This window comes from Bos indicus x Bos taurus, chromosome 8, assembly GCF_003369695.1.
Source record: "Bos indicus x Bos taurus breed Angus x Brahman F1 hybrid chromosome 8, Bos_hybrid_MaternalHap_v2.0, whole genome shotgun sequence".
Classification (NCBI taxonomy): Eukaryota; Metazoa; Chordata; class Mammalia; order Artiodactyla; family Bovidae; genus Bos; species Bos indicus x Bos taurus.
In genome coordinates, this window is record NC_040083.1 from 29,233,002 (window position 1) to 29,377,180 (window position 144,179).

General features: G+C 38.0%; 1 protein-coding gene across 6 annotated transcripts; it reads left to right on the plus strand.

Moving 5' to 3' along the window:
* Positions 1–5,296: 5,296 nt before the first annotated feature.
* Positions 5,297–80,557, plus strand: ZDHHC21 (zinc finger DHHC-type containing 21). 6 transcript variants are annotated; one of them, XM_027549215.1, is made up of 9 exons: positions 5,297–5,528; positions 13,762–13,895; positions 20,213–20,411; positions 21,255–21,353; positions 27,746–27,857; positions 30,015–30,153; positions 58,519–58,635; positions 71,971–72,014; positions 72,561–80,557. In XM_027549215.1, exons 3-9 carry the CDS (start codon positions 20,258–20,260, stop codon positions 72,691–72,693), a joined length of 798 nt encoding a protein of 265 aa, XP_027405016.1. In that variant the 5' UTR covers positions 5,297–5,528; positions 13,762–13,895; positions 20,213–20,257; the 3' UTR covers positions 72,694–80,557. The 6 variants fall into 6 exon arrangements, with proteins under 6 accessions (XP_027405016.1, XP_027405019.1, XP_027405021.1 ...); XM_027549219.1 differs by having other exon boundaries at positions 5,321–5,528; positions 20,213–20,294; XM_027549216.1 differs by lacking the exon at positions 5,297–5,528 and adding an exon at positions 9,415–10,074.
* The last annotated feature ends 63,622 nt before the right edge of the window (positions 80,558–144,179 follow it).

Consider the following 144,179-nt stretch of genomic DNA (forward strand, 5'->3'; position numbering starts at 1 on the left):
GTTGTTGTTCCGTTGCTCAATTGTGTCCAACTCTTTGTAACCCCATGGACTGCAGCATGTCAGGCTTCCCTGCCCTTCGCCATCTCCTGGAGCTTGCCCAAACTCATGTCCATTGAGTTGGTGATGCCATCCAACCATCTTGCCCTCTGTCGTTCCCTTCACTTCCTGCCTTCTATCTTCCCCGGCATCAGGGTCTTTTCCAATGAGTCGGCTCTTTGCATCAGGTGGCTAAAGGATTAGAGCTTCAGCTTCAGCATCAGTCCTTCCAATGAATATTCAGGGTTGATTTCCTTTAGGATTGACTAGTTTGATCTCTTGGAAGTCCAAGGGACTCTCAAGAGTGTTCTCCAACACCACAGTTCAAAAATATCAATTCTTTGGTGCCCAGCCTTCTTTATGGTTCAACTCTCACATCCATACATGATTTTCCAGTAGAAAATCATGGAAAAATCATAGCTTTGATTATACGGACCCTTGTTGGCAGGTCTATTACTCTACTCTGAAAGCTTAATGACTCCTCACTGGAAATCTCATTGTCTTTGAAGCTCACCATAATTGGGCTTTTTTCTACCTTTCCATTCTCTTCTCTGTTTTTCTCTGTGTTTTACCTTTGAGCCACACCAGAGGGACCCTTACAATTCCACACCTCCATGCCTTTGCTTACACTTTCCCACGTCCTGGAGGGATCCTCTGTCTAATCAAAATCTTACTCTACTTATCTGATGCAAGAACTTTCTCTGTGAACCCACCCTGAATCATCTTGTTGACACTGTTATCTGCTTCTTTAGCACTTCCCATAGTAACTTGTCCATACCTCTGGTTGGCATTGCATTTCTCCTAAGAATGCAGTGTTTTTTAGAGTTATCATTAATATTTTTTTGGGGAAAAGAGTTATTTTACCTACTCTCTATTTCCTAGGGAAAGTTCTTAATGTGAAACTTATTAATTCATTGTGGTTCTCTGGGAACATGGGAAGGTAGAGCATTTTGTGAAACTCTAGGTATAAATCTAAAGGTATAAAACATGTATGTACATGTTTATATACTTGTGTATTTTGTTAGGAGGAGAGTCTAATACTTTCTGCAGATGCTCAAAGAGATGCATAACCCCAAAGAGGTTAAGAACAACTATTCAAATATTAGACTGTTGTGGAATGGGCACTCTGCCACTCAAACAGATGGGGGAGATGACTATAAGCAACCAAGAAATCATGAATGTGCATCAAATGTGGGTGCTTAGGGCATGGTACCCAGCTGGGCAGGTGGAGAACGCTATCCATCCCAAGCTGCCAAGGGCTATTAGCCAGTACTGATTAAACTCTGGACTGCACTTGTTCTGACTTTGGGAAATTGCAGTAAAATTCTGTCCTCCCCAGTCAAGGCACAGAAACACAGTCGTTGGCTGAGTTTATCCACATAAATGCCCCGACTGTGCCTTTGTTGAGAAGCCAAATTGGCAGTGGCAGCAGTGCTACTTGTCCTTTCTACTTTTTTCTATTCCCAGATAAATATTAGTTTGATTAATAATCACGGTTCAGTCAGTCACAGGCACCATGAAAACTAGAATTCCGGAGGGGGGAAAAATAGTGCATGGCATATGTCTTCTCTAACAGTAAGTAGAAAAGCTCCTCAAAAAGATTACAGGATGTCATATCTTCCTATTCTGTCTCTATACATGGTTTCTAAGTGTATATGTTGCAGCACAATATAGTCAATGTTTAGCATGAATGATAAAATTATGACGTGACCTTCAGTGTAAGGGATAGGTCCTTGATGATACTTCTTAACTGCCCATGCCAAAAAAAAAAAAAAGCTCATGATTTTGAGAATGTTTTTCCTGCCACTTATCTCCTTCCTTGCCTTCCTTAGAAAATTCTCTGTGGAACTGATTTGCCTAATAATATTTTAAAGATGCATGAAGAGCATGTACACTTCCATAGTCATGGGCATTCACACGCTCATCAACCAAGTCTCAACATTTTGGCACCTGTTGAGATCATTTGCCACAAATTATTCTCTTTTGCAAGGGTATACTAAGAGACAGCCAAATAATATGCACTTCAGTACCAGGGTTTAAGGGGGGTAAAACTTCACATGTTTCCTCTTCCTCAAAGTGACTATCACTATGACTTCTTTCTTTTCAAACAAATCCAGTTATAAAAATCTTACTACATCAAAAGCATTATGATAAACAATGATAATTCTTTCAGAAGCAGGTGTTCAGTTCAGTTCAGTTGCTCAGTCGTGTCCGACTCTTTGCGACCCCATGAATCGCAGCACTCCAGGCCTCCCTGTCCATCACCAGCTCCCGGAGTTCACTCAGACTCACGTCCATCAAGTCAGTGATGCCATCCAGCCATCTCATCTTCTGTCGTCCCCTTCTCTTCCTGCCCCCAATCCCTACCAGCATCAGAGTCTTTTCCAATGAGTCAACTCTTCGCATGAGGTAGCCAAAGTACTAGAGTTTCAGCTTTAGCATCATTCCTTCCAAAGAAATCCCAGGGCTGATCTCCTTCAGAATGGACTGGTTGGATCTCCTTGCAGTCCAAGGGACTCTCAAGAGTCTTCTCCAACACCACAGTTCAAAAGCATCAATTCTTCAGCACTCAGCCTTCTTCACAGTCCAACTCTCACATCCATACATGACCACTGGAAAAACCATAGCCTTGACTAGACGGATCTTTGTGGGCAAAGTAATGTCTCTGCTTTTGAATATGCTTTCTAGGTTGGTCATAACTTTCCTTCCAAGGAATAAGAGTCTTTTAATTTCATGGCTGCAGTCACCATCTGCAGTGATTTTGGAGCCCCCAAAAATAAAGTCTGACACTGTTTCCACTGTTTCCCCATCTATTTCCCATGAAGTGATGGGACCAGATGCCATGATCTTCGTTTTCTGAGTGTTGAACTTTAAGCCAACTTTTTCACTCTCCACTTTCACTTTCATCAAGAGGCTTTTGAGTTCCTCTTCACTTTCTGCCATAAGGGTGGTGTCATCTGCATATCTGAGGTTATTGGTATTTCTCCCGGCAATCTTGATTCCAGCTTGTGCTTCTTCCAGCCCAGCATTTCTCATGATGTACTCTGCATAGAAGTTAAATAAGCAGGGTGACAATATACAGCCTTGGCATACTCCTTTTCCCATTTGGAACCAGTCTGTTGTTCCATGTCCAGTTCTAACTGGTGCTTCCTGACCTGCATATAGGTTTCTCAAGAGGCAGATCAGGTAGTCTGGTATTCCCATCTCTTTCAGAATTTTCCACAGTTAATTGTGATCCACACAGTCAAAGGCTTTGGCATAGTCAATAAAGCAAAAATAGATGTTTTTCTGGAACTCTCTTGCTTTTTCTATGATCCAGCGGATGTTGGCAATTTGATCTCGGTCCTTCTGACTTTTCTAAAACCAGCTTAAACATCTGGAAGTTCATGGTTCACCTATTGCTGAAGCCTGGCTTGGAGAATTTTGAGCATTACTTTACTAGTGTGTGAGGTGAGTGCAATGGTGTGGTAGTTTGAGCATTCTTTGGCATTGCCTTTCTCTGGGATTGGAATAAAAACTGACTTTTCCCAATCCTGTGGCCACTGCTGAATTTTCCAAATTTGCTGGCATATTGAGTGCAGCACTTTTGCAGCATCATCTTTCAGGATTTGAAATAGCTGAACTGGAATTCCATCACCTCCACTACCTTTGTTCATAGTGATGCTTTCTAAGGCCCACTTAACTTCACATTCCAGGATGTCTGGCTCTAGGTGAGTGATCACAGCATCGTGATTATCTTGGTCCTGAAGATCTTTTTTGTACTGTTCTTCTGTGTATTCTTGCCACCTGTTCTTAATATCTTCTGTTTCTGTTAGGTCCATACCCTTTCTGTCCTTTATCGAGCCCATCTTTGCATGAAATATTCCCTTGGTATCTCTAATTTTTTGAAGAGATCTCTAGTCTTTTCCAGGTCTGTTAAAACATCGATTGTTGGGCTTCTCCCCCAAAGTTTCTATGTCAGTACAGGTCTAGGTCTGGGTACAGCTGGAGAACATGAATTTCTCATAAGTTCCTAGGTGATTCTGATGCTGCTGGTGTGGGAGCCACACTTTAATAACCACCAATGTAAGACGTTAAGATTGCAAGGTCTTATATTTGTAACTAATTCAGAAACCAGGACATAACACATTTGAAAATACCTAGCAATACAAGGTAACATAAGGGTCCAAATAAACTACAGTGTGTGATACTGAGAGAGAGGAACTCTGGGCTGGCAGGATTTGAGCTGAGTTTCAGGTCTGGATAGAATTAAGATCATGAGAGGAAGATGGAGGGCCTTTTAAGAAGGGTAGATTCAGAAGCAAGATAGGTAGAGATAAGACTAGAGGGATAGGTAGGGACCAGTTTGTGAAGAGCGTTCAATGCCATTCTGTAGAGTTCAGATTTTAGAGTTCGGCGAGTAGAATCCAGCCCCCGCCCCGCCCCGCCCCCTCCACACACACAATCCACACATTATTCCTCCTGTGGCAGACAGGCACGAGGATCTAGCATACTGCAAACTTTTTAACCTTCCCAAAGACCTGTTCAGCAGAGGTGAGGGGGAGAGTAAAGGTTTTAATTTGTCTTTGGTGTTGGGCGAAGATACGAATTGAGATTGAGAGGTGGATTATTTGCTGTGTTGAGTCAATGTGTTTTTCATAGGTTGCAGGAATGGGAAAGCCAGTAATTTTTGGATGACAAACACAAAGTTAAGCTTGTTTCACTACGAACTTTGGTTGCCGACAGGAAAAGGACAAACCTTGGTTGTCTGGGGCAACTTTGGCTTTCGTTACCAGAGGGTCTGCAGTGGGCAACACTGGAGTTCAGTGCTTTTCAGTCTTCAAGGTGCACGTGTAGGCACCCCTCGTAACCCTTCTTAAAACGCAGATACTGATTCAGCACGCCTGAAATGGCGCGTTTCTAACAGGTTTCCAGAGGACACTGATGCTGGGGACTGTAATTTGAGGCAAGGTACCAGGGACCATCCAGTGTGAGTTACGGGTAGAGAGGCCCGCGGGACAGCCCTTTCGAAGGAAAGAGGATAAAGGCGATCCTTAAAGAAAGGCCCCTCTCCAGTCACTCAGGAGAGTGGGACAATGGTGTGGAAGGAGGAGGGCCTGGGCAAAGCTGGGAAGGTGGCAGTCAGGGAAGGCGGCGGCGCCGAGGTGCAGCAAGTGCTAGCGTTCGGGTAGCGGCGGTCCGGGAGGCACGTGGCCGCGGCGAGTCTGCGCCCGCCCCAAGCGCGATTTCTGGTCTTTGGGCCCTCGGCGGCTCCCATCGCGGCTCCCGGGCGCGCTGTGGGGACAGCGGCGGCAACCGCAACCGGTCACTCCACCGCGCGGGCGGGTGCACCTACCCCGCCGGCCCGGCGCTCTGGCTCCGGAAGCGGAAGGGGAGCGCAGGCCCGGCTGGGCGGCGGCGGCGGGACTAGAGAAGGAGGAGGCGGAGGTGAAGGGGGAAGAGCCGCCTGCAGCCGCGAGAGCAGTAGCGGGGAGAGCGAGCCCCCGGCGCCGGTGAGTGTGTGCAGGGGCGGGAACGCCACGGCAGCCCGGCGCCCGCCCCAGCCCCGCGCCCTGCCCCGCACGCTGTCCCCTGCCCGCACCTGCCTTCACCCCCGGGTCTTCTCCGTGCCCTGCCCCCCTGGGGTCTGGCCTTTCTCCCAGCATCTTCAGCCAGGGAGCTGCAGCCACCCGCCAGCTGCCCCTCCCATTACTGGTAGTTTGGTGGTTTCCTGTTCCAGTGTAGATGGTTTGGGGTAGTTTTTTTGTTTGTGTGGTGTAAAAAATCTGTGCCCTGAGCTTCTCACGTATGAACTCTAGTTTCCCGTCTCTGTACCCACGCCCGGAGACCTGCTAGAGATCTGGGATTTGTTCTTGCCATCACAGCTTTTCATTCATTCCCAGATCGCTGGGTTGAGGCTTCAGAGGATTTGCGGGAGGAGAAACAACTTGCTCCTTTGCTGACCTTCTGCCTCCCTCCCTTAGATCCAAGAGTGGTTTTGAGAAAATGGCTTGTGGATGGCAGCAGTTTGCACTTGTTACCATTCAACTATAATAGGCCACTGAATTTTAACCATTTAATGCTGTGGTCTTTTTCAAGCTGTATTTGGGTCATGTATTAAGATCCTTTGTGAGTCAGTGGAGGATGTCTGTACCTCTAGGGCGAAGGGAACCTGACCGGTTATTATTTGAAAATATTTCAGTATAGCCATCTATAAAAGTACAAGAGGAAAAAAAGTCAAGGTCGTTGTGGGCGGGTCATAAATCATAGTGTAAAGTTACAGTATAAAATAAAGACCAGTAAGTATAATTAAGCACGCAGGTTAAAAATATTTGTCAAATGGATCCAAGATCTGTTATGCTAATATGTATACTTTAAATATTCACTACCTTCCTTGAAGTAAAAAGTAATAATGATAATTTTCATTTGATGACTGTTCAGTACATGCCATTCCTTGACTAAAGGCGTTTTGGTGGAATGTCTTGTTAAATCCTTCCAACTCCTCATTTTTTTTTTTAAGAATAAAATCCAGAGAGTTGCTTTATTTTGGTTTAGGTGTGCTGTGTTGTCATGGCAAAAACTACTTTTGAAAAGATGAGAAATCAGTTGGAAAGAAAGAACCAAATAATTTGGTGTTGTGGAAAGAAAAACTCGGTCACTATCTAGCTGTGGTTTCATGGGTAGGTCAGTGACCAATGACATTTTTCATCTACACAACCAGGTGAAGTGAAGTGAAGTCACTCACTCGTGTCCGACTCTTTGCGACCCCATGGACTGTAGCCTGCCAGGCTCCTCCATCCATTGGATTTTCCAGGCAAGAATACTGGGGTGGGTTGCCATTTCCTTCTCCAGAGGATCTTCCCGACCCAGGGACTGAACCCTGGTCTCCTGCGTTACAGGCAGACTCCTTAACTTCTGAGCAACCAGGAAGTCGGGCCAAAGTCTTTAAGCCTTATTTTAGCTGTCCCATGGTTATTTGAAATATGCTAAGTTTGTAAATAATTTAAGACCGTTTAACATGTTAAAGATACCCAAAGGAGTACTAGTAAAAGTATATCAAAATAGAACCAAAAATGTATAATTCCATACTTTTAGCATAATATTTGGTGTAGTACTATTCCAGAATTCCTCATTTGGAGATCAAACAATAGGGTTATATTAAGTCCTTTCAAACTGTTGTGATTTCTGTTTAATTTAACATACTTTTGAAGCCATAGTTGGAATAAATGAACTAGCGCGTATTTTAAATGAAATGATGACTGTGTCACATTGCCTACCTCTGGGGTGTTTTGCTTAATGAAAGAAATTTAAGCATTTTAAAATGCAAACATGGAACCATCAGCTTAACAGGTAGGTTCTTAAGAAGTAATCAGTGAGTCATAAAATTTTTTACTTCTTATGTACTCACTGCCTGATTTCTCTAATTCATAGAGATGGATTCAGAGCCTGTGGAAAAGCACATGGGTAAAATAATGTCATGTATTAGTGAAGAAATGAATTGAGAAGTCTAGTAATGTCTCCATGGAGCTTTTTTTTCAGGAATTGTAATTGAATGTGAGTCAATAAAATCTTTCTCAGTGTAGAAGACTACATAGTGATGTTATCAGTTCTACCAGACATAACAGGGAAGGCAAAGGAAAAGCTATTTGTATTACCAGGCGGTTGTCCCCTAAGCTCAGTTTTACTTTTGTATTAAGGAATGAAGGCATTTTATCTTACTGTAGTGAAACATTAGGACTCAGTTTCAGTTTCTCAAACACATTAAAAATAAATGGCACTTTAGCATTGAGAAAAATCAGTGCATTAATACATCTTATTAAAGTTGAAAATGTTAAAAAATATAGGTGAATGACAAGAAGAAATGGAAAAACACATCTTTTTTATTATTAGAATATTGATTTTTTTTTTTGTTAAGAACCTGGTAAGTTGAGTTTTCTGAGTGTTGAGCTTTAAGCCATCTTTTTCACTTTCCTCTTTCCCTTCATCAAGAGGCTCTTTAGTTCTTCTTCATTTTCTGCCATAAGGGTGGTGTCATCTGCATATCTGAGGTTATTGATATTTCTCCTGTTAATCTTGATTCCAGCTTGTGCTTCTTCCAGCCCAGCGTTTCTCATGATGTACTCTGCATATAAGTTAAATAAGCAGGGTGACAATATACAGCCTTGATGTACTCCTTTTCCTATTTGGAACCAGAAAATGAAGAAGAACTAAAAAGCCTCATCATGAAAGTGAAAGAGGGGAGTGAAAAAGTTGGCTTAAAGCTCAACATTCAGAAAACTAAGATCATGGCATCTGGTCCCATCACTTCATGGCAAATAGATGGAGAGATGGTGGAAACAGTCGCAGACTTTGTTTTTTGTGGCTCCAAAAATCACTGCAGATGGTGACTGCAGCCATGAAATTAAAAGACGCTTACTCCTTGGGAGAAAAGTTATGACCAACCTAGACATCATATTAAAAAGCAGAGACGTTACTTTGCCAACTAAGATCCGTCTAGTCAAGGCTATGGTTTTTCCGGTAGTCATGCATGAATGTGAGAGTTGGCCTATAAAGAAAGCTGAGTGCTGAAGAATTGATGCTTTTGAACTTTGGTGTTGGAGAAGACTCTTGAGAGTCCTTTGGACTGCAAGGAGATCCAACCAGTCATTCGTAAAGGAGATCAGTCCTGAGTGTTCACTGGAAGGACTGATGTTGAAGCTGAAACTCCAGTACTTTGGCCACCTGATACGAAGAGCTGACTCATTTGAAAAGACCCTGATGCTGGGAAGGACTGAGGGCAGGAGGAAAAGGGGATGACAGAAGATGAGATGGTTGGATGGCATCACGGACTCAATGGACATGAGTTTGAGTAAACTCTGGCAGTCGGTGATGGACAGGGAGGCCTGGTGTGCTGCAGTCCATGGGGTCGCAAAGAGTTGGATGTGACTGAGCAACTGAACTGAATTGAAATTGAGTTAGCCTAGTTTGAAAACCATATCTTAATAGATACAAAATAGTATTACTTGCATTGGTAGCTACCTGTCCCAAAGTAATGTGATGGTAGTTTATTAACTTATTTCCTTCTTTTGATGTACTCTGGCAAAAAAATGTGATATTTGCAAAGTTTGTCTTCTGCCTTTTAGACCCCTGTTTCCTGGTGATTTTTCTCTCAAGTGGGTTAACTTTGTCCATTTAAGAACTGAATAAGTTTCTGCTCTCTGTCTGTTGCTACCACTTCCACAAAAGGGCAGGTTAGGTAAAAATTAGTATTTTTCTACTCACTGATTCATTTAATTTTAATTTTAACTTAACATGCTCCACTGTGGTCTCAACCTGACTTCTGATTTTAAGCCTTTTATCAGTAATTATGGAATAAATACCTTTTTTTTTTTTTTTTTTTTTTAACTGTTGTAGGATTTTCAGCTTCAGCAAACAAGGAGAGATATTTTTTCTTTCAGTATTATTGGTGTTAAATCATGTCTGCTTTGGTAAAGCCTGGTGTGAAGGAAATGTAATTTAGCCTTTTGGTATTTTTTTTTCCCCAATCTGCTCTTGGTGCAGCAGGTACTAGATAGGGGTAAGTAGCTGACTTGCCTTTCCTCATGGAAGAACATGCCTAATTCACATCCAGGAAATGCCAGAGCCTTATTTCTGGCTTTTCTTGTAGCTGAAGGTTTTTTCCTTGTGCTGTTTTTTTGAGTGGAAGTTACCTGTGTTCAAAGGTAGGGAGCTTCTGTCCCTACCCTGCATTTAATACCATTTTTTTCCTGGCCACCCTGTCCCTCTTCCTAAATGAAGAGTCCCACATAGGCTGTTTGTACTGACTGAAACAATATTAGCTAGTCTTTAATTCATATCATCACACACCTTTTAAGTTATTTTTGTTTTTTTTGTTAGGTTTGTTTTTTGTTAGAAGTCACTGTATTGCAATACTTTTAATAATGTTATTAATTTACTTTTTTTTTTCACCTATGAAGCAGATATACAGAAGAGCCTCAGCTTATGTTAAGTTCTGCCCAGAAAATAGTGACTTAAAGACTTGTTCTAGGAAGTGGATTCTTGAAACCATCAGTGGTACAGGTTTGACACTTTGTTCACCCATATTTTCACAGGGTCTTGCTGGAGACCTTAGCAGATGGGCCAGAATTTCCAACTATAATTCTGTATTTTTCCTTAGCTTTTGAAATCAGGTCCTGATTTTCTCTCATGCTTCATTCCTTAACTCACCAGGCCTTGTACTTTTACCTGAAAAAGAGTTAGCTCAGTCACTCTATTTTTAGATCAAATCTCTGGTTTTGGTTTTTTGCTTGAAGAGACCTCATGCATGCCTGCCTGGTGGAAATACAAGCTCCCTACGTGTTTATAGTATGATGCGAGGGAAAAGGCTGAATACTGTCTGAGGTTTTACATCCCTTGAGAAGTAGTTCTCAGACTCTGGTGTTAGAAAAAGTAGATGGCTGGGTATAGTTAAATTGTGTGTGCCTCTAAGTCACTGCAGTCGTGTCCGACTCTTTGCAACCCGATGGACTGTAGTCCGCCAGACTCCTCTGTCCATGGGATTCTCTAGGCAAGAGTACTGGAGTGGGTTGCCATGCCCTCCTCCAGGGGATCTTCCCTACCCAGGGATTGAACTTGCGTCTCTTACCTGCCTCTAGCACCACCTCAAATCACTGCTTTAATGATGGCAACCCAGAAACATTGTTTCATCTTGGAGTTTTTAAGACTAGATGTAAAATTCATCTTTAAGTCCTTCCTTCCCTTTACAAACTCCCATTTAAAATTACCATTGTTGGAGGTGTTTCTTATTTGCCAGGCAATTTCTCCTTTAGGTATGACAGTCACCTTGTGTGTTGATATTTTAATCACCATATTAGAGATGGTTAAACTGAAGCTTGAAAAGAAACTGAAGCTTGAAGAGCTAATAAAAGGCTCTGTCATAATTTGAATGTGACTCTCTTAAACATTTAAGATTAATTTCCTACTCTGTTAAAATAAACTGAATACCTCTGTGATATTTAAAAAATTGCATGACCTATTTGGCTAATTATTAATGACATCTATATCCTGATATTTTAGGTAGAATTACTTGACTAGTTTCTCAGAGTTGATAAAATTGGAATTTAAATAGCTATATAAATATATATAGTTATATATGTTTTTAAGATTCATTTAAAGCTGCAATTATAAGGTTTAAATTTTATATATTTGTATAATATGTTAACCATTTTATTTTGACACTTTGGGGGATGATATTTTTTTTTTTTTGGTTTGCCATGTAAATCATCAATTGCAGTCTTTCACACATAGCGATGTTAAAAATAATTAACATTTTGTAGTTATAGAACTTTGAGATATTCTTTGCTGTCACAAAATTTCTTGGATTTTTAAGACTAGGATTGCTTTTATGTCACATGGGTGAGATTTGATTCTACAATAATGGCCATGCTGAATAGATAAAATGCTTATCTCATTTTCAGTGCTATGGCTGTGATGTAGTTCTAATACCTGTAAATACAAAGTAGGATTTTTTCCCCTTGATTTTAAGCTGGTGAATGCCTAGGGTTTGACTCATGGATGGTTGACTTGTGCTGTTACCTAATGTTACTGACAGAAACTACTGTTTTGCTATAACGTTAAGAAGCCACCCTGGAGTCGTAGCCCTAGCAGAATTACTGACTTTGGCCATGTTTCAGAGCACTTCCTTGTACCACACGTAATTCTGTTTGAGGTCTTTTCTAGAAGATGAGTTCATTCATTGCTGTTAGAGTAACAGCTCCTTTGCTAAGTCATTCTGTATTTTGTCTCTGAGAAGCAAATACGCAGCCATGGAGACCACTCTAGCAAGCTAGAGTAGAAACAAGTTACATTTCACAATCAAACAATCATGATCCATAGAAAAAGTGACCCTGGGAGAAAAATGCCGTTAAAGTCTATAAAGGGAATGAAAATGCAGTGATAATAATTTTGATATTTTCTTCCACATCCTCTATATGTAATAGGTTCCTATTGCTATGGTAAGCAGCATGCATAGCAAACTCACAACTTGTCTTTTATTCCCTTTCTTGGGGAATGGTACCACCATTCACCCAGACCCTAAGCCAAAACCTTGGGAGTCGTCCTAGAATCTGCCCTATGTGTGATTGACCACCGAGTCCTGTTAGTTTTCCTCTTAAGTTCTTATTCTGCCCTTTTCCAGCATACCTCCTGTCTTAAGTTTTCCATTCTCACCCCTACTCCTTCCTACTTCCTTTAGAAAGTACTGCTTTTGGGGTACTTACCATATGCCCTCATCTCTCAACTGAATAACCAGTAAACCTAGCTTATTTCATATAGTCAGTCTTGGAGCTTTATCCAGCCACCCAAGTTTGTTCTTCAGAGTGTTGCTCTTCTTTCTAAAATGCACATTTCATCATGTCATTCTTTTGCCTATAATCCTTTAGTGTTTTCTAAACTACTGTCTTCAGGGTGAAGTACAAACTCATTGGAATGGTTTAACAGTGTTTTTTACTCTGTCTACTTGTAGGTCATGAAATCAGTCTAGTAGGCTGTGACCAACATTATATATTTTCATTAAAGTGAAATACAATAAAATAGTGCAGTATGTATCACATATAGTCTGGATAAATATCACTTTATTAAACTTTTTCAGTTATATATTTTATACATATAAAATATATAATCACATATCTTATGTATTTCTGTATATTTACTACTAGATGTTCTGAACTGTATTTCTTAAAGATGATTGTTCTCAAAAGGTTTAACATGTTTTATCCGATTCTTGCATATGAAATGACTCTAGTCATTTCAGTGTATTTAGATTTTCTTTGCCTGCCTTTATACCTTTGCTTACTTTGCTCTTTTATTCAAAAGAGCCTCCGTTTTTCATTTCACAGGTTTCACTTGCTCCAGAAATCTTTTCTTGGTGGCAACACCAAAAGAAATAAAATTTTCACTGTAGCCTGGTGGACACATACATGTTCACATGCCTGAAACAAGTCCCATGAACCAGTACCCTTCCTCTATGAGACACATTCTTGCCCCATTGCCCGCTATCTTACTTTGTCTTGGTTGGTGTTGATCACGCCTGTTTACTAGTTTGTCTCTGTTGAGAATAGGGCTGGTCTCTTTTCTTTTTTAAATCTATATGCAGTGCCAAGGCTTGGTATATAAACAACAAGAAGTGATTGAATTAGTGAACTTCTGAATCACTATGTTTTCTAGAACTCTTTACAGTAACTCTTAAACTCTTACTGTTTAAGCCTGAACTGCAGAAATTAACTTTAATGATTCTCTTAATGATTTCATTATAGGAGGATAACTTTGTTCCTTAAAACATTTAAGTGAATATGTGCTTCTATTTTTAAGCTCTTTATTTTACATTTATCAATTGTGGTTAGATAGTCCTAGCCTAACATCTTGATGGATATTACATTGCATTTTGTCAGATCAGTGACCTCAGAATCTACTGTTATTTTGTGATTTGTGGTCTGGAAGTTTGATGAAGCTAAATACTGGACACACAACACTTACTTTGATTTTATGGGAACTGGGTAGTTTCAAAAGAGAAAACTTTAATGTATAATGGCAGTCAGATAAAGATTTTTGGGGGCTGGCGGGATTAGATATGAAGACAGAATTAAGTGGAGTTGGATCATTTTATTTCTAAATTTAAACTTTTGTAATTGGTGATTTTTCAGTTAGAATATTTAGTTGTTTACAGTTTGTATCATTGTTGTGAGATCATTTTTATTAAACCATTAATAGAGTCTCATGGAGAACTGCTATTGAGGAGAGATCCATTTGTTGGGATGCAATTAAAAAAAAAAGAATAATCAAGATAAAACTGTTAAAGCCAAGTACCAGAAAAATTACAACACATCTCGGTGAATTTGCAAGTGGTAAGTGCATTTAATTTTAATGGGAATATGTTTCTTAGTTCTGTGGCATAGTATCCTTAAAGTGTTATGAGTTAGATGAGTTTTAACAGTTTTTCATTTGCAAAAAATTAAAGTTACTTTATGTAAAGTTTTTCATATTAAAATTTTACTACACATTTTCTTAAACAAGGCTTTTTCCACAGAGGGAAAAAAAAAATCTGTAAATAATACTGAAACATCTTTCTGAATTGTATGTCTTATATGGCTTTATTGCTAATGCTTCTGTGCTACATTTTTAAAGATAGTAATTTGAAAAACATTCCATATAAAGATAATGCGTAGTGATAAAGAGAGGCTAAAATGAAAATTTTTGGTGGGCATGGCAACGCACTCCAGTATTCTTGCCTGAAGTGTCCCATGGACAGAGGAGCCTGGCAAGCTATAGTCCATAGGGTTGTAAAGAGTTGAATACAACTGAAGCGACTGAGCAAAAGCACACTTATTTCTTAATAAGCTTCAGTTCAGTTCAGTTCAGTCGCTCAGTCGTATCTGACTCATTGCGACCCCATGAATTGCAGCACGCCAGGCCCCCCTGTCCATCACCAACTCCCGGAGTTTGACTTACACATAAATATATGCACAAAATGTGATGGCATTCCTTCTCTCTATCCTTTCCTTCCTCAGCCCAGTGATAACCACTGTTAACAGTTTCATAGGTATATTTTCTTCCACACATACAGAAATAACTTACACATTATTTTTTTTTCTAACAAAGAATCACATTACATAAACTTTTCTGTAACTTTCCCCTCCAGCATTTAATTATGAAAGATTCTAAGCAGAAGAACTGAAAGAATTTCATACTATAATACCTTCATACCCATCACCATAATTCTACAACTAATGTTTTACTGAACTACATCAGAGATGCTCATCCATCTCTGAGTCCATCCATTAATCCGTGTTTTTTGGGATCCATTTGAAAGTAAATTGCAGTCATCTGTGCACTTCCTTCCCCCTCTCCCCAATACTTCAGTGCACATATCATTAACTAGAGTTCAGCATTGGTTTAAAGAATTTTTTTTTTTAAAGGTCAATTGACATACCATGAAACGCACCCATATTAGGTGCACATTTGCTGGGTTTCAACAAATTTATAACCTATATATCTCAAATTTGTGTCAAGATAGAGATCTTTATCAGCACCCCAGAAAGTTCCCTTATACCTTTTCCTAGTTCACCTCTATCCTGCCCTCCTTTTAGGAAGATATCCACCCCCCATAGATTTTACCATATAACTCTCTTCTTTTCACTCAGCACTTGTGTGGGTAGCCATATGCAAATCTTGATCAACTTGCTTTTCTTCTTTAAAAATTGCAATAGCTTGGAAATAGTCTATGCTGTGGATGTACTGTGATTTACAGTATATGACCATTTCCCTCTCTCTGTATGGGCATTTGTTGTTGTTTAGTTGCTAAATTGTGTCCAGTGTTCTGCAACCCCATGGACTATAGTCCACCAGATGCCCAGGCAAGAATACTGGAGAAGGTTGCCATTTTCTCCTCCAGGGAACCTTCCCAACTCAGGGATCGAACCCCTCCCTCACTTATGCTTGGCAAGCGGATTCTTTATCACTGAGATCACTTGGGAAGCCCCTATCTGTGTATATAGGTTGTGTCATATTTTTGTGATTATAAAAAGTGCTACATAGAACATCCTTATGTGTATACTTATATGTACATGTATACCTGTACACTCTAGTGAATGATTTTATAGATGTGACTAGAAATAAAACTGCTGGGTCAGAGAGTTTGACATTTTCATAGATAACTGCCAAATTGCCCTCCAAAGATGATTATATCAGTTTACATGCTTATCAGCAATGAATTGCAAGTGTCGTTTTCTCTGTGCCCTTTCAACATTGGGTGTCATCTGTCTTTCTAAAATTTTGTCAATACAAAGGATGAAAAACACAACTAGAGACTTCACATTTTTCTAGTCAGCAGTGATTAACCATTGGATTTTTTTTGTCCTTTGTGAATTGCCTGTCCATGTATTTAATGACTCTTACTAATAATATGGTATATTCTTTTTTCCAAAGATGCTTTGTCTTTTAATTTTGTTTCTGCTGTGTTTTGAGCTTCAGAAATTTTAATCTTCATGTGATCAAACATGGCTGATGGGGTCTTACTAAAAATCTTTCTCATTCTAAGATTATAAAATCACTTACTATATATATTTTTCTGTTAGTTTTTCTTTTTATTTGAAATTTCGAAGAGAAAGAGAAATTCACTGTGAACTTAGGTGCCAGTAAAAAAATTTCATATGGAGAGTGAGATTCAAATTAACCTTGAAGTATGAGTTGAATTTGAATAGAGCAGACAAAATGGCAGGGACATTTTGGACAGAAGGAATGAGAGAGGTATATATATTCTTATTCATGGAACAATAATAAGACCACTGGCTGACATGGTGAGTCGTATAAAACTGTGAATTTAGAGATATTCATTTGGGTCGATTTCTTGTAAATTATTTTGGCTCACTTTTATCATTTTCCAAAATCTGCATTCTGGTGTTACAATTTTCCGTCATAGTTTTCTGTCACTTTTCGTAGTGACTTCAATATTCTTCCTGGAGAAAATACATGGTAAAATTTAGTTGCCTGAAGAAGGCAGAAAAGGAAAGGTGGTTTCCTACCAGAGTAGGTTGAACATTGTAAATATTTACATGGTCTAGTTTATTAGAGTTGAATTATAGTTTATTTGAAAAAAAAAGTTGTGCTGTAGTAATTTATATTAATGAAGTATTAATAATTATTACTTATTAATAAATTATATTATTAATGAAGCTCCCAAGTATAGTTACCAGATAGCAATCTTCAAAAATGTTGAAGTACTGGTGTGTCTACTAGTTACATCAAAGAGTTATGAGCTCATCACCTAATACACAAATTAATGTATTGAATTCTCTAGCTGATGAAAGTATTTACAGATGCCACCCTTAAAACCATGTAGCAACATAGTGTTCAATTTGGTTGTTGCTCAGGATGTGTAATAGTTTCTGTTCAGCCGTGAGCCACGCCTGGTAGGTATTAACTGAGAGGCGCCATCCTGCAGCCCTACCGGTTACATGTTTCTGGCTGTAATCTGATTTGGAGCTCTTGGAAGGCTACTGTTTTTGTCTCTACAGTCCAGTTGTAAGGATTAAGTGGCACTAATTTTCACTGATCAGGTATTTTTTAAAAAAATATTCAACATCTTACTTGTTCATTCTTATATATTTCTACCCTTAGCTCACTTTTCCTTGGGGATTCTTGTTCTTTTAGAGCTTGTTGTCTGTGTATGATTATATCCAGGAAAAACAGACACGTTTTAAACTGTGCTGTGGGCTACAATCCATGGGGTCGCAAAGAGTCGGACACGACTGAGCGACTTCTGTGTGTGTTCTGTGTGTGTTGTGAGGAATGTGTTGCAGTGATAAGAAAAATTTGTTATTCTCTGGTAGAGGAGAGTGAAAATAGAGTTTAAAAGTGTTTGATAATTTTGCTACTTGTTTTGCTGGGTTTTATGCATCTCTGTTTCTGATACTAATGTATTTAGAAATAAGTAATGAAATGACTCTGTTCTATATAATTATTGAAATTCACTGTCTGTTTTTTAGTTCTGAATGGAACTAAAACATTAAAAGAAAGAAGATGCGTGAAGTTAATGATACTGATAATGTTGAGAGACAGACTTCTGTCATTTCCTTTAGCACTTGATAGTTGGCAAGATTGTAAAAATACACATTCTTTTTAATGTTTCTCTTTTTTAGGTATGTTGATAGCTTATCATTTGCATTTGAGTTCATTGACTTTTTAAAATAATGATGCCTAGAAAATTAAATAGCATGCTTTATCCTCTGTGGCTTTCCTTACATTGATGATACTGATAGATCTTTTAATTTTTTAGTTAAAAGGTAATGAAGTTCAACCTTTACTTTTTTAAAGGTCTAGGCATTATTTCAATTTTAAAATTCATGCGTAAATACTAAGAGACCAAATCTGATTTAAAGAGTTGGGTGGTGTTGCATTTGAGTTCTTGTCTTTTTTTTCCCCTGCATTTCCAGTGTTTCAAGGTTCTAGGGATAATAGGATAAGAGTGTTCTTTAAGAATTAAGTAATCCTTAATCTTTTTTTTTCTTTGTCCTGGTAGCTTTGTAACTTTAAAGAACATTGGCAAGGCCTCTAAAGGGTAGTTCTGTGAGGCTCTTCAACTGATGATAAATTATTCCTAGAATGAAGTAGTCTGATATATGTTAGAAATCTGGGAGATACCCTCCAAAAGCGTACTGGTTTGATCCTACAACTAATTTCTCCAAAACTAACTTTGACTTTTGTGTTCTCTTAACCCAAATGAATCGTCGTCTTTAATTTCATCCTCCACACCAGAGCTTTAATAATTTATTTAAAGTATAAACCTCACTGTGTTACCCTGCCCCCATGCTTTAGTAGTTTTCCAGGAATTTGTCTTTGAGTGGCATCTTTGTCTTAGTCTAAGAATGGCATCTTTACACCCACATGATACAGCCCCTTACTTCTTCCCGCTTGCTCTCCCCTAACAGGTTTTAGTCTTAAATGCCTCCTGCACTTCCTTCTGTTTCGAGTGCTGTTGTCACTTTTCTTTGGTCGGATAACTTTTACTCTTCTTTTAAGATTGAACTCTGCTTCGGGGAGTCTTGTCCTGATTTAATTAGTCCCCATTTGTGCCTACAGGAATATATTGTCCACATCCCTGGGTGTATATCATATTAAACCCATTTTATGACTTTTTCTTCCATTAGACTGTTAGTTCCTACAAGCAAAGATCATGTCTTATTCATCATTGTATTTACAGTGTCCAACAAGTGACTGGTGTATGGTGGAGGCTCATTGAATATTTGTTGAACTGAGTTCAACTCATTGCTCTACATTTGAAGTCATAGTGAAGCTCCTGGATTAGTGGTTCCTGGATACCAGTCAACTGTATCAGAGACACCTGGAGACCATTTTATCAACAGAACATTTTATTGGTTTTTGGGCATTACTCTGTAAAGGATTATGATTCAGTAGATCTAGAATGAGGCCTGGGAATAAGTGTTTTTAAAAAGCTCCTCAACTGATTCCCGCTTGCTTACAGGTTTGAGAAATATTGAACTAGTTTATTACTGTATTATTCCATTGTATTTTATGTAAAAAAGTTGCCACCTAGACCTTACATGTATACTCAGTCGCTCAGTTGTGTCTGACTCTTTGCAACCCTATGGACTGTAGCATGCCAGGCTCCTCTGTCCATGAAAATTTCCAGGTAAAACTACTGGAGTTGGTTGCCATTTCTTACTCTAGGGAATCTTCCTGATTCAGGGATCAAACCCATGTCTCCTGCATTGCAGGCAGATTCTTTACCACTGTGTCACATGGGAAACCCAGACCTTACATAGTAATTTATTATTGAGGGTTTATAAGTTGTATCCACTAAAGGACGTATTTTAAGTCACTTTTTCATACCTGTGTGGAAATATCTTAACTTCAACCATCTCATTGTGAGACGTATTAGCATTTTGTTAACACCGAACTGAAAAAAACCCACATTTTAAGCAGGAGTCTTCTTGAATTGGTAGTATTAATAATATTAGTTGGGCTTCATTCCATGAACTTAAGTATTTCTGGCAATTTGTATTTACTTTTCATTTTTTATTATAATTTTTCAAAATGATTTTTAAGCATTTTATTATGATTTAAGAATTAAATTGAACAAATCTTAAGTGTATTGCTCAGTGAATTTTTACATATATGCATACCATAAAGCAACAGGTCAACATATAGAACATTTCTAGCTCCTCAAACTTTCCCCTGTGTCCCTTTCCAGTCAGTAAACATGCTTCCCACCATGAGATGGGTACTCTTGACTTGGATGACCATCAGCTAGTCTTATGTACAAGATTTTTTTTGTAGTTTTAATAATATCTTTTGGTGAATATATGTACTTATGTCCCTTGAACTTATACATGGAATTGCTGAGCTAAGGACAGACTTGTGTTTAACTTCAGAAGGTAATACCAGTTTACTCTGTGATCTCAATCCATAATGAAAATTGAAATTAAATTATTGGAAGCTTATGGTGAAATTTGAATAGCCTAAAACTTCCCTTTGTTTTCCAAAGGGTTTTATATTGTCAAAAATATATGTACAAAGAAAATTGGTGTTATTTTATAGTTGCCAATAAGGTAGTTTTGTTTTAGTCCGATAATTTTTCCTATGTAAGTAATTTTTTTCTTCTTCCCTTTCCTTAGGTAATTTTTCTCTTCTTCCCTTTCCTTAGGTTCATCTTCGCTTGTGGATTGGTAGGCAGTCGTGGGGCTGCAGAATGGGTCTCCGGATTCACTTTGTTGTTGACCCACATGGTTGGTGCTGCATGGGTTTGATTGTCTTTGTCTGGTTATACAACTTTTTTTTAATTCCTAAGATTGTCCTCTTTCCTCACTATGAAGAAGGACATATTCCAGGCATATTAATAATAAGTAAGTTTCTAAATCTTTATTTTCTTGTATAATTAAAGATTTTTTCTCATTGTGAAAAATTTTGGAGTGTAATACCACTATAATAACCTTCCTTTTAATATTATTCAGTGCTATTAATATGAAATTATTTACTCATTTTAAAAGAATGATCTTTATATTTTTTGCAGGGTAAGGTAATTGGCATATCTTCATATCTAACTCTACAAAATCTACAAATACCATTTTGTTTAAAGCTACACTGGCACAATAGTTCTATTTATGTAGGTGTGTGTATATTTTTAATGTTTCTGTTATACAATTTAAATTTAGATAATTAAAGTACATGTATAAATGTATATAATTTGAAGTTTTATTCATTGTAAAATACAAAAGTTACTAAATTCTGTATTTTCATGTTAAGAATCTCAAGATCTATTGAAAAGAGCAATTGAACATCGCTAATCCAATGTAATTTTGAAGCTAGCCAGTTAGAGTTAATGAAAAAGTTTAATTGTAGAATAGTTTAAAAATGCTGCTTTGATTCTATCAAATATAGTATATGTAGTAATTAAAACAAATTAATTTCTGTTAATTAATATACCATTAATTTCTGTTAATAAATAATCTGATTTACAACACGTTTATCAATTGTTATGCAAAATAACTATTTAAAATTAGTATATTTTAGAAAGTCCTCTTGGCAGTATTATTTGATGAATGAAATGAGTTAATTGTTTTTCCATCTTATCTCTGAGAATTTAGGCTGATGCTGTTAATTAAAATATACTTTTAGCCTTTAAACATACTTGTCAAAAAACATTTTGAAGGGTAAATACTAATTTTATTCATTTGTTTATTTTCAAGTATTCTATGGCATTGCCATGTTTTGTCTGGTTGCTTTAGTGAGGGCCTCAATAACTGATCCAGGAAGACTCCCTGAGAACCCAAAGATCCCACATGGAGGTATGGTGCGCTTCAGATTCATCAGTTTTACTATGTCAGAATTATCCTCTTTATTAATGTATATTATTGCCTTTAGTACTTTAATTACATATGTCATCTAAGCACTTTCGTGTCTCTTCTCAAGTGTTTTCTTTCCAGATTTCTCAATTTAAAGCCACAAGTCCCAGCTTACTCCTCGTATCTGCCGTCTCTGGCCCTCCTTTTCAGTTTAGTTCTTTATTTGTCTCTCACTACTCCTACTCTAGATCTGTATCACCTCTGTGAGGGTGTAGATTTTTTGTTTTGTTTTCTTATTTTGTTCAGTACTATATCTTTAGGGCCTAAACAGTCTCTGTCACTTAGTAATAATTGCTGGGTAAATATTTGTTGAATGATATTCTCTGAAAAATTACATCTTTATTTAGTAGAGGAGTTTTGATGGTGCCACTTACCTCATGATATTATAATATTGCTTACAATGTATTTACAAATATTTACAAAATAAATATCTGTTGTATTATAATGCTATTGCTTGTATTTCTCCAAGTTGGAACAATTCAGTGAAAAATTTGAAAGCCTTTTGTTCTAGTGTCAATAGAAGTAATTTTTGGTCACCTTATTGCATAGTAACCATTTAGATCACAGAAATAAATTAAAAATGTATTGCTTGCCAGATATAGTAAACCTCCCTTAGCCTCTTTCCTGAGTTTTGCTTTTGAACATTTGCTATGTAATTTTTGAGAACCCTGTACTTTCTTCTAGGAACAAATTTATATGTCTTTTTTATGCATTGTAGAACCAGAGAATTTTTATAGTAATTCAGTAGTTCCTGAACTTGCTGTACATTAGAATCACCTAGGGAGCTTTAAAAAACCTCAATGTCCAAATCACATCCCATATTAATTAAATCAGAATGTCTGGGGGTAAGAGCCAGGTATCCATGCTTTTCAAAGATCCCAGGTGAATCTAATGCATAGAAGGTTGGAAAGCAATGTAGTCATTCTTTGCAAAATTAGTTTAAGTGGCAAGTCATTTAGCCTCCTTAGAGTTCGTGATTGTTTTTTGAGATCCATGATTTTGGGGCTTAATAGACCTTGCACATTTAATGATTAAGGGGGAATGACACTAATATTTATGTAGCTGTAGACATTTCTGAAAATAATCTTGAGTATTTAGCTTTTATTAATTTGTAGAACAGTTTCACTGTCACTTAACGGTTATTGTGTGTGTGTGTACGCCTGTGTTTGGGCAGGGAGGATGGCAGTCTGTAATTTGTATAGAAACTCTCTTCTCAACTAACCTAAAACTCTACTTCAACTCTAAAACCTGATGTTCCCAGAAAATCAAGGAAGCAGGGTTTTCCTAACTCAGGACTCATTTCTGATGAAAACTTCAGTTTGCTGTGGTCAAATATTCAAATGCCTACATCTGTCAGATAGTACAAATCAGTGAAAGGGGCCAGGGAGGAACTATTTCACCTTGAAAATCTCCTATCTTATCTAAAGGAAGTGGCACTCATCAGCTACACTGAAATTGTCAGGCAGGACGGGTGTTTTTAGATCTTGGAATTTTTGAAGAGAAAACACAGAATCTCAATTTTTATGAGACATTTTATGATTTCAAAAAATATTAGCAACAAATTCAAAATTTTAAAAGCATTGTTTTTAATGAATACCAAACAGATTATACCTGAGGGCCAGATTGAATCCACCTGAAGCTGCTGTGTTACCTTTAATTTATAGGCTCCAGTGAGGAGGACACCATGGCATCTTGCCAACCTTTTGATTATCTGCATTATATCTGCTCTCATTGACATTTGGGCTGTTTTTCTTCAGTGGAGAATTCCCCTTTGCCCAACCCCCCCCCCCCCCCAAAAAAAAAAAGAAATCCACACATTTATTTATCACATTTTGATGTTTCTGAAGTCTTTTGGTATCTCCTGTCATATGATCCTCACGGTGGTTGTATGAGGTGGGTAGACTGGATAAATCAGGAGCATGGATTGTCCTTCCCAGGTCATACAGTAGGTTGTTAGAGTTGCTGTGAAGCCCAGATCCTTGTCTCCATCATCTTTTTTACCATGAATCCTCTTACAGATGAATTATCTTACCTCTTTATTCATCTTTACTTTGGTTTGAAGGAAATTAATTAAAACTATCCTGTGCTTTTTGCTCAGTTACTTGATGATTGTTAGATACAGTTTTAACTTAGTTAAAAAAATAAAAATTTAATAGTGAAAAATAATGACTAAGGTGTTGGGGTCTACAAAATAGTGACCTTTATTCGGCGTTGTTTTAAGGGTGAGCAGTTTTCCTTAGAAAAGGAAACTTAAACCCTAATGCTTTTATTATTTTAGCTACTTTTAAAAATTTTTACATGCCTTTCTGAAATATTTTACATGCCTTTCTGTATGACCCACCAAGTATGAGGCAATTTGAATATAGGAGAATGCTTCCGTGTGAAGATCCCCAAAATTCGATTTTATAAACTTTGGGATATGTAGATGGAATAGTCAAATGAAACTATTAAATGTCTATTTAAATTACATGTGTGTTTGAAATACAGAAATATTACTTTCTGTAATTTTTGAATTTTATGAAATGATTTTATTTAGTCTCTTAACTTTTAAAAAACAATTTTGAGTGTAATTCACACATCGTATAATTCACCTGTTTAAAGTGTACAATTTAGTGTCTTTTATATATACACAGATTTGTACAACCATTACCACAGTCAGTCTCAGAACATTGTCATCATTAAGCTCTTAACGTGCACGTTGGACTTCCGTGTCTGTCACCACTAGTGCCGCTTTGTTTTTATTTTTTATTGTTGTGTACACCCCCTGTTGTACCCCTGCATCCCTGTGGCTTATTTATTTTATAGCTGAAAATTTGTACTTCTTAGTCCCTTTCACTTATTTTGCCCCACTCCCACCCCTCTCCCTCTGGCAACCACTCGTTTGTTTTTTGTTTCTTGAGTTGGTTTCTGTTTTGTTTGTTCATTTATTTCTTGCATTGCCAACCAGTTCTGCCAGAAAACCTCTAAATAAATAAAGACCCAATCCTTGTATTGATTTTTGTTAGTTTCAGGTTATATTTTTCTCCCCAAAACATTACTTTGTGATCTGAAATATAGTCATTGAAAAAAGTCCCCCTAATATGTGAGTCTTTCGAAAGACTCAAATGGAAGGTGATTTGTTCCTTTTTGAGGGATAAACCAAACCAAACTGTATCTGTCTTTATAGTCTTTCATGCAATTACAGCATTAATAAGTTTCCCTGTTAAACCATATGATACTGTTTGCTGCTGCTGCTGCTAAGTCACTTCAGTCGTGTCCGACTCTGTGCGACCCCATAGACGGCAGCCCACCAGGCTCCCCCATCCCTGGGATTCTCCAGGCAAGAACATTGGAGTGGGTTGCCATTTCCTTCTCCAATGCATGAAAGTGAAGTCGCTCAGTCGTGTCCTACTCTTAGCAACCCCATGGACTGCAGCCTTCCAGGCTCTTCCGTCCATGGGATTTTTTTCCAGCCAAGAGTACTGGAGTGGGGTGCCATTGCCTCCTCCGATGATACTATTTACCTTATATTAAAGAGGATCATTTATAGATTTTACCTTTTTTCTTTTGTTTTATGTTTTGATTTTTCTTTCCTTTAAAAAATGTATCTTAATTTTTAACTTTCTATATAGCTGCCATAAATTAGCAGGTGGATACTGTCTCCCATAGGCTTTTATTTTATTTTGTTAGATGGGTAGTGCAAAAGTCTTATAGGTAATCATCAGACACCAGAATGTATCAGTCACCAAGATCCTATTAGGACTTGAATAAATCCTGAAGAAGAAAAAAGGGAGAAGACTTAGAAATGGTTTCTGGATACATAGGGTAGGTTAAGATGGATGGCTTTTTTCTTGTTCTGCAAAGCAAAAAACATAGATGATACTTTAAATTTCCAAATTTTAAAAATAGTGATTTTTTTTCCTTTCTAAAAACATAAATGTGTGTGCTGTGTGTATAAAATGTGCATCTTCATTTTAGATTTTTGTATCTTAAATTGAGCATTAAGTGACTCAAACTCTTTGTTTGAACAAATTTATGGTCCAGACCATAGGTCAGCAAATTCTACTGTAGCGTTAGTGCAAGATAGATATTTTTAGCTTTATGAACCATATAATCTCTGTCACAACTCCTCCGCTCTGTCATGGTAGCCCCAAAGCCAACATACATAGTATGTAAAAGAATGGGCATGGCTGTGTTTAAATAAAGCTTTCTTTATGGACATGGAATTTAAATTCCAAGATTTTTACAAGCCACAAATTGTTATTGTTATTGTTATTGTCAATCATTTAAAATTGTTAAAAATACTCTTAGCTCACGCGTGCATGTTAAGTCGCTTCAGTTGTGTCCGACTCTTTGTAGACTGTAGCCCTCCAGGCTCCTCTGTCCATGGGATTCTCTAGGCTAGAATGCTGGAGTGGGTTGTCATGCCCTTCTCCAGGGAATCTTTCTGACCCAGTCATCTCTTACATCTCTTACATTAGGCAGGTGGGTTCTTTACTACTAATGCCACCTGGGAAGCTCATGGATCACCCCAGAACAGGTGATGGCCTGGGTTTACCTGTGGACTGTAGTTTGCCAACCATAGTTTACACCACAGAATGAATTACAGTCTTTCTCTGACTATAGCCAAATTCTCTCTTTTTTCCTGAGAGTACAGCATTTTAAGTATGAAATAAATGATTTATTCTTTGGAATATTATGCTGAAATTGCCAATAGTGAATACCTCATATTTATTTTTTTAAGGAGCTGGTTTGAGAACATAGTTTTCATGTTGTCTTTCAATGAAAATGGGCTTACCTTCACATATTTCTTGAAATATGTGAATTCAGAGTTTTAACTTTGGGATATTGGGGAACATCTAGTTACGTGGGGAAAAAAAGTGATATGTATGTGACATTGTATTATGCTACATATGAAATGAGTTTCTATTTCACCAACAGTTAAATAACAGTAGTTTAATTGTACCTAAATTAAGCTTCAATATTGTTGCTCTCTCATGTAGTATGTTTTCATTAAAATAAGAATTGTAAGTAAGAAATGGAAGAGAATTTTATTTTAAAATGAAATATTTTAAATGTAAAAAATATCTCAACTTTCATTGAGAGCAATTAATTTGTTATAGCTGTTATTCATGCTTTATTGATTTCTCCAGAGATGTTTGTAGCAGAATGTTTTTCCAACACTTTACTATAAAATTCCAGTATATTGATCTTACTTCTGGTCATTAAACTAGAAATAATGGAATTAAAGTAGGGTATCTTTTTAAAAAATTGAAAACTATATACTCTTCTCTTTTGTTACTTATGTTTAGAATCTTTCATTAAAAAAAAATTAAACTTGTCATGTTTTAGCAAGGATTTAGTGACTATCTAAGGTGTGCTCGGTCACACTTTGCATATACTAATATTCATTTGGAGTATTGAAATTAGGTTGATTTTACTATACCCATAATTTTAGTGAGGTTAGGGTATAGTTGTCCATAAGTGATACAAAGTTTAAGAATTGTTATAAAGGTAAAATTCCATGTCAAGAGATATTAAGATTATATATTCTGTATAACAGTTGTCTTGGTAGATGACAGTCCCGTAGAGTTTTTAATGGCTCTAGCTAGAGCAGTTCTTAATGGAAATAAATTACTTTTTCCTTTATTCCTGTAAACTTCATGTTTTTAGCACCAAGCCTAGTTGTGTGCTCATTCACAGCAGGCTAGAGGAAACTTACTTGGTGGTAGGATAGAGTTTTGTAAAGGACTCCTTTATTTCCATTAAAGAGTAATTTTCTTGTAATCTTCTTCACTTCTGAAACTATTTTAGTACCTCTTAAATGCATCTGAACTGTTTTTCAATCCCTTTGTCATAAATATTCCCAAATAAATCCATTCAAAAAATGGTTTTGTGTGGGAAGTTTGGGGGGATGCTGTCTCTGTTTATGCAGTTGATTTTGACTTACTAATCTATGAAACCAGTACTCAGCATTATCTCTTCTTTAGAACCATTAGATAATAAATTTCTAGAAATTAACTTGTTTCAATAAAATTCTGTTTTAACGTAATAATTTGATTCTAAATAAGAGTTTTGTCATTAGGTTTTACTTACAGCAATATACTTAAACCCAAATATGCTGTATTTTTATCCCTTAGTTTGACTGTTAACAGTCTTATTTTATAATGTTTAAAATTAGAAATGTACAAAATAAAACATGCAGAGAATAGAGAAGCAATGTTTACGGCAAACATTTACAATAGAGACTTAGGCACATGTCTTGAAGACTTCCTATAACTCTTCTAAACACTTGTTGCTAAATTTCAACATTACTCATGTTCCTTTACTAAATGAATTTTAATTTCCTTGTCTAGAAAGGGAGTTCTGGGAATTGTGTAACAAGTGTAATTTGATGAGACCGAAGCGTTCCCATCACTGCAGCCGCTGCGGCCACTGTGTTAGGAGAATGGATCATCACTGCCCATGGTAAGAAATGAATAATTCACTTTTGAAAAAAAAAATGTAGTAAAAAATAGATCTTGGTACTTAGCAGATTTAAACAAAGGTTATATCAGAGTTATACAGTTTAAGAAAGCCTTTTTATAAGGAGACCTTTAATTGATCATATGGTTCTATCAACTCCCAGGGTCATTTTTTCAGAGATTTTTCTAACAAGGAGATATTTGAGCAGAAAACTGAAAATTAACATGCACCCAAATATACAAAAGAACTAAAGTGGTCTTATTAAATGAGGCAGTATAGGTAAAGCATTTAGTATAGTATAAGACATATAGATAGTACTTAAATTTAAATATAGTAGCTGTTATTGTTTCTAATTGTAATGTAAACCATATACATCTCATTGTTTGTATTTCCCTTCCAATTTAATTAAAGAGTAACATTTCATATACCTTATACCTCATTTCACTTCCTTTCAGCCTTTTTTTCAGTGTTCTGTGTTAGATATAGGGATTAATATTACATGCTAGCTAGAAGCAAAAATGGCAACCCATTCCAGTACTTCTTGCCTGGAAAATCCCATGGATGGAGGAGCCTGATGGGCCACAGTCCATGGGGTCGCTAGGAGTCGGACACGACTGAGTGACTTCACTTTCACTTTTCATTTTCATGCATTGGAGAAGGAAATGGCAACCCACTCCAGTGCTCTTGCCTGGAGAATCCCAGGGACAGAGGAGCCTGGTAGGCTGCCATCTGTGGGGTCACACAAGAGTCGGACACGACTGAAGCGACTTAGCAGCAGCAGCAGCAGAAGCAAAAAAAAAAGTGGGAGTTGATTCTGCTGACTGCCAACATTTTTGGTCAGTAGGGGGCTCTCTTGTAATATTTAAAGAAAATGTTCAGTTGAGAAACAATATTTGAAAACATGCTGTGAGAGTTCTGCATTGTATCTCATTTCAAAGCTGTCACAAAAATCTGTGAAAAGATATTGTATTTAATTCTGTTTTTCTAGCATGGGATCTCTGCATAAATATTTAAACTGGTATGGTGTAGCACTTTATAAATATATCTATATACATGTATATTTATGTTTATACACACATGTATACAAAGTTAGCTGCATAATAATCTTCTTAAATTTATAACTGCATTTATCTGAGGTTGTCTCAAGGGTAAATTTTAGTTTTGTCTAGTAATGCTAATCATTTAGAGCTTCCTTTATTTTTGATAGCACAAGTTATCAGCAAGCTTTTAGTGGGAAGATGGTTTTCACTATAAAATGATTATTTGACTAGAAGATAATTTCTTGAAATTCAGAAAAAATAAGAGCACTGTGTTACTATGTAAAAAGGTTTAAAATTCCATCACAAGATAGTTTAGTATATAACATACAGTTGGTGTTTTAAAAATGTGCCTGGAATTTATTCAGATTAATTCTCAAATGATTTTATAAACTTCAATGATCTGTTTACAGTTACAATAGCAATAGGGTTTGCTTTTAAAAGCTGTGTGAAGTATTCAGGTAAGTGATAATCACTCACACTGAAAAACTCAGTATTATATAATTTTTTGGGTTTTATATATATAATATATATATATAATTTGTAGCTCTAAGAATTTATACATACTTTTGAATATATGTTTATTTTCAGCCACCAAGGATTAGACTGTAAAAGTGAGAAAAGTTGTGAATGCTTAGCAGTGTGTCAGAATGGCAGGCTTAAGTTACTTTGCTTCGTATCATTCAACTTGATCTCCATAGCTTGAATGCTGCAGTGAAAGAGCAGTGTACAGAAGAGGGTTCTTGTTCTCTTGACCACGGTCTCTCCTAACTGTACATCCTCTGGCAATTGTCCTAACTCCTCTGTTCCTCTTTTGTATCAGTGAAGCAAGGAGATTGCCATCTGTTCTTCCTGCCTCGCTGGCTTGTTGTTGAGTTGAATGGGGAAGCATATACAGGACTTCTTTGACAAGTAGAATGTGCTTTACAAATGTGAGATGGTGTGTTTATGTCATGTCTTTTCTTATATACTCTTTGCTTTTAGGTTTGAGTGGATTTGGCTTATCTCTATGAACTTAAGCACTTAAGAAGTTGTTTGTGCTTATATCTAGTTTTACCATCCTAAACTTAACATCTTATTAAAGTTTGAAATATTTTTTCTTTTTTCTTTTTTTTTTCTTCAGGATTAACAATTGTGTTGGTGAAGATAACCATTGGCTTTTTCTGCAATTGTGTTTCTACACTGAACTTCTTACTTGCTACGCACTGATGTTTTCTTTCTGCCACTATTATTACTTTCTTCCGCTAAAAAAGCGTAATTTGGTAAGAAATGTTTATATCCATTAATGTTAGAACAGCTGTAGTATATAGTTATTAACATGCGGTGCTTTTAAAAGTGTAGAAAATCGAAAACAAGAGTAATGAACATAAACCCTCAAATTGGTGCGTTTTAAAATGTATTGGAATTGAGAAAATGGACCTATTCTGATATTGCCTTTTAACCAAATCTATTTATGATTACTTGCTGGTGTCAAGTTCTTTAAAAAGTGACATATTAGATCTCTCAATGTATACATATTTTCATTTTAAATCTACAGTAATGAAAAGCAAAGTGAAAGAGGCTAGCTTCTTATTTCTTTTCAGGAGTGAAAATAGACTTGTTTAATTCTTAAAAGTTCTCAAAGGAACATTTTAAGAAAAGGATTCGTTCCCCCGCACCCCAACTCCAACGTTTAACATTGGTGATAAGGTGAATTTGCAGATGCTTTAAAAAGTTGTTGTTATATATCCATTTGAGGCAATGCTTTTCCCACTTTGTAGAGGAACTACAATATATGTTAGTAAGATTTGCCCAGAACGGTGGTGTTAAAGGTAGTAGTAGTAATAGCATCAACCAGGAGTTTTAAGTCTTGACTGTATTGTCAGCACTGTGCTATGGACATGTGATTATAATTCTCCCTTAAATGCTCACCACAATCACATGAGGTGGGTATGATTTTTCCTCCACTTTTTATAGATGAGGAAATAGACTAACAGTGGTTAAATAAGGTAGTTACCGAAGGCACAAAGCTAGGAAGTGATTATTCACCTGGTTTGAGTTGTAGACTGGGATTTGAATCTGGGTTTGTGTTTTCTGAATTGTGTCTTTTGTGCTTTGTTTGTAGACCTTGTATTTCGGCCTGATCCTGTGTGCCATTTTGACTTAGATTGTGTTTTTAGAATGCACTGTGTATGGGTGTGTGTGTGTGTGTGTGAGAGAGAGAGAGTATGTGTGCTTACAGGAAGCAAGATAGGGAAGGAGACAGGGAAGAGGAATAGAATTTCTGATGAAGAAGGGTGTTTTTTTATTTCCTATTTAAGTCATTTTATACTCTTTAAGTCTTTTCCATTAAAAATAACAAGCTTAGTGATGGCACATACAACTAAATTTTGTAATAATGAAACAGTTGAGAGAAGGTCTTTGAGTTCTGTGTATTTAGAGATCTTTTTTGTACGCATGATCATTTTGTGTAATTAAAAGGATATTTACTGTTGTTGCTTGGTTGCATATATTAGTGGGCCTTGTCAAGGTAATTCTACGTATTAAATGCAGAATGGGCAATTAAAATTAGATGCAAATAACTCAAAAAAGTTTAAGGGGGAGAACTGTAAATATAGGTGTTTGGCATTTATCACACTGAGAATTTAGTGCATACTAATACTATAGTCTTAGAAATGTTTTATCTTACAGATGAATTTCTTTTTTATGCTCTCTTATATTTTAATTTTACTTTCTGATAAAACCAGGTACAAAAAAATGGTCACTCAAAGCATCCAGATCAGAAGCCCTAAAACAACAGCAGTTAATATTTAAAGAGTCATTTAGGGTCAGCAAAGTGCTTTCTGCACGTGTCATTTCTTATAATTCCTACACCATGTGAGGTGGCCTAGATGTGAGTGTGACTTTAAAGCCAGACTCCTTGGGTTTGAATCTCAATAATAGATTAATTTCTGATGTATTTGGTATTGTAGTTAGAACATGTAAAAGGTTATATGTATTTTCCAAGTAACCTGTTTCAAATATTCAATAGATTGAGCCTAATAAGCGCTTTAAAATAAAAATGTAGCTGTAAGATTAAGATCAGAATGTTTTAAGAATGGAGAGAGAGGTAGAATCTAGTGGTATTAATGAAAGGCTAGTAGAGTTTCTCGAGGAGGGAATGCACCGTGGCACTGTGGGGGGATTGGCACAGTATGGGTGCTGGGATAAATTTGACCCGCTACCTGTTTTTATTAATAAAGTTTTGTTTGAAACATAGCTACTCTCATTTGTTTATGTTTTGTTTTCAATTGCCTTTGTAATCAACAGCAGAGCTAAGTAGCTGTGACAGAGGCATATGTCCTGATAAGCCTAAAAGATTAGGTATCGGGCTTTTTATCTTGCATTTACCAGCTTCTGGTAGTGGAAAGATCTTGATTTTATAAATAGACACACCTAGAATTAAGCCTGGCTTTTCTTACTGTGAGTATAAGCTTTGACACATCCTTTAACCTTTCTGAATTATAATATCCACTTGAAAAATGTGAATAGCAATGAGATTTAATGAGATAACACATGTAAAAGTTCTTGGGAGATAAGAGATTTTCAATTTATGTTACATTTGATTTTGGTGAAAGCTCTCAGAAGAAGGGAACAGATTTTCTTTGCCCTTTTAATTTTTATGAACATTTAACAGACTGTTTAACAATATTACTAGGAGATCAATGACAGAATGAAAAAGTTCCAACACTCAAATAAGAATATAATGGTAATATTTAAGTGAAGGATTAAGACATTACAAATTACAAACTGATTTGTCTCTCCAAACGAAAGATAGAAACTCTGGAAAAATTACTATCACTTAGAGGAAAGAGCCCTTTTTGTTAAAATGGAAAAACTGATTACAGATGATACAGATGTTTCTAAGATATACTTAGAAACATATACATAGACATGTATTTACATGCATACTGACGAAAGACTAGCAGCGTAGTAAAGGTTTATTAAGAAATGTGAAGTCCAGGATGAAAATATAAAAAGGCAGTACAAGTTGGGTTTTAAAAATTCAAACCTGAGTTTCTTTAGAGCAATCACTTGTAGAAACAATACAGATAATTTAAAAATTCTTAAAAATCAAAATTTTTGTTAGTAGGATTACCAGATGAAAATCAAATAATTAGCTCTATCATATTGGTTGTAATAAAGCTACTTTGGTAATAGCTGTAAATTACAGATAGTTTTAGGGACCTGACAGAGTTTTAGCTAGTAGTGCTGAGCAGGAATTGTTCAAGGTTTATAGTATCCTTGTTGTATTAAGTAGGATGTTTTTATAATTACCTTCATGTTAGATATAATGAAATTGAAACCCAAAGGGTTTATGTTATGATATTTCTGAGAGCATTTGGCATCCTATTGAAGAATCCTTTGTGTTTTAACCCTGTTTATGGTGTATTTTCTGAATGAAGTGATTCATAATATTTTTAAGTTAGGTAATGGAGAGGAGAATTTTACCATAATGTTATCCAGTATAAGAAAAGACTATTTTGTTTGACTACTACTGTTTTTATATAGTATGTTTATTATTGGTGTCTTTAACCTACTTAAACTTACTAGTGTGTTAGTTGCTCAGTCGTCTCCGACTCTTTGCGACCCCATGGACTGTAGCCCACCATGCTCCTCTGTCCATGGGATTTCCTAGGCAAGGATACTGGAGTGAGTTGCCATTTCTTTCTCCAGGGTATCTTCCTGACCCAGGGATTGAACTTTCCCTTCAGATCCTTGGAATATATAGCCCTAAATATTCCAAGGATCTGAAGGCAAATGAATATTCAATAGTACTTAGCATTCACTGAAATGAATTCTAATCATTTCATTGATTAAGATGTTGATAATTTAAAGCTATGTTTCCAGGTACATAGGGCTTCCCAGGTGGCGCTAGTGGTAAAGAACCCACCTGCCAATGCAGGAGACCTAAAAGACTCAGGTTCAATCCCTGGGTCGGGAAGATCCCCTGGAGAAGGGTGTGGCGACCCACTCCAGTATTCTTGCCTGGAGAATCCCATGGACGGAGGAGCCTGGTGGGCTACAGTCCTTTGGGTTGCAAAGAGACACGACTGAAGTGACACACCAGGTATATACAATCTTAGAATTCTAATACTGTTCTAATGAGTTTACTCTGGTATCATTATAAATTATACCTTTTTATCTGCAGTAATTATTCTTGCCTTGTCGTGTTTTCTGTTATTAGTTTGGCTGTATTATTCTTTTCGTTAGTATTTTCAACTTTTTACTTACAACCTTTATCAGTTGTCTTTGTGTCTTGTAGACACCAAATATTTCTCTTGTTTTTGAAGTCTAGTTTGATAATCTTTGTCTTCTAATTGAAATGGTCTATTTCATTTATTTAGACTGATATTAATCCTGTCATTCTACTGTTTATTTTTTACTTTACCCCTCTGTTCTTTGTTTCCATTTTTCTCCTTTTCTTATCTGCTTTGAAATTTTCAAGTAAAAGAAATTTCCAACATATCCCTTCTGAGGCTTTTACTCTTTTAAAAATGGTTTTCCCAGAGATCAAAACATTCTTCCTTGGTTTTCTGAAGTTTAATATAAATTGGTACTTTAAACATTACCAAGATAATAAATGGAGTAGCTTTAGAACCCCTCCTATCATCATCATTTTTGGTATTGTGGGGCATAAAATAGATGTAGAAATAAAACTCATAACGATAAGATTTAATTTTCATTTATAAATTATGTGTTATAATACATATATTATATAAAGTCAGTATTTGTTTAGAATTACTGACATATTGATGCTTTGTTGATCCTTCATGACTTCATAAGTTTCTAAGCTTCTTTCTGAGAATATTTTTTCCTGCCTTTTGGTGGAAATGTACTGAAACAAATTTTGCCAGTTTCTGGTTCACCTGAAAATGTCTTTATTTCTCTTTCATTTTTGAATGATTTATTTGCTTGGCATAGAACTATAGGTTTAGAGTTGTTTTCAGGTTTTAAAAGATACTATTTCCTTGTCTCCTGGTTTCCATCATTTCTGCTGTAAAGTCAGTTGTTTTATAGTTCATTCATTGAAGTAATGTGTCTTTCTCTCTAACTGCTTTTATGATTTAGTTATTTATATTATTTTGGCTTTGTTGAGGCATAATTAATGTATAAATTTATAAGATACTTAAATTGTGCATTATGATAATTTGATGTATGTATACACTTTGAAGGGCTTCCCTGGTGGCTCAGCCGGTAAAGAATCTGCCTGCAATGCGGGAGACCTGGGTTTGATCCCTGGGTCAGGAAGATCCCCTGGAGGAGGGCATGGCAACCCACTCCAGTTCTCTTGCCTGGAGAATCCCATGGACAGAGGAGCCTGGCAGGCTACAGTCTATGGGGTCGCCAAGAGTTGGACATGACTGAAGCAGCTTAGCACAGCACATATACTTTAAAAGGATTCCCACATCTAGTTAATACATCTGTCACCTTACATATTAATCTTTTTTATGAGAACATATAAGTCTTCTCTCTCAGTGAATTTCAGTTGTGCAGTATGGTGATAAAACAGTAGTTACCGTGTTTTATATTAGGTCCTTAGACCTTATTCATCTTACACCTAAAATTTGGACCCTTTTACCTATCTCTCCCTTTTACCCCAACTCCAGCCCCTGGGAACTTTTCTACTTTCAGTTTCTAGAGTTAACTTAAAAAAAAAATCCACAGGTAAGTGATACCGTTTGGCTTATTTCACTTAGTGTAATGCCACCAAGGTATATCCATGTTATCAGAAATAGCAGGATCTCCTCCTTTCTCATGGCTGAATAGTATTCCATCGTGTGTGTGTGTGTGTGTGTGTGTGTGTGTGTGTGTGTGTCTGTGTGAAACATCTTTTTTATTCATTTGTCCATTAATGGATGCCTCAGTTGCTTCCATATCTTGGCTATTATGAATAATGCTGCAGTGAACATGGAGGTGCAGATATCTCTTTGATATTCTGTTTTTATTTCCTTTGCATATATACCCAGAAGTAAAGTTGCTGGGTCATATGATAGTTCCCTTTTTAATTTTTTGAGAGGTCTGCTTACTGCTTTCCATAGTGGCTAGAGCAGTTTACTTTCCCACCAACAGTGCAAAAGGGTTTCCCTTTCTCCACATCCTTGTTAACACTTACCTTTTACTTTTTGATGATAGCCATTCTAATCTAACAGGTGTGAGGTGATATCTCAGGGTTTTAATTTGGATTTCCCAGATGATTAGTGATATTGAGTACCTCTTCATTTCCCTGTTGGCTATCAGTATATCTTTGGAAAAGTGTCTATTCAAGTACTCTGCCATTTTTTTTAATCTTTTTTTTTTTCTGTTGAGTTATATGAGTTCTTTATGTATTTTGAATATTAACCCCATATTAGAGAGATGATTTGCAAATATTTTTACACATCACATAGGTTGCCTTTTCATTTTGTTGGTAGCTTCCTATGCTGTGCAAAAGGTTTTTAGTTTGATGTAGGCACACTAGTTCATTTTGCTTTGGTAACTTTGTTTTTGGTGTCGAATCCAAAAAATCATTGCCAAGACCAGTGTAATGGAGCTTACCCAAAACCCTTTCTTCCATGAATTTTATGGTTTCAGATTTTACATTCAAGTCTTTGATTCATTTTGAATTGATTTTTGTGTGTAGTATAAAGTCTGGGTCCAGTTTCATTCTTTTACATGTTACTGTCCAGTTTCCCGAGGACCGTTTATTGAAGGGACTGTCCTTTCCCTGTTGACTCTTCCTGGCTTCTTCATCATAAGTTAATTGACCATGTAAGAATGTTTTTTGTCTTCTTTTTCTGAGCTGCCTGTTCAGTTCTATTGATCTCAGTGTCTTTTATGTCAGTATCATACCATTTTGATTGTCATAGCTTTGTAATGTATTTTCAAATCAGGAAATGAGATGCCTCCAGCTTGGATTTTCTTAAGATGACTTTGGTCATTTGAGACATTTTGTGGTTCTATACACAGAATTATTTGTTCTATTTCTGTGAAAAAAATGAAGTCAAAATTGTGATAGGGATTGCATTGACTCTGTAGACTGCTTGAGTATTACGGCCATTTTAAGAGTATTTAATTTTTCCAATCTGTGAGCCTTGAAGAGCTTTCCATGTATTAGTTGTCTTCAATTTCTTTCATAAGTTTCATCAACAAACAGATCTTTCACCTTGTTGTTTAAATTTATTCCTAAGTATTTTATTCTTTTTGATATGGTTATCATAGGATTATTTTCTTAACTTTCTGATAGTTTATTATTAGTTGATGGAAATGTGAATGATATTTGTATATTAATTTTGTATTCTGCAACTTTATGGATTTATTTATTAGTTCTAACACTTTTTTGGTGGTCTCTAGGTTTTCTATATGTAATACTATGTTCAGTTCAGTCCAGTTGCTCAGTCATGTCCGACTGTCTGCGACCCCATGAATTGCAGCACGCCAGGCCTCCCTGTCCATCACCAACTCCTGGAGTTCACTCAGACTCATGTCCATTGAGTCAGTGATGCCATCCAGCCATCTCATCCTCTGTCGTCCCCTTCTCCTCCTGCCCCCAATCCCTCCCAGCATCAGAGTCTTTTCCAATGAGTCAACTCTTTGCATGAGGTGGCCAAAGTACTGGAGTTTCAGCTTTAGCATCAGTCCTAAAGAACACCCAGGACTGATCTGCTTTAGAATGGACTGGTTGGATTTCCTTGCAGTCCAAGGGACTCTCAAGAGTCTTCTCCAACACCACAGTTCAAAAGCATCAATTCTAAGGCGCTCAGCCTTCTTCACAGTCCAACTCTCACATCCATACATGACCACAGGAAAAACCATAGCCTTGACTAGACGGACCTTTGTTGGCAAAGTAATGTCTCTGCTTTTGAATATGCCATCTAGGTTGGTCATAACTTTCCTTCCAAGAAGTAAGCGTCTTTTAATTTCATGGCTGCAGTCACCGTCTGTAGTGATTTTGGAGCCCCAAAAAATAAAGTCTGACACTGTTTCCCCATCTATTTCCCATGAAGTGGTGGGACTGGATGCCATGGTCTTCGTTTTCTGAATGTTGAGCTTTAAGCCAACTTTTTCACTCTCCTCTTTCACTTTCATCAAGAGGCTTCTGAGTTCCTCTTCACTTTCTGCCATAAGGGTGGTGTCATCTGCATATCTGAGGTTATTGATATTTCTCCCGGCAATCTTGATTCCAGCTTGTGCTTCTTCCAGTCCAGCGTTTCTCATGATGTACTCTGCATATAAGTTAAATGAACAGGGTGACAATATACAGCCTTGACGAACTCCTTTTCCTATTTGGAACCAGTCTGTTGTTCCATGTCCAGTTCTAACTGTTGCTTCCTGACCTGCATACAGATTTCTCAAGAGGCAGATCAGGTGGTCTGGTATTCCCATCTATTGAAGAATTTTCCACAGTTTATTGTGATCCACACAGTCAAAGGCTTTGGCATAGTCAATAAAGCAGAAATAGATGTTCTTCTGGAACTCTCTTGCTTTTTCCATGATCCAGCGGGTGTCGGCCATTTGATCTCTGGTTCCTATGCTTTTTCTAAAACCAGCTTGAACACCAGGAAGTTCACGGTTCACATATTGCTGAAGCCTGGCTTGGAGAATTTTGAGTATTACTTTACTAGCGTGTGAGATGAGTGCAATTGTGCGGGAGTTTGAGCATTCTTTGGCATTGCCTTTCTTTGGGATTGGAATGAAAACTGACCTTTTCCAGTCCTGTGGCCACTGCTGAGTTTTCCAAATTTGCTGGCATATTGAGTGCAGCACTTTCACAGCATCATCTTTCAGGATTTGGAATAGCTCAACTGGAATTCCATCACCTCCACCTGCTTTGTTCGTAGTGATAGTTTCTAAGGCCCACTTGACTTCACATTCCAGGATGTCTGGCTCTAGGTCAGTGACCACACCATCGTGATTATCTGGGTCGTGAAGCTCTTTTTTGTACAGTTCTTCTGTGTATTCTTGCCACCTGTTCTTAATATCTTCTGCTTCTGTTAGGTCCATACCATTTCTGTCCTTTATCGAGCCCATCTTTGCATGAAATGTTCCCTTGGTATCTCTAATTTTCTTGAAGAGATCTCTAGTGTTTCCCATTCTGTTGTTTTCCTCTATTTCTTTGCATTGATCACTGAAGAAAGCTTTCTTATCTCTTCTTGCTATTCTTTGGAACTCTGCATTCAGATACTTATATCTTTCCTTTTCTCCTTTGCTTTTCACTTCTCTTCTTTTCACAGCTATTTGGAAGGCCTCCCCAGACAGCCATTTTGCTTTTTTGCATTTTTTTTCCATGGGGATGGTCTTGATCCCTGTCTCCTGTACAATGTCACAAACCTCATTCCATAGTTCATCAGGCACTCTATCTATCAGATCTAGGCCCTTAAATCTATTTCTCACTTCCACTGTATAATCATAAGGGATTTGATTTAGGACATACCTGAGGGTCTAGTGGTTTTCCCTACTTTCTTCAATTTAAGTCTGAATTTGGTAATAAGGAGTTTATGATCTGAGCCACAGTCAGCTCCCGGTCTTACTACTATGTAATCTGCCAATAATTTTACTTATAATTACAAAAATTTATAATAATTTACAGTTTTACTTCTTCCTTTCTAATTGAATATCTTATTTATTTTGCTTGCCTAATTATTTTGATATCCAGTGTTGAATATTCATGATGAGAATGGTTGTTCTTATCTCATTCTTGCTCTTAGAGGAAAATCTTTCAGCTTTTTATTGAGTGTGATGTTTCTGTGGGCTTGTCATATATGGCCTTTATTATATTGAAATACGTTCCCCCCTATACCTGGCTTGTTGAGTTTTTATTGTGAATGGATATTGAATTTTGTCAAGTGCTTTTCTGTGTCCTTGGAGAAGATCAACCATTCCCATAGAAAAGAAATGCAAAAAAGCAAAATGGCTGTCTGGGGAGGCCTTACAAATAGCTGTGAAAAGAAGAGAAGCGAAAAGCAAAGGAGAAAAGGAAAGATATAAGCATCTGAATGCAGAGTTCCAAAGAATAGCAAGAAGAGATAAGAAAGCTTTCTTCAGTGATCAATGCAAAGACATAGAGGAAAACAACAGAATGGGAAAGACTAGGGATCTCTTCAAGAAAATCAGAGATACCAAAGGAACATTTCATGCAAAGATGAGCTCGATAAAGGACAGAAATGGTATGGACCTAACAGAAGCAGAAGATATTAAGAACAGGTGGCAAGAATACACAGAAGAACTGTACAAAAAAGAGCTTCACGACCCAGATAATCACGATGGTGTGGTCACTGACCTAGAGCCAGACATCCTGGAATGTGAAGTCAAGTGGGCCTTAGAAAGTATCACTACGAACAAAGCAAGTGGAGGTGATGGAATTCCAGTTGAGCTATTCGAAATCCTGAAAGATGATGCTGTGAAAGTGCTGCACTCAATATGCCAGCAAATTTGGAAAACTCAGCAGTGGCCACAGAACTGGAAAAGGTCAGTTTTCATTCCAATCCCAAAGAAAGGCAATGCCAAAGAATGTTCAAACTCCCGCACAATTGCACTCATCTCACACGCTAGTAAAGTAATACTCAAAATTCTCCAAGCCAGGCTTCAGCAATATGTGAACCGTGAACTTCCTGGTGTTCAAGCTGGTTTTAGAAAAAGCATAGGAACCAGAGATCAAATGGCCGACACCCGCTGGATCATGGAAAAAGCAAGAGAGTTCCAGAAGAACATCTATTTCTGCTTTATTGACTATGCCAAAGCCTTTGACTGTGTGGATCACAATAAACTGTGGAAAATTCTTCAATAGATGGGAATACCAGACCACTTGATCTGCCTCTTGAGAAATTTGTATGCAGGTCAGGGAGCAACAGTTAGAACTGGACATGGACCAACAGACTGGTTCCAAATAGGAAAAGGAGTTCGTCAAGGCTGTATATTGTCACCCTGTTCATTTAACTTATATGCAGAGTACAACATGAGAAATGCTGGACTGGAAGAAGCACAAGCTGGAATCAAGATTGCCGGGAGAAATATCAATAACCTCAGATATGCAGATGACACCACCCTTATGGCAGAAAGTGAAGAGGAACTCAAAAGCCTCTTGATGAAAGTGAAAGAAGAGAGTGAAAAAGTTGGCTTAAAGCTCAACATTCAGAAAACGAAGATCATGGCATCCAGTCCCACCACTTCATGGGAAATAGATGGGGAAACAGTGGAAACAGTGTCAGACTTTATTTTTGGGGGCTCCAAAATCACTACAGATGGTGACTGCAGCCATGAAATTAAAAGACGCTTACTCCTTGGAAGGAAAGTTATGACCAACTTAAATAGCATATTCAAAAGCAGAGACATTACTCCGCCAACAAAGGTCCGTCTAGTCAAGGCTATGGTTTTTCCTGTGGTCATGTATGGATGTGAGAGTTGGACTGTGAAGAAGGCTGAGCGCCGAAGAATTGATGCTTTTGAACTGTGGTGTTGGAGAAGATTCTTGAGAGTCCCTTGGACTGCAAGGAGATCCAACCAGTCCATTCTGAAGGAGATCAGCCCTGGGATTTCTTTGGAAGGAATGATGCTAAAGCTGAAACTCCAGTACTTTGGCCACCTCATGCAAAGAGTTGACTCATTGGAAAAGACTCTGATGCTGGGAGGGATTGGGGGCAGGAGGAGAAGGGGACAACAGAGGATGAGATGGCTTGATGGCATCACTGACTCGATGGATGTGAGTCTGAGTGAACTCCGGGAGTTGGTGATGGACAGGGAGGCCTGGCGTGCTGCCATTCATGGGGTCGCAAAGAGTCGGACACGACTGAGGGACTGATCTGGTCTGATCTGATTAATGTAGTGTATTGATACAATCAGTCATTGATTGATTTGCAGATGTTGAAGCATCTTTCATCCCTGGAATTAAATCCCACTTGATCATGGTGTGTGATCCTATTAACATATTGTTGAATTTGGCTTGCTAATATTTTGTTGAGGAACTTTACATCTTTGTTCATCAGATATATGGGTCTATACTTTTTGTGTTACTGGTTTTTACATCTGGTTAATACTGGCTTTGTACAATATTTCTCACTGTTAGAATTTCTGGTTTTTCATAGATCACTTCTCTGGTGAAATTCTTCTTTTGGCATTAAATTTTGAACATTTTAATGCAAGTTCTTTTAATGTTTGTGTCTGATATCTTCAGTGTTGAAATCCAATTATGAGTCTGTTACTGTTGACTTTGTTCTTCTCTCTTTTAGTTTCAGATATTTGTCCTTTTTTCTGATACATCTGATAAGTTTTGTTAGATACTAGGCATTTGGTTGATGAAAGCACCTGGTTGATGCTTTCTTTTTCAAGATATGATTTACTTGTCTTTGTGGGCAGTCAGTAAGAGAGGACTCATCTTGATCCAGCCAAAAATTTGTGTAATAAATATTTCTAAGGCTAAGTAACAGAACAGTGGTCTTAATACAGCAGTTATTTTGAAGATGAAATTTACAACATTTGTTGAGACTTTGTAAGGGCTTACGATTTGGGTTTTGTCTTCATGAAGAACTAGTTTCCGTTTCTCCGTTCTCTTATGTTGTAGCCCTTCAGGGCTTCTTCAGCTGGAAACTTCACTGTGTACAGTGGCTTCCGCCGTGCTGTTTCCCAGCGCTGGGGGAGTGTAGACGGCTCTGAGCCTCCACTTCTGCTTGACCTTTTGTACAGTCCTGTTTATGAGTTGACAGTTACCTTTAGGTAAAAAACTGTGGGATGTAGGACTCACCTTAGTGCATTTCTACCTTTTCTGGGATGTTGGTCGTTTATGTCCTGGCTAATTTGGCTGCTTCTCAGTGTCTTCAGTCAGCTGCTTATTTACCAATTAATTGGGTCTTATCTGATTTTTAGTAGTGTTCTTATTGGTAGGGTTATTCTCATACAATCTCCTCTTTCATAAGTATCATTGGCATACAGTTTTGTTTAAAAATTTCTTCCCTAGTGATTTTATCATTGCTTCCTAACTGCACAACTCCAGGAGACAGCCCTCATATCGTAATCTGTGTAAACAGTATCCTTTGGAGTTGTACAAAAGAATGCTCCTGTAACTGTAAGGTTTGAGAGCTGTTATTGTACTGTAGAGAATTAAGCTGGTGATGGACTTTATAGTATCAGTAGAGTTAAACCAGATGGAGAAACGAAGGAAATCGTTGCTGGACAAGAGAATAACAAAAGGCTAAAAGGCTTGAGGCAGTTAATTGGAAATTGGTTTTAAGGTCACATTTGTTCTAAGATACTGATAAACTCTATAGAAAATATTCTTAAGTCTAAATAATAGAAAACTCTCCTTACTATAGCAGGTTATTATTATTATTATTTTGGTAATGACATCGTATTTTCTATAAAGGTAGAAAACTACCAGTAATTTCAGTACAAAAATCACTACTGGTGTTTTTTATAAAGTAGTGTTTTGTAGTGGAATATTCTTCAAACAATCCTGCCCCGTCCATTTTTTCCTAAGCCCTTGCCTGACTCATTTTTCTCTAAAACAAACAAAAAAGGTATATCCAGCTCTTTGTTTTGTATGTAAAGTTGTTTTGATAGTATCAGGAACCTTCTTCATAAAACTTGCTGTTCTTTCTGTTATTTGGGCTGTGGTATAAAGATCCCCAGATATCCCTAATTATCTTTGGAGATCGTGTTACTGGTTACTGTGCTTCTTTCTTGTGGAGAAAAAGTACAAAGTATGCCGTGGTCTTTGACCCTGTATTCTGTCAGCCAGAGGAAGTGAAAGCTTTAGTCTGTATTTTCTTTATGCCCCTTCAGGTAGATAGATGGCAGCATATGTCTTTTCTAGACCATCTTCAGTTCTAAAGCTGAGTGCTTATTCTCTAGGTGGGAAAAGAAAGTGTTAACAACTCTTGCTTAGGTTTTTGTTTCTTTTTTTCTTTTTCTTAAATGTGAAAGTATTCATTAAACAAGAGAAAAAGACTCACTTTTAAACTTGTGGTGATGTTACTTAACCTGTATTTAGGAGAAAACTGGTAGATTATCGGTTAAATGCACAGGAAAGAAAGAATTGAGAGAAAGCAGGCCGGTTCACAAACTCTGGGAAGTAAAGGGTTTGGAACCTGATTTTCTTCCATTTCTCTCTTTTCTTGGCTTTGCCTTTTGAGGAAAGTACATTCTCTGCTGGATTGTTTTAATAGCTTTGCAATAACCCCTTTGTTTTTGAGAGTAACTTAATGCTTTTTAGATTTCTTCTTAATCTTTACTTTTAAAATATCCACCTATCATGGGCTTCAAGGATTTATGTGTTTTTACTATGTGAAGTTTTAAGGAAATGCTTTAATATATCCCTTAGTTAGAGAAAGGGGTAATAAGAAAAAAGGAAGACAAGAAATTTATTCACCGTGAATTAGTGCCCCAAATCAGGATTTATTTTTGTGTTGTAAATATTGATTTATAGCCTAAGTCTTATACTAAAGAAGGCCTACAAACCCAAGAAGAATTAGTATTACCATCTTCTTTGTGAATAGTAACTAAAAAAATCTCTAAATTCTCAGGTAATATTAAGACAAAAATTCATATTTAGAAAATTGCAGAAACATAAGTAATAGGTGTCTTTCTAAATAAATGGGGATAAATAAAATATTTTCAGTTAGAATCATAGAATCCAAAATTAATAAAAATTATAAACTTGGAGATATTTGTAGGAGTTTTTCAAATGTTAGATGTCAGATTAATTCAACCATCATTTGTATTTATCATGTGACTATAATGTTATTTTTTATTTAAAATCCTTTTGAAAATAATGTCTTCCTTTAAGTATGATTGGAATGAAAATCATCTTAAAGATTTTAAAACTTCTACATTGGGGAGCAATTTGGCATTTTAAATTAATAAAATGGACAGATATTAAAGAAAATAAATTTTCTTTGGTCAGAGTCTGTATTTGACTATTTTTTACATTTTAAATAAATTTTAAATGTTTATAAGCAAATGTCTGGTCATTTGGCATCTTGTTAAATTATAAAAATGTAGTTTAACTATTTACAAAATAAATTACAAAAATGTAGTTGATCTTATTGTATGCTAATTGTTTACCAAAACCGTTATTAGAAAATTATAACATTTTAATTAAATATGAGGGAAAATATCACTATAATTAGGGAGTATGCTTTCTATAGTTCATTATTTATTGATCCATGAATATTTCATTCATTTATTTCAGAAATTTTACTTTATATTTTTCTTGGTTTGTAACAATTGAAGTAGTGGAAAATGTCAACTCTCTTAAAATACCATGAGAGGATAAGTAGTGTGGTTCCCATTGTACAGAAAAGGTACTGAGATTCAGAGAGGTCCAGTAACTTGTCTAAGCAGAGAATTATCCCACCTGGCAGAGGTGTGTTTGGGTCCATTTCTGTCTGTCCCTGAGTGAGTATTCTTTCTGTACTTATCAAGTTACTATTTCACTGTTTGCACTTTACCCTGAGGAAGATTTTTCAGCAGTTTAAAAAATAGTCAAACATCCACAAAATCTCCAGAGAAATCTTATTGAATCTCCTGATTGGTAAATTCATACTTGGCTGTTTTCATTTTTAATTGAATCAGCACATTTTTAGTAGTTAATCTAATGTAAAGATTGTCAAAATACATGTTATAAAAGCATTATAGAAAGTTAAAAATATTTTAAAAAATATGTACATGCTGACAATCACACATTGTAGGCAGTACTATCTCTATACTTTCTATGTGAGAAAATAAGAGATTATTTTCTTTCTTCAATAATTTGTAACTATTAGCATAGAGTTTATGCAACTAATCATTTCTGAAGTAACATCTTTTAAATTGTTTTTAGATGAAGTAGATTCAGATAATTTCTAGTTGATTCTTTTGTATCTATTTTTATATGAAGGGCAAAAACTAATATATTAACTGCATTTAAGGCTATGGGGTAAGTGGCAGAAGTGGGAAAGGATGGGAGAGAATTTCAATAAAGGACATGTTGCCAGTATTCAGGAGAGGAAAATAAATAATGTTTAGCAGTCCAGCCAACTCTTCTGCTAGGAAGATGCTTTATTATTATTCCAATTAGCTCCTATCTAATAGTGTTGCTAGGGATTGATGTCAGATAGAACCTTGCCATGGAGTTATTTGCATAGATTTTTGGCTAACAAAGAATAGAAGTAGCTAGAGGACTTGGTTGCAGGTAGCTTTGAGTATTAATAAATCTCTTTATAATTTAGTTTAATCTTCTTATATAATCAATCTTAAAGTATACTGAGTACTTCAATTATGTATTGCTATTTTAAAAAATGATTTAGGCTTTACTCTATATTTATATAGAGTCATTTAGTGTGGAAATTTTAGAATGAATACAATTTCTGGAAATATGTATTTAGTTTATTTTTGGCAAGAATAGCCAAGAATAGTGTGAAATTGAGATAAATATGAAATGAAAATTATTTCATTAACAAGTATAGAGATAATTTGGGGTTTTTTTTGTCTCTTTCTTGAAATGCTAGTCGAAGTAGCATCTCTTGGTAAATTTTTCTTTCCTTGTTTTTTTTTTTTTGCTTGGAAGGTATGGTGTCAGATGTGTAATTAGTTAATATATGTAAAAAACAACTATATAAGAATACCCTACTGTTCTAACAGTTGTCAGTTCTGTGTGTCGTATATCCTTGTGCTTTTACCGACAGGTGGAACAAAGAAACCTTATACTAAATCTTGACCTTGCCTTGCAGTGCCAGGTGTCCTGAATGTATGTCCTCATTAAATTCTATATAGCTAATTACTTATGAATATTATTACACTTAGTGTAAAAACTTAGCAGTTTTATTTCTCTGTGAGAATATTTCAGTCACTGTGAGTTTAAGTGGTTAAATGCTGACGGCAATTTTATAATCTCACTCATCTCTCATTTTTTATCAAACACATATAGCAAGAAAGTATGGTATCCTGCTTTCTTACCAATTTGCTCTAACTTTTCTAGAGTTTTTCCTGCTAAAAGATAGGAAGGCAGACAAAATTATTTTTCTGAGATATTTTACCCTCAGTCATGAACCTGGCAGTCAGGTGCCAGTGAAATTTGCTCCCTGAGAAAGCGGCATTTATATCTGTATCCAAATATATAATGTATGATTCTGATCACTCAGCAAGAGCCTTGAGAGTGATTTTTTTTTTCCATTCAGATATTAATTTCCACTAGGATTTAACAAAACTGAAAAGTACATTTTACCTGGGGACTGGAGGTGAGAGTACTGTACAGTATAATCCTGTAACTTCTTTGTGTGTGATTTTGAATGTAATGATAAAATTGAAGCTGAAGCCCATTGCAGAAAGTGCTGCTAACTGTACATATATGGTAGGATTTTACTTTATGCAAAAGCAAGTGCCACATGAACCTAACCTCAGCATGTGAAGTTGCTTATTTAGCCATTTTCAAAATTAAATCTGTATATTTTAGATATCTTAGTTGTGATCTTAGCTATTTTCATTTTTGAAAAACAGAGAAAACAAACCCCTGCCAGGAGTACAGTGGGGAAAGAAGGGAGAGTTTGATAAGGATATCTGGAGACACTTGTGATTGTCACAACTGGGAGAGTGCTACGGGCATTTAGCCGGGATGCTGCTAAATGTCCTGCATAGTGCCATCCCTTATAAAAGAGGATGATTTGGCACAAAGTGTAGTAATGTGGAGGCTGACAAACCCCTTCACAGTAGCAGAAAGATCACAGATACCTCTCATGTTAATTTTCAGGCTAGTCTCATAAAAACACAGAAAATGGGGACTTCTGTGGTGGTCCAGTGGTTAAGACTATGTGCTTCCACTGCACGGGGCACAGGTTTGATCCTTGGTTGGGGAACTAAGATCCCACATGCTAGGCCAGCAAAAAAAAAAAAACCCCAAAAACAGAAAATAACTTACAAATAATCAAATCAGATCAGTTGCTCAGTCGTGTCCGACTCTTTGCGACCCCATGAATCGCAGCACGCCAGGCCTCCCTGTCCATCACCAACTCCCGGAGTCCACTCAGACTCACGTCCATCGAGTCAGTGATGCCATCCAGCCATCTCATCCTCTGTCGTCCCCTTCTCCTCCTGCCCCCAATCCCTCCCAGCATCAGAGTCTTTTCCAATGAGTCAACTCTTTGCATGAGGTGGCCAGAGTACTGGAGTTTCAGCTTTAGCATCATTCCTTCCAAAGAAATCCCAGAGCTGATCTCCTTCAGAATGGACTGGTTGGATCTCCTTGCAGTCCAAGGGACTCTCAAGAGTCTTCTCCAACACCACAGTTCAAAAGCATCAATTCTTCAGCACTCAGCCTTCTTCACAGTCCAACTCTCACATCCATACATGACCATAGGAAAAACCATAGCCTTGACTAGACGGACCTTTGTTGGCAAAGTAATGTCTCTGCTTTTGAATATGCTATCTAGGTTGGTCATAACTTTCCTTCCAAGGAGTAAGCGTCTTTTAATTTCATGACTGCAGTCACCATCTGCAGTGATTTGGAGCCCCAAAAAATAAAGTCTGACACTGTTTCCACTGTTTCCCCATCTATTTCCCATGAAGTGATGGAACCGGATGCCATGATCTTCGTTTTCTGAATGTTGAGCTTTAAGCCAACTTTTTCACTCTCCACTTTCACTTTCATCAAGAGGCTTTTTAGTTCCTCTTCATTTTCTGCCATAAGGGTGGTGTCATCTGCATATCTGAGGTTATTGATATTTCTCCCAGCAATCTTGATTCCAGCTTGTGCTTCTTCCAGCCCAGCATTTCTCACGATGTACTCTGCATATAAGTTAAATAAACAGGGTGACAATATACAGCCTTGACGTACTCCTTTTCCTATTTGGAACCAGTCTGTTGTTCCATGTCCAGTTCTAACTGTTGCTCCCTGACCTGCATACAAATTTCTCAAGAGGCAGATCAGGTGGTCTGGTATTCCCATCTCTTTCAGAATTGTCCACAGTTTATTGTGATCCACACAGTCAAAGGCTTTGGCATAGTCAATAAAGCAGAAATAGATGTTTTTCTGGAACTCTCTTGCTTTTTCCACAATAGTTATAAATAAAATTGCTTTCTACTGATTAAGACTATTACCACTTTGGATGTAAAGTTTTCTTTGTAAAACAGTTTTTTATTTTCAAAAATTTTGAAGAACGCTCATGAATCATTTAAAAAATATTTGTCGAGTGTCTTCTCTGTGCACAGTGCCTCTTCTAGGCTCTGAAGATGCAGCAGAGACCACAATAAAGTTCCTGAATTAAGGAGCCTACATCCTAATTGGAGGAGCCAGGTGATAAGCAAATATATGGTATACAAGGTTAGTATTATGAAGTACATAATAAAGGTGGGTAAGGGATAGAAAGTAATGCTGATACAGTCATAGGCGGCCTTTCCCATATTGACACTAGAGCAGAGATCTGAAACTCAAGCATGTAACTGATACTGGGAGGAAGAGCATTCCAGAGAGAGGAAAGCACCCATGCCAAGAATGTGAGGTGGGAGCATGCTTGATATTTTCAAGGTACGGTAAGGAGGCCAGTGTATCTTGAGTGGAGAGAGATAGGACAGCAGTAGTAGGAGATAACTGAGAGCAGTGAGAGCTGGGGTTGGAGGCTTTGTTTTTTCAGGAGGTTTAATTTAAAGATTGGGACTTTGGAATCTATTGAAGGATTTTTAGCAAAATTACACAAACTCATATACATTTTAGAAGGAAAACTGATTGCTAGGAAGAATAAATTTAGGGACAATGATGGCAGCAAAAAGATCAGTTACTAGACTATTAAAATACAGTCCCAACAAGGTGACAGTGGATAGGGTAATCGTGAAAGTGTTGAAAAGTGGTGCCTTATAGTTTAAGAGCTAACAGGATTTGGAGATGATTGGGATGTGGGATATGAGATAGAAAGTGACAAGCTAAGTATGATTGCAAGGTTTTATGTCCTGAACTGGAAGAATAGAGATACCATTTACTGAGAGGGAGGAGCCTGGAGGAAGACTAAATTTTAGGAAAAAGTTAAATTTTGTATCTGTTGAAGTACCAATTCAGTATCCAAGAACAGATGTTAAGTAGATAGATATAGAAGTCTGGATTTCAGTAGAGTGGTGTGAGCTAGATATATAAGTTTGGGGCCTTTAGGTATAAAGATGGCATTTAAAGCCATGGAAACTGATAGGAGATTTTCTAGGGAGTGAGTATAGATAGACAAGAAAAGAGATCTTAAGACTAAGCTCTGTGTGTGTTAGTTGCTCAGTCATGTCTGACTCTGCAGCCCCATGGACTGCAGCATGCCAGGTTTCCCCATCCTATGCTATCTCCCGGAGTTTGCTCAAACTCATGTCCATTAGGTCTGTGATGCCATCCAGCCATCTCATCCTCTGTCATCCTTTTCTCTTCCTACCTTCAATCTTTACCAGCATCAGGATCTTTTTCAATGAGGCGGCTCTTCACAATAGGTGGCCATCGTATTGGAACTTCAGCATCAGTTCTTCCAGTGGATATTCAGGGTTGATTTCCTTTAGCATTGACTGGTTTGATCTCCTTGCTGTCCAAGGGACTCTCGGAGAGTGTTTTGCCTGTGTTCTACTCTAGGAGTTTTATAGTTTCTGGTCTTAAATGTTTAGATCTTTAATCCATTTTGAGTTTATTTTTGTGTATGGTGTTAGAAAGTGTTCTAGTTTCAGTCTTCTCCAGCATCACAGTTCGAAAGCTTCAGTTCTTTAGCACTCGGCCTTCTTTATGGTCCAACTGTCACAGCCATATGTGACTACTGGAAAAACCATAGCTTTGACTACACAGACCTTTGTAGGCCAAGTGATATCTCTGCTTTTCAATACACTGCCTAGTTTTGTCATAACTTTCCTTTCAAGGAGTGAGCGTCTTTTAACTTTGTGGTTGTAGTCATCATCCACAGTGATTTTGGAGCCCAGGAAAATAAAATTTGTCACTGTTTCCACTTTTTCCTCTTCTGTTTGCCATGAAGTGATGGAACTGGATGCCATGATCTTAGTCTTTTGAATGTTGAGTTTTAAGCCAGTTTTTTCACTCTCCTCTTTCACCATCATCAAGAGACTCTTTAGTTCTTCTTTGCTTTCTGCCTTTGGAGTGGTGTCATCTGCATATCTGAGATTGTTGATAGTTCTCCCTGCAATCTTGATTCTAGTTTGTGAGTCATCCAGCCCGGGATTCCAAGTGATGTACTCTGCATGTAAGTTAAATAAGCAGGGTGACAATATACTGCCTTGATGTACTCCTTTCCCAGTTTTGATCCAGTCCATTCATTGTTCCACGTCTGGTTCTAACTGTTGCTTCTTGACCTGCATACAGGTTTCTCGGGAGACAGGTAAGATGGTCTGGTATTTCCATCTCTTTTAAGAATTTTGCAGTTTGTTGTGATCCACACAGTTAAAGGCTTTCACATAGTTAGTGAAGCCAAACTAGATGTTTTCTTGGAAGTACCTTGCTTTTGTCTATGACCTTGAAGATCATAGATGTTGGCAATTTGATCTCTGGTTCCTCTGCCTTTTCAAAATCCAGCTTGTACATCTGGAATTTCTCAGTTCATGTAATGTTAAAGCCTAGCTTGAAGGGTTTTGAGCATTACCTTGCTAGCATGTGAAATGAGTACAATTGTATGATAGTTTTAACATTCTTTGGCATTGCCCTTCTTTGGGATTGGAATGAAAACTGACGTTTTCCAGCCCTGTGGACACTGCTGAGTTTTCCAAATTTGGTGGCATATTGAGTGTAGCACTTAACAGCATCATCTTTTAGGATTTGCAGTAGCTCAGCTGGAATTCCATCACCTCCACTAGCTTTGTTTGTACTGATGCTTCCTAAGGCCCACTTAACTTCGCAGTCCGGGATGTTTGGCTCTAGGTGAGTGATCACACCATTGTGGTTGTCTGGGTCATTAAGATCTTTTTTGTATACTTCTTCTGTGTATTCTTGCCCCCTCTTGTTAATATCTTCTGCTTCTGTTAGGTCCATACTGTTTGTGTCCTTTATTGCCCATCCTTGAATGAAATGTTCTCTTGGTAGCTACAATTTTCTGAAAGAGATCTCTAGTCTTTCCTATTCTGTAGTTTTCCTCTATTTCTTTGCATTATTCACTTAAGAAGGCTTTCTTTTTTTTCCTTGCTTTTCTCTAGAACTCTGCATTCAGGTGGGTATATCTTTCCCTTTCTCCTTTGCCTTTGACTTCTCTTCTTTTCTCAGCTATTTGTAAGGCCTCCTCAGAGAACCCCTTTGCCTTCTTGCATTTCTTTTTCTTGGGGATGGTTTTGGTCACCACCTCATGTACAATGTTATGTGTTACAACTTTTTTTTTTTTTTAGGGCTTTTTAAAATATAAAATATGTATTTTTGGCTACACTGGGTCTTTGTTGGTGTGCACAGGCTTTCTCTAGTTGTGGTGAGTAGGGGCCACTCTGGAGCTGCTGTGTGTGGGCTTTTCATTGCGGTGGCCTATCTTGTTGCAGAGCACAGGCTCTAAGAGCATGGGCTGCGGTAGTAGTGGCTTGTGGACCCCGAGCAAGGGCTTGTGGTTGTGACACATCGGGTAGTTGCTCCATGGCACATGGAATCTTCCTGTATCAGGGATGGAATCAGGTGGATTCTTATCCACTGCGCTCCCGGGAAAATCGACAACTGTTGTTTTATAATAAATCTTGTTATATAGTATAGGAGTGTTTCTCAGCCTTTTTATTTCCATTATTTCTGTTCCCCTCAGGAGCCTTTTTAGACGCTTTCTCCTTTTCTCTCTGTGAAGTTAAATACTAAAGGAATAAGATTTTATCAGGTAGGACTGATTTTGCTGCTGCTGCTGCTAAGTCACTTCAGTCGTATCTGACTCTGTGCGACCCCATAGACTGCAGCCCACTAGGCTCCCCCGTCCCTGGGATTCTCCAGGCAAGAACACTGGAGTGGGTTGCCATTTCCTTCTCCAATGCATGAAGGTGAAAAGTGAAAGTGAAGTCTCTCAGTCGTGCCCGACTCTTAGCGACCCCATGGACTGCAGCCTACCAGGCTCCTCCGTCCATAGGATTTTCCAGGCAAGAGTACTGGAGTGGGGTGCCATTGCCTTCTAGGACTGATTTTGGCCACAAATCACTGTAATAGCTAAGATTTTTTATCCTCCAGGAACCAATTTTCTCTCTCCTGGGGGCAGTACTGCCCCTACTGAGAATGCACGCAGTAGAACAAATCCTCCCCTTGTTCTTTTTATATAGGAGTGCTGTGCTGTCCTTTGCCTTTATTTTTCCAATGAAATTTGGAAACTGCTTACTTGGCAGTTTACAAATCAAAAGAAAGTGAAAAACTCCTACCAGTAGGACTCTACTGGTGGAGGACGTTTATTGGGATTGTATTAATTCTCTACGTCAGTTTGGATAACTGACATCTGTGCATTACTGAGTTTCCTGATCGTTAACATAGTATAGCAGCAGGAACAATCTGGAAACATGGGTAATCCCATGATGATGAGTGAGTAGTTAAAACTTTTTCTGAAAAGAATATCCACACATTTACTAGTGAGTTCTAACTCTGTCATGTATGAAAGGGAATGATAATTCCAGTCTTATGCCGACTTATTAAAATAATAGGTAAAGGGAACTCTCCCCAACTCATTTTATGTGTATAACATATGTTGGATATATAACCTATCAAAGATAATAAGAAAAAGAAAGAAAATTAGACTAGTCTGATTATGAACATAGATAAACAACCCCTAAACAAAATTTTAGCCAACTGTATCTGGTTATATATAACCAGCCTAGACAAGTTAAGTTTATCTTAGGAATGAAAGGTTATTTTTACACTAAAAAATCAATCAGTATACTTTATCACACTAGCAGATTAGGGAAAATCCCCAGGTGTATGAAGACTACATGTATCAGTGTATGAAGACAAAGATACAATTCAGCCTCTATTCATGTATAAACTCTTAGCAAACTAGAACTAGAGAGCTTTTTGAGTGAGATAAATGGTTCCAAAACAAACCAACAACCAAAAACCACACACAGAACACAACACAGCAGCTGTAGCTTGTTTAATGATAAAATGTTGACCTCCAAGTTGTGGGACAAAGTATTGATGCCTCTGTGCCCCCGTAACCATTGTTATGAAACACGGTGCTAGGAATTCTAGTCTATACAGTGAAGCAAGAAGAAGAAACAGTAAAACTGCTGAAATAAATAAGCCCATCGTTACTCTTGTGTAAATATAATGTAAAAGTCATGATGGCATGATTGTGTAAATAATTTATTCATAGATTCTTTGGGATTTTTAAAGAAAGTTTAAGAAGTGTGACTCTAGTAAAATATTTTAAAAAATCAGTTTTACTTCTGAATGCCAGCAAGCAGTGCTTTAGACAGTGAAATTAATAGCAGAACTGTTTATAATTGAATCAAGAAATAGGAAGTTCCTGAATTAAATCTGACCAGAAGACGCACAAGACCTCTAGTGGAAAATTGTGACTCTTAGTGGAGAGAATATGTCAGGTGTGTGTGTATCTGAGTGTGTATGTCATAACTTGAAATCTGATTCAAAAGTTATTATGGAAATATAAATTATAGTTGACCGTTGAACAACACAGATTGGAACTATGCAGCACTGCTTACCTGTGTGTATTTCCAGTAGTAACTACTCCAGCGGTTGGTTGAATCTCCTGATGCTGAGGAACTGTGGGTATTGATTGCCTACTATGAATTACGTACAGATTAACCCCCGTGTTGTTCAATGGTCAGCTGTGTTTAGAATAGCCAATATTCCTTTTTTAATTGAAGTATACTTAATTTACCATTATATCTTATTTTCAGATGTAGCACACTTAGTGATTCAATATTTTATAATATTTAAATATTTAAATTTATTACAATACAAAGGCTGAATTTCCCTATCCTGAACAATATATCCTTGTTGCTTATCTATTTAACACTTCGTAGTTTGTGTCTCTTAACCCCATAACAAGATATTCTTGAAAAAGAACAAGTTGGGATAATTTGGCCACCTAGATATGGAGAGTTAGTACAAAGCCAGGGTAACAAAGATGTGCTCACAAGTATGGGGGTAAATAAACCAAGAAAACTGAATGGAAGAGCCCACATCAGACTCATGCATGTATGGAGACTTGACCTCTGATCGCTGAGGAAAGGCCAGGTTTTTAAATAAACCATCTTGGAACTATTGAATATCCATACAATAAAAGTAAATTCAGAACCATGTATTTCTCTGTGTACAAAAATGAGTTCCAAGTGGATTAGTGACCCAAATATGAAAGGCAAAATTATAAAGCTTTTAAAAGCTTTAGAAGATGATATAGAATGTCATTATTACCTCAGGATTGGGAAAGATTTACTAAATATGGAATAAAAAGCACTAAAAGAAAAGATTGATAAATTGGACTACATTAAGAATGTGGGGTTATCAAAAGTTGCCATAAAGAGAATGAAAAAGTAGACTCAGAGTATGAAAAGATATTGTAATAAGCAATAGAAACATAGCATCGAAAATGTCTGAAGAACCAATCAGTGACCTTTCCCTTAAGTTAGGGATGAGGGATTGGATATGACGGGGAAGAAATGCAGTGAGGAGAGCCTGTGTATGTTCTCAGATGTCCAGGTTCTTTTCTCTAAACTGAACTTGTGTTTTCCGTGTTCATCTATGTATAAACTCATTTCTTAACAAAAATGGGAAGAAATGAAAACTATAAACACAGTTACTGTATTATTAGTTTTCTAGGGCTGATACAGTTTACCACAGACTGGGGACACCAACAACAGAAAGACATTTTCTCATAATTCCAGAGCCTGGGAGCCCACGATTGGGACGTCAGCAGTTCTGGCTCCGCTGGAGGCCTTTCTGCAGGTGGCCCCTCGTCGCAGTGCCCTCGTGTGGTCTCGCCTATGGGCTTCAACATGCATGTGTCTCTCTGTGTTTCTCAGTTTCCTCCTAATAAGGGTACTCGTCGGATTGGATTAGTGCCCACCCTAAGCGTCGCATTTAACTTCATCTGCTCTCTAAAGGCCTTTTCTCCAAATATGGTAACATTCTGAAGTACTGAAGATGGGGTGGGATGAGGACTTCAACATACAAGTTTTTGGAGAGCCATAATTCAGGCTTAACACTGATTATGTAGTAAAGCTTCGAATAGCAAATGGGTACTTGTGATTTAGATAAAATTTCCCAAGCCAATTTTTGGATTCAAAAGTACTGTATCTAAAAAAAAAAATAAAGAAAAATCGAAGGTAGAAGTAAAGATGTTGTGCTCTGGAGATGTGTGTTAAATGCCTCAAAATATGGATTTAGTACTAATGTTAATTATGTGTGTATAAAATTGAAATACATTTTTTGAAAAAGTGATAAAAAGCAACTTTTGAATTATTTTACTATTTTACACAAATACTCTTAATAATAAATGTATATCTAAGTAGATAAATGTAATTTTACATAGATCTTTTCATCCCTAAGAGGTATAAATTCTAGTTGGCAAAGAGTTTTTTAATCTTTTCACTGGGGAAAAAGAGGATGCATTTTATTTGGTCACATGTGTCACAGATTTTCCTTGGCTTACAGTGGGATGCATCATGATAAACCCATCCTAAATTGAAAATATCTGAAGTTGCACTATCTTAAAGTCAAAAAATCATAAGGTGAACCATTGTAAATTGGGGACCATATGTTTTTTTATTAGTGTGAGCTCTACATAGCACAGTGTGTGAATTCCTAAAATTTGCCCCACTGTGCAAAATCATTCAAAGAAAACCATAGGGGTTATGCAGAGAAATGAAAATATTCAAAAACTTTGTCAGTGACACTTAAAAAGGACACCTAATAAAAACAGCAGCATGGTTTTACATGTTAACTAGTTAAGATATGCTATAAGGAACATAGCGTTTTACCTTAGAAGAGACCTAAAATTTTCTCGTGGAAGTGAGTATCCAGAAGGGTTGCCTTATGTGAGTTATTACAAGTGATGGGAGGAGAGTCATGTGAAATTGGAGGGGCAATTTAATACCAGATGTGGATGAATGTGACTTATAACACTTATGACAAGTTGAGGTAGCGGGTAGATGTTTGACAGTGTGTATTTTGAGTATTCCAGGATGGCTTGGGTGAAGATTTTATTGTTCATCTTGGGTTTCTTGCAGATAAAATCACGTATAAACAAACACAAGAGCCTCGCTATGGTCAAATTGTTACTTAATATATCAGTCATATTGGAACATATTTGTGCTTTGAAAAAGCATCGTAGAAGAGCTTACTGTACTGAATTCGTGGTGGCATTTATAGTCCCATCTTTTCCTCCTTACATGTTTTGTAGGGATTCTCTATTCTGTTTTTACTCAAGTTTTGAAATGACTGCCTAATATGTGACTATTATGTAACATCGTAAGTGTCTTGGTGAATTTTAATTTCTTCCCGGCTAATAAACTGGGTGGTTTGAGTGTGGACTCAGAGTTGTGCTTGAGCCTGGTGGATGATCCCTGTGGTACACAGAAGAGCATCAGTTCTTTTGTTTCTAACAAGATCATTATGTTCAGTGACCTCCCTGTTGCTGGTATTGCTACCAGAGTACTGTTAAGCCTTAACCTGAATCAGTATTAAAAAAAAGCATGTGGATGGTTATGTTTTGGGGTCCTTCCCATTCCTTTGTTGCTTTTTATCCACCATGACTTTTTTACTCCAAAGCTTCGCAGCAACAGGCTTCCAGAAGTCTTTGTTCTTCCGCTTTGTCTCCCTTGACTGGACTAGTCTATCCAGAGGAGGGAGAGAGAATGAAAGAACTGTGAGGGTAATTGAAATGGCTTCTCCTTGTTTTCCTGACCTCCTGCCACAGTTTCTTTGGATCACTTTCAAGATTCTCTTCTTCATGCCCTGGGCTGGAAAATCAGCTTCCCCTCACATCTTTTCTCTTTCTAACCTTCCAGTCCAGGCATTCCTCTGTGTTTCTCCTGCCCTCTGTGCACACATTCCTGTTAAATTCCATATATAGATTCCATATAGCTCATTGTTCTGGGGTTTTGCGAAGTTGGCTTCTCTCTGTGAATAAATTGCACACTTTTTGAGGGCACAAACATAACTTTATCATTTTTACATTTCTCCTACATAGCTCAGTGCTTGGCAGTGGTAGCTGGATGAGTGAATGAATCAATGAATGAGGGGGAATTGAGGAGAGCTGTTCATGTGATCCTATTGTTTGTGTGTCCCTCTCATTTTGACCAAAATACATAATCTCCAGGTATCTTGGCCATTTGAACTTTAATATTATGAATCAGACTTGTACATTCAAGCTTTTTAGCAGTGCCATAATAAAACTTTTGTTTGATGAACCAGAAATTGTGCACCATCTTTTTTTTTTTTTTTTGGAAGAATGTTTTGTTTTTGCTCCAAATGAGCATGGGTAATTTGCAACTTTAGGATTGAGTTTTTATTTGATAATACAGTAGTAAAATCCTGTTTTTCAGCTTGCTACTGTGAACTACAAACAATTAGTTTTGATAATTTCAGATATTTATATATTTTCTAAAAGTGGAATAAACTCATAAAAGGGAAGTATAGTTCTTTTAAGATAATAAGGGAAATTGTTATGGCTCAGTTCTTGATTATTATTGCAATTGTAAGTAATTTTTGAATTGTTTTTAAGACTTTCTTTTTCTTATAGGACCTCTTTGTTGTCAGACATGAATTGGCCATAATGAGACTAGCTGCCTTTATGGGCATTACAATGTTAGTTGGAATAACTGGACTGTTTTATACTCAACTAATTGGCATCATCACAGTAAGTATGTTTTTAATGTAATGTATTTATGAACATATGTCCTAATTATGAACTTAATTCTAAAAAGTTACAGAAAGTTTAGAAATATAAAGAGAAACTTACCCATAGTCATTTATATAGTACCATTTTTGTATGCCTGTGTAATTATAAAGTAGTTATAATCAATGTACAGAATGTACATGTAATTTGGTATCCTGCTTTTAAAATTAGCTTAAAGTAGTTTTATATGGCTTCAAACTTCATGTTTATAGTTTTTGATAGTTTGATGTACTTTTTAGTGACTACATCATATTTTAATTAATCGTTTTTCTCTTGATCAGTATCTACTATGCAGTTTTTTTTCTATATTACAAATAGCTCTTTGAACATCTCTACTTTTCTCTTTTAACTACTGATTTAAGGTAAATTCCAAAAAATAGAGTTGCAGGTATAAACATTTTATTAGTAAGTAAAGGGCTTTTTTTTTTTTTTGCATGTGTTTATTAGCCAAAGTGGACTTGTCACAACAGAAAAGATTTTAAAAATGTGAAAAATAACACTGAGAAAAACAAAACAAGAAAAAAAAACTTCCAAAAAAAGTTTGGAAATACACTGCATTTCAGATGTAAATAGGCTTTCTCATTTGTTATTGGTGGGGGTGCTGCTACTGCTGCTAAGTCGCTTCAGTCGTGTCTGACTCTTTGTGACCCCATAGACGGCAGCTCACCAGTCATGTCCGGGGGAGGGGAGAGAACACTTCTTCTCCAGGCAAGAACACTGGAGTGGGTTGCCATTTCCTTCTCCAATGCATGAAAGTGAAAAAATAAAGTGAAGTCGCTTAGTCGTGTCCAACTCCTAGTGACCCCATGGACCGCAGCCCACCAGGCCCCTCCGTCCATGGGATTTTCCAGGCAAGAGTACTGGAGTGGGGTGCCATTGCCTTCTCCAGGGGATCTTCCTGACCCAGGGATTAAACCTGCATCTGCTATATTGGCAGGTGGATTCTTTACCACTGAGCCACCAGGGAAGTTCTCTCATACCCACTGCTGCTGCTAAGTCACTTCAGTCGTGTCCAACTCTGTGCGACCCCATAGACGGAAGCCTACCAGGCTCCCCCGTCCCTGGGATTCTCCAGGCAAGAACACTGGAGTGGGTTGCCATTTCCTTCTCCAATGCATGAAAGTGAAAAGTGAAAGGGAAGTCGCTTAGTCGTGTCCAACTCCTAGTGACCCCATGGACCGCAGCCCACCAGGCCCCTCCGTCCATGGGATTTTCCAGGCAAGAGTACTGGAGTGGGGTGCCATTGCCTTCTCCAGGAGGGTATAATAAAGATAATATCAGAGGTGAGAATGCAGAGGCATCAGAACCCTCATACACTGCTAGTGGGAATGTAAAATGGTGCGTATACGTTAGAAACTATTCTGACAGTTCTTTAAAAAGTTAAACATAAATTATCTTTTATTCAGCAATTCCACTCTTAGGTATATTCCCAAGAAAATTGAAACATATGTTCACACAAAAATTTGTATATGAATATTTATAGCAGCATTAGTCATAATAGGCCAAAAGTGAAAGCAGTCCACATATCTATCAGCTAAATGGATACATGAAATGTGGTGTGTCCATAAAACGGAATATTATTTGGCTTTGAAAAGAAGTGAAGTATGATGCATGCAACAACATGGATGAACCCAGAGAGCCTTATGCTGAGTGAAAGAAACCAGTCACAAAAGGTTACAGATTTGTATGACTCCATTTATATGAGTACCGATACGGGATTTGTATCTAGAACAGATATTCAATGGGGGAAGGAAAAGTCAACAAATGCTGCTGAGACAACTAGGTATCCACATGCAAAAGAATGAAGTTGAGCCCTTAACTCATACATTTATGTAAATTTACTCCAAATGTATCATAGACAAGATTTACATACAATGGCATAAATGCATACATGCACATCCCAACCCTCTTTCACAGTAGAGCTGCTACCGTTACCCTAGAACGTTCTCTCATGCCTCTTGTCAGATCTATGTGCTATGAAGAAGCAGCATTGATCTGGTTTTTTTTTTTTATCATAGATCAGAATTGGTTACAGAACTTGATTCGTATCCATTTATCTAGGTCTTCTTTCTTTCAGCATAATGTTTTTTGATTTATCCATGTTTTACATGTACTGATAATTTCTTTTTATTACCGAATATATTCCATTATATGACTATACCACAATTTGTTTATATATTCTATTAATAGACAACTGGTCTGGTTCCAGAATTTGGTAATTATCAATAAAAATGCTATGAACGTTCTTGTTCAAGTATTTTTGTGGAAACATGTTTTCATATCCTTGGGTAAATATCTAGGAAAAGAATTGCTAGTCAAGTGAAGAGGAACTAAAAAGCCTCTTGATGAAAGTGAAAGTGGAGAGTGAAAAAGTTGGCTTAAAGATCAGCATTCAGAAAACAAAGATCATGGCATCTGGTCCCATCACTTCATGGCAAATAGATGGGGAAACAGTGGAAACAGTGTCAGACTTTATTTTTCTGGGCTCCAAGATCACTGCAGATGGTGACTGCAGCCATGAAATTAAAAGACGCTTACTCCTTGGAAGGAAAGTTTTGACCAACCTAGATAGCATATTCAAAAGCAGAGACATTACTTTGCCAACAAAGGTCCGTCTAGTCAAGGCTATGGTTTTTCCAGTGGTCATGTATGGATGTGAGAGTTGGACTGTGAAGAAAGCTGAGCACTAAAGAATTGATGCTTTTGAACTGTGATGTTGGAGAAGACTCTTGAGAGTCCCTTGGACTGCAAGGAGATCCAACCAGTCCATTCTGAAGGAGATCAGCCCTGGGATTTCTTTGGAAGGAATGATGCTAAAGCTGAAACTCCAGTACTTTGGCCGACTCATGCGAAGAGTTGACTCATTGGGAAAGACTCTGATGCTGGGAGGGATTGGGGGCAGGAGGAGAAGGGGACGACAGAGGATGAGATGGCTGGATGGCATCACTGACTCGATGGACACGATTCTGGGTGAACTCCGGGAGTTGGTGATGGACAGGGAGGCCTGGCATGCTGCGATTCATGGGGTCGCAAGGATTCGACACGACTGAGTGACTGAACTGTACTGAACTAAGATAGGTTTATCTTTTATTTCATAAGAAACTGCCCGGCCTCTTCCCCAAGTGATTGTACCATTTTGCAATCTCACCAACAGTGTATGAGAATTCTGGTTACTTTACATACTCATCAATATTTATTGTTGCCAGTCTTTTTAATTGCAGCTGTTCAGTTCAGTTCAGTCGTTCAGTTTTGTCTGACTCTCTGCGACCCCAATAACCGCAGCATGCCAAGCCTCCCTGTCCATCACCAACTCCCGGACTCCACCCAAACCCATGTCCATCGAGTCGGTGATACCATACAACCATCTCATCCTCTGTCGTCCCCTTCTCCTCCTGCCCTCAATCTTTCCCAGAATCAGGGTCTTTTCAAATGAGTCAGCACTTCTCATGAGGTGGCCAAAGTATTGGAGTTTCAGCTTCAACATCAGTCCCTCCAATGAACACCCAGGACTGATCTCCTTTAGGATGGACTGGTTGGATTTCCTTGCAGTCCAAGGGACTCTCAGGAGTCTTCTCCAATACCACAGTTCAAAAGTATCAATTCTTTGGTGCTCAGCTTTCTTTATAGTCCAACTCTCACATCCATACATGACCACTGGAAAAACCATAGCCTTGACTAGACAGACCTTTGTTGGCAAAGTAATGTCTCTGCTTTTGAATATGCTGTCTATGTTGGTCATAACTTTCCTTCATAGGAGCAAATGTCTTTTAATTTCATGGCTGCAATCACCATCTGCAGTGATTTTGGAGCCCAGAAAAATAAAGTCAGCCACTGTGTCCACTGTTTCCCCATCTATTTGCCATGAAGTGATGGGACCGGATGCCATATCTTTGTTTTCTGAATGTTGAGCTTTAAGCCAACTTTTTCACTCTCCTCTTTCACTTTCACTGTTCTATAGGTTTTAATAATAAACAGTTGTTTTAATTTACATTTCCTTGATGACTAATGATATTTAACACTTCTTCATGTGTTTATTGGTCATTCATGGATTGGATGATATCTGTTTAGATATACCTTTGTTATTCAGTGGCTTGATTTATTTTCTAATATCTCTTGTGATATCTAATGGTGTTGATAAATAATATGATATTGATCATATTCCTGTGGACGAGGATAGATCTTCCCCTAAAATCTTTTTTCTCTGCTTTTATACCCATTCATAATTATCACTTTATAGTCCATTCATTAGTTGAGTCTAAATTGCCAGATTATGCTTGCATTTAAAAATTTCTACTTTTGAGTTTTTCCAAATCATATTTATATTTCCTGAAATGAAGTTTCTCTGATTTCCCTAATTTCCTATGGTTAATGACTGGAAATGGACATTTGATAGCATTGCTGTTAAGACTACAAGTTACTTCTGAGAGTCGTCAGGCTTATAGCTGACAGTAACAATTTCCTTCTCACCTAAGCAGTCCTAGTAGCTTCAGAAAATGGGGTTTGGCAGCGTAGGCTTCAAGATCATTTAAGAATGTCTGCTCTCAAATTTTTGTATCACTTCTGAGTTGGATATAAAACTACTTATCATATCTGATTCACTTCTGAGTTGGACCTAAAGTTATTTATAGTATAGTTATATAATTTATATATATATAGTTATTTATGCTTTTTCAAGGATATACAGTATCAGGTTCCCTTCTGTGTTTCAGACTACCAGTACATTAATATTAATTTTCAAATTGTATGTTCTCTTTTGCTATAATATTGAACCACATTTCATTGTCTTTCTTAAGATAGGGATATTGGTTTTAAGGTTGTGACATTTCTAAACCTGAGTGTGTGTTTGTTGCTCAGTCGTGCCAGACTCTTTGCAACCCTGTACTCTGCAGCCTGCCTGGCTCTTCTGTCCATGGTATTTTCCAGGCAAGGATACTGGAGTGGTTTGCCATTTCCTTCTCCAGGGGATCTTCCCGACCCAGGGATCAAACCCAGGTCTCCTGCTCTGCAGGCAGATTCTTTATCGGCTGAGCTACCCGGGAAGCCCCTGAGTAGAAATTCCAGTTGTTAATAAAGCTCTCTCCCAAAGTTTCATCTCTTTCTGTATACATACAGTATAGTAGACAGGTCTCATGTCTATAGAAATTAAACATTTGTGAAACATTTGAAAAAGAATGCAAGTATTAAGAGACAGAATACATTCTGTTAGTTCAGCCTTTAGTCACTGCACTTCCTCTCGAATCTAAATCCCTAAAAAAAAAAAAAGTAAATTTCAATTGCATTTACCTGGGCATTCATGGTGTACTTCAAGTACCACTCTTTGAAGAAAAAAAATTTTTTTCATTTCCAGAATGCACTACTAGCCACACTGATATAAGATTCTTTAGGGCTTAATTATATAAAGTTGTTATATATTCATTGTTTAATTTTAAATATAATGAATTGATTAGTATTTTAAATAGTATTTAGTGTTAAAATTAAAGTTTAAAATGAAGATTTTTTGCTTCCTTTCTTTATAAAATTTACCTGCTGTTTATATATTCCATTTGCCAGTCCAACCTTTAGTTACTGTACTTCCTCTTGAATCTAAATCCCTAAAAATTATAGTAAATTTCAATTGCATTTACCAGGGTTCTCATAAGGTACTTCAAGTACCACTCTTTTTAATGAAAAAAAGTTGTTTTTTTTTTTTAAAGTTTCCAGAATGCACTACTTCCCACATTGATTTAAGGTTCTTTAGGGCTTAATTATATAAAGTCGTTAATGTATTCAATATTTAATTTTAAATCTAGTGAATTATTCATATTTAAAATAGATTTAATGTTAAAGTTTAAAATATAGATTTTGCTTCCTTTCTTTATAACATATGCCTCCTGTTTAATTTAATGAAAAAAATTGATACTACCTATAGGATATTTCACATCTGGACATCTTTTTGTCACTGTCAAAATCCATGGATCTCTCTTTACAATGTGAAAGTAGTGACAAATTTGTCAGGTAGCCTAAAAAAGAAAAGGAGGAGAAGGAATCATGGTAAATTTAATCCTTCCATTGATGTGTTTCTCCTTCCCCTACTCCTGCACCTCAAAGACCAAGATACATTTTTGGAAAACATTGGTAGGAATATCATTTCATTATAGAAATTATGTAATTATATAGTTTGAAATAGACAACAAACAAGCAGAGCAAATGCTGTCTCTATTTAGGTTTAGATTGAAGTTTTGAGGAAGCTACATGTTCATTTTTGGTAATTTTTCCCCATCATCTGCCCTTACTTGGAAAAATAAACCATTTCCTTCCTGTAGAAGAGGGAAAATCCCATCTTTTTACTGATAGTAGAAGGTAACAGGATAATCATAGTTAATGATAATCCAGTGTCATTTTAGACCTGGTAAGACAAATTACTGTGACCCAGATAAAATAATTAGAAATTACTTAAATTTAAAAATATTCGATTTGTGATCCCATTTCCAAGGTTAAAAGATTTCAACCCAGCCAGATGTTCCTATGAAATAGACTAATCTTAAACCCAGTTTTTCAGGATTACCTTTGATTATTTTAGACTTAATTTTAAAAAACAAGGTTTAAATATATATTCTTTCTCCTTTTGACTAAAATTAATATTGAGGTTAAAAGTGTTTTCAAAGTCTGCTTTGAAACATTCTTTATTTAGGGAACAGATTATTCTAATTATTCCTCACTTAGACTATTTAGCCTTTTTGTTTGTTCCTGAATGAAATGGATAGTGATGTTATTAGTGTAATTGCTGTTGTCAGTATTTCTTATCATGCAGTAGTTCACACACAGCCAAGAATAATGTCCATTCTGATGAGCGCCAATACTAATAGTGCTGGGTGATTGTATCAGTCATGTTTTCAGTCACTGGGCTTGGAGAGAGTTAATCAAGAAGCCTGTAACAGCTGGTACAGCGCCTTCTGGTGAGGGTCTGACAGTGAGCTATTGTATACCATGACACTGTTCTGACAGTTTATCTCAGTTTTGTATACATGCATTTTTATTTTCAGGGCACCGTGGAGTTTGTGTAAAAGCTGAAGCTTTTGATGGCGTCTCTGGAGCTCAGTGCTTTTCTCAGTTGTGGTGAGGTTGAGGGTAGGCTGAGGAAGATATATTTAGTTGCAATTTTGTAAAAGGCTTTAAGTTCCCAAAGAAAAAAATTTTGAGCTTTTTATATTTGGTCTCACAGGTACTATTTTTGGACCACTACTTAAATTACTGAGGATAGCTTAGAGCAAAGCTTTTCAAAATAAAAGGAGAAAATGTTTTCCTCCCTAAATTCTCACTCATGATCACCTAAATAAACATAGACAGACTCACAGATGCAGGAGTGACTTTAATTTTAACTTGATTATGTTTTACAGTGAAGAGTATCTTATGTTCAAAATGTTAAATTAGCTTAAATGAGATTATCTATTAAATAGCATTCTTACTAATCAGAGTTAGTGAACTTACCTGCCTTTTAGACATGTACCCAAAAATGTAGCCCTAAGAGTTATCATGAAATTTTGCTAAGTATCCCCTGAATCAATGTGATGAATTAAGTGTTCAGTACAATCTCTGTACAAATTGTTTGGTTTACTCAGCTCCAAATCAGCATTGCAAATATGGATATCATTGCCAATTATGCCGAACCTAGCTCACTTACATTTCTATAAAGGGAGTTCTGTGCAACATTTTGTTTTCCTTTCTAAATTATATTTTCATTTAATAAAAACAAAATATGTTTCTAATACAGCATTTCTAATTATAATATTACAGGAAGTATTTGTGTAGCTTTTTAAAACCTAGAAAAATCATTAAAATTTAAAATGTTACTTTTTATATGTTTTCAGTGTCATATTCTAATATTGGCTATAATATTTCTTTGAATTTTGGATACAATAGAGACCTGTATGGAAACTAGGTTCACTCTAGCAAAAGAATTAGTTTAAATACATGCTAAGTTACATTGCCTAGTAATAGAAAAGCTTTCTTTCTAAAAATGCCTCCTAGCATCATGATTATTATGTGTGGAATTGGATTGCTCTTTAGCATAAAACTGTTCCTGTGTGTAAATGTATTTATACTACATCCTCTCTCTTTATTCAGTGTAATTAATTAACTATTTCTGATAAGATTAAAAGTCATTTAAAACAACTTAGGTCTATTTCTGTACTTTTTAAAATAGGAATAGTGCATTTTAATTTTCTTTAGGCATGACTAATTGCTTCAGTGATTAAGTAGATGCTTTTTTTTTTTTTTTTTTGGTAAGGAAGCTAAACATTTATGAGTTTCCCTTTTAATTGTGATTTTCCCTACTTTATTGTTTCATGTTCTGAATCCACATGAATTTTTACTCTGACTTTACAACTTACAGGATTGGAGAAAACAGTGAACTTGATATTTACAGTTAACTTTGTAGATCTTTTTCCACAGTGATTCTTACGTTTTTCTCTGTCACATTCTGTCCCTATATTACTTACTCCTCAAATCCAAGCCAAAGGGGCACATTAGCCCATCTTCTACTGATAACAAAAAATCTTCTTAAAAGTATAGTTTTGTATTAAAAATGTAAGGATAATTGACCTTGAGTTGATTGTTGATTGCAAACATAAGTTTTCAGCTGTTTTAGAATAGTGTATGACTTACTTATATGTTGTTATACATGATCGTCCTCTCTGATATCTTCTGTATATTTCTCTATAATTATTTCTTATATATTTAACTGTCACTAGCCTGTAAGCTATTTGTTACTGTATAGTATGTACTTATTAAATTTTTGATAGAGGAATAAATGAGTAAATGAATCATGGTTTATGTATAATACTTACTACTTATTTTTTCAACCAGATTATAAGTCCCTTGTGGACATTATATTTTATCTGTGTAGTCTTCCACAGTCCATGTCATTTTAATTATGAAAACCTCTTTTGTTTAAACATAATTTTGTCTAGTTACAATCTAATATAACTGAGATATCTCTAAGTCCTACAGTAAAAACTTAGGTTTGCCATTTATTGAGTTATTAAGGGCTCTAACATATTAATTCATTTGATTCCTACAAAAACCCAGTAGTAGTATTTGAACAGCCAGAAAAAGGCTGATTAAAAACCTGAGTAGCTCAGCTGGTAAAGAATCCACCTGCAATGAAGGAGACCCTGGTTCGATTCCTGGGTTGGGAAGTTCCCCTGAAGAAGGAATAGGCTACCCACTCCAGTATTCTTGGACTTCCCTGGTGGCTCAGATGGTAAAGAATCCACCTACAATGCAGGAGACCTGGGTTTGATCCCTGGGTTGGGGAGATGCCCTGGAGACGGACATGGCTACCCACTCCAGTGTTCTTGCCTGGAGAATCCATATGGACAGAAGAGGCTGGCAGGCTACAGCCCACGGGGTCACAAAGAGTCGGACACGACTGAGCGACTAAGCACACACACAAAAGGAGTATAGAAATTCTTTTGGAAAGAAATTTTCAGTGGCTATAAATGTAAGATCTACTGCCTTATCAGTTTGGTTTCATGATTGATTAAATGTTTATATGAACTTAAGATCTCTAATAAAAGATATAGCTGATCCTTTGTGAAAGATGGATTTTTAAAGAACTTTTTCTTCCAAGTGAGTAATATAGTGAGTTTGACTTTAAAGGATAAGAGAGGTCTAAGGTTAGGAGGAAGTTTTCTCTCTCTGGATTGAAAAAAAAAAAAAGATAAATAATGTTATTTCTGTCCATGTTCGATTAGTTTAGTGCTGCAAACATTTATTGAGTATCCACTTTCTGTGTGGTTTGGTGCTATGAAAGATACAAAGTGAAATGAGTTGCTCTCTGTATGTTGATCAGAAATTATAGGAAGTCAACTAATGTCTGTTTTAGAATTACAGAAATTATTAGTAGACACAACAGGTATGTCATCTTTAGTTGAAATAAACTTTCCTTAAAAGTGTTTTTTACTCCAGGTTAAATCAGCAGTTATTGAGTCAGGTTTGTGCAGCAGAGTAAAAACTATCAAGAAGACCTATACTAAGATGAATGAGAGCAGGCAGTTAGGTTGAACTGTCTTCTTTCTGATAGAACGTTCTTATTTCCCTCTGACCTTTGTTTTGATAGATTTGAAAACTCCATTTTGAAAATGTTTCCAGGGTTAATCAGGCCTAGAAGTAGTAACTCTCACTTCTAGGTGCAAAAGTGATAGTCATATAAGCCAGGGTGACTATTTATTCCCTTATGTACGACTGTCAGGTACCAAAGGACTCTGCAGTACACTCTCCTGTACAGCTATGTACACAGCAAAGTGTTGCTTGGTGAGGATGAACTCAAGGCAGAGTGAGTTAGTTGGATGAATTGTATCATCAAGCAGTCTATCCCAAGAGGACTAGATTCTCAGATCTGTTAACCAGGAAATGTTTGGTGATAAATACTTGCTCTTCGCCTCTCTCACCCCCAGTTTTTCCCATAGGCAATAATACCTCCCTCTCCCTTCCTATTAGAAACTTTTTTTAAATTTCAGTTATAATCTTAATTAGTTGAGAGATACATCGTTCTTTTATAGTCAAACATATTTCCTTAGACTCAAACTGAAAAATCATTTCTTAGAGTAAGGTCAGCCATCAGGAGAAGACAAAGTATATTTGATAAAAATACATGAGGACTATATTTCTGTAAGTCTTGCTTGTTTCTAGTTTATTCTTTTTTTTTTTTTTAGAAAACTTCTGGTTTTTAAACTAGGAAAGGATTTTCATTTATCTCAGTTATACAGACTGACACAAGTCTTGGCTATTTTGATCATTAGACCATAAACAAGACATAAATATTTCATTGGAAATAAGGTATTTTGATTGTAGACAACACACAATAAAAATGTGTTTCTTATCATTCCTTGAGGAATTTTATTTTTTCTAGATAGCTGTCCTACATATAGCAGGAGTTTAAAAGATTGTATTATTTATTACTCCTTGAAGATAGTAATTATCTTAGTGGTCCTTCTGTGATAGTCACTAAAGGTATTGAGTCTTTTATGTTCAATAGAATTATTTGCAACAAAATCTATTTAAATTATTTTTAGTTTTTCTGTGAAATATTCCACAATTCCCTGCTTAAATAAATCAAAACAAAAAGTATACTGAACGTAGTTTGGCACTTGAAAATAACTTGTAATTGTCACCGTTCCTTCACTAGTAATCTCTCTTCTAGTTTACTGTTTCTCTTGTGTGTATGAATGTGATAGCTGATAACTTTTGTTGCCCTGAGTATGTTGTATAAAGGCCAGTGCAAAAACTTCGTGACATGTTTGGCCATTTATTGTTCTTATAATAGTATTTTGGATAGCTGAGAGCTAAGCATTTGCCCTTTCTAGAAGGAAAAAAATAGTCCTTTATAGGTTGCCTCACAAATCCTGTTCATAAAGTCATGGTAAACCACTACATCCTTTGATAGAATAACTGTTTATGATGACTTGAAAGGTAGTATTCCTGCTATTTCTTGAACCAGATTCTAGAAAGATATCAACAAAAGCACTTGAAAGTAAGAGCTTTCCCCATAGGAAGTCTAAATACAAAGTCTTTTAAGTTGATCTTTTACTGTCACAAACACATTCCTCAAAATTATAATCAAGTTGTGAGTTTAGGCATGGTAAAAAATTTCCCGTACTGTTAGCTAGTTATAATAGTCTAACCTTATAATTGCTTTCCTTATCCTGAAATAGTTTTTAGTTTCAAATATTATCCACACCTGTGATTCAGGGCCATTTATACACCTTTCCTCATAACACTTTTAAATTTCTTTTCTGTTTCTTCCTTCATATTTTTTTGCACGCTGTCTTAATTGTTTCATAATAACCTGTCGCCATCAATTCTAAGAAACTATTTAAATTACTTTCTTCACTTTTTTTTCAGATACAGAACCAGAGCCCCAACTTTCCTCTGAGTCTCTAATCAATGTTTACATGTATTTGCAGACTATGTTTTCACAAAGTAAAACATTATTTTGAGCAAATTATGCAATAGAACTAGGAAAGGTTACTTATGAGTAGAATTGTCATTGGATATCATGAATTTCAGAAAATGCTAGGGAAATTAGTGAATATAGAGTAACTAATCTATAACCTCCTCACACATTCCTGACAAATCTGCAAGTGAAACTCTGTTATTGGTTACTAGTCATCTAAAAAAACCATAGATTTGTTTTCCTGTGTGTGGGCCAACTGAAGTTAGACAGCTGTTCATATGTAAGAATTTACTATTATGAGCCATTCATGTAACTTCTTTTAAAGAATTTTTTGAAGCAAAGATATTTTTTAGTAGTAGTATTGGAAGACAATCACATGTAAAGAAGTTCTTGGAATTGGAGTTGCAGTTAGAAATATTTGCATGAATAGTACTGCTTAATAATAGTGCAGCCCACCTGCTGTATATGAGAAAGCTAATAAATAGGGTAAAGGGAGGAAAACTCTTAACTTTTTTGTATATTTAAAAAGAATAAATTTCTTTTGTACTATTTAAAAGTATTTTTAAAATGTAAATATATATATAAAATAAGATTATGTAACTTGTGTTTTTAATGATTTCTATATTCCTTATCCATCCCAGTTTCTCAGACTAATGATAAGTCTTCCATTAACATGAATTAGACTAGTATGTCTAGAAACTTTATTCTCTTTATTGAGTTCTTTTTCTTATATATTTGTGTTAACAGCCTTTTAGAAAACACATAATGAGAAATTGCATTATTATGAAGGGACTGTTTTTTCTTTTGAAGCAGTTTTTACTAAATACTAATCAGTTAGCTTTACTTTTCAAGTAATAGTGTGGTAGCATGGTAAATGCATACACTGCATTGTTGAATTTTGTGTTGGTTTACAGAAATCCATAACCAGTAGCAATTTTTGACTCTTTAAAGTTTTCTGTTCACTAGTGTCTTTAATTTAATATTTTGATATTTAATTTTGAATGCATGTGACAGTTGAATTAACTATAGGCTTTAAAAGAATTATCAACAAGGAAAATGTAATAAAAGGTATTTTTTAATGAAATGAGACTCCTACAATTTGGGGAATGGGGTTTGTAATTGAATTTTTTTTTTTTTTTTTAGCACAAGGTAATATTGATTCTGTTTTTCCAAGGGAATTTCAGCAATGTACATAGATAATTTAGAGTTCTTAGTACCGACTGTTTATTTCTTCAGAATATTCTCTTAATATGATTAAAAACATCATAAAGTAGATATAGAATAAAGCCCATAAAATAGATATAGAATAAAGCCTTGAAAACTTTGTTATACCTGAGTATAATTTTTTAAATTTTTGATAGGATACAACATCTATTGAAAAGATGTCAAACTGTTGTGAAGAAATGTAAGTATAAAAGTGAACTCTGTAATGTTCTTATTTAAAAATGTGAACAACTGGTTACATTTGAAAAATGTGTGCATGTAGTGAAAAGATAATATAATGATGGCTTTTTCTCGGTACCTTGTCTAAGGTCTGAGCTAGACAAGCATGACCCAGTCTTACAGTAGGGGTCTTCTAGCTGTAATAGTTTTCAAACAAAATAAGTACTGATCATTCTTGTCCCTTGTCTAACTAAAGTAAGTTAAATTATTTGTCCTGAAAGTACATCAAAAGAGATTTGCTACTGTGTTGTTGACACACATTCTGTTAATCCTGAGATTCTCCTCTGCTTCAAAAGTTGCCTAGGTTGATTGACGACACAGATACAATATCTACTATCCAGAGTTAAAACTCAGCTGCATGCCATAATAAAAGAAAAGCTGTATTTGTGATGCTGGGACACAATTCATCAGAGTCCAGTAATGGATCCCCAGCCAACCTGTATTGTTTTAGCTGACTGAAGTGCACCATGGGAGTGCTGTCTTTCACTAATAATGCTGTCTTCTGTAGATCGAGGCCCCGAAAGCCATGGCAGCAGACCTTCTCAGAAGTTTTTGGCACTCGTTGGAAGATCCTGTGGTTTATTCCTTTCAGGCGGAGGCAACCACTGCGAGTTCCCTACCACTTTGCCAATCACGTCTAAACAGATGGATGGTGGGCACAGATGGGTCCTCCATGCTGGAAATGCGTTACAGGTTTTCTGATAATAGAACTATGACAGTCTTCAAGTCAATTAAAATCCACCCACCAATCTTAAGCATCATAATGTGCCCCAGGCTTTATTTTAATAGTGATCTTGATCCTGTTGTGGGACTAATAAAAGATCTATATTTAAGTTTTAAAGCATGTTTACTTTCAAATTAGCTTTCCACAGGGATTTCTTTAAATGCTTTTGTTATTAAACTCAAAAGGCACTGATTGGGATGAAATAATTGTACATAGTTTCTTTTAGTACTAACAGTGTTACAGATTTCAATTTATGGGAAACTTCAGATGTTTATTTAAAATTTTCACTCTTAAGCAGTACTAACCAAATCTGAATTTAATTCTTCAAATTTTACAAAAGTTGATGTACCTTTTATGTAAATTTTCTTTTTCAAATACAGTTTAAAATATGATATACTCCCTTTTATATGTGCTGCAAGATTTTTTTAAAATGCAGCATATAAGATTGAACAGCAACAAAAACCAAAAGCAGCAGCACAAAAAAAGGACTGTGTTTTCTTAGAAGTAGCTTTTTGATTTTTTTTCTCTTCACCAAAAACTAAATAAAAACACCACTAAAGTAAAATACCAACTACCTACCTTATTTCAAAGTAAAAATTAATTTTTTTCCACATTAACTTTCCCATTTTTTCTCCCTCTGCTGTTGTAATTATTGGTTTTTGTTGAGATGTTTGCTCCAAGGAAGAATTTTTGACTAAAGAGACGTGTTCCTATTTTACCCTAAGATTTTGATGAGCAAAAGGGTAAAGAATTTGCAATAATTCCACTGATACCTTTTTTCTTGTAGTTATATTAGAATGTGTTATGTTTTTTAAATGCTAGTAAACTAGATAATATGTATGTATAGTATAAAGAGGAGTATTGTGCTTTTGAAAAAAATGTATACTTTATACTTGTACCTATTAGATCTAAAATGACACCTTTAAGATTTTTATGTAATAAATATTGGCCAACTAATATTGAAACTTTATAGAAAGTTACTAGTAAAAGTAAGTAACTTTTGTGTACCTGTAATCACCCAAATTAAAATTAAATTTTAATTGCCCATATGTAATCTGGATGGAGAGACCTTCGTTGGAGCTAATGTTAGGAAATGACCTTAAAATAAGAAAATATAATTTTATTTTATTTTTAAACTTTACATAATTGTATTAGTTTTGCCAAATATCAAAATGAATCCACCACAAAAAAAAAAAAGAAAATATAGTGATCTGTATTCATGATTAGCCTTATAAAAATTTGAATTGCTGATAGTGATGGTCTCTTGGAAAGTAAAGAACATTTGTGTGAAAAAAATATTTAGTATATTTTGAAAAAAAATTCAGTTAAAAATTTTTTTCCATTAGAATACTGCAAAATCCATGTATCTTTTCTAAAGAAATTATGTACTCAGTCTTTCTCTTGAAGAGAAGATTGAAGGGGTGTCTAGTGTTCTTGGAGCATAGCAATATTTTCTTTTTAGTTAATTTTGATAGTAAGGAGTCATACCTGAGAAATCATGGAACAGAAGGTTAACCATTGTCAGCTAGTTAACTCTGCTGTGTTTAGTTTTTAGAAACTGTAAATAGTCTTCTAAAGTGATAGAATAAGGTCTTCTCAGAGATTTAAGTGCCAAGTCTCTCATGTTCTGATTACAATGCTTTATTATTTAAAAACTTAGACGTGGCAGATAAAAATATTTATTGGTGCTGATAAGTTGCATAGTAAATTTAATATAAGAAATATATTTATAGAGCTTAATGAACCACAGAATTAGTATATTCATGCCAGGCAAATAAATGGGTAGGGTTTTGTGCAAGCTAACATATTGACCAAATTTGGCCTGGTGACAGAAGTTATAAGGAGTATAGATAATGTAGATAGATATCAGTCAAATGCCTTATGCTGTGTACATTCCTTTCAAATGAGGACCCTGAGAAAACAGCGTAGCCAAGTGAGGACTCCTAAAGAGCTTTTTGGATGTATTTATACTTCATGTAGTAGCAGTAGCTACCTTGAAAGGTACTGGGGAGGTCAGTGCCAACCTCTGCCTCAGTGATGAGAACCAGAGGTGGTCTCTTTCCTACTCTAAGGGTCTCTGTTTCTGGCTTTCTTAGCTTTCCCAATTATAGGGCACATTCTTTTTGCTTCTTTCTCTTTACTTTCCCTGATCCTGATCCCATTGTAGCTGATTCTTCTAAGTTACTGAAATGCAAACTAATACACTAGGCAAGGCATATATTTATTTTTCTTTGAATGGCAGAAATGCTACAGATCAATATATTTATATAAGAATCTATATAAAGTATAGCTGTATATACTTATGCTGTAACTTTAAGTGTTTTCAAGTTAGCACACATGACTGGGTTTTGTGATTCTTGGTAGACCACGTGAGAGAAGCCACCTGGCACTTTCCTAGGGAGTGCATAAACTCTAGTGTTCTCTCTGCGCCCTCTTTTGGCTAATTGATGTAATTATACTGGCTTTAGAGATTTATTGCCCCACAAGTGAATTGTATAGTCAAATTCTGAACATTTCAAAGGTACAAATTTAAGGGAAGTCTGTGTAAAAAATATAAGGGTTTATGAAAATGAATGTGTTCCTATTTATGATTTTGATGTCTAGTTCATCCAGGTATGACCTCTTTTCTTCATTTATGTGTATTCATATTGTATTTTTTTTACTGTCAGATTTATATCAGATGAGGATAAATACATATGAAACCATTTCATGAATTTTATTTTGAACCTTATTTTGGCATATTAAACCTTAGAATTGAAAAAACCATTACCTTAAAATTACCAATTTACTACAAAAAAATTTATTGTAGTTTATAGCAAGCAAGCATCTAGTGTGTTTTACTGAATATATAAAAAAATACATTTAGTTTTTAATCCCAGTTTTGGAATGACTTTGTTTTTTTACTGATTCAACTGCATTAAAATAGTGAGATTACTAATTCTTTCTATAATTTTCTTCATTCCTTTTAATTATCCTACTGTGAGTTAGAACTGTACCTTTAGTAGCCGATTTATTACGTATTCTGGATAACCATGAAAATAACTAATGATGTTGAACATTAGAAAATAATTATGAGCAGTGAGATTATTGATGTAATCTATATATTGAATGAAGTATTTCCTTATAAACATTCCATTTCATTTTAAGTGAAATGTATGTTAAAGGATGTTCTTAATTGGGCTTCTGGAAATGAAAGATTTTTAAGTGATTGTTAGAACTTACACCTCTTGAACAGTTATGTTTGTTGCTATTTATTTATGCAAACAAAAATATTTTATAGGCTCAAGATTGTGGGCAAAAATTGACTGAGTTCAAAATTTTAAAAATATTAAATCAGCTGATGTTCCATTGTAAGAAAAATAACTATTTTGCTTAAGAATTGTATTAAAAATATTTGTGGTTAACTTAAGAAATAGGTATATTTAAAATAGTAATATATTAATCTCTTTAAGCAGAAGAAAACATAGTTTTAAATAATAGAAATAGAAAACATAAGCATAGGTAAAGTTTAGTATAACAGCTAAGTTAAAATTTCTGTCAGAATGGGCATTAGTGATTGTTTGCTAAAGCTTAGGGGTATTTTTCTCTAGGATCGTGGCTAATTTTAACTATTCTTCATCAGGCTTTTTCAGGCCACTTTTGTACAAATAATAAATTGAAGGTATGTTTCACCCCAAAGGGTGTTTTGATGCTAATCATGAAGACTTGAGTTAGGAGAACACCTCCACCCAAGACGTATGAAGTAATTTTGATTTTTAAGCATGTAGCCTTCTATGTGTTAGATAATGGAGTGGTTTGAATATTCTCACTTATGTTGGTATAAAATCACAATATATGCAGCTGTAGTTTACAAAAGCGTTAATATTAACAGAGCTGCTAGTCTTTCCCTGGACATTTCTCTACTGTCTACTTCCCTTAGTGCTTCCTGTATGAGTAGACTACTTAACTCAAGTTTACTAAACTATTGCTGCTTTATTAAATAAGTTTTTGACATGACCTCTATATATGTAGATATATCTAGAATTTATTTGGTACAGTTTATACTTATAAACATTAAATAATTTATTATTAGATATGAGATTTTTTTACCCAATTCTCCTACTGTTGCTTTAAAAAAATAAGTATTAGCAAATGTAGTTAGTAAGTCATACACATTTAGTATGTTCTACTTGCTAGTGTTAGTAGCCATATAACTAATAAATGAATGAATGTAGTATTTAATGTCCACATTTATTACTTTAGATCCTAAGAATCCTCTGAATTTCTCTGTAAATCACTAAATTCATTGAACTCTGAATTTAGCCATTCTCAATTGAATCCTAGAATATTCTTCAGTAGAACATGAAAAAGTAATAGAACCAACTTGCTTGAAGTATTGTGAACCAATGCTGTTGTTCTGTATATCAGTCAGTATTTAACATTTCTGCTGTGTTTGGGATGGTGATGGTTTAACTTCAGGAAAGTTTTCTCTTATGTCTCCTTTCATTATCATTGTGCAATTTTTAACAACTAAATTTAGTGCATTTTTGTCTGTTCTTCAGATGTTATAGTATGCTGCCTGCTATGCTAATTTGAAACAGAAATAATAGTGATCTTTATTCTTATGTTGTTAGTATTTTCGGTATTTTCCATTATCTTTTTTTTTTTTTTTGCTATATTATTTCCTTTTTCCTTTTACTACCATAGAGTACAGGTATAAATGAGGAGTGAGTAGCCAAAACTGGATAAAGAGAGTAGAGGACCATAATGAGAGAGAGAGAGAGCTAGACAGACTATGTATAATCAGCATCTTAACAGCAGGGTTTACTGGACACAGAATTTCCCTGCTACAATCACTTTAGCCTTATCTCTTGTTGATACCGTTTTACTGTAAGAGTTGTTAATGCATGTAAGCATTTAGTTTGAGTTATTTTACCTAAGGAGTTTATATTGCTGATTCTTGTCAGCTAGTCAGATGCCTTTGAGAAATTCTTTTTAATTTTAAACATCATAATCGTATAGTGTCTGCCGTCAGGAAGTTCCAAGAATTATGTGGTAGTATAGCTATTTAATGCCAAGGAGAAGTGAATAGGTTGCCTAAAGTTTGACTGAAAAAACTAGGACCTTATTATAGGTCTCCTATTATGGAGAAAGGATACCATGTATTAAAGTAGAATTTGTCAACAGAGAGAAAATCAACTGTTTGTATATGAAGGGTGATTTTTCACTTTAAAGTTTGGACTACTTCAGATATTTTGAGATCTTGAGGGTCTCCATAGCTATTGGTATTGTGAATTCCTGCAACATGTAATACGGTGCCTACCACAGTCGTGCAGCGCTCTGATCTTTTTGGTGTTGATAGCTTTATATATAAACAGAGATGTGGACAAAACAGTAGCAACAAAAGGTGTGTTTCTTTTTGTGGCTTTGCTTGTCTGTTGACTAAGTACAGGGTTTAATTGCGTAGGCTGTTAACTAAAGGGAAAGCTTGCCTGCATATTGCAAGCTCATTCTTGCCAGTATGTGTTGGGTGGTATTTGCACTACTGGTGCCTGAAGTTAGTGTTTTACAACCTCAATAACTAAAACATCCTGGTGCTACTCACTTTAGCCTTGAGTGACATTTTTAACTCCCGTACCAAAGAGTTAATTTTCTTTTCAGTTCCCTGAGGGTTTTCTTCTCACATCCTTGTGTTTATAAAGGAGAATTTGATGTTACTAAGAACAATTCTGATTAATAGATGTTAGTTTTTGCACACTACTGCCTCAATTTATTTGGCTTTAAATGTCTCTCATTTGGACTTTCTGTTTTTTAGTTAGGAAAATTAGTATGACATTTAATTTTGTATTTTCATACAGATTGGCCACTTTAAAATGTAGTATGGTAGGTTGAACTTACAGAAGTTAATTAAAACACTTTTCACAAGATTTTTTTTTTGTCTTAATCTGCAGGAATAAATGAGAAATAATAAGAACTCTACTAGTCCTACAAATGAACTGTATGGCTTGTTGGGCCCTTTTAATAAATTCTGAAGCAAAATGCTAAAAGGAAAAGTTAAGGGCCCATTCTGATAACAGATGAAGGTTTCTGCATCTCTGTGTGTGTATTAGTGGTATTAAAGAATGATATTGCCATTTTTCTATTTTGCAAATAAAGATAAAATTAAAGGAAATGGTAAAATATACACATGTATATGTGTGTACACACACACCACATGCACGCACACACACATATGCTTCTCTAAGAGGAAATGCAAAACTTTGATTTAAACAAAACTAATAAGAAATTGAACTTTACGTCCCCCCAAAAAACCTAGATGTTGTTACTCACTTCACGTAAGTTATAGTTAGGAGTATTTTAAAAACTAATTCTGCTTAGTGATTCATTTTGTAAAAAATGAAAGACAACATCCTTTAGAAGTAGTTGTAATCATCCAAATGTAATACTGTTATGTTTACTATCCTATTTCCCTGTTCTTTTCCCCACAAACCTTGAAAGCATTCATTTAATGTCCCTAAAAAATGTAGCTGAGTTGATTAAAAATTCTGGCAAGAAGATAACTGAGTGTGCGTATTAGGAGAGTAGACAATCACATTTGAGAATGTTCCGCATAGTTTTCAATCAACTAAAATCGTTCTGTCTTTGAATGTAGATATAATATATGGTTTTGCAGTGAATTCTGAATGGAAAAAAATCATGCCTAAAACTAATGTGAAATGTGACTTAGGATCACGTGAATGATATATTGAAATACAGATGTATATATTATTAGGGGGAAAGACAAAATTTAAACGCAAACTGGGAAGAAACAACATTGTCTCTAATTATCCAAATATATTTTCCAGATCTTGTTGCTGCAGTATCAGTTCTGAGTTACTCAGATTGTTTATGTGTTACTTAATTTAATGTGGCTAAATGCAGTCATTTATTTAAGTTATTGGGTAGTAGAAGATTCACAACTGTTGTCCTCTAGAGTATTAAAAAGAAATGTCTGCTTTAGCATAGGTAGAATAAAGTGACTAAATGATATCATAGGAAGAATTTTCTCTACAACTGGAGATACTCAGGCAAGTGAGTTGTAAGTTTAACCTGAGGGAATAAAATAGACTTTTGCAGGAACTGAGTGTAGATGATCTTGCTTGTATGGGCTTTGTGTCCCTAGAATTAGTCTTTTAAAATGCGACTGGCAAGTTTAATGAATAGGCAAAATTTGTGATATTTTGAGGCTCTTAAAATTTTGTGTCAACCTCGTGATGTTTAATATCATATCCTCCTTAAAATAAAAGACTTTTATTTTGATAGTGGTATGTTCCAAGTGCCATGTGAAGATTCTGTTCTTAAATTTGTTGGGCATTTTTACATTCAGTGCATCTCTTTAAATCTGAGTGTTATTTTGCTGCATGTCCGCTGTGTTACCTTGTCAGTTCCCCTAACAGCATTTAAAGAAAAATTGTCACTGACGTTTCTTGTGCTAAAGGTAATAAAGAAAATATTGTTGAGGGATATGAAACTAGATTGAGAAGAGGGAGGAAAATGATAAGTGGGAGCCATGTATCCGAGATACACTTGTTGAAAAGTCTACACTGGTTTTTGAATGGAAAACAAACCATGTATCTATCTACCTTAAGAACGATGTTTTGTTTTGTTTTTAATTTATTTTACTTAGTTTTATTCATGTAATATTTCTATTTTCTTTGCAGATTGTTTTTTAATTTCAATTGTGAAGTTTTTACTTCTCTCAAAATGTATTATGTACTGTATTTTTAGATATCTTATTTTTAAATAAATATTTTTTAAAAACATAGGACTATTTTTCTTTCACACCTCTGTATTTATTAAAATAAACCCAAATTCTAGAATTTAGGACTCTCAGTATGACTGGCCACTTTGTTTAGTTTTATATAATTTGGATAATTATTCGTACTTAGTACCCTTAGGATTTTGTTCTTTCATAATCTCAGAATTGTTTACATATTCAAGAAAAACTCAGTATACACAGTGGAGTTGAAATTGACAGAGTATTTCTAGTTAGGCATATTTGTGTAGAGATGACCTAGCTGACTATATTCAGTCATCCCTTTAGCATTTATTGTGTCAGACATTATTTTATGGAAATATTTTCTCTTTGTGGAGTAGTCTATGTAAGGTAAAATGCAGAGAGTATATGTCTAGGCATTGTTTATTTTCTAGGGGTATTACTTAGAGCTTCTGCTCTTACCTAGTTATGTTCTAAAAATACCTTCCTAAGTCTCGACTAGTTACTTTACATGTATATGCAAGAAATCAGAACAGAGACATATTAATGAGTATAAATGGGTCAAAAATATCATCTGAAAACACAAATCAGTGTGTGTTAGGAAGAAAGAAGTAGAAGAAACTGCCCTGAGATTGAAAGATAGGGGCTTAACTCTTATTTTTAAAACCCCTTCTTAAATTTTTATTACCAGAAAAATAATTTGATAAATACTTTGAATTAATAGATAAATAAGTTAGTAGGATTTCAGGTCAGACTATAAACTTTGCTGCGTTGGTAATTCAAAGCAAATTGTTGCCTGCTGACAAGTCTTAAAGGATTGTAAAACTTTACTCTTGTTCCTTCTTCAGTTTCCTTTGCTCTGATTCTAAGCAGCGTATACGATAATTGTGCTTTCTCAGTGATGATAAATTGTAATTCTCAAGTTTTTGGTCTCAGAACTTCTTTATTTTCATAAAAATTATTACATGCCCCTAAGAGTCTTTGCTTATATAGAATGTCTTTATCAATATTGACTATATTAGAAATTAAAACTGAGAAGTATTTTAAATGCTTATTTATTCATTTAAACATATAATAAACCTATTGCTTGTTAACGTAAATAATGATTTTTACTTAGAGAGTCATGATTCTAAATTTTTTTTCAAAGCTCTAATATCTGGCTTTAAAAAAGAAAGTTGGATCTTCATAGAACACTCAATCCATTGCATTGTTATTTTGGCTGAAGTATCTGGAAAAATCTCATCTCATTCAAGTAATGGAATTGGAACAAGGAATAATATTTTAATAGTCTTTTCAATTGTCTGTGTATATTCTTCTTTGATAATATAAAAATCTTAACAAGTTATTGTTCCTTAAAGTTTAGTTACATTGTAGAACCAGAAACAATACCAAGGACTTTTCCAACTCTGTTACATTAAAAGCCACTGGTCTCTTTTTCACTTTGGAAAGTTCTCTTAACCCATACATGATTCTGTGACATCGTTCATTAGTCATTTAGAAGCTACTGGAGTAACACAGATCTTTCAAGTGTTGACACGTTCATTCTATAAAAATAAAAATTAGATTAAATTAAAATTTAAAACTAATATCACCACTGATCTTGTTCAGGAAAAGTAAGTATTAGAACACTGTTCAGCTCATGCATTACATTTGGTAAAATCCTAATTTTCATGTGAAAACTTGAGTTTTATTATTGGTAACCACAGATTCAGTGATTTCCCTTAATGTGGCAGGTTCACTTCACTCATCTTGAGAAAATATTTGCCATATATCCTTGTCTGAAAAATGAAAGTTTGCCAGTTATTCTTTCAAGTAAAAAATGCTATCCATGAAAAATGTGGTTAGTTCAGCTTGCAACTCAAAAGTTACACCAGTGCTTTTTTCCCTCAAGAATGAAGAGTCATACTTGGGAATACAGATAGAGTGCCTCGTGTTTACTTCCAATGCTGTCAAATTATTGAAAATGTACTCAAAGGCTGAGATTTAGTAAAATTATTATTTTTACTGATTCATCAAGGGCATATTAAGTGAAACTGGCTTGTCATTTTCTTTTTTAAGCTGAAGTTTGTTTGAATCTACTTAATTTAAGATCCCCTGGAGAAGGGCATGGCTATCCACTCCAGTTTTCTTGCCTGAAAAATCCCATGGACAGAAGAGCCTAGCAGGCTTTTGTACATAGGGTTGTGGAATCGGACATGACTGAGGCAACTGAGCACACATACACAGGGAGGAAAGCAATGAGGGAAGGTAAGACAGAACATTATCCATTTGAGACTCCAGTTCATTTACTCTTCATTTGATAAGTGAAAAGGAACATGAGCTGCTTAAAAAGAGAATTTGTATTTCTATATGCCTGCTTTTGAAACACTTAAAATATAGCATTCTTAAGGATTCACCTCTATTTAGCTAGTTATAAAGAGACAAAAACTAAAAACACATGACAGTATTATAATACTGCAAAATCATTTGAGAAGCTGCCAGATACTGTAAGTGAACAAATGCATACAAATGCTGCTCTAGGCTGACCAATTACCCATATGAGCAGCAATTATATTAGCGTGCAAGGGCAATTGGAGGGAAAATTGGACCCTGTGGACATCCAGCTGAGCAAACAGGACTGAGGAAGGATAGAGGATGTGTGTTGCTTTGGAAAAAAAATACATCTAAGCTTACTTAAAAAAATACTTGTATCAGTCACAGCACATTCTTTATATGTCCTCTGGTTGCCTAGTATTTTTCAAATTAGTCCTTTTCTCCAAACAAAAACGTGCCTCTGCTTAAAGATCAAACACCCAAATAGTAATGTGTTTTGCATGTAAAAAAGCCAGAATAATTCAAGAAATAGAGAAACTTGGATTATACAAATCCAAACATTCAGATGGTGCTGTGCGTAAGTGCTTATGTGTGTTGTTAGTAGTAAACTGTGGAATGGTTCAGGTGAAACTTAGCCTTCTTAATACTGAAGTTTATTATTTTTGTAACTACAAGTGGGCCCTCTAGCTAGTGCTGATTCTTGGCATACGTTGAATGATTGAGGATCTATTACAATGTGGAGTTTTTATAGTTCAGCCTTGAAACTATGGGTGAGTAATCTTGATGAATAAGGAATGACCATCAAGTTAATAAATTTCATTCTATAAATTATGTAAGCTGTGTAGCAGTTGGGCCAAATAACCCTCATTCCATTTAATAGATCCATGTTTTAATGGTAGCTAAAAATAAGAAGTATCAAAAATTTGGGGTGGTCTATTACACTATAAGTTGATGTCTGATTTAGGGAGTTCTTAAGTGTTTCAAAGTATTTCAAATCTTCTCAATATGGAAAACCTACCCACAATATGGAAAATACCAATCCATACAAAGTGCTATAATTTTTGCCATTCATTTTCTGTATGTATTTTTTGATATTTGAAAATAATTTCAGTAATTTGGGTGATCTCTGTGGTAGATAATCTCTAAGAGGGCCTCAGGTATCCACATCTCCTGGCTTTAAAACTCTTAAAGGATTTTCCCCTTTTCCCTCCATTGAAGTAAACACTATTCTAAATTTGGCATGTATTATTTCCAAAGATGTTCTTGTAATTTCATGTGTGTAAAGATGAGAAATATATTTTGATTAATAAACCTCCTCACTAGCATTTCTTTTTTTTTTTTTCCACTTTTTTTTAAAAAAAATTGAAGGGTATTTGCTTTACAGAATTTTGTGGTTTTCTGTCGTACCTCAACAAGAATCAGCCATACGTGAACCCATGTCCCCTCCCTCCTGAACCTCCCTTCCATCTCCCTCCCCACCCTTTTAGATTGTCACAGAGCCCCTGTTTGACTTCTCTGAGTGATACAGCAAATTCCCATTGGCTACTTTACATATGGTGGTGTAAGTTTCCATGTTACTCTCTCCATACATCTCACCCTCACCCCCCTCCCCTCCCCCCATGTCCATAAGTCTGTTCTCTATGTCTATTTCTCCATTGCTGCCCTGAAAATAAATTCATCAGTACAATCTTTCTAGACTCCATATTTATGCATCAGTATTTGATATTTATATTTCTCTTTCTGACTTACTTCACTCTGAATAATAGGCTCTAGGTTTGTCCACTTCATTAGAACTGACTCACATGCGTTTCTTACATTTATGTACCACAGCTTCTTTATCTGTTCATGTGTTGATGGACAGCTAGGTTGCGTCCGTGTTCTAGCTTTTGTAAATAGTGCTGCAGTGAGCATTGGGGTACATGTGTCTTTTTCAGTTTTGGTACCAGCATTTATCTTTTGTTCCTGCTATTTTTTTTTCTCCAAGCACTTAACACCATTTAGAACAAAATGTGAAAAATCCCCACTTCTACTGTGTTCCCCAGAGGCAGCTACTGACAGTAGCTTCAGTTCGGTTCAGTCGGTCAGTCGTGTCCAACTCTTTGCAACCTCATGAATCGCAGCATGCCAGGCCTCCCTGTCCATCACCAACTCCCAGACTTCACTCAAACTCATGTCCATCGAGTTGGTGATGCCATCCAGCCATCTTATCCTCTGTCGTCCCCTTCTCCTCCTGCCCCCAATCCCTCCCAGCATCAGAGTCTTTTCCAATGAGTCAACTCTTCGAATGAGGTGGCCAAAGTACTGGAGTTTCAGCTTTAGCATCAGTCCTTCCAATGAGCACCCAGGACTGATTTCCTTCAGAATGGAGTGGTTGGATCTCCTTGCAGTCCAAGGGACTCTCGAGAGTCTTCTCTAATACCACAGTTCAAAAGCATCAATTCTTTGGTGCTCAGCTTTCTTCACAGTCCAACTCTCACATCCATACATGACCACAGGAAAAACCATAGCCTTGACTAGATGGACCTTTGTTGGCAAAGTAATGTTTCTGCTTTTGAATATGCTATCTAGGTTGGTCAAAACTTTCCTTCCAAGGAGTAAGTGTCTTTTAATTTCATGGCTGCAGTCACCGTCTGCAGTGATTTTGGAGCCCCCAAAAATAAAGTCTGACACTGTTTCCACTGTTTCCCCATCTATTTCCCATGAAGTGATGGAACCGGATGCCATGATCTTCGTTTTCTGAATGTTGAGCTTTAAGCCAACTTTTTCAGTCTCCTCTTTCACTTTCATCAAGAGGCTTTTGAGTTCCTCTTCACTTTCTGCCATAAGGATGGTGTCATCTGCATATCTGAGGTTATTGATCTTTCTCCCAGCAATCTTGATTCCAGCTTGTGCTTCTTCCAGCCCAGCGTTTCTCATGATGTACTCTGCATAGAAGTTACATAAGCAGGGTGACAATATCCAGCCTTGACAAACTCCTTTTCCTATTTGGAACCAGTCTGTTGTTCCATGTCCAGTTCTAACTGTTGCTTCCTGACCTGCATACAGGTTTCTCAAGAGGCAGATCAGGTGGTCTGGTATTCCCATCTCTTGAAGAATTTTCCACAGTTTATTGTGATCCACACAGACAGTAGCTTAGTATCCATCATTTCTCTTCCTTATCTTCACAAATCTCATATCTACCTACCTACCCAACAACCTATTTTCACATGCACAATTGTTTGGCTTTCAGGGAAGACCAAACTAATTTTTCTGTGGTTTTCATTGTTAACAATGTATTTTAGTGATCATCCATATCAAGGCATAGTAGTCTCCCCCATTCTTTCAACCTTTAGTGTCGATTTTATGATATCAGTATCCTATAATATATTTACCTATGCCTCTACAATGAACATCAAATATACTATTTTTTGCTATTAGGAGCAATGTTACAGTAAACACTTGTACAAAAATCTTTACATTCATTTGCTAGTATTTCTGTAAGTAGATTTCTAGAAGTGAAATTGACAAGTCAAAGGATGTACATATTTTAAATCTTGATAGAAAATACCAAATTGCCTTCCAAACTTCTTTAGTGTTTACACACAGCCTCACTTGGTACTATTAATCTTTAAAATTTGTGTCAGTCTAATAGAGGTGAGCATCTGCTCTTTTTTTCTTCTCCAAGTTCCTTGTGTATGGCATTTGAATATTTGACTGGACTCTGCTTTTCCTTATTGAGTGTTAATAACTCTGTATTTTCTGGATATTATTTTTGAACTTATTCAACATGTTTCTATATTTTAGCCTAGGCTCTTTTTTTCTCTATGGTTTTTCTTTACTGCTGTGTAACAAATAACCCCAAGCTTAGTGGTACAAAACAAACAACCATTTCCTTATGGTCACAGATTCTGTGGGTCAGGAATTTAGAAAGGGCACAGCAGTTTTTCTCTGTTCCATAGTGTGTCAGGCCTCAGCCAGAAAGTTTTGAAGACTATGAAGGGATGTATTACTGGAAACTACAGTCATCCAAAGCCTCATTTGCTCACATGTCTGATGGTTGATGCTGATTCTCAGCTGGGACTGCAACTGGGCTGTCATTGAGGACCTCCACATGGTTCTTTCCATAAGTCTGTTTGGGCTTCATCACTTCATGATGGCTGAGTTCCAGAAGAGAGAGTGGCCCAAGAGAACCAGGTAAGAGCTGTATCACCTTTTGTGACCTATTTCAGAAGTCATAAGCCTACCCAGATTCAGTGAAAGAAGAGTGTCAAGTTCACATTTAACAGGAAAATCATTTTAAAAGGAAGATATTGGTGAGGACAAATATGGATAATAAAATTTGCCACAATCATTATGGTTTATGGAAGTATTAAATTAACTTGAAATTTAAGCATTATAAGATATCTGGGGTTTTATATTATTAAAAAAAAGTCTTTCCTAAATCAACATTATGTATTTTCTTTTATTTCTCAGAAAACTTTGATAATGTTACTCATTTGTATTAGGCTGCTGAACCTATTTACTATTACAAACTCCAGTGTAACTTTAATTTTTTAAAACTTCAGTGTTTTTGTGTGTTTCTATAAGCCTTTGTTTTTGTAATAAGTATATATTAGAAAGGTGGCGCTAGTGGTGAAGAGTTTGCCTGCAATGCAGGAGATGCAGGTTTGATCCCTGGGTGGGGAAGATCCCTTGGAGGAGGGCATGGCTACCCACTCTAGTATTCTTGCCTGGAAATCACATGGACAGAGGAGCCTGGGGGGGTACAGTTTATGGGGCCACAGAAAGTCAGACGTGACCGAGTGCCGGAGCACACATACACACACAGAAGACTAACTTTAAATTTGTTTACATATACAGCATATCACCAACACAATTTTTTGCACAGTTCACTTTTTCATATATGATATATAATGTTAATTATATTCTTGAAGATATGTAGTGTGCATTTAATGCTTCTAATAATTATTGATTAAAATTTCAGAAGCATTCACCTGTATTTTCCTCACTGTGACTTTCATTTAAAACATAGTATTTTTAACACCTCTACCCATTTGAAGCAAGAAACTTTTTATTTTTTCATTCCATATTTCCACTTACTTTATAATGAATATAATTTAAAATTTTAAAGTCAGATAATATTTTATATCTTTCATTTTAGAATCAGTTTTACTGAGGTAAGTTGCATGAAATATAAAGTAACCTTTTACATGTGCATTTTAGCTGTGTATGTGTGTGAAAGTGTTCATCAGTCGTGTCCGACTCTTTATGGCCCTATGGACTGTAGCCTGACAGGCTCCTCTGTCCATGGAATTCTCCAGGCAAGAATACTGAAGTAGGCAGCCTTTCCCTTCTCCAGGGGATCTTCCTGACCCAGGGATCAAATCTGGGCATCCTGCATTGCAGGTGGATTCTTTGCTGTCTGAGCCACCAGGGAAGCCCACATTTCGGTTAGTGCCATACCTTGTGACGACCAGCACAGTCAAGACGCAGAATATTCAGTCACCACAGAAAGTCCCCTGGGGAAGCTCACTCCCAGTTCCAGAAAACAGTGGTCAGCTTTCTCTCGCTATAGGTCTGCCTTTTCTAAAACTTCATATAGATGGAATTATATAGTATGTCCTTTTTTTGGACAGGTTTCTGGTCAGCATTATATTTTTGAGATTCATTCATGTTGTGAGTATCAATTTGTTTCCTTTTCTTACAGTGGTATTTTGTTTTATAAATAATCCTAATTTTTAATATACTTGCTGAAATAGTTAGGAAGTATTGATATTATTTATTCAAATGTTTGATAGATTTCACCAGTGAAACTAACTGGACCTAAGCTTTTCTCTGCTAGAAAATTTTTGCTTATTCAATTTGTTACTTTGTTAGAGATCTACTCAGGTTTTCTATTTCTTCTTTTTTTTTTAATTTTTAACCATTTTTAATTGAAATAGTTAATTTACAATGTTGTTAGTTTCAGTTATACAGCAAAAGCAAAATTATTCAGTAACATATGTACATATTATATAGTATATAAATATATCTTTTTTCATATTCTTTTCCATTATATATTGTTATAAGCTATTGCATATAGTTCCCTGTACTATACAGTATGTCCTTGCTGTTTATATATTTTATGTATAGTAGTGTGTTTATGTTAATCCCAAATTCCTAATTTACTTCTTCCTGTGTTCCCCTCCTCTTCTTTGGTAAATATGTGTGTTTTCTATATTTGTGCATCTGTTTCTGTTTTGTAAATAAGTTCACTTGTATCATTTTTTTAGATCCCACGTATAAGCTATATCACATGATATTTGCCTTTCTCTTTCTGACTCACTTCACTTATATGATGATCTCTAGATCCACCCTTGTCGCTGCAAATGGCTCTATTTCATTATTTTTATGGTTGAGTGATATTCAGATGTATATACGTACCACATCTTCTTTATCCATTCTTCTGCTGATGGACATTTAGACTGCTTCCGTGTCTTGACTATTCTAAACACTACTGCAGTGAACATTGGGGTGTATATATCTTTTCAAATTATGGTTTTCTCCAAATGTATGCCCAAGAGTGGAATCGCAGGATCATATAACTCTGTTTTTAGATTTTTAAGGAACCCCCATACTGTTCTCCATAGTGGCTATGCCAATTCAGATCACTACCAACAGCATGGGAGGGTTCCTTTTTCTCCACACTCTCTCCAGCATTTATTATTTGGAGACATTTTAATGATGGCTATTCTGACTGGTGTGAGGTGACACCTCACTGTAGTTTTGATTTGCCTTTCTCTAATAATTAGTGATAGGGCTTCCTTCATGGCTCAGTGGTGAAGAATCCACCTGCAATGCAGGAGATGTTGGTTCAGTCCCTGGGTTGGGAAGATCTCCTGGAGAAGGAAATGGCAACCCACTCCAGTAATCTTGCCTGGGGAATCCCATGGATGGAGCAGCCTGGCAGGCTACAGTCTATGGGGTTGCAAAAGAGTTGGACACAGCTTAGTGACTAAACAACAATAATTAATGATACTAGGCATCTTTTCATGTGACTGTTGGCCATCTATTTATCTTCTTTGGAGAGATGTCTGGTTAAGTCTTCTGCTCATTTTTGATTGGGTTGTTTGTGTTTTTTATATTAAACTAAATGAGCTGTTTATATATTTTGAAAATAAATCCCTTGTCAATAGCATCATTTACAAATATGTTTCCCAGTCCATAGGTTGTCTTTTCAATTTGTTTATGGCTTCTTTTGCAGTGCAAAAGCAGGAAGAAATAGAAAATGTAAACAGACCAGTTATCAGTACTAAAATGAAATCATTAATTTAAAAACTGCCAACAAACAAAAGCCCAAGACCAGATAGCTTCACAGGTGAATTCTACCAAACATTTAGAGATGAGTTAACATCTGTCCTTCTGAAACTATTCCAAAAAATCTGCAGAGGAAGAAACATTTCTGAACTTATTCTATGAGGCCAGCATCACTCTGATACCAAAACCAAAGAGATCACAAAAAAGAAAATTGTAAGGGCAATATCACTGATGAACATAGATGCAAAATTCCTCAAATACTAGCAAACCAACTTCAACAATACATGTGTTTTGGCTATTTGGGGTCTTTTGTGTTTCCATATGGAGAAGGCAATGGCACCCCACTCCAGTACTTTTGCCTGGAAAATCCTGTGGATGGAGGAGCCTGGTGGGCTGCAGTCCATGAGGTCGCTAGAGTCGGACACGACTGAGCGACTTCACTTTCACTTTTCACTTTCACGCACTGGAGAAGGAAATGGCAACCCACTCCAGTGTTCTTGCCTGGAGAATCCCAGGGATGGGGGAGCCTGGTGGGCTGCCGTCTCTGGGGTCACACAGAGTCGGACACGACTGAAGCGACTTAGCAGCAGCAGCAGCAGCAGTGTTTCCATATATATTTAAATTTTTTTGTCTTGAAGAATGCCATTGATACTTTGATAGGGATTGCATTGAGTCTGAAGACTGCCTTGAGTAGTTTGAGATTTATTTCTGTGAAGCAGGGAATTTTCAAAATCTTGCAAATGAGTGTGATACACCACATTAAATAACTATAGAATAGAAATCATATGATCATCTCAAAAGATGCAGAAAAAGCTTTTGATAAAATTCAATATCCATTTATGATAAAAAACTCTTAAGAAAGTGAGCATAGAGGGAAAATACCTCAACATAATAATGGCTATATATGACAAACCCACAGCTAACATCATACTCAATGGTGAAAAGCTGAAAGCATTTCCTCTAAGGTCAGGAATAAGACAAGGATGCTCACTGTTACTACTTTTATTCAACATAGTTTTGGAAGTCCTAGCCCCAGCAATTGGAGAAGAAAAAGGGAATCTAAATTGGAGAAGAAGAGGTAAAATTGTCACTGTTCACATATGAGATCATAATATACGTGTGTGTGTGTTAGTCACTTAGTCGTGTCCAACTCTTTGCGACTCTGGACTATAGCCCATCAGATTCCTCTGTTCATGGAATTCTCCAGGCAAGAATACTGGAGTGGGTTACCGTTTCCTTCTCCAGGGGATAATATACATAGAAAATCTTAAATATGCTTCCAAATTAGAGTCCACCAGTGAATTTCATAAGATTGCTAGAATTAATATACAGAAATCTGTTGTATTTCTATATACTAACAATGACTATCTTAAAGAGAAATTAAGGAAACAATTTCATATACCATTGCATCAAAAAGAGTAAAATATCTAGAAATAAATCTACCTAAGGGGCAAAAAGAGCTGTACTCAAAAAACTATAAGACACTGAAAAATGAAATTGAAGGTGACACAAACGGAAAGATATATGTGTTCTTGGATTGGAAGAATCAATATTGTTAAAATGACCATACTACTCAAGGCAATGTACAGATTCAATGCAATTCCTATTAAATTAGCAATGGCATTTTTCATGAACTAAGACAAAAAATTTTTAATGTATATGGAAAAACAAAAGACCCCAAATAGCCAAAACAATCTTGAGAAAGAAGAACAGAGCTGGAGGAATCACACTTCCTGACTTCTAACTATACAACAAAGCTACAGTAGTAAAAATAGTGTGGAATTGGCAAAAAACAGATGTTTACTGTATAGTACAAGCAAGTCTGCTCATTATTATGTAACAACATAAATGGGAAAAGAATTTGAACAAGAATGGACCCATTATATGTATAATTGAATCCTTTTGCTGTACATCCAAAATTAACACATTGTCAACAAGCATACTCCAATATAAAATTAAAAGTTAAAACAACAAACAAACAAAATGCAGACTTCTAGATCAATGGAACAGAATAGAAAGCCCAGAAATAAACCCACACAATTATGGTCAATCAGTCTACGACAAAGGAGGCAAGAATATATAATGGAGAAAAGATAAGTCTCTTGAATTAATGGTGCTGGGAAAACTGGACAGATGTGTGTAAAAGAATAAAATTACAACATTCTCTAATACCATATATAAAAATAAACTCAAAATGATTTAAAGACCTAAATGTAATACCCAATACTGTAAAACTCCTGAAGGGAAACAGGCAGAACACTCTAGACATGAATTGCAGCAGTATTTTTTTTTAATCTCCTAGAGTAATCAAAACAAAACAAAAAAACACAAATAGAATCTGTTTCTTCTTATGTCTGTTTTGGGAATTTCTATCTTTCTAGAAATTTGTCTTTTTCATCCAACTTGTCTAATTTGTTGACACAAAGTCGTTGATAGTATTCCCTTAGATGTCTTTTCATTTCAGTAGTTTAAGTAGCAATGTCCCCTCTTTTATTCTTAATTTTGAAAACCAATTTTTCTTTTTTGTAAATTTTCTGATTTTTGTAAAAGACATATTTTTTTCAGAATTTTCCTTTTTCCTATTTCATTGATTTGTACTATAATTTCTTATTTCCACTCTATTTATTTTCTTCTGCTTATCTTGAGTTTAGTTTGCTTTTCTTTTTCTAGTTTCTTAAGGTGAAAGCTTAAATTGCTGATTTGAAGCCATTATTCTTTTTTAACATGGATTTTTCAAAGCTATGAATTGCCTTCTTAGTATTGTTTAGCTATATTCCGTAATTTTGATATGCTGTAGTTTTTCATTCAATTTTAAATACTTTAATTTCCCTCATGACATATTTTTTGACCAAAGATTATTGAGAAGCGTGTTGTTTAATTTGAAGAATTTAGGAATTTCTCAAATTTATTTCAACTATTGATTTCTAATTTAATTTCATTATGGTTGAAAAGTATACTTTTTCAACTTTTACAAAATGTCTTGAGATTTATTTTATGGTCTAGCATATTGTACCTCTTGAAGAATGTTCCAAGTAAGTTTGAAAAGCATGTATATTCTGCTGGTTTTGGATGCAGCGGTCTACAAATGTCAGTTATGGGATGTTGATTAATATGTTTGTTCAAGTCTCTATCCCTGATGGCTTTTTGTTTAGTTACTTTGCCAGTTATTGAGAGTAGACTATTGAAGTGATCAAATGTATTGTTGAACTGTGAGTTCTCCTTTCAATTCTTTTAGTTTTTGCACCATTTTATTTTAAGGTTTTGTTGTTAGATGAGACTGGACTTGTAATTGCTATATCTTCCTAACTGTAAATATAACCGTATCAATTACTATTTTATTATAAATTGAATAACAACTATCAAAAGGCACAGAAGGTCAGACTGGATAAAAAAAGCAAGATCCAACTATTTGCTGCCTACAAGGGACAAAATTTATGTCCAAAAACATAAATAGATTAAAAATAAAAGGATTACACAAGATATACCATGCAGGCAGTAATCATAAGAAAGATAATATAGCTATAATGATGTCAGACAAAATAGATTTTATGCCGTGAAATATTACAAAAGACAAAGAGGCGGGAATATTTTATAAAAGAGGTACTTAATGGTCATGATTTAATAATGTCAATAATTTGTACTGCTACATGAAACATTTTCTTAAGTGAGACTGACTCTTTTCTCTGTGCATTTAATGATAATGAACAGTACAGTGATTGCCAGTACAGTTTGATGTTCTATGTTGATTTCTGTTAAGGGACAAGTAGACCACAGTTTTAGAGCTACTCACTTAGGTCATTTACACTTAATGTAATTGCTTTTATGAGTGAAAGTGAGTGAATCACACTGTTGTGTCCACCTCTTTGAGACCCCATGGACTGTAGACCCCTAGTGGACTGTAGCCCACCAGGCTGTTCTGTCCATGGAATTCTCCAGGCACAAATACTGGAGCTGGTTACCATGCCCTTCTCTAGGGGATCTTCCCAACCTAGGGGTCAAACCCAGGCCTCCCACATTGCTGGCAGATTCTTTACCATTTGAGCTACCCAGGGAACCCTTTTATAGTTTTATAGTTGTGTTTAAATCTGTCATCTTGCTATTTATTTACTGTTTGTCCTATCCTTTGTTCTGTTTTCTTACCTTTTTGGATTAATTTAGTGTTTTCTTAATATTTCATTTTATCCCCACTATTGGTTTACTAACTATACCTCTTTTTAATTTTAATGGTTTCTTTCAAAATTATAATATGCCTTTTTAAATTTATTAGTCTAATTTTAAATATTATTCTATTTCATGTATAATATAAAAATCATATATTGTTTTGCTTTTTTTTTTCCCCTTCTGGATCTCGTTGGAATATATTTTACTGATACGTGTGTTATAAACCTCACTATGTTGTTACTACCTTTCTTTTACTAGTCAATAGTCTTTTAAAAAATTGTAAAGTAGGAAAAATATTTTAAAGATTTGCTCATCTCTTTACCACTTCTGGTGCTTTTCTTTTTTTCATTTATAGATCTTGATGTAAGTAAATCTTTTTCCTTCTACTTGAGAATTTCTTTTCATATTTATTATGATTCAGGCCTACTGGTAATGAATTTACTGAACTTTTGTTTGTCTGGTTAAGTTTTATTTCACTTTAATTTTTGAAGGATGTTTTTGTTGAATATAGAATTCTAAGTATAGGGTTTCTGTACCCCCCACCTCACACCACAAGACACACATTCAGCCCCTTCCATTCCCTTGTTTTCTGGCATGCCTATTTTCTGGTGAGAATTGTGTTATAATTTTTTTACCCGTTTGTTTGCAGCAGTTTAATTACAGTGTGTCTTGGTGTGGTTTTCTTTGTGTTTATGCTGCTTACGTTTATTAAATACCCTAAATCTATGGGTTTATTATTTTTATCAAATTTGGAAACTTTGGCCATTATATCTTCAAAAGATTTTGTCTGCCCCATCACTTTTAAACATACACTGTAACACTCTGTGTTGTTTCACAGGTTACTAAGACTTTTTCCAGTCTTCCTCTGTCTTTCTGTTTGAATAGTTTCTATTTTGATGTTTCAAGTTCAGCACTTTTTCTTGTGCAGTGTCTAATCTACTACTAATCCCATACAGTGAAATTTTCATTTTAGATGTTGTGTTTCTCATTTATAGAAACTTTGACCTAGTGAACCTCTGCTCTCAACAGATGCTGCCTCTTTTCCTGTGTGATTCTCTGGTATTCTGAGCCAAGAAAAGGAATGGAGAAGTATAGTGATCAGGGTACACTGTCGAGGCTCCCTCCATGTACCAGCACTTTGTGATGCGGGCTCTAGATTTCAGACAGCACCACGGTTTGTCCTTAAATTTCTGAGCAAGGTCTTTTGTGTGTGTCTGTTACTTGCTTGGTTACAAGAAGATGCTGATGAGGACTACTGTGGAAAAAACATTTTCACAGAGCATTCCTAGTGGATAGAGAAGGGTAGTAGCCCTGTTTTCTGGTTTGTGTCAGCTTGATCATCTCGATCAGTAGGCTCATGGTAGAACGATTGGCATCGTTTATGCCTTTTCTCAGACAATTTCTGTTTCATGATTTAAAGCCAGCAGTTCTCTTTTTAAATCTTGCCCTATCAGCCTTATAACTAGTAATAATAATAACATATATTTGGCCACCTCATGCGAAGAGTTGACTCATTGGAAAAGACTCTGATGCTGGGAGGGATTGGGGGCAGGAGGAGAAGGGGACGACAGAGGATGAGGTGGATGGATGGCATCACTGACTCGATGGACGTGAGTCTGAGTGAACTCCGGGAGTTGGTGATGGACAGGGAGGCCTGGCGTGCTGCAATTCATGGGGTCGCAAAGAGTCGGACACGACTGAGCGACTGAACTGAACTGAACTGATACTTTATTGAGAAATCTCACATAATGAATCAAAAATATGAAAGTTTTTCTAAATATGTGCTGTTAACTGCCATTTCCACCACTGGGTGATGGTTCCCTTGTTGGTATTTTGCTCAGATTCTGCAGTGTTTTCAGTCACTTTTGATTATTAGAACAGATTAATAAGCCTCACTCATAATGAGTTTTAAGTGTCAGTCTTACATGCAATTCGAAGCTCGTTCTATCCCCATCCCTACTGCAAAGATGGCACTACAGAGCTGTCTCCTCTCAAGGGATTTAAGTAGGAATGAAGGACAGGACAGAGGACAAGAAGCAGGTACTTTCACTGTTCATTGTCTCCGCTTCTCTGACTGCAGCTAGTGGATCGTTGACACTTCTGTGTGGCCAGTTTCCCCTTGCTGGCTCTGGCTTTCTGATGGTCTCTTTGGAGGAGCTGGGAGACAAAGGATCCTGGACTCTGTAGAGCCCTTGATTTGAGGGATTGGGTTTCTCTCCCCACTTTTGATTCCAACAGCCTCTTGCTTTTACATGGTAGATGGGGCTGCTTGTTGAGACATAGATGAAATGAAAAAAGGCCAGCCATCTCAAGGTGGTGTCCACCCAAGCATGGAACATTCGTTTAGCCTTGCCGTGAATGCAGTGGAAATCTAAGCTGCCTCTCAGTCACTTCTTCCATCAACTCTACCATCTCTTTCCTGTCTTTTCTCCAAGACCAAGGGACACATTGGATACTCAGCAGACCTATTGCCTCACCAACCTTCAGGGGAAGGATAGTCATTAAGTCTTTTAGTTAATGAAAAATGGGGTGTTGTAAACCCCAAAACTTAGAACTTTTCTTAGGATCTCCCTCCCTTAACCTCTTAGAGAAGAAACATCAGGTGTCTTCCCCCATGGGGAAGGGGAGATTATTATAGTCTCTTTTTCCAAATACTCACCCAGAGGACACACTTCTCTGCCAGTTTCTCCTTTATATTAGTTGCAGATAGGACTGGGACTAGGAATAGGAGCACCTCTAAAATGAGCACGTCTCAGTAAATCTAGAACATTCTTTGCCATTACTTTCTCCATTTGCTACAATTTCAGGACGACAGAGGAAATCCTGTTTTATAATGACAACATTAATAACCATGAAGCTATGCTACTCATGCTAACATTTACTAAGTATTTACTTGGTGTCATGCATAGTGGTGAAGGCTTTACAGGCATATCTTCTCCAATCCTCATAACCAGCCTATGAAAATGTCCCCATCATCTCTACTCTGCAGATGAGAAAAAGTTACGCAACTATTAAATAGGAGAGCCAAAGTTCAGAATGCGTCTGCATTTTTAGCCATTTTCCCCATATTGTGCATTGGACTGGTCATCTTTGATGCTATTGAAAGTTTCTATCTTTAGGTTTATCTTTATAGGTATGGACTGGAGAAATTGCAAGGGAAGCAGTAGTCCTGTTAGAAGCCATTCTCAACCAGAAGTCTCATTTTTCCCTTTTATAACTTTAGGATTCTGTGATTCAGATGTAAATAATAAACATGGTTTGGCAAAGGTTAATAAAATACTCATTGACTTACTGCCAACTTCACTCCAGGGTCCAGTTTTTTTGTTTGTTTTTAGGGTTGTTTTTTTTTTTTTTAAGGGAATAACTACCTCTTTGGCAATTAATTTTCCCATGTGGGTTTAAATGAATTCCCTCAGGCCATAGAACTGTAATCTGGAAGAGTTCATTTAGCAAATGGCACCCAGCTTATCTCACCCTGGTTTGCCAAAGACACTGGGAGGCTTTGTTTGAACACAGGCAACAGTACTGGACGACAGATGTTTGCAAATACCATTTGTTTAATTGCTCAGGCACTTTATAATGTATTTTTCTCCTAAGCTGAAACATATCCTTTTATCAGCTTTAAAACAGAGTGCAACTTTTCAGAGCCATTCTGTCTGCCTTTTTCCCTTGTGCATTGGTCCAAACAGATCAAGTGAACAAAAAGAAGAGAAAGGAGTAGCCTTTGGCAGTTACCCTCAACTTTGCCTTTTAGTAGCCGCAACAGTATAGAAATGAGTACCTTTTCCCATCATGCTCCCCGTCCCCTAAAACATACAAAACCAACCAACAGAAAAGAACTCCTGACTATCAAGCTGAAAGGGTGAACAGATAGTCAAGGAGAAGGAGGTTCACATGGCAATAGCCCTTCCTAGCAGCCCATCTGACAGCATCAATAGTTAGTGTCTGAATTTTCGCAACTTCACAGGGATCCGGCCCTGCCTCGTGGCTGGTGCGTGTGTGCTAATGAGAGGTTCTCATGGGCTCAGTGAGTGCCCAGCCTGCCCTGTCAATCTAGCCCCTGACAGTTGTACCTTAGAGGATGTGGGTATGTGTTGAGTTTATCTAGGTTTCAGGAGACTTGGAGGAAAAAAAAAAAAGCATTAGGACTCAACATGAAGGAGACCTCTAAGGCAGTTACTCTAAAGAAAATGGATAAAAAATATAATACCTCAGGCTGGCAATGAACTTGTAACCTAATAAAAGATCACAACTTTGGCCTTTATACCACATTCCACTAATAATTAGAAAACCAAAGCCTCTGGGGGAAGAGATACTCAGGTCATTTCCAACCCAGACACCAAGTTTCTGGAAAGAGTTAGCAATGCACCTGGCAACACAGGCCCTTATCTTGTAGATTAAACAAGACTGCTTCCTCCTAGTGACCCAGTATTCAGTGTTCTCCTGTTAAATGCTTCATTTCAAAGCACTCGTCACCTCTCTTCCAACGGATTACAATAAAAGGACAACATTCTTTTGTTTTCCTTTGATACTTTTTTTGCATGCTGCTGTCTCAGTAACGCATTATAGTGATGGTCAGGTTTAAATGGGCCCTTTCAGAAACCCCCAGTTGACACTGGCATATTTGAAGAGGATTCACAAACTTCCAGTTCATAAGCTGTGTGGATGTGGTAATACTGTTGTGTGCTCTGGAATCAAACCAGGTTATGCAAAGAAGAGACTCATCCCAGATGGTCCAGACTTACCTCTGACCTTGAAAGACACACACACACACACACACACACACACACACTAAAATAGCAGTTAACGGATCAATCCTCACTTCTCTCATTGAGATATCAAGATCTCTCCTTCTTGGGGGATATGGGAATCTCAGTTTTTTATGCTTTTGGCATATGGCTTCCTTTAGATGGGTTTGTCTTCTCTCTTCCTGTACCTAGCCAGGAAAGATTCAGGAAACCAACAAAATGCTCATTGCTTACTGATTCAACTTCCCTGCTTCAGGCCCCTACAGCTAAAGAGAGCCCTGTTTGCCCTATTCTTAAGTGTTCTTTTATTTAGACTATTGTAGGATGTGAAAGAGTTAATTCATTTTTAATGTTATTTTTAAAAAATTATTTATTTGTAATTGAAGGATAATTGCTTTACAATGTTTATTGGTTTCTGCCATACATGAACATGAACCAACCGTAGGTATATAGCTGGTCCCTCCCTCTTGAACCTCCCTCCCCATTTTTAATAAAACTGCTTATAGAAAACCCCAAAACAAGAAAAAAAATGTCTATAACTACATTCTAAGAGAGACCACAGCCTTTATTTTGATGTATTCCCATCCAGTCTTTTCATGCTATGCGTATTTATTACTTAATTGTACTCACTGTCTAATACAGTTTTATATGGTTTTCATTTTAGTTTTATGTCTGAAGCACCCATTCGCTCTCCAGGCCTCATCCTAAGGAGTGACACAAAGGTTTCATACATTGTCACGTAGTTATTGGGAATCAGGTGTTGACCAGCTCTTCTCTCTTGAGGGAAATGCACTGGTTGGTTAGGTTGTGTTTATTTATTTGGGCTACACTGGATCTTCATCACTGTGTGGGCTTTCTCCAGTTGCAGCGAGTAGGGGCTACTCTCTAGTTGAGGTGCTTGGGCTTCTCATTGCAGTGACTCCTTGCCAACCTCCATTGGATCATAGAAAAAGAATTTCAGAAAATCATCTACTTCTGCTTCTTTGACTACACGAAAGCCTTTTACTGTGTAGATCACAACAAACTGTGGAAAATTCTTAAAGAGGTGGGAACACAAGACCACCTTACCTGCCTCCTGCAAAACCTGTATGCAGGTCAAGAAGCAACAGTTGGAACTGGACATGGAACAAAGGACTGGTTCCAAACTGGAAAAGGACTACATCAAAGCTGTATATTGAACACCCTGCTTATTTAACTTATATGCAGAGTACATCATGCTAAATACCAGGCTGGATGAAGCACAAGCTGGAATCAAGATTGTCAGGAGAAATATCAATAATCTCAGATATGCAGATGATACTACCCTTATGGCAGAAACCAAAGAGAAATTAAAGAGCCTCTTGATGAAGGTGAATGAGGAGTGTGAAAAAGCTGGCTTAAAACTCAACTTTCAAAAAACAAAGATCATGGCATTTGGTCCCATCACTTCATGGCAAATACATGGGGAAACAATGGAAACAGTGACAGACTTTATTTTCTTGGGCTCCAAAATCACTGCCAATGGTGACTGCAGCCATGAAATTTAAAGACACTTGCTCCATGAAAGAAAAGCAATGACAAACCTACACAGTGTATTAAAAAGCAGAGACATTACTTTGCCTACAAAGGTCCATATAGTCAAAGCTGTGGTTTTTCCAGTAGTCATCTATGGATGTGAGAGCCAGTCAGTAAAAAAGGCTGAGCACTGAAGAATTGATGCCTTTGAACTGCGGTGCTGGTGGAGACTCTTGAGAGTCCCTGGGACAGCAAGGAGACCAGACCAGTCAATCCTAAATGAAATCAACCCTGAATATTCATTGGAAGGACAGATGCTGAAGCCGAAGCTCCAATACTTTGGCCACCTGATGGGAAGAGCTGACTCATTGGAAAAGACCCTGGTGCTGGGAAGAATTGAAGGCAGGAGGAGAAGGGGACAAGAGAGGATGAGATGGTTGGATGGCATCACTGACTCAATGGATCTGAGTTTAAGCAAACTCTGGGATACAGTGAGAGACAGGGAAGCCTGGTGTGCTGCAGTCCATGGAGTCTCAAAGAGTCAGACATGATTGAGTAACTGAACAACAACTCTTGTTGTGGAGCATGGGCTCTAGGGCATTCGAGCTTCAGTAGTTGTGGCATGTGGGCTCAGTAGTTGTGGCTCATTGGTTTACTTGCCCCATGGCATGTGGAATCTCCCTGGAGCAGAGATTGAACCCATGTCCCCTGCATTGGCAGGGAGACTCCCAACCACTGGACCACCAGGGAAGTCTGATATGTTAGATCTTAATCCAGCTGTAACCTGTTTACATTTCTTCTGGTTTCTTAGAATCAGAGACTGCATTATCATCCAGAAGGACTTCCTGCCTCTCCTTCCATAGTGTGATAGTTCTTGCATCTTCAGGAAATCTGAAGAGAAGTATGTTCTCATTTTCTATACCTTCTAATGCAAGCTGACTAGACTTGCTATCCTATACTTGTTAAAATCTTGTTTGGAATTGGGATCATCACTCGTTTCAGCCTTAGACTACACTCACATCCTAAGTTGCATGATGTGTACTGAGGGTGACAAATAAGGTGTGTGTTTCCATTTCTCTTCAGTTGATGGTGGCTGAATAGCAGCCTAGGTCTGTTTTATGCCAGTGGGTGCATGCAGCAGGCATGCTAAGTCTCTTCAGTTGTGTCTGGCTCTTTGTGACCCTATGAACTGCAGCCTTCCAGGTCCATGGGATTTTCTAGGCAAGAAGACTGGAGTAGCCACACCCTCCTCCAGGGGATCTTCCTGACCCAGGGATCTAACCCATATCTCCTGCTGCATCTCCTGCATTGCAGGCGTGTTCTTTACCACTGAGCCACCAGGGAAACCTGGTGGTTTAGGTTAATATAGTAAAGTATGATTGCTTAGCAATGTTTGCCTCAGATACAAGGGGAAGAAGTTGCATGCCTAAAGTTTGCCATACCTGGAAATAAATACTTACTGTAAGTCTAAAATGTGCTATGTATAGTACTGTTATATGAATATACTACATGCTATTTTCCTCATAGTGATACAAGGAAATGGTTTCATTTTCCCATATGAGCAGTGCAGTAGAGCAAAAATTTCATTTGAACTCAAAAATTAGAAAAATTACTCAAGAGTTAATCTATGAAATCAACACAAAATGAAATACAGAGAAAGGATTTACAACTTTATGCTAAACAAACTGGTCAGAATGGCTCCCAGGATAGTAATATTCAGTTCCTAAGTTGTGTCCAACTCTTTGCAACCCCATGAACTGCAGCACACCAACCTTCCCTGTCCTTCACCATCTCCCACAGTCTGCTTAAACTCATGTCAATTAAGTCAGTGATGCCATCCAGCCGTCTCATCCTTTGTCATACCCTTCTTCTCCTGCCCTCAATCTTTCCCAGCATCAGGGTCTTTTCCAGTGAGTCACTCTTCACATTAGGTGGCCAAAGTATTGGAGCTTCAGCATTTGTCCAATGAATATTGGACAATCCAATGAATATTCAGGGTTGATTTCGTTTAGGATTGAATGGTTTGATCTCCTTGATGTCCAAAGGACTATCAAGAATCTTGAGAGCACAATCAACAGCCTAATTGGGGAGCATCAATTCTTTGGCAATCACATTCTTTATGGTACAGCTCTCACATCCATACATGACTACTGGAAAAACCATAACTTTGACTATACAGATTTTGTTGGCAAAGCAATGTCTCTGCTTTTTAATACACTGTCTAGTTTGTCATTGCTTTTCTTCCAAGGAGCAAGCGTTTTTTAATTTCATGGCTGCAGTCACCATCTGCAGTGATTTTGGAAGTTTGTCACTGTTTCCATTGTTTCCCTATGTATTTGCCATGAAGTAATTTTACAAAAGGCAGAGGAACCAGAGATCAAATTGCCAACATGCGCTGGATCATCAAAAAAGCAAGAGAGTTCGAGAAAAACATCTATTTCTGCTTTATTGACTATGCCAAAGCCTTTGACTGTGTGGGTCACAATAAACAGTGGAAAATTCTGAAAGAGATGGGAATACCAGACCACCTGACCTGCCTCTTGAGAAACCTATATGCAGGTCAGGAAGCAACAGGTAAAACTCGACACGGAACAACAGACTGGTTCCAAATAGGAAAAGGAGTACATCAAGGCTGGATATTGTCACTGTGCTTATTTAACTTCTATGCAGAGTACATCATGAGAAATGCTGGGCTGGATGAAGCACAAGCTGGAATCAAGATTGCCGGGAGAAATATCAATAACCTCAGATATGCAGATGACACCACCCTGACAGAAAGTGAAGAGGAACTCAGAAACCTCTTGATGAAAGTGAAAGAGGAGAGTGAAAAAGTTGGCTTAAAGCTCAACATTCAGAAAACAAAGATCATGGCATCTGGTCCCATCACTTCATGGGAAATAGATGGGGAAACAGTGGAAATAGTGTCAGACTTTATTTTTTTGGGCTCCAAAATCACTGCAGATGGTGACTGCAGCCATGAAATTAAAAGACGCTTACTCCTTGGAAGGAAAGTTATGACCAACCTAGATAGCATATTCAAAAGCAGAGACATTACTTTGCCAACAAAGGTCCATCTAGTCAAGGCTATGGTTTTTCCAGTGGTCATGTATTGATGTGAGAGTTGGACTGTGAAGAAGGCTGAGCGCCGAAGAATTGATGCTTTTGAACTGCGGTGTTGGAGAAGACTCTTGAGAGTCCCTTTGACTGCAAGGAGATCCAACCAGTCCATTCTAAAGGAGATCAGTCCTGGGTGTTCATTGGAAGGACTGATGCTAAAGCTGAAACTCTAATACTTTGGCCACCTCATGCGAAGAGTTGACTCATTGGAAAAGACTCTGATGCTGGGAGGGATTGGGGGCAGGAGGAGAAGGGGATGACAGAGGATGAGATGGCTGGATGGCATCACCGACTCGATGGACATGAGTTTGAGTAGACTCTGGGAGTTGGTGATGGACAGGGAGGCCCGGCGTTCTGCGATTCATGGGGTCGCAAAGAGTCAGACACGACTGGGTGACTGAACTGAACTGAACTGAACTAAATGGGACCAGATGCCATGATTTTTGTTTTTTGTAAGTTGAGTTTTACGCCAACTTTTTCAGTCTCCTCTTTCACCTTCATCAAGAGGCTCTTTTATTCCTCTTCCTTTCTGCCATTTGGGTGGTGTCATCTGCATTATTGATATTTCTCCCTGCAATCTTGATTCCAGCTTATGAATCATCCAGCTTAGTATTTCACACGATGTATTCTACATACAAATTGAAAAAGCTGGGTGATACTATACAGCCTTGGCAATCTTCTTTCCCAATTTGGAACCAGTCCATTGTTCCATGTCCAGTTCTAACTGTTGCTTGACCTGCATACAGCTTTTGCAGGAGGCAGGTAAGGTGGTCTGGTATTCCCATCTCTTTCAGAATTTTCCAGTTTATTGTAATCCACACAGTCAAAGGCATTAGCATAGTCAATGAAGCAGGAGTAGATGTTTTTGGAATTCTCTTTCTTTTTCTATTATTCAACAGATGTTGGGAATTTGATCTCCGATTCTTCTGCCTTTTCTAAATCCAGCTTGTACATCTGTAAGTTCTTGGTTCACATACTGATGGAGCCTTGGTTGAAGGACTTTGAGTTCTATCTTGCTAGCACGTGAAATGAGTTGTTCAAAAGTTTGAACATTCTTTGGTATTGCCCTTCTTTGGGATTGAAATGAAAACACCTTTTCCAGTCCTATGGCCACTGCTGAGTTTTCCAGTGTGCAGCACTTTAACAGTGTCATCTTTTAGGATTTGAAATAGCTCAGCTGGAATTCCATCACCTCCACTAGCTTTATTTATAGTAATGCTTCCCAAGGGCCACTTGACTTCACACTCCAGGATGTCTGGCTCCAGGTGAGTAACCATACCATGGTGGTTATCCAGGTCATTAAGACCTTTTTTGTACAGTTCTTCTATATACTCTTGCACCATCTTCTTAAACTCTTCTGTTCTGTTAAGTCCTTACTGTTTCTGTCCTTTATTGTGCTCATCTTTGCATGAAATGTTACCGTGGTATCTCCAATTTTCTTGAAGAGATATCTAGTCTTTCCCGTTGTATTGTTTTCCTCTATTTCTTTGCATTGTTCACTTAAGAAGCCTTTCTTATCTTTTTCTTCTATTCTTTGGAGCTCTGCATTCAGTGTGATATATCTTTCCCTTTCTCCTTTCCTTTTCATTTCTCTCCTTTTCTCAGCTATTTTTAAGGCCTTCTCAGACAACAGTTTTGCCTTCTTGCATTTATTTTTCTTTCGGATGGTCTTGGTCACTGGCTCCTATACAGTGTTATTAATCTCGATCCATAGTTCTTTAGGCAGTTTGCCTATCAGATCTAATCTAATAGCTGTCTAATAATTAAACATATTTTAAAGAAAGATTGTCAGTTAGAAGATGATTTGATTAATAGTGGAAACTTAGATAAGCAGGTACTACTGAATCCCATATTGGCCATGTATACCCAAGCAAGACTGCTCAGTTTCTTATATTCAGCAAACATTTATTAAACATCCACTGTGGGCTTTTTCCTTGATGCAAAGATAACTAAGATATGGTGATATAGTGCTTGCCCTCAAGAAGCTCACAGTTGTTGGAGGAAATAGTTACAAACGGATACTTGAACTGCACAAAGTCAGAAACTTGCTTGGCTTTGTGAAAGTATAGCCAAGGAGAAGCACTCTCCCTGAACCTGAGAGAAAATAGTAAGGCTTCCTGGAGGAGGTGATATCTGAAAGGAGTCTTAAAGTAGCTTTTCAAACTATACTAAAGGGCTAATGCTTTTCTCTTTTTAATTTTCAGTCTACCTTGCAGATACAATAAAATGATTGACTAGGAAAGTAAAATTTTTTAAAAATCAAGCCCAACTTTGTTATTAGAGTACAAAGATATGAAATTAACATATTATAACATATCTAAATGCTCTCTTTCAACTTGCAGGCTTACCTCAATTAAGTGGTTTAAAATAGCTAATGGGAAGCTGCCGTGCATAGCACAGGAAGTTCAGCTTGGTGCTCTGTGATAACAGAGGGTTGGAATGGGGGGTCAAAGGGAGGTACAAGAGGGAGGGAGGGCGTATACTTGTACATACAACTGATTCACTTCATTGTACAGCAGAAACAACATTGTAAAGCAATTATACCCCAATTTAAAAACAATGCAGAAAACAGACAGGTACACATCCACGGACTACACCTTGACTGGCCTGGTCTCATAGAATGAGTCGGTACCAGCCATTGGCCAATGGAAAGGACTGGTTAGTGCGAAGGACAGACAGCCTGAGCGAAGAGCTGGCTGTGAAATTTCCAGAGTGGATGGTGGGGCGGATATGAAGTGCAAGCATTGGGCAAATTCTTTTGGCCATTTGAGTGAATTAAATGTCCTTCCTTCCTCTGTCCTGCTTGTGTTTCTCATCCCTTCCTCCCCAGTCCTTCCTTCTTTCTTGTTTTAAATAGTATGTTGGTGTAAGTTTTTAAAGACAGGCTTCCCATGCGCCCTGATTTCTTCACTGTTTTTTTTTTTAATACCTGGATATGTTTTAACAAGTCAGTGTAGATTCCTTTTAGGAACAAGACTAATTACAAATTGATAAATTAAAAATAAAATAGAAAATGAATTAAAGGGAGAAAATTTTGCCTTATGAAGTGGATGTAATTTAATCTCCATTCCCTACCCCTCATATGTAGGGAACATCTTCTGAATGCCCAATGCTAAATTAAGGCTTAGCTCTGACTTCAAAAAGCATGCTGCTGCTGCTAAGTTGCTTCAGTCGTGTCTAACTCTGTGCGACCCCATAGATGGCAGCCCACCAGGCTCCGCTGTCCCTGGGATTCTCTAGGCAAGATCACTGGAATGGGTTACCATTTCCTTCTCCAATGCATGAAACTGAAAAGTGAAAGTGAAGTCACTCAGTCGTGTCCGACCCTCAGCGACGCCATGGACTGCAGCCCACCAGGCTCCTCCGTCCATGGGGTTTTCCAGGCAAGAGTACTGGAGTTGGGTGCTATCGCCTTCTCCGCATAAAGCCTAGTAAAAAGGTAAGCAGTCAAACAGATATATTACAGATAAAACATGGTTAAAAGTATGACTGTATTTTCCTCAGTGTATTCATTTATGACTTTCAATAAACTATGAACATAGTTCTTTGAATGTAGTCACAGGAAAACACATAAAATATAGCCATGGGCTTGCTTGGGAGTCTGGGAAGTCTTTTCAGAAGACAGGATGTTTAAGTAGGTGTTGTTTATTTAAAAAAACAATATTTTTTTCTCCTGACAAAGTAATGCATGTACAGAGTTGAGTCCATCTAATAGTTTTATGACTTTTCATGAAATCAGCCAAGCCCTCTTTTTCCTCCTTAGAAACAATGATTTCCAGCACTTTCCAGTTTTAATTCTGCTACCAATATATTTCTAACTAATATGCTTATGATGCTACTGCTTAATATTTTCAGAGAAAAGTAGTGTATATTGACTTTTGTTTATACAAACTTAGCCTTGCCTTTCTTATTACCCGACTTCTGCCACCCACCTCCCCATCTCTTTGGTTATTGTTGGTTTTATTGCTGTCTGTCATAGTAGAGGCTTTGTTCGAATGTCTCTTGACCTTGGCAAATAGTTCCAGTTTCAAGCTGCCTGGAACAACCTGTATGGAAGAGCTAGCTAGGCCTGTTCCTGGAGGCCTCCCTATGGGGGAATCAGGCAGCTATCTTGATATTTTATTGAGCAGCTCACAAATGTCAGTATTTTTACATCTTCTTTTTGAGTTGGTCTGTTTCCCTAAAGAGGAATCTTCTGGGCTCTTGCTCAGGATGTATAAAGCTGGTTGCCAGCTTTTCCAAAGCCAGGCTGGGCATGCAGCTAAAAGTTTCACCCTCTCATGCAAAGACATCTCCTTAATCTCTCTTTTCAGAATGGCGCCATAAGCTATGCCTGCTCTTCCCAACTCCAGAGTTCCTCAGGCTAAGCCTCTTGAGGATGAAACCTATGAGCCTCTGGGTGAAGAAGGCTATTCACCTGCCTGTGTGGGAAGGATGGGAAGATCCAGGGATCAGTGGCTTCCTGTACGTTCAACAAATGCACAGTTCAGCGCCTCCTACCCTGCCTTGCCGGGCACCCAGCCCCTGGTTCCTGGATGCTCGGGTTCTGCAGGAGATTGATCGCTTGACTGCCATTCCTTTGGGCACACATCCCTTTCTGGTCTGCTCAGTTAGGCACGATGCATCTGATTTCCACATCCCTGCATTTTGTTGAAATACTTTACCAGCTGTCAGTTTCTCTTCTCTTTGCCTTTGTGGGTTTATGCATCTTTATAAAAAATCCCCTTTATATCCTTTTCCTAGGTTTTCAAGAAGGAGCAGAGGAGGATACATCTTCAATCAGCTCCTTTAAATCTGGATTTGTAAGTTACCCTTTCAAAGACAGTTTAAGTAAGGGTGAAGGCATGAGGGGATGAAAAAGGCAGTTTAGGTCAAAGAAACAACAAGTCCAAGCAAGAACAGAGATGTCTGAAAGTGTTTGGCATCGTGTTTGGGAAGTGAGGATTACAGTTTGGCTGGAGTCTAGGCTATAATGGACAAGGGATAACCAAGGGAAGTAGACAGCCCCTGTGATAGATTGGTTTTTAAAAATGAACCGAATTTTCCCTCCCTTGAGGCATAGTTCTTACCATATGACTCTGAAGCTTCCTCCGTCAGGAAGGAGAGTCTGTTCCTCAGCCCCTGGAATCTGGACTGGCCTGATGATGGCTCTGGTCGACAGAATGTGGCAGGAGGAACGGTGTATGGCTCTGACTAGGCCACAGGGGCCTTGCACCTTCTACTTGCCATTTTGGAACCTGTCCACGTGCCACGAGCTCAAGTATGCTGCTGGAGAATGAGAGACATGCGACCCAGTGTTCTCTGTCCCCCTCACTGATAGCCTGTCAGTCCCCAGAAGCAGCCATTGGGGTGACTTACAGATGACCACACACACAGGGAGCTTAAGCGAGACCCGACAAGATACCCCTTCCTAGGACAAACCCAAGGTGGGTGCTGGGTTTGTCTCCACTCTCCACGCCAGGCTGGGTGCTGGGACCACAGTGTGAATCAGACATGAGGGACACAAGCACAGAGAGGGAGACAGGCTGCTTTGGCGCTCTAGGAATGAGCTTCGTCAAATCAGGAGCTGCAGGGCTCGGGGCCATAAGCACATTCTTGACTCGATGTGTCCCTGCCTCTTAATCTCTCCTTTATCCAATACCCCAGAGAAAATCAGTTCAGAATGTCAGAGCCATTCTGGCTGAGCATTCTGCAAGGTAGCACAGCCCGAAGGAAATATAATGTGAACCATATATACCATTTAAAAATTTCTAGCAGTCACCATATTAAAAAGTAAAACGATGCAGGTAAATCAATCATATGTTTTATTTAACTTGGTATATCCTCTCATAACAATTCAAAAGCTCAAAACCAATTGTAAAATTATTGAGACATTTCACAGCTCCTTATTTTGAGCTCATTTTCTTGGAATTGCCTTTAGATTTTCAGCACACTTCATCTCAGAGCAGCCACTTTTTCAGCCCTCAGTGGGGGCCTTTGGCCAGTGGCTGTGTGGTGGACGGTGTGGTCCACTGCGCTCGGAAGTGCCTCAGAGAACAGACTGCCAAGCAGAAGGCTTGTCTCTCATCACCTGCACCTCCCTGCTGGGCACCCAGACCTGGGGAGGCCTGCACAGGGACCTGCTGAACTCCTGCCTGCTCCGACTATGTTTTCAGGAGAGGCTGCGTTGCCCTTGGGCCATGGGGAAACCTTTGCCTCCCTCAGGCCTGGCTCCCTGCAGGCCTCCTCTCCTTACGATGAAACACGACCGCTGGCCCAGCTGGGCCTGCAGGCGCACCTCAGAGCCAGGTCCTGTGTGCAGCTCTCGTGAATCGCTCTTTCTTTTCCCGGGCACACAGAAAACATTCCCTGACTCCTTTCCTCCCCTTGCAGCTTGAGAACCACCTGTGGAGGGAGCCACACAAGGCGCCCTTTGTCTCTCAGCTTGGGTTGAACAGTGTACCTGCTTTGGATAAAAGTCTTACCCCGAAAAGCCACATTTTTGTCCCTTTTCTTCCTTTTCCATTTTTGCAGAGCCAGCGATCAAATCCACTTTCAACATTTAACCTTATAAAACGGGGGCAGGTCTTGGCTTTGGAAATGGATTTTAGAGTTCCCCATGCCCGACCCGGGTCTGGCTTTCTGAGAGGAAGGCTAAGAACTGAGCATTAGTTCTGAAGGCTCCAGAAATTTTTTAGATGCTCCTTGATAATGTGATTCTGTGTCGTTTCCACTTCTCAGTAAAATCTTTTCCAAACTTGAGGGGAGGTGTACTTTAAAGAAATGGGTTTAATAGAACAACTGTGCCCATAGGTAGTTCAGAGAGAATGGGGAAGTGTGGGCATAAGTGGAGGACATGAATGCTGTCCCTGAGGTGGCAGCTTCCAGGGTTTATACATGAGGAAACCAAGCCACCCCCTTGTCACCCATTCCCCCCTCAGGTAACATGGCGCCAAGAGAATGCATATGATGTGGGTCTTCAGGCCACTGGTGATGACTTTGTTCTCTTATTTTAAACCTAGATACCTTGCATTTACAGTACAGCAGGAGAGTTGGAAATCCTCCCAAAAGATTTTCTGACATGGCCTTGCTACTGCTGCTGCTAAGTCGCTTCAGTCGTGTCTCACTCTGTGCGACCCCATGGACTGCAGCCTACCAGGCTCCTCCACCCATGGGATTTTCCAGGCAAGAGTTCTGGAGTGGGTTGCCATTGCCTTCTCCTGTAACTGCATAGTGATTCAACTTACTGCTATGGGGGAAAAACACCATTTAATGCAATGAACACAGAAAAGAAAGCAGCTCTGTACAGGAGACAGACATGGTGGCTTTTCAGAGGCTTATTACAGGATCCCTGGACATGGGATACCTTTAATGTGGGTGATTGGAACTTTTAATTTTGGGGGAGAGCCTCGGTGTTACTGAAACCAGTTTTCCTCCAATGGAAATGATGTTTGTTACTCCTTCCCTTCTTTCCCTCCCTGTTTGATTCACTCCAGACTCAACCCTCTCCACGAGTTTGCTGTTCAGGAACTACAGTTCATTCATCAGATGTGTCCTGAGTGTCTGTGATTCACCACCCACACAGATTCAGAGAGGCCTCCAAAATGCCCTGCTTCCACAGCGCTCACCAGCTCTTAACACAAAAGTTTTCTTTCTATTCTTTGATTATCATCACCCCCAACCTTAGACCGGGGTTGGCAAACTATGGCCCAAGGCATAAATTTGGCCATTGACCCGTTTGCCTGCTTTAAAAACATTTTTTTTAATTGTGGCAAAATATTTGTAACATATAGTCTACCATCTTACCTATTTCTGAGTGCACAGAGAGCAGCCCCAGAACAGGAGCCGAGGGCGCAAGTGGTTTCTTCCCTGAGGAGTGGCATGGGTCTTCCGTGGAGCATAGATCTGATGTGCCTGTAACAATGGCGCCCATTTCTCCACTGCTTATAACTTGCCAGGTGCCAACTGAGTGGTGTGCTTGCCTCCTCGCACTTCATCTACACAACAGCCCTGTGAGTCTGAACCATGAGGGTTCCAATTTGGCAGAGGAGGAAACCCGGTAGCTTGCCTGAAGTCACACGACTAGACTAGTATTTGTGGGACTCGAGAGTTGAGCTTAGGAAGTCCAGCACCAGAGCCCCACACCTCGCACACACCTCCCAAGGTGCTGTCCTGCCCTTGATCTTAGAAGTGATGCACAGCATGTGGCACCCACTGATAGAGCAACGGATGATTGAAGTGAATACTGAAAGCATGTGGAAGAACACTGTGCCACTGCGTTGCAAACATTGGACCATGGGAATCTTTTTATGTTCATCTCCATGTCCTCAGGATGGCCCTGGGCATATTTGCTGAATTTAATTGAGTGGAACACACCCTTTCCACAGATATGTCAGCATAGGCCTCTCTGAAGAAGGGAGGACGGACGCTCACGTTTAGCAGTCCCTACAAGGTGCTGCAAAATGAGAGCTAGTGTCTTGTTCTGGTCTCACCTCCAGACATAACATGATGGTTCCAGGTCATTAAACCTTGTTGTTTCCTCACCTGTCCTTGCCTTTCTCACCTCTGTGCTTCTCCTACTGCTGTTCCACCACCACGAATCCCTTTCTGTTTCTCTCCACCTACAAAACACTCATCATTGTGACAGTTCGGATGTCACCTCCTCCAGAGACGCTCTCTATGAACATCTCAGAGGATTTCCTTCTCTGTGTCCTGCAGGGACACACTTTACCTTGCCTCCAGGAGAGCACACCTTCTACATCAGTCTCTAGCCCAGCACTTGGCTCTCTGAAGGATGTAGTAAAAGTTGATTTAATGAGCAAAGGAATGTATGGGTGAATGTTCTTAAGAAGTTCTTCATGTACAAAGAACCTTTTAAATTCTCCAGAACTACTTTCCCTGAATAAGAAAACTTTCCCAAGCTGTTTCCCCATCGCGATTTACCTCCTCTTATCTTTATTTTTTATTTATTAAAAATAGTACTTAATGGAAAGTGACTGACCCTTAATTTCCGACTGTTTTTATTATGCCCAACTGAGTGCAAATAATCCCTTTCACTACTTTGTTACTTTTTTTTCAATATTCAACACACATATTACTCATAAAAATGTGACTTCCTGCTTTATTTCCAGTGTAACACATGAGGGTTCCATAAAATCCACTGGAGAAAATGAAATGTAGTGCAGACAGGAGATTTTATCTATTCACTGTGGCTCCCCACTGTCGACTCGTATCGTGTAATTCTACTTAGCACTTCTGGGCCCATTTCCTCCAGAGTACTTTCCAAGCATTACCTAAGTGATGTGGTGAATGTGAGCGGATGGGATGCCAGGAACTTGAGCTGTAAATGTTGAACTGTTAAACACAGTTCTGAGGAAATTAGATTTTAGAGTTGGAAAAGAAATATGGTCCTGACACTTACACCCTGTCTCAATTCAAATGACCAAACCTCTACCTTCCTCCAACATCTCCTCTGTGGGGACAAGGGGATATTATATTAAATGCAAGGGCAACCACGAAGTGGTGTTCCAAAGATTATGGAAAGCTGTAATCCCCAATGGGCAGCCACATGAAAAGACGATTTTTTTCCAGGATTGTTGGAAAAAGAACTGCCATCACTCCATAATCAGGACATAGAACGCTAAAGAGCTGGTACATTTTAAGAACAACAAATATTTTAAATTATAATAATGGCAGTCAACATTTATTAAGTGTCTACTGTATGCCGGATGTTTTGTATACAGTACCTTCAGTTCTTTTCACGAATCTTAGAACAAGGTAATGATTCTACAAAATTGAAGAGTTTTGGCCAGTCTCTATGATTCCTTGTAGCTTCAATCCAGGAAGATTCTCTCATAGAAGAAGGAATCCTTTTAGAAAATGTCACTGAGGGGAGAAGAAGGCAAGAGACTAAGGAATTCTGCACACGATCAATTTGTTCAGTGCTTTCTGATCTCATGGAAAAGTCCGTAAGGTTCAAGTTAGCACAGTTGTGACTCTTGAAGAGTTGGATTAGAGGGCACTAGCTTACAGTTATTGCTTTACAGACATCGTATCACTTGCAAGTTCTAAACAATAAATGTAGTTGATTTAGGAATTTTAAAATATTACAATGAGAAAAAAATGTAAGGATTCTTTATAATCCAGGTCCTGTTTTCCTGTGTTGCTCCCCTGCCCCAACCCTGTGTCAGCTGCAAATCCCAGCATCCCCAGTTCAGTTCATCCTGCAGGTGGGCGCGTGCTCGGTGTAGTTCGCCAGTGTACCTACAGCATCTCGTTCATCCTGCAGGTGGGCGCGTGCTCGGTGTAGCTCACCAGTGTACCCACAGCATCTCGTTCATCCTGCAGGTGGGCGCGTGCTCGGTGTAGCTCACCAGTGTACCTACAGTATCTCGTTCATCCTGCAGGTGGGCGCGTGCTCGGTGTAGCTCACCAGTGTACCTACAGCATCTCGTTCATCCTGCAGATGGGCGCGTGCTCGGTGTAGTTCGTCAGTGTACCTACAGCATCTCGTTCATCCTGCTGGTGGGAGCGTGCTCGGTGTAGTTCCTCAGTGTACCTACAGCATCTCGCAGCTGCCCAGCACCTTGTTGGTGCTCAGCCGTTCTTGTTTGAATGAGTTCTCTATAGGAATCTGAAACTTTCTGCTTTCTTTTCAATGAACATATAAAAAAATGAAAGCTCTAGTTGTCTTGAGACCAATGTGGTATTTGGTGCATGAGTTTGTGTTTAAGACTGCCCTTGTAACAAGTGGTCCAGGCTGATGAGAAAAGAAAATTAGGCAATTAGGTGTGTGTGTGCCAAGCTGAACTGAGGCTGACTACACTGCCTCGGGCTATGTGGAAAGATGACTCACAGACATCCCCAAACCCTTCCAGGATTACCTTGCTGAGCTCGAAAGCACCCACTGCCACTGTCAGGACCATGTGACCTAAACCAGTGATTTCATGTCAGCCAGGGAACATCACCTGTCATGTTAATGCCATTCACTTGACTTTCATGGGGTTTGCATTTTATTTTTAACTTTTAGCTCTGGAGTTATATAAAAGCCATCAGCAACATTGAATCTTATTTGTGTCTATATTTAAGTAATATTAAAATAATTTAAATCAAACACTGCATGTGTGTGTGTGCTAAGTTGCTTCAGTTGTGTCCAACTCTTTGTGACCCAATGGGCTGTAGCCCATTAGGCTCCTCTGTCCATGGAATTCTCTAGGAAAGAATACTAGAGTGGGTTGCCATGCCCTTCTCCAAGGGATCTTCCCAACCCAGGGATTGAACCTGTGTCTCTAACGTCTCCCACCTTGGCAGGCAGTTTCTTTACCACTAGCACCGTGAGGGTCTGTCAAAAAATTTTTTTAAAAAGAAATCACTTTGGAGAAATAAAATTTCAGATTGTTTGTGAATGTATTAAACCAGAAAAAAAACAAAGGCAGAGCCCTTTGACATATACCCTGAACTATTAATCCATAGTATGGCTGCCTTTGGTCAATCAGGTAAAAATACACATAATAGAGCTCTTACCCACCCCACATAGTGCCCTTAGCACAGGATATACTCACAGACTTTCATCTGCTGTTTGTCAAAATCAAGACACACAGTGTCCTGAGCAGTCTCCTCCCCTGTCTAGTAACCCTATTAGATGTTCATGTGACATATTTACTGAAGGTTCACTGGGTACCAGCCCCTGTTCTGTAGCCTTGGAATCCCAACTGCTAGGACCATTAGCACAACCCTTCCAGACTCTTCCTTAGACTCCCACCCAGTAAGACCCTACCTTGTACACCGCTTACTCAACTGCATACAATTTCTATCATTATATGTTAAATATAGTTAAATATATAATATGTTAAATATAGTGATACACAGGCAACTGGAAATGGGATGTAGGCAGTTTCCACCTTCCCCGAGACTTGAACTCCACTTAGTTAAGCTCCCATTGTGTCCTTCTGGCTTCAGACCTGAGGCAAGGCACTGCCCACTCTGCTGGGCTTTCTCTTCCTGCTCAGCTGCTTTCTCTGCTGGGTCCAGGAGACCTGAGTGATTTTGCCTGAACTTAGCCATGTGAAGGAGTCCAGGACAGCCCCCTGGAAGATGAGAAGCCGTGTGAAGAGAGGCCCCAGCTGTGTCACCTGTGACAGCTCCTGTGGTTTCCTCAAAGACTGTTAGCTGAAAAAATGGTTGTTTTAATTTTTATTTTATGTTGGAGCATGATTGCTTAATAATGGGTTAGTTTCAGGTGTACAGCAAAGTGATTCAGTTATACATGTATCTATTCTTTTTCAAATTCTTTTCTTATTTAGGTTATTACATAATATTGAGCAGAATTTCCTATGCTATACAGTAGGTCCTTGTTGGTTTTCTGTTTTTTAATATAACAGCATGTACATGTCCATCTCAACTCCCCAATTTATCCCTTTCCTCCACATTTCCTCCTGGTAATCATAAATTCATTCTTTGAGTCTATGACTCTGTTTGTTTTCTAAAGAAGTTCATTTGTATCATTTCAGATTCTACATATAAGCGCTATATGACGCTTGTCTTTCTCAATCTGACTTACTTCACTTAGTATCTCCAGGTCCATCCATGTTGCTGCAGGTGGTGTTATTCCATTCTTCTCAATGACTGACATTCTACTGCATGTATGTGCCGCATCTTCTTTATCCAGTCTCTGTCCGTGACACTTAGGTTGCTTCCATGTCTTGGCTATTGTAAACAGTGCTGCAGTGAACACTGGGGTGCATGTATCCTTTTGACCCTTGTTTTTCTCTGAACATGTACCCAGGAGTGGGATTGTTGGATCATAATAGTAACTCTATTTTTAGTGTTTTAAGGAACCTCCATACTGTTTTCCTTAAGTGTGATACCAATTCACATTCCCAAAAACAGTGTAGGAGGGTTCTCTTTTCTCCACGCCTTCTCCAGCATTTATTGTTTGTAGACTTTTTGATGCTGGCCATTCTGACTGATATGATGTGATATGGTAGTTTCGTTTGTATTTCTCTAATAATTATCAATGTTGAGATCTTTTCATGTGCCTCTTGGCCATCTGTATGTCTTCTTTGGGGAAATACGTATTTAAGTCTTCTGCCCGTTTTTTTTTTTTATTGGGTTGTTTGCTTTTTCTGATGTTGAGCCACAAGAACTGTTTTTAAATTTTGGAGGCTAATCCTGTGTTGGTTACATCGTTTTCAAATATTTTCTCCAACTCTATGGGTTGTCTTTTTGTTTTGTCTGTGGTTTCCTTTGCTGTGCAAAAGCTTTTGAGTTGAATTAGGTCCCCCAAAATGGTTGTTATTTTAAACTGTGAAGTTTTGGGGTGGTTTTGTATCCGGTGAAAGCTAATTGATAAGGCACTATTTGTAATTGCCAAAAACCAGTCCACTTGTGTGTCCAACAGGAGACTGGTTAAATGAAACTTAATTCATTCATGCATTGAAAAATGAGATAACCATCAAGAATAATGACATTGATATATGTTTACTGACATGGGGAGCTAGTTTTGATGTGCTGTTAAATCAAAAAAGAAAATTATAAAACATCATATAAAATATTTTCTTTTGCATAAAAGTCAAAACCTAAATAAACAAGCTATGAATATGTCTGGCAGGTTATACTCTGATGTGAACATTAGATTATTTCTAATGTTTTTTTTTTCTGATCATTTTAAAAAGGTTTTAACATTAATTCTTTGGGTATCTCTTTTACCTTGTTTTTCTACTTGAAGGAAAAGAAATTTTGTTTTATGTGGAAGAGATAGTGAGTGCAGTTTGATTTCTATAGGTAATATTTTAATTAACTAACTTTTTAAAAAAGCCATTGTCTATATATCTACACCCTGGCCCCCCAAAACATGCTCATTCCTTCTCTCTCCTCTGCTTTGTGTCTTTTGCATCCCTGCTCTCGGGCTCTCTTTTGTGTTTCTCTGCTTTTCCAGTTTCCTCCCTGAGGTTATTAGCCTCCATGAAAGCATTCATTTTAATTTTATTCTTTGCTTCCATCAAGCACCTTTCTATCTTGGGTTCCTGTGCCAGATCTCTGTGGATGAAACCTAACCACACTTGGCTACAGACAGACTTTTGTCTGAAAGCAAAGTAACATGAGAAGACTGAGGACAAGACTGATACTACCAAGTGCATGCGGATGGCACTGATGGGGAGGCAGGGGCTGGCAGAGCTAGTGGATGGGAAAAATGCATTCAGGTTCAGTGTCAAAAAATAAGTGCAATGATAGCACACTGCAGTACGTGCTGTCCCCGATACCGGTTTAGTATTTATACTGTGGCTTTGACTAACAAGCTGAATTTCCTTTTTTAAGTTCTAATCTTGAGGTAGTCAGGCAGTCCCTTTTTTACTGATGGAAATACTGAGTACCAAAAATGACTGAATGACATATCTTAGGGTAAATGTAGTGTCAAACTCCATCGTCTGATCACCACCAGTGGTCTGTGTACTTTTGTACAAATAGACACTCTGAAAGAAACAGTGTGGTTACACTGCTGCATATTTCTACAAGCAAAATGACAATTTGCTATTTAAAATGTAAAATGGCAATGAAAATTATTAAACACCAAAAATAATAATTGATGGAGTTGGATTGGGGAAATAGCAATAGTATCTGTCCCTACATTTCTATTCATCTTCCTCTCTCTGCATTCATCTTTGCCTAGAGTTTACATAAGTAAAAGCATCACCATGTTTGTGATGCATTTTGGGGCAATTTCTGAGTCTTTGTATCAGGTTTTTCAAACACTCAATCAAAATGCTAAGTGATTCAGTTTAATTATGTGGTTTTGTGAGCTCCGGGATGGTTTTTATTTTTTAAATTGGTTCAGCCTCACATTTTCCCTACTGAGGCTTGGAGCTATGAAATCTGCTTAGTGGAAGGTAATCCAGCACAGGGAGTCATTCACTGTGCCTGAGGAGAGGAAAAAGGAGGGTTTCGTACATTATCAGTCTAAATGGCTGTGCTGATGCTAAATTGTAAGGACTATTAAATGTGTATTTCTCCATAATCACAGATGAACTGCTTTCCTGGCATAACCAAAGATTTATCTATTTTGGGTCCTTTAGTACCATGTGATAAGTATGGAAATAAATTCCTCAAGCTATATAAAATCAGACTTAAAGCATATCTCCCTTAAATGTGCTAAAATCTGTGCCTAACTTTCTGTCTTTTATTGGAAACCACATCTCATTGAGTTATGCATTTTTCTGGCTGTGTTTCCTTATAACTTATTACCTTTAAGTCTAAATATATTGAAGGAGCAGATAGCAGTGATACTAAAATAATGTTGGTTAAACTAAACATTTTATTTTTCATCACATGGAAATTATCTCATACCTTTGGTGAACTCTACATATTGTTCCTCACCCCTCCCCATGAGTGAAGGTTGGAGGCTAAAGCACCACTCTGGGAGAATGGTGGGTGGGAGAGCTTAAATTCAAAGGGAGAATGGTGCGCAGTTAGTTACTAAGTCAAATTAGTGCTTTCAGATATGATGTGCAGAAGCTGTTTGCTGATTCATGATGTCCTCACTAGCTATTATGTACCAAGAATTGTGCTAGGACAGAATCTTAGGAAGACATAATTCCAAATGTTCAAGCTGGTTTTATTTATTTATTTTTTTTAATTTAATTTTATTTTTAAACTTTACAATATTGTATTAGTTTTGCCAAATATCGAAATGAATCCACCACAGGTATACCTGTGTTCCCCATCCTGAACCCTCCTCCCTCCCCATACCCTCCCTCTGGGTCGTCCCAGTGCACTAGCCCCAAGCATCCAGTATCGTGCATCGAACCTGGACTGGCAACTCGTTTCATACATGATATTATACATGTTTCAATGCCATTCTCCCAAATCTCCCCACCCTCTCCCTCTCCCACAGAGTCCATAAGACTGATCTATACATCAGTGTCTCTTTTGCTGTCTCGTACACAGGGTTATTGTTACCATCTTTCTAAATTCCATATATATGCGTTAATATACTGTATTGGTGTTTTTCTTCCTGGCTTACTTCACTCTGTATAATAGGTTCCTGCTTCATCCATCTCATTAGAACTGATTCAAATGTATTCTTTTTAATGGCTGAGTCATACTCCATTGTGTATATGTACCACAGCTTTCTTATCCATTCATCTGCTGATGGGCATCTAGGTTGCTTCCATGTCCTGGCTATTATAAACAGTGCTGTGATGAACATTGGGGTACACGTGTCTCTTTCCCTTCTGGTTTCCTCAGTGTGTATGCCCAGCAGTGGGATTGCTGGATCATAAGGCAAGCTGGTTTTAGAAAAGGCAGAGCAACCAGAGATCAAATTGCTAACATGCACTGGATCATTGAAAAAGCAAGAGAGTTCCAGAAAAACATCTATTTCTGCTTTATTGACTATGCCAAAGCCTTTGACTGTGTGGATCACAATAAACTGTGGACAATTCTAAAAGAGATGGGAATACCAGACTACCTGACCTGCCTCTTGAGACATCTGTATGCAGGTCAGGAAGCAACAGTTAGAACTGGAACAACAGACTGGTTCCAAATAGAAAAAGGAGCACATTAAGGCTGTATATTGTCACCCTGCTTATTTAACTTCTGTGCAGAGTATATCATGAGAAACGCTGGGCTGGAAGAAGCACAAGCTGGAATTAAGATTGCCAGGAGAAATATCAATAACCTCAGGTATGCAGATGACACCACCCTTATGGCAGAAAGTGAAGAGGAACTCAGAAGCCTCTTGATGAAAGTGAAAGAGGAGAGTGAAAAAGTTGGCTTAAAGCTCAACATTCAGAAAACGTAGATCATGGCATCTGGTCCCATCACTTCATGAGAAATAGATGGGGAAACAGTGGAAACAGTGTCAGACTTTATGTTTTGGGGCTCCAAAATCACTGCAGATAGTGATTGCAGCCATGAAATTAAAAGACGCTTACTCCTTGTAAGGAAGAGTATGACCAATCTAGATAGCACATTAAAAAGCAGAGATATTACTTTGCCAACAAAGGTCCGTCTAGTCAAGGCTATGGTTTTTCCAGTGGTCATGTATGGATGTGAGAGTTGGACTGTGAAGAAAGCTGAGTGCCAAAGAATTGATGCCTTTGAACTGTGGTGTTGGAGAAGACTCTTGAGAGTCCCTTGGACTGCAAGGAGATCCAACCAGTCCATCCTAAAGGAGACCAGTCCTGGGTGTTCATTGGAAGGACTGATGCTGAGGCTGAAACTCCAATACTTTGGCCACCTCATGTGAAGATTTGACTCACTGAAAAAGACCCTAATGCTGGGAGGGATTGGGGGCAGGAGGAGAAGGGGATGACAGAGGATGAGATGGCTGGATGGCATCACTGTCTTCGATGGACATGAGTTTGAGTAGGCTCCGGGAGTTGGCGATGGACAGGGAGGCCTGGCATGCTGCGATTCATGAGGTTGCAAAGAATTGGACACGACTGAACTGACTGATGGAGAAGGCAATGGCACCCCACTCCAGTACTCTTGCCTGGAAAATCCATGGACAGAGGAGCCTGGTAGGCTGCAGTCCATGGGGTCGCTAAGAGTCAGGAACAACTGAGCGACTTCACTTTCACTTTTCACTTTCATGCATTGGAGAAGGAAATGGCAACCCACTCCAGTGTTCTTGCCTGGAGAATCCCAGGGACGGGGAAGCCTGGTGGGCTGCCGTCTCTGGGGTAGCACATGACTGAAGTGACTTAGCAGCAGCAGCAGCAGAACTGACTGAACTGAATGGGAGATACAGGCCCTCAAACTTCTCTGCATTGCAGTGTGATAAGTGAAAGTAATAGAGTAAAATATGCATTATAATTATTTGGTCAACAAGTCTTCAGAGAAGAAATAATGATTGTACACACAGAGGTCCCCAACACAGACAGTGGAACAGCCTGGATGTAAATCACACTTCTACAGAGAAAATAACTCCAGGACCTTGGGCAGATTTCCTTATCCATAGAAATGTGATAAATAATACTAGTGAGGAAATTCGTGTAAAAAGCTTAGCACATTCCTGGTTCATAGTAAATTCTCATTAGATGATAGTAACATCATCATTACTCACCATTGTTACTTTATAGATAAGGAGACTAGGTGAAGGCCTATGGAGAAGTGAGTTAACCCAGTTCATACAGCTGATTGTAGAAATTCTAGGAGCAGAAGGAACCGCAGACTCTCACTTCATGTTTCTTCCATTATACAGTGACATCTGCGAAGATGAGACCACCGAGAAGCCAGCCTTCTGGCATCTTCCAGGCTTGATCCAGGCTCTGCCCCACCGAGTAACAACAAACTAATGACCACATTCCCTTTGTAGTTGTGGAAGTGACATTCCCCTGGGAGGGCAGGAAGCTGCTATTCTTTATCTGTGAATGTGGTCTGACGTAAGTCAAGTGGGGAAATTAGAGGAGGAGATAGAGGAGAGAGAAGGGTAGACTGCATAAGGACAGTAGTACCAGAGAAAAGGCTCTCTATCTCAAGTGATAGATGTTAAAAAACCCAGTGCAAAACTGGTCTGTTGTCTCCAAAGTGCCTAAAACAAAGCAGTATTGAGTCATCTTTCTTCTCCATCATGTCTTTGCATTTAGGGGAGAACAGGCAGAGAAAATGGGTCCCTTCTGAAACACTGACCTTAACAGTTAATGGGGGTGGGTGGTGCCCAGATAGGATTTATGAGTGGGTTTGGCCTTGGGGGACTAGCAGAGAGAGGGAGGGAAGAGGATTTTTTCCCAAGTGTTGCTTCATTTGCAGAAAGTATGGGAAAATGCATAAATCAAAAGCAAAATAGGTTTCTGTTGGCCCAAAGATCTGTGGGCTTCTTTGATCAGAGATTCTTGCACCTGTCCAAGGTTTCTGAGTCCCCTGTGAGGCAGCAAGAATGAGGGGGTGATTGGGGCTCAGTTTCTTGGTGATGTAAGGAGAAGGAAGCAAAGAAATACCCTGTATCTCCTAAATCATCTAAGAACTCCAAGAGCTGAACTGTAGCTGGCAACGCCCATGTCTCTCTGTCACAGTTGAGCCAAACTGACCTCATTCAAATTCCATCCTCCCAGGAAATTTATATTGGTGCTGCGCTCCACAGTTTCTTATCTGAACCTCCAAAGAATCCATGCAACTATCAGGCGTGGAACACTACCCTACAGGCGAGAGGACTTGGCAGTCCAGAGAAGTTGAATGATACATGTGGTTGATAAGGCTTTTACGGGTGAGCCAGGGCTTGACCTTAACGTTTTCCACTTCCACGCTCAGTTCCTTTCCCCACTGTGGTCTGCTCTACAATCATTCGTGTTTCTGTAAATGTGGATTAGCTCATGTGCACTTGGTCAAAGAGAAATGATGTTGGTTTAATGAGGAAATTGTGCTGGTTCATATACACACAGTTTATCCTTAGCAAAGGAATCTGGAATAGTGAGAATAGAATTTTAATCTTTAAGTGGGAGAGGGAAAGAAGCCTTAGCTTGTTGTAATGCCCGCAGGAGCCCCTGTTGGTTGTAGTTTTAAATATTCAAGATGGACACTGACCCTGGGGCTCCAACCCCAGGCTTGCAAGGCCTCCAGGTAGTACTCCTCCCATGCCCACCCTCATGGCCCATTCCATGGCTATACCCTCCACTTCTGACCGCACTGTTACATCTCCTTTTAGCCTTGCTCTAACTTCCAGCATTTCCACTCTATTATTTTTGTGCATTTTTTTTTAATATCTAAGATGACAGCCTCCAGCCATAGTAACCTGGCTACTGTGCAGTCCAATTTCTCTCCCAGCTACCACTGATCATCAGGTTTGTTGGTACTCTGGTTATAAAATTGATAAAGTTTGAATGGACTGTCCCCAACTTGATGTTTCCCATTAATCCTGTTACTTAATCTCTCAGCTTCTGAGAAGGAATGTGTATTTAGTGTATTAAACACTTTATTCACATTATCACATGAAGTCATAACAAGAACCGGTAATGTAAAGTGAGTTCTATTTTTGAGTTCTATTACTACTCCCACTTTTCAGAGGAAAAAACATGAAGACTCTACTGGTTAAGTAGCATTTCCAAGTGGCAGAATTGAAATTAAAGCAAAGAGTTGCCTGACCATTCAGATGTGTGGCTTGTGGCTGCCGTGGTGGATAGCATGGTTCTAGACTCCTGTGCTGTGCTGTCTGGTGTCAGTTCTCTGGATTTAATGGTATTCTGAACTTGCAATTTGTGAAATTTTAAAATAATACCAAATGACCTGCCAATCAGAGATGCAGGATCAACGCTCAGAGTCACAGAAAAGAAGTCTTATAAGGGACCCTTTGTTTTGTTCACTTTATTAAGAAGTATGGTATTAGGATTTAAACGAGTATTTGATTACCTTTTTTTTTCCCCCTCCCAAGGTCACATAGGTATGGTTAGCCTGAGAAGGAGAAAATTGGGAGCTATTATTCAGCAAAATATCTGAAAGGCAATTTTATGAGAAAGCACTAGGTTTCTATATGACAAAAGGGTCATGGCTGGGAACAGTGGATATGACCACACGGATAACAATGGATTAAAAAACAGCTCTGTGGGAAGAGAGAGAAGGCCAGCATCGAAGACAGAGGACCCCTGGAACTAGAGCTGTTGATGCAGAGTACACAGTAACTTGGTGGGCACATTGTAAAGTCAACCCATGCCTGGGCAAATTATTGGCTTACACGTCTACATCCCTAAGAATCTGTGAGTTGAAATGACAAAGTATGTTTTTAAACTTTGCATGATTCCCTTCTAAATCTAAATTTAGACCTCAGTATATGGATTTTGGCACCATTGTGAAGATGTCTGTCTAGTCTAAATGTCCAGCATTCAACAGATAAACTCCCTTGTGTGATGCCTATGAGTAGATAGAGGTTGGAGCTCTGCAAAAGAAAATAACATATGCTCTTGTTTTATTTTGGAAGCATCCAATAAGGATCCTTAAACCATACTACCAAAAAAAAAAATCTGCATTTCAGAGCTGTGTCATTGATTTCTTATCAACCCTTGGAAGCAGAATAAGGGGGCAATCTGAGGATTACTTATTTCAAAAACTGATGGGAAGTTAAGTCTAAATGATGAAAAAACACCCAAAGTCAGGAAGGAACCTTGTAGTTATGTTAAATTAAGCACAAATCAGACCACAGTAGTCATTGTATAGTCTCAGGATGACATTTTGCTATTCATTTGGCTAGATTAGGTCAGTGTTCCTAATATATATGAATTGTTAGGGAAAATTTGTGTTCCCCCAAAATTCATATGTTGATACTCTAGACACCCAAATAAACACCCAATTCATATGTTGATACCTAAACACCCACTCAGAATGTAACTGTATTTAAAGAGGTAATTAAGTTAAAATGAGGCCACCAGGGAGGGCCCTAATCCAATCTGCCTGGTGGCCTTATAAGAAGGGGAGATTAGGATAACACCATGAGTGCATGCACACAGAGGAAAGGCCACGTGAGGACACAAGACGGCTGCCGGCCATGAAAGCCAGGAAGAGAAGCCTCAAGGGAAGTCAATTATTGTGACATCTTGACTTGGGACTTCAGAACTGTGAGAAATCATTTTCTGTAGTTTAAGCCACCTTTTCTGTGTGTGTGTGTGTGTGTGTGTTTTGATATGGCAGTCCCAGAAAACTAATATATAAATTGTCCAGAGATCTTCTTAAAAGGCACATTCTGATTCAAGAGGTCCAACGTAGAGACTGAGCTTACCTCAGTCTCCAAGTGATGCTGATGCTGGTCCAGGGATGATGCTTTGAGTCAGAAGGAGCTAGGTTGGGTTGCAGCAACAATTTTATCCTGAAACCACAATGGCTTAACAAAATAAAGGTTTTACATATTGATGTATATCTAAAGTAAGTCGGGTTGGTGATGCCATCCACATAGCCATTCAGGAACTTAAACTGACAATGACTTTCCTACCTGGAATATCATTCGTTGCCAAGTCAGGAAAATAAGATGTTGAAAGGATGCCTGTGTGCTATTTATTACCTTAACCTGAGTGATGAGTGAGTTGCTCAGTCGTGTCTGACTCTGGGTGGCCCCATGGACTGTAGCCTGCCATGCTCCTCTGTCCATGGAATTCTCCAGGCAGGAATACTGGAATGGGTTGCCATTTCCTTCTCCAACCATAACATGAAGTGACTCACATAATTTCTGTTTATATCCCATTGGCCAGAACTAGTCATGTGATCTTGTTTAGATGTGGGAAGTCTGGGAAGTATAGTCTTCTTTGTGCCCAGAAATGAGAGGCTTCCTGGAGTGAACATAATACCAGTGAACGTAATTGCTCAGCACTAGTCATTTCCACTCTACTTCCGTTTTGATTTTACCCTTTCACACATCTTACTGCTACCCAGCAATAGTGCTAAGTGGCTACAGGAACATACTTGAGTTTCCATTTGAGAAACAATGGCAGTGTCTTCTCCTTTCCACTAAACATGGCTAAACAGATGTTTGGGGGTGGTGAATACAACCCACACCTTCAAGATACTAATATTAGGCTATCTTTCCCTTGTGATGATCTCGTTTCAGATACTATTTAAGATGTAAATCACTGGAGGAAATGTTAAAGAGTTCATTATTGTTATTTTATTACTGTTGTTATTCTCAGTTCATGTATTTCTCTATGATATTTAAAAACATAAACTTAATTCCCAGATTTCCATTTTCTTAGAGGTTTGGAATATATTCCTAAGTGCTATCTTTCAAAGAATCAGTCTGATTGCAAGTCTTTGAAAAAAAATCTGAAGTCTAGTTTACATAAAAAGAAGAGACGCTTGTAAGGAAGACAAGGCTGTGAGTCTGGCCCTTGACAGGTGTTTCAGCAAAATGAGAAGCTTAAAGATCAGAGTGTGGAAAAGGGTGGGAACATGAAGACATGAGCAAGAGATTCAGAGGACCACTTTTTAAGGGTCTAAAAGCAAGGAATAATAGTATCATAGTCTAGGCCATAAAACAAATCTCAATAAATTTAAAGGAAAGAAATTATATAGCAGATGTTCTCTGGCCACCCAATATGAAATTAGAACTCAACATAAGTAAACTGTCTGTAAAATATCCAAATATTTGCAAAAGTAAAAATACGCTGGAACATAATCTATGAACCAAAAAAAAAAGACATTAGAAAATATTTTGAAATAAATGATAATAAAAGATAATATATTGAAGTTTGTTGGATGCAGCTAAAGCAGTGGTTAGAGGGAAACTAGTAGGTTTCAGTGACTATATAACAAAAAAAAGAATGTATAAAATCAGTGATCTATGGTCAATCTTAAGTAAATAGGAAAAGAGAAAATTAAACCCAAAGGCAATTTTTAAAAAGGAAATTATAAAACTAAGAGTGGAAATAAATGAAACAGAAAACATGAGCAATAGAGGAAACAAATTCAAAGCTAGTTCTTTGAGAAGATGAGTAAAATTAATTAAACCTTAGCTAGGCTGATTATGCGGTTACAAAGAGTCAGGCACAACTGAGTGACTGAGCACACACGCAGGCTGAGCAAAGGAAGAGAGAAAAAGAATGACCAATTCTGAGAATGAAAGAAGAGTTATTGTGATATATTCTGCAGATATGAAGATAATAATAAGAGAACACTGTAAATAATTTAAAGAATTACCAATTTCATGAGTGAACTATATCATGATATTTTCTACAGACATGAAAACAATAATGAGAATATTATAAATAATTTTCTACTAATTAATTTGGAAACTTAGATAAAATGAATGTATTTCTTTAGAATATGATTTGTCACAATTGACACAATAATAAATAGGAAGTCTGAATAGCCTGTAGCTGTTAAAAACATTAAATTTAGTTTAAAACTTTTCCAGAAAACTCCAGGCTCAGATGGCTTCACTGGTGAATTCTACCAAATATTTAAGGAAGAAATAACACCACTCTCTTTCAGAAAATAGAGGTACAGAACAGTTCCCAGTTCATTTAATGAGGCTTGGTTGCAATGATATCAAAAACAGACAAAGAGCTTACAATAAAATTACAGAAAATGCCCCTTATGACTACAGATACAAAATATTAAAATATTAGCAAGTCAAATTTGGCAATGTATAAAAAGAATAATATTTCACCAAATGGGATTTATTACAAGAATGCAAGATTGGCTTAACATTCCAAAATTGATTATTAGTCCACAATATTATGAGATTAAAGGAGAAGAATTTTATGATTTTCTCAGTAGTTGCAGAAAAGCATTTGACAAAATTCAACTCACATTCATGATTTTTTTAAAAAAATGTATACTCTTATCCATCTAGGAATAGAAAGGAATTTCCTCAATCTAGGTCACTTGGGAAAAATTATAGTTTCCATCATATTAATGATGAAATATTGAAGCCTTTTCTTTCAAGGATGGGAACAAGAAGGTATTTTCTCACCACTATTATTCAACATTGTACATGGAGGCTATGGTCACTGAAATAGTGGAAGAAAAAGAAGTAAAAAACATACAGTTTGAAAAGAAGAAAGTACAACTCTCTTCACAGATAACATGATTGCATATAAAGAAAATTCTAAGAAATGTTCCAAAACACACACACATACTAACACCACCAACAACAAGAAGTTATGAGCAAATTTAGCAAGGTTTCTGAAAATTGGAAGTCAATATATAAAAATCAATTGTATTTTTACAGTCTAGCAATGAACAGTTGGAAAGGAAAATATAAAATTCCATTGGCAATGGCATCCCAAAATTTGAAATAAATTTAAAGAAAGACATGTGACTCCTCTACAGAGAAAACTATGAAATATTGCTGAGAAAAATAAAATAAAATCTAAATAAAGGGAAATGTATAACATATTCATATATAGGAAGACTCAAAATTGTTAAGATGTCAGTTCTCCCTGAAGTGACATGAACAGTCAGTGCCATCCCAGTAAAAAATCTAAGCAGATATTGACAGGACAATTATAAAGTGCATATGGAAATGCAACAGACCTACAATTGCCAAGATATTTTTGAAAAAGAAAAACAAAGTTAATAGGCTTACACTTTTCAAAAGTGACCATAATCAAGACAATGTGTGTCTTTTGTTAGAGGATAGACAAATCTAGCAATGGAACAAATAAAGTCCAGCCATTGATCCACATGTATAAGACCAAATGCTTTCTGTCAAAAGTACAAAAGCATTGCAACTATTTTCAATAAATTATTCTGAAATATTAGGGTATTCATATGAAAAACAAAAACACCTCTGCATATGAAGATGTATTTATATCTCTACCTTACCCCAAACAGAAAAGTTAACCTTAGATGGATCATAAACTTAAATATAAAAACTAATATTATGATGCATCTAGACGACAGAAGACAAACATCTTCATGACCTTTGGTAAGTAAAAATTTCTTCAATAGGAAATAGAAAGCACTAGTCATAAAATGAAAAAAAAAAGATAAATTGGACTTCATCAGAATGAAAATAAAGACGCTCTGGACTGTGAGAAATATTCATAATACAAATATTTAACAAATGACTTGTATCTAGAATTGACAAAGGACTTCCACAGCTCAATAATAAAAAGTTGAAGATTGACATTAGAGTTTAGTAGACTCTTCACAAACGATGAGATACAAATGGCTGGGTGAAAAAGGTCTCCAAACTATTAGTCATCAGGTAAATGCGTGTTGAACCACAATAAGATGCCTTCACACTCACCAAAAAGTCTAAAGTTAAAAAGTCTGACAACACAAGGAGTTGACAAGGATTTGGAATGATAGGAACTTTTTTTTTTTTTTAAACTTTACAATATCGTGTTAGTTTTGCCAAATATTGAAATGAATCCACCACAGGTATACATATGTTCCCCATCCTGAACCCTCCTCCCTCCTCCCTCCCCATACCCTCCCTCTGGGTCGTCCCAGTGCACCAGCCCAAAGCATCCAGTATCGTGCATCGAACCTGGACTGGCGACTTGTTTCATACATGATAGTATACATGCTTCAATGCCATTCTCCCAAATCTTCCCACCCTCTCCCTCTCCCACAGAGTCCATAAGACTGATCTATACATCAGTGTCTCTTTTGCTGTCTCGTACACAGGGTTATTGTTACCATCTTTCTAAATTCCATATATATATGCGTTAGTATACTGTATTGGTGTTTTTCTTTCTGGCTTATTTCACTCTGTATAATAGGCTCCAGTTTCATCCACCTCATTAGAACTGATTCAAATGTATTCTTTTTAATGGCCGAGTCATACTCCATTGCGTATATGTACCACAGCTTTCTTATTCATTCATCTGCTGAGTTGCTTGTATATTTTTGAGATTAGTTGTTTGTCAGTTGCTTCATTTGCTATTATTTTCTCCCATTCTAAAGGCTGCCTTTTCACCTTGCTAATAGTTTCCTTTGTTAAAAGCAGAAGCTTTTAAGTTTAATTAGGTCCAATTTTTTATTTTTGCTTTTATTTCCAATATTCTGGGAGGTGGGTCATAAAGGATCCTGCTGTGATGTATGTCAGAGAGTGTTTTGCCTATGTTCTCCTCTAGGAGTTTTATAGTTTTTGGTCTTACGTTTAGATCTTTAATCCATTTTGAGTTTATTTTTGTGTATGGTGTTAGAAAGTGTTCTAGTTTCATTCTTTTACAAGTGGTTGACCAGTTTTCCCAGCACCACTTGTTAAAGAGATTGTCTTTAATCCATTGTATATTCTTGCCTCCTTTGTCAAAGATAAGGTGTCCATATGTGCGTGGATTTATCTCTGGGCTTTCTATTTTGTTCCATTGATCTATATTTCTGTCTTTGTGCCAGTACCATACTGTCAAAAATATACAAGCAACTCCTACAGCTCAACTCCAGAAAAATAAATGATAGGAGCTTTTGTACATCCCCCAAAGTTGTGTAAAATGATACAACTCTTCTTGAAAGCTGTACGGCAGTTTGTTATTAAGTATACATTTATCTTATGCCCCAAAATGTCATTGTTTATTTACTCAAGAAAAGTAAAAACATGCCCAGAAAAAGATTTGTCCATGAATGTTCATAACATTTCTCATGATAGTCAAAACCTGGAAGCAACTCAAATGTCCATCAACAGGAGACTGGATGAGCAAATTGTGGTAAAATCATACAATAGAATAAGATTCAGCAGTAAAAAGTAACAAACCAGTGTTGTACAATAATGCAGATAAATCTCAAAAACATTATGTTGAGGGGAAGAAGCCAGACACATAAGAATTGATACTGAATCATTCCATGTATACAGATGCCTAGAAAAGGTATACATAAATGATGATAGAAATCAGAACAGTAGCCATGTATGGCTTGGGGGAGTGGGTATACCTTGGAGAGGGCAACAGGGAGTTTTTCAGGGCATTGGAAATGTTCTGTATCTTAATAGGAATGTGGATTATCCAGGTGAATATGTTTGCAAAAACTCATCACTTAAGATTTGTACAGAATGTTGTATGTAAATGGTACCTCAGAGGAACTTTGTGCGTGTGTGTGTGTGTGTTAGTCGCTCAGTCATGTCCAACTCTTTGTGACCCCACGGGGTATAGCCCACCAGGCTCCTCTGCCCATGGGATTTTCCAGGCAAGAGTACTGGAGTGGGTTCCCATTTATTAAGATGATAAATGGCAGCAGGAATCCTGTCTTTATGGCTTGCAGTCCTCCTGGGTGCATTGTAAAAGGAGGAGCTTGGGAGGACCCTGAAAGCAGAACTTTCAGTTCTAATCTTCATTTCCTCAAGACAGAACTGCCCCTCGAACATGGTGAATCAAAGATGCTTTCATCCCAGCTTCTAGTTCCAGGAGGTGATCACCCTGTCAGCTTGTTTTAAGGAATACCAGAACCTGAAACTCAGTTTTCATTCCAATCCCAAAGAAAGGCAATGCCAAAGAATGCCCAAACTACCGCACAATTGCACTCATCTCACACGCTAGTAAAGTAATGCTCAAAATTCTCTAAGCCAGGCTTCAGTAATATGTGAACCGTGAACTTCCTGATGTTCAAGCTGGTTTTACAAAAGGCAGAGGAACCAGAGATCAAATTGCTAACGTCTGCTGGATCATGGAAAAAGCAAGAGACTTCCAGAAAAACATCTATTTCTGCTTTATTGACTATGCCAAAGCCTTTGACTGTGTGGATCACAATAAACTGTGGAAAATTCTGAAAGAGATGGGAATACCAGACCACCTGATCTGCCTCTTGAGAAATTTGTATGCAGGTCAGGAAGCAACAGTTAGAACTGGACATGGAACAACAGACTGGTTCCAAATAGGAAAAGGAGTACGTCAAGGCTGTATATTGTCACCCTGCTTATTTAACTTCTATGTAAAGTACATCATGAAAAACGCTGAGCTGGAAGAAGCACAAGCTGGAATCAAGATTGTTGGGAGAAATATCAATAACCTCAGATATGCAGATGACACCACCCTTATGGCAGAAAGTGAAGAGGAACTCAGAAGCCTCTTGATGAAAGTGAAAGAGGAGAGTGAAAAAGTTGGCTTAAAGCTCAACATTCAGGAAACGAAGATCATGGCATCCAGTCCCATCACTTCATGGGAAGTAGATGGGGAAACAGTGTCAGACTTTATTTTTGGGGGCTCCAAAATCACTGCAGATGGTGACTGCAGCCATGAAATTAAAAGACGCTTACTCCTTGGAAGGAAAGTTATGTCCAACCTAGATAGCATATTCAAAAGCAGAGACACTACTTTGCCAACAAAGGTTCGTCTAGTCAAGGCTATGGTTTTTCCTGTGGTCATGTATGCATGTGAGAATTGGACTGTGAAGAAGGCTGAGCGCTGAAGAATTGATACTTTTGAACTGTGGTGTTGGAGAAGACTCTTGAGAGTCCCTTGGACTGCAAGGAGATCCAACCAGTCCATTCTGAAGGAGATCAGCCCTGGGATTTTTTTGGAGGGAATGATGCTGAAGCTGAAACTCCAGTACTTTGGCCACCTCATGTGAAGAGTTGACTCATTGGAAAAGACTCTGATGCTGGGAGGGATTGGAGGTAGGAGGAGAAGGGGACGACAGAGGATGAGATGGCTTGATGGCATCACTGACTCGAAGGATGTGAGTCTGAGTGAACTCCGGGAGTTGGTGATGGAAAGGGAGGCCTGGAGTGCTGCGATTCATGAGGTTGCAAAGAGTCCGACACGACTGAGCGACTGAACTGAACTGAACTGAACTGAAAACCTGAAACATAGTATCAGCTTCTGAGATAAAAGCCCTGTGAACTTCAGGAACAATGATTAGTTTTAGAGTGTGACAGACCCCGTTTGCATTCCAAATTTTAGAATGTACTCTGGGACACATGACTTAATTTTTCCTGAGCCTCCAGTTCTGTACAGGGAAGAGAATTATCCTTGCCTTGAATGTCATTGTGAGGAATAGTGTTCAGCTCTCTCCTTTGGTCACTTCTGGAAAGATTTTCCCCATTTCCCTGACTCTTGCAAACCCACCGCCTTCCCATTTACAACTGTTCGTGGTACTTCTCTGGCAAAGCACCCATATCATAAATGTCACTTTGTATGATGGACAGGGAGGCCTGGCGTGCTGTGATTCATGGGGTCGCAAAGAGTCGGACACGCCTGAGCGACTGATCTGATCTGATCTGATTCTTGTATTTGACAGCACGCCTTGACCCCAGCCCTAGATGATAAACAGCTCCAGGGAGAGCAGCATGTAGTACTTTTACTCACTAGCACATGGCACAGTGCCTGGCGCAATAAATATTTGCTGGATAAACTGTGTCTGGGAAAAGGAGGGGAAACAGTGAAGCTCTGCCATCCACCCATCACTCCCTTCTGAGATTCCAAATACATATATGCTCCCCCAGACTGCCTTGGGGGCTTTCTTTTCCCCTTGGCCCTTCCCCTAAGTTGGTTAGTACCAGCCTTTACTTGTCTATAGCATGTAGAGAAGAGTGTAGGGGGTGGATGTTGGGGAGGTCAGGCATGTGTGTTGTGTTAGTTCCTCAGTTGTGTCTGACTCTCTGCAACCTCATAGACCGTAGCCCACCAGGCCCCTCTGCCCATGGGATTTTCCAGGCAAGAACACTGAAGTGGGTTGCCGTTTCCTTCTCTGAAAGGAACTATGGAAAGAAAGAAAGTGAAGTCACTCAGTAGTGTCCGACTCTTTGCAACCCCATGGACTGTATGTAGCCTGAGATTTGTCTTAATGGCAGCCTGGGAGCGAGAACCCTGCCTTGAGGATCTTTGCAGGGGGAGGCTTTGACACAGCGATTAAGAAACCAGCAGTCACCTTTATTCCCTGTTAAGAACTTTCTCACTGGAGGGCACTCCAGGCCGCCTATCGCTGCTTTCCATCAGGACTTGGGGGTTTCATGTTTACCTGTGTTATTCATACGCTGAACTTGCACAGCCTGCCTGAGTGTTCTTAGGAATCTTAGCTGTGAAACTCTCCTATCTTTTGGCAAGGTTTGCCTTGTTCAAAAGGGGCAACATGGCAATATATTGTTACTCTGCCTTCACTGCCTCTTTATCTTATTCTTTGCCTTCCAAAGCACAAAAGCAAAGTACCATGCCATGGACTCGTGATGCTTATAGCAACAGACAGTTCTCTATAGAGCATCCATCCCTGGCTTAGGGGTCACAAGTTTAAATATTTAGTTGGAAGTGTATTTACTTATTTTCTTTTACCAAAATTTTCTTTTGAAGTAATTGTACATTCCCAATAAGTTGCAAAAAAAAAAAAAAGTACAGAAAGGTCCCATGCACTTTTCACCTTACTTTTTATTTTTATTTATAAATGTAATGTAATATATGAGTATTATAAAATTTCAGAGTACAAACATATATACAGTGCAAGTTCCTCCTGTTAATTATTGTGTCAATATGCATAAATGAATATGCTAATACAATAGGAACTGTTGATCAAAAATGGAATCATGCTATCCAGCAAACCCTCTTTTCTTTACCAGCATCTAAGTCAAAAGTCTTCCTGGGTTAGCGGCCAGAGGTGCTGCATATTCTCGAAAATGGGTACATAAAACAAAATATTTCAAACTGTTATGTTCAGAAAAAGTGTCATTTGTGGGGAAACTTACTTGAGAAAAGCTAGTAAGAATGAGCACACTTCAATTCCAGAGTCACTTATTTTTAAAAAGGAATGTTTATAAGGGAAGCTAAGACTGTTTGTGATTTCAGTCAAATCACCCTCTGGAAACTAACACCTGTCTGTAGGAGAAGCTGCAGGTGGGTCATTACTGCGATGGCTCCAACTTCAAGAACCGGCTGTTTCCATTCAAGCCTCCCTCTCCTTGTTTGGACAGGTAAGAAGTCTGCCTCTCACTTCAAAAACGGCCTTTTGTCCGGCTTGCTGGACAGGGCTCAGGGAGTTCCTTTGGGACTCATTAGGGAGGAATGAGACCAGTTAAGCTCAGGTCAGGACGACACAGTGGGAAGGCAGCTGGAAGCCACGGCAGCATGGGGTGGGGAGTGGCGCCCTCTGAGTGGGTGGGCATGGGATTGGCTCAGTCTGGGCTTCCTGCGAAAGGAGATGCCCAGGGGCCATGACCCCCTTCTGACACCCTCACCAGGAGGGTCAGCAACGTGTAACATTGTGGATTACAACTGACTGTTTTGATGGGCTCAGGTACTGGAGAGGCAGCCCCTGGGGCAGGAAGCCTTCTCGGTCCACCCTTTGGAGTATTCCCTTCTTCCCTGAGCTCAGATCGCGAGGGCTCTGACTTGAGGGGGTTGCAATGTATGATGACAGCACCCAAGGAAGAAGGGAAGTAGAAAAAGACCACTGTCTCTCCCAGAATCCTCACAGAGGCTGCAAAGTGGGACTGCTTCCCTGGGAGGAGAATCATCATGATGTAGATCCCTTGGCGTCATTCCCTGTCACACGCCTCTCATTCCCTTCTCTGATAGCCTTACCTGACCTGGTCCCAGTGGGAGGCTCACTGAACGTTCCTGACCCCAGCCTGGCTTCTTCTGCCAGGTCTAGGTAAATGATCAGAGAATGTGTCTGACTCTTCCAAACAGGTTCTTCATGGAAAATGATCACTTCCTATTATTAGCCGGACTTGCCATGCTCCCACGTTTTTCCATTTGGATCCCAAGCCTGGACCCTGGGAGGCATTGTAGGCCCCCTCTCTCCCTCAGCCCACACACAGAAGACCTGCCATTCTCTTCTCTGTAATAACTCTCCACAGGCATCACCACTGTCTGAACTCAGTCATTCATTTGACAAGTATTTGAGTGTTTGTGTGCCAGCCTCTGGGCATGGGTGATGTGCAGACTCAGTCATCACCCTCCTGCCCTCCTCAAGCAGAGAGTTTAGGAAATTAAAATCGTCATCGGTCTTACCCAGACCTTCTCACTGGGCTTCTCTGTTCCTTCTCACCTTTGCTGACCATTTCATTCTCCAGTGTAGTGTCCAGCACATTAAAAGCAAAACAAATAAAATAACCAGCAAAGTAACAAATAAACTCTCCAAACTACATCTTCATCCTGTCTCTCTTCTTGGTGGTAGGAAAGGGAAGAGGCACTAGATGAAGGAGTCAGAAAGCAAAGACTGAATTTTAGCTCCTCCCTTTCAGTGTGACTTCTGGGACGTGTCAGTTCCCTAACCTTGAGAATGGAGCTGGAGCAGATAACACAACACTGTAATTTGTCCTGATTTTAAAAATAACTCCGTCTTGTGATGGAGCTTTACACGGTCTTACTTGATCCTCATAATGACCCTAGAAAGGATACTATTTATTGAGCACAAGGCTAACATACTCAGCTTTAGATTAGAATTGAATATCAGGGCCAGAAACCTAAAAATTAAATAAGTCACAAGAGTTTAAGGAAATGAGTCTTCAAACAACATCTAAACTTGTAGCCTTCATGGGTCAAGAGCCCTCAGTAGTAACACCGCCCATCCATGGGTCCCATAGGAGTTAGGAGTTAGGTGCTGTGCAGTGTCTGGACCACTGACCAGCAGGGACCCTGTGGAGGGTCTGTGCCAGCGGAGTGGACTTCAGAGCCCCTACCAGGGGCTATGGGGGCACCAGAAGGGCTTCAGTTTTGCTTCTCATTCTCTGTCTGTCCTTCTGTCTTTTTATCTCTGTATCCCTTTATTTCTCTCTCTTTTTTTCAATTATCTTTATAGCTCTTTTTTTATATGTTGTTTTAAAAACATCTCTCTTTTTTAGGGAGGGAGGGTATTGTTTCTTCCTTTCTCATTTCCCCTTAATTTTTTATCTATGTGCTTTTGGTCAATTTATGGGCCTCTGCTTATTTATCTGTAAATAAAGTCTAATGGCAACCACCACACACATAGATCTGGTCCACTGGGCATGAGGTTAAGCCCTGTACTTACACTAATTGATGGAAATTTTCATGTCAATTATAAGGTCTTTCTTATTAAAAACTCCATTCTCCAGATGAGAACACTGAGGCAATGAGGTTTGACTGACTTGCCTCAGGTTACACAGCTAGCAGGTAACAAAACTGTGATTTGAATCCCAGGCTCGTGGCTTCAGGATCCTTGACCTCACCCCAGACTGCTTCTCAAAGAGGAGACGATGAATACCCCAATGCAGTGCTGGGCATTGTTGTTGTATGGTCACTCCAAGAGTCCTGTCCAACTCTTTTCGTGACCCCACAGACTATAGGTCTTCCCTGGTGGCTCAGCAGTAAAGAATCTGCCTGCAATATGGGAGACTCAGCTTCGATCCCTGGGTCTGGAAGATCCCCTGGAGAAGGAAATGGCAACTCACACCAGTATTCTTGTCTGGAAAGTGCCCTGGGCAGAGGAGCCTGGTGGGCTACAGTCCATGGGGTCACAAAAAGTCAGACAGTACTGAGCGACTGACATTAACATTAACTAGACTGTAGCCCGCCAGGCTCCTCTGTCCATGGCATTTCCCAGACAAGAATACTGGAGTGGGTTGCCAATTCCTTCTCCAGGAGATCTTCCAGACTCAGGGATCAAACCCTCATCTCCTGCATTGGCAGGCAGATTCTTTATACCTGAACCACTAGGGAAGCCTTGCTGGGCATAGTAGCCTGTCTGCAAATGTTAGGGTCCTCCACCTGAGCTCTGGGCTGATCTCTAGGTTATTTGTCTGTGAGAAAGAATCCAACCTCCCACCCCAGCCCCCAGGACATAATTGGTCATTGCTTAGGGCTAAAGGTCTGGCTTTTTTGGAGCTTTTCTTTTACTGAGTGAAATGAAGAAACTGTGGGAGGTGGCTACAGGCAGCATGGCTGGAAACAGAGGATGGGAGACTAGGGGTTGGGGAGAGAACTGGGTAGGGATTAAGGCTTTGGAAAGAGGAATTTAAGGGGGAATAGCCCAAGATTGGAGGAATGTTATGGAATTAAGCCAGGTGGGATAGAACTCTCACCTCCCCATAAGCCTTCCTCATTGGTCATTAGTGCTTTGGGAGCGTAGTTCATTATTTTGTAACATGGAGGAAACTTTTGACCTGAGTCAGGTGAGGTTAGTTCAGCTAATGAATCCAGTCACACTGGCTTCTACTCGTGAGCCTGCTGGGCTGGTCTCTCTGTGTGTGGACTACATGGGCACACTCAGAAGCTCCCCGTTGGTGAAAGACATCCTCCAGGCGCGCAAATGGTGAGTGATCAGCCCTAGGTGTGCGTCTTCTGACTATGACCCCAATTCTGAGTTTACCCCCTTTCTAGCTCTGCCAGGGACCGCCCCCTCCTCCCCCGCCAGTCTCCTGTTCCCTGGCGTTTTCCAGCCGAGCAAGTGAGACACACAGATTTGTTATTTCTGCCCCCATGGCTGTGTTCCCCACGGGTCACACATTTGTAGAGAAGCGCCGCAGCCTCTGCCCCACCGGCTTCTGCTACCCCGTCATCTCATTATTTCCCACGTGCAGTTGTTAACTTACTGACAGAGGTGTCCCCACAAAATGACAGTGTCAGCGGACACTCTCAGCAGACAGACCTGAGCATTAGCCAGCCCAGGATTCCTCAAGGACTCTGAGGCAGGCAGCAAAGGGCTGGCGGCTGAAGAGTGTTCTCAAACCAGCACCCCACCATCGGGCTCTGCCCCTACAGAGCCCCTCGAAGGCAGCGCAGCAGAAAAAGGAGGATGCGGGTCCTCCATCCACTCAGGGCAGCTGAGACGGGTGACAGGGCCATGGCAGGGTCTGATTGCAGGGAAGAGGGAGGAAGTGTGCAAGCCACACTAGCCTCATATCCAGCCCCACAAGCTGGCCCCCAAGAAGGCCCTGGAAATGCATGTAGAGCAAGGTCTTGGGTACAGGGAGATGTTGGCCCTGAGCAGCAGGACGAAATACCTTCCTGGGCCCATCCCCTCCCCTCAGCCCGCCTGTCGCAACTTTGGGTAAAGACGGCTGTGAGAGGAATGGGACATGGACTATATCTCATAAACCTCTGCAGCCCCAGTGTCCCCTGCGGGCTGCCGGACACACAGGAGGCGTTCGGCCGAGCTGCTGTTCGCTGAGAAAATTAAAACAGAAAAGCATGATTTCCATTCCTGGACTTATTATACAATCATTGCTCAAAATTTAAAAAATAATAATAAGACGTGAAGAAGCAGGTGGAGAAAGAGAAAGGAGGAAAAAAGGAGGCTTTGGGGTCATGGGATACTTCAAAGGCAGAGGCCTGGGTGGGCATTCCTGTCCCCTGCCCCCACCCACTCGTCTGAGAATAAACACACCAACGACGTGAGGAGGGAGAGGCCAGGAGAGGATCCACCAGGGCTGTGAAGGGCAGATTATTTCGCTGCCAGCCCAGAGGCAGGCCTCTGTGAGCTCCTGTCCCGCATGAGACCGTGGCTGACAGGCCTCCCCCGTGAATGTAAAAATGGGCTCCTCACAGCAGTTACTTTTCCTCTTTGAAGTTCCCAGGCTGAAACAAGTTGCCTTTGCAACCTCACACGCATCGCATGCAGAGAAAAGAAAACGCCGGTAATACAGGAATTTTTTTTTTGCTCCCTTCACTCTATCTGAATCAAGTAGGAATTTGTCCTTTTAAATTGTCTGTAGCAAATGTAAATTCTAAGCCTAAAAGTCATTTGGAGAATTTTAGTGCACACTGAAGGAAAAAAAGATGATGGAATGCCTTAAAAAGTGTGGCTTGGTTTTGGGGGTGGACTGTAGAGGCCCAGAAAATCAGTACCACCACTCACAGAGGTTATCTTTGCTTTTTTGTATTTTAAAAGGAAGAGCAGGAGTGTATTTTCTTGGCCTGGATTTCTAATTGTATGATTCCTTCTCCCTGAAATATTCAGATTTTCTTTTTACTCTTTAGAAAGGAAGAAAAGCTATTCAGGGCAAGTGGTTTTCTGAGCAAAGGCTGGTTCCTGTTTTCTGTGCATGCTGATTGGAAGAACTCATTCTAAGTCCAGGATGAAGAAAAAATGATCAGTTGGGAAAATAAAGGAATCCCTTTCTACAAGAAGGACAGAGAGGGACTGAGTGAGGAATTAAGTCCAGAGCTGAGATTACAGGCAAACCTGCCCTTCTCCTCTCATTTTTTATCAGCTTTTCCTAGATGAAGGAAATAATATTTCCAGGCTATCCTCACATGGGAGAGAGCCCTGAACCTGATGCCTCTTGATTGAGAAAGTGTTCTCAAAGCTGATTTATCTCTGCAGACGGCAGGGCTCTTCTTGAATAGAGATTTCAAAGAGTTAAACTGCTTCCATATGTCCAGCATGAGAGTGGAGTTTGTAGCCTTTGGCAACCTCGGCTGAATCCAGCTGCAGCTGCTACCTGTGTGTTCCACTGTGTGTGTGTGTGTGTGTGTTCGGGCACACACACCCGCACGCCCGTGTGCGCACTGACATCTGAACCATGTTCCGACTGTGTCAATGAAACTGTTATGTCTTTGTTGGGGGAGATATTAATTCTGAGCAATTACGGCTCCCTCTCCCCTCCCTCCCTCCCACCCCCTTCCCCTCCCTTCATCTGCTCAGCAAGGACCATGGACCATGTCAAACAATATACAACAGAGAAGAATGCAAATAAACTTTAGTCTGCATAGCCCAGCAAAGCAGTTAGCCGCCCACTTGCAAGATACTTAACTCTTGTACACATGATACACAAAGAACGCTAGCTACTTTCACCAATCCCTTTAGACCAAAAAAAAAAAAAAAAAGGAAAGAACTGATCCTTGTCTTTCTATCTGTGAGGTTGCAGTAGTTCCTCCTGCTAATAAAGGAGCTTTTCCCATGATGCAGTGTGATAAGGATTGGCCTACATGTAGTCCAGAAAGCCACCGCCGATGTTTCCTTGATTAGGTGTCTTATCTTCCAATGAGCTGCATCTGATGAAGACCGCTGACAGCATAATGGCTGGGAAAACGTCGGACAGCTCCATAAAATGGCAGCTATGTTATGACATGTCGGCCAGGACCTGGTGGATGGTAAGTTTGATGTGATCCCATTATTTTTCACCCAACCCCCCCCCACCACCAAACTTTTCACCTCCCTGTTTTGTTGTTCAATGCACGTGTTATAAAGTTCCCTTGCCTGGGGAAAGTTCAGGCTGAAGTTGTGAGAGCCTGGCGTGGCTCCGCACACCAGTGTGTAAGATAGGATTTCCCTGCTATTGTGGCCAGGGACATAGGCCTTCTTTAAAAAAAAAAAAAAAAAGACAGTGTGAGTTTTTGTTCACTTTTTGAAAAAAAAAAAATGCAAATGGTGCAGTCGGGCCCAGGCTGGCTGGTGTGAAATGTATGGAGGTGGGACAGTCAGTGGGGGACTGGAGCCTTCTTGGCTAATTGTTCCTGCATTAGTCTTAGAACAGGGTAATGTACTTCTTTCTGCAGCGTCTGTGAATAATGATTTAGATAGCGTATTGTATCATGTTGTGTGCGGTTCCCTCATCAGTATGCGACTGTCCCCCATGCTTCGCCTTAATTTGGAATCCACCTCCCTTTCAGTGAATACTGTAACTGGAGCAACCACTGATTACTATGCCACTCAGCGTAATTAAATTTAGTTAATGAGGATATGCATATTCAGTTCATTATTTTTCTTTGCTCGGGCAAATGTGTGTGGGTTTGTTGTTGCTGGGTTTTTTTTATCTCCATATTTGTCCAGCTGCAAATTTGGGGAAGAGGAAAAACAACATAAAAATTCAGGACATTGAAAAATCCGGTGATTCAACTTTAAAAATAATACTGAGACGAGAGAAGTTGTAATGTTCTTTAATCAGGATGCTGGGATTCAAGGCTATGGCTTTGGGAAAGGAAACTTTTCAGATCAAAAAATTGCTACACGAAAAACTTCAATCTACTGATTTCTGTTGTGTGGACAATGGTCTCTTGTATGCAATAGTCGTGACATGAATGGGCAAACGTTCTGCAGGAAAGCATTCCAGTATGAATATTAAATTCATCCTTGGGTTAATTCATCTGAGCATTATTGTTTGTCTTTTCTTTCTTTCCTTCCTTTCTTCCATTTCTTTCTTTCTTCTTCTCCTCTCCTTCTGCCCCTTTCATTTACATCTTGACTGCTTTTGCTTGCTGGCTTTGATAATTATTATGCTTACTGCAAGGGCTGTTTTCCCTCAATTAGTACAGTGTGAGACAATGGGCACTTTATTCTAGAAGGGGAGGGTATGGCCAGCCTAGCCCCAGTGGTCAGATGGAGGAGAAAGCCTTCCGATGAGTCTGGGCTTCTGGTTCTGCTGGGCAAGAGGGTTTCTTATTAACATGTTTGAATTTCCTGGAAGGTGAATGCTGTGCTCTTGCTTCTGGGCTCTTCCTGGGAGCTCAGTGTGCAGAAGTTTCTCTGACACGGCAACTCTTCCCTGTACTTTCTCACCAATGTGAAATGTGGGAGCCTGCAGGAAAATTTCTCTGCCGCTGCTACTTGTTGCTGTTTTGAGTTTCAGAAAGAAAGGCCAGTTCCTCAAGGAGAGACAAAAGCCTCTCTGCATTTCTCTCTCTCTCTCTTCCCATTTCTCTATCTCTCCTCTCCCTCAACCGTTTTACTCCAGTTGGAGTACATTTTACAAGGGATAAAAGCTCTGCGGTGGCACATGTCCATGGATGGTTGTATCTCATTAGACTTTAGCCCTGGCATGTGCATGGGCACAGTGAACTCTTAAAATAACTGGCAGATATTTGGAGAAAGACATTACAAAATGAGTATTTAAAAGCTTTGCTGGGTGTGACTGTACCAAGAATTGGAAGCGTTATTTGAATAGTTACTGTGTCTCTTCACTATCATTTAAGAATGTTTCCAGAAGCAAGTTTTAAAATCAATATTTTTTAATAAATGAAACATTTTTTTCTGTTGGGGAAAAAAAGTCAAAGGTCTTACTCTATTTTTTTTTTTTTTTTTTTTACTTAAAAACTGAGATTCATATGGGTATGCTGAGATAATCACTGTAAATATTTTGCCATTAAGTTTCATTTTTCTAATTCTGGACAGAGAGATTTTAGCATCCCAAGAGACGTATGTTGTGAGTACTATTGTCAAAGGTGTGTGTAAGCTGATTATTCATTTAAAAAAAAATCTTTTTCTTATTGCCTGAGAAGATGCAGAATTTGTTTAGGGACAGGTTCAGAGATAAAATATTAAATGAAAAATGTTTGCATGAAGTATTTTCATATTTAATCTTTGTTAGGTTACATGGATAGTATGTAAGTTTCTTACTAAGGACAATTCAGTTTTTAAAAAGTTGGTTAATTTTGGAAAAAATATCTAAGCAATTAACATATAATGTGTCATTGAAAAGTTGGAATGACAGATGTTTTGTGGAAAACCTAATTAATTAAATGAAATTATTGCTTATCACTAGCAGAAGGGGGAGAAAGTGCATGTGAATTACTTCTACAATGATTCCCTGTTTGGGGTTTAAGGAATAATTTTTAAAGGTGTTTTAAGATTCTTACAAAGGAGTTTATTGTGATTCTTCTCTCACCATGACACTGCTTCTTTTATTTTTACAATTACTCTGAGGCTTTTGTGTAAGAAAGGATATTGTATCCTTGTTTGGCTTAATCAAATGAAGTTTTAGTAACCAAATCCTGAATTCCAAAGCTACAGTGTTCAAGTATCCAGCAATTGCTTCCTGACTTATTGTCCGTTTCACTTAGATTCTCTTATTGTGTGACAATGATCATAAATTCTACTTGACAGGGAAAAAACCCAAACAAGACGTGGTTGTCCAATTCTACATCTGTTTCCCTTCCTAGATAGGCATGTTTTAGTAAAACAGAGGATGGAAAAACATTTTATTGAGACAGCTAAAAATAAACAAGCACAAGAAGAACGAGTTTGTGTGTGTGTGTGTGTGTGTGTGTGTGTGTGTGTGTGTATGTGTGTAGAAAATCTGCATATATGCAGTTTTAAAAATAAGGCATCCATGTATGTTTTACTTCTTTACAGTATTTTGCATGGAAGTTCTTTCAAAGAGAAAGCTCATGTAAGCAGTTTAAATTACAGTTGGTTGGCTATATTTAGAGTTCTGCTGATGACCTTTCACATTATTTAAAAAGAAATAACACTTGAAATGTTTTAAAGATGTGTATCATAAATAGCGCTATTTCATTAATGGTTACTGATGATGCTATATGTTTCCTTTTGAACTACTGAAAAAATGAAACTAACAAAAAGCAATGTTGGGACTTTCCATTCTATTTTGTACTGCTT

What these genes read in the sequence shown, in the direction of transcription:
- ZDHHC21 (XM_027549215.1), top strand. Translation starts at nt 20,258, where the DNA reads ATGGGTCTCCGGATTCACTTTGTTGTTGACCCACATGGTTGGTGCTGC. An exon ending in TCCAGGCATATTAATAATAA is followed by an intron (nt 20,412 to 21,254) that starts GTAAGTTTCTAA and finishes TTTATTTTCAAG; the next exon opens with TATTCTATGGCATTGCCATG. An exon ending in AACTAATTGGCATCATCACA is followed by an intron (nt 58,636 to 71,970) that starts GTAAGTATGTTT and finishes AATTTTTGATAG; the next exon opens with GATACAACATCTATTGAAAA.